Here is a 115,691-nt window from a genome sequence, read left to right as displayed (position 1 = left end):
CTTCAGTACTTGCTTTCACTAAAGTATTACTGGAGAGAAAAAAAACACAACAGTGAACAGTACCACTAAAGGAAACATATTTGCATTAATCAAATACTCTGAAAGAAAACAAAAACCTTTCATTAAATTAGCTGAGATATTTAGGTTTGGTTTTTTTCCCTATGTATGTGCTGTAAGAGCGGTAGGTGATGCATAATGATGTTTACAACTTTTAAAATATTCTTATTTCTGCCCATTTGCTGACTTTGCCATATTTGGATCCCAAATCTAGGTCTGCACATTCTGTTTGTCCACATTTAAAATGCATTTGGAATAGCAGGACAGAGATAGGGGTGGAGAAACCAGGTTCAGCTGAATTGCGATTTCCTGGTGAAACGTTCTCCAAATATCCCAAAATATCTCTCAGGCTGAAGCGTTCCATCTGTTGACTTCAGGTTTCGGCAGTGCACGCCGTTCATTCAGTCCCCGTGCTTCTCACAGTAATGGAAACATGATTACTACTAATGATCTTTCATGCTGTAGAGTTTTCTTCTTACACCACTTCCATGTTGAAAGAATTTCTTTGAAACAATGCATAGGATATTGCAAACTTGATGGGGAGCCGGCCAGTAAATTCATATTAAAGATTAGAAACTGGGACAAAGGGTAAGTGACTTGTCTACGTTTCTTCAGGAAGCTGAAGACAAAGAGTAAGAACCCAGACCTTCAGTTCCCAGGCTGTTACCAGAAGATTATCATGGGACTTGCTAAAAAAGGGCTTCTGTAGCAAGTCCAAGAATGTTATCCACATCTCTTAATGTCTAAAACTGAAAAGATACTGTGCTACACAGAAGGAACGAGAGTGAGGTGACAGCCCCCCTCCATTCATATATTCTGGTCTTCATTTTATTTTGCTGACTCACTCCAATTTACCTACATTTTCCAAGGAGCTTTCATGACCAATACCTTGGATGTTGATTTAAAACTAGTGTTTGCTAGAGGTACGTCAACGTATGTAGGGCAAAGTAGGAGATCCTCAGATCTCCAAGGCACGCTGGAGCACCATGGTTCTGAACCAACCTGGCAGCTCTCTGCTTTTCTCAATAACACTTGTTGTCCTATACATTTCACTTCCCAATGGATGATACAGGCAGGCTGGTTTGCCTTCTTCACGGTTCACCAAGTCCAGCGATCCTGGTTGAACCAGGGCTGCAGAAGTGACAGCAACCCGAGGTCAGGAGTGGAGTTCTCATCCTGTGTTTGAATCAGAAATTATTTCAAATGGAAATCTTAGTAATTTGGAAGACTGTTCCTCCAGATACATGAAAAAATAACAGCTGGAACTGTTCTAAAATAAATAACATTACAAACAGTGTTTTGGTCTCATGGTCTCCTTGCTACTTGTCTGGGTGCGTGCCGGTGCTGTACCCACTCTCCCTGCAGAGCCGCACTCTCCATTGAGATGCTCCACATCTGTCTTGAGGTGTGAGATTATTTTGGACCTTTTGCTTCTCTCAGGTGTGTTCATTTGTCATGGGCCAGATTCAGTTTTGTCTCGGCTTACTGCAAGTTTGTCCTTGCTGTGGGCCTCCACAATGACCATCACTCGCTTCTTGCTTATCTGACCATCTGACCCCTAGCAAGTTTCCAGAGGACCTTTCCGAGAGAAGCTGCTGTGATTAGCTGATAGCAGTTCTCCTGTGGCTCTCTCAAGAGTGAACCTTTCAAATCTAGCTCTCATTAGCCTGGTTATGGAGATGGCTACGCATACTCCTCATGCGCCACTGGTTGTTAAAACTGGCATGAAATCCAGGCTCAGTACATGGGCCATGACTCCATGCCAAATAACCACGTTATTTCCAAGCAACTGCTGACTCAAAAATACACTGCTATAAATCACTTGGAGTGCCAAACACTAAAACATCAGTTGCCCCTCTGAAGACCTTGATGTCTGGCAGAGCCCAGAGCTGGGATAAGGTAGGAGTTTGGCCACCACATAAATTTAAACTTTTTCTTCTTTTCTGATGAACAACAACATGTTGTTGCAGAGAAACCTGTTTGCTGGGGGTTTGTGTGCCCAGGCATGCGTTGCCTTCTTGCACCTGCATGAAGAAACTCTAAGTTGTAGAAGTGGGTGATTTGGCACAGACCTGCCACTAATACTGGGACCCCAAGACCCTGATAGTTTGGGGTTTGTATTTATTAAAATTGCCGGGTGGGCTGATCTCCTTTGCATCACGCTGTTTTCCCCTGCTTTGTTAAAGCAAGAGTAAAGGAGCTGTGAGTTTATAGCAGGCTAAAAAGTTTCAATTTCTGCTTTTTAAGTACGGTTCTCGAACCTGTCCAGGGCCTGGTGTTTGCTTCCATCAGCCACACTCTTCTGCCTTGACATGTCAGAGATCTTTCATCAAGGACTAAATACTTTTTGAACTTGATAGAAGAATGCCAAGCATTTTAACGTGAAAAGAAAAAGGAACCAAAATACAGCTTTTGTTTCTGAGCCGGGTTCCTGGCTCATCTCTATCCTTCCATCTAATGTGGTCCCAAAAGTCTTCAGCTTTCAGTGGGTGACAGAGGTGTCCCAGTGACAGTCTGGTTCATGCTCTGTGCTGCATCTCTCACAGTTATTTTTTACCCCTCTCCCTCAGCAGCCATATCGCTTTCCCTCACACAGTGGCCAGCTTCTCCCCTCCCAGCAGCAGGATGGGACTCCTGGATTTGTCTCCACTTGAGAAAATTGATGGAAGAGCCTAAATTAGATGCAGAGTCCCAGTAGGCTTCCTTGCCAGTCAATAATATTCAGTAGGCACCTTCAAAGACCCAGGCAGGTTGTAGATGTTTTAATCACCCTCTGGAGTCGCAGGTGACCTTCAAATGAGCCTCCACTGCTGGCAGCAGGTGTGTAGCTACACCAGCTTCTCATTGCAGCACCTCCTGGAAGCACCTAAACTACAAGGGATGAGTCCAGGCCCTTGTTCCATGTTGTTCCATTGATTTGAGCCATCCACCTCTTCCCTGTTGGTCCTCACAGTGTGATGCTGTTTTCCGAATGCAGAAATACTGTACTCCAGTCCCATCTGATGGGATGGGAATTATTTCAACCACCCTCTTCCTGACAGCACAGTGTGCTTTTAGGATGCTGTTGTTACTCTGAGCCCATTACAGGGTCAGAAAGGAAATGAAGGAATCCATGGCTGAATGAACGCGTTGTGCACCTGCTTTCTTACAGGACCCGCTAAATTTGAGGCTGTTTTCCTGCTAGTACAATAAGCAAAAGGGCTGGAGCACCTCTCCTGCGAGGACAGGCTGAGAGAGTTGGGATTGTTCAGCCTGGAGAAGGCTCTGGGGAGACCTAATTGCGGCCTGCCAGTACCTGAAGGGGCCTACAGGAAAGATGGAGAGGGACTGTTTATCAGGGAGTGTAGAGACAGGACAAGGGGGAATGGGTTTAAACTAAAAGAGGGGAGATTTAGATTAGCTTTAAGGAAAAAATATTCTTCACTGTGAGGGTGGTGAGGCACTGGCACAGGTTGCCCAGAGAAGCTGTGGATGCCCCATCCCTGGAAGTGTTCAAGGCCAGGTTGGATGGGGCTTTGGGCAACCTGGTCTAGTGGAGGGTGTCCCTGCCCATGGCAGGGGGGTTGGAACTGGATGATCTTTGAGGTCCCTTCCAACCCAAACCATTCTGTGATTCTAATATTCCGCATGGGAAAAGATAAGAGACAAACCTTTCTTTCTTTCTTCTCTCAACTCTCCCAAGCTGTAATTCATCTTCCCCAGCTTCTTTCTTTAGGAGTTGGGTGCAGCTGTTAGAAGAGGGTTAAACAATCTCACTAGGAAGCAGAGAACTTTATCATAGCTAAGGAGGATTAACACATGCATAATCCCCTTACAAAGGCACTTGCCTCCCAACTCCAGTGCGTAAAAATAAAAAAAGGATTGGATCAATGTTATTTTTCCCATATCTAATTCGAGAACAATAGAGCACATTAAGTAATTAAAATGTTCACCTTTAAGGTGCTTAAAAGCAAGGCTGCTGGCAGATATATAATTAGCTCCAGTTAGGTGCTTTTGCTTGTTTACTTCAGTTAATTTATTTAGTGTGGGGTCTTTGGGCTTGGAGCCTTATTTAGAAAACATTTTGTTGTTGCATAAGGTAATGCAGTGGGTAGGCAGGGACAAAAGATAGAAAAATAGGGAAAAAAAATCATTTACTGAGCCAACATACATGCTAATAAAGGACATTTCAGGTGCTCTTTGTTATGCCATCTGCAGATACTGGCAATTTATCTTTTCTCAGAAGTATAGTTCTTAATAGGTTGGGTAAAATCACCCCAAACGTTAATATTATTCTTGTGTTGTTTTTCTTCTGCGGAGGACCCAGTCTGCTCTGCCTGTCTCTGCACTTAACATACAGAGCAGTGGGGTTTCTACTTTCTTTAAGGGAAGGGTGACTTACAGACATGCAGAGCTGTGCACTCCCTTGTGGACATTTTTAAAGGAGGGAACGTATCAGGGCTACTACTACATGCACCACCAGATAAAAAACAGCCTTCAATTACGAGGGTTCACTTGCTGTTTGTGTTTGGTCCCATTTTGTTTGTCCGCATGTGCGGGGATGCGTGTGAAGGGGTGAAGAGCAGGATTTTTGCCTAGGTTCCCATGCCAGCTCTGCCAGCTCGCTGGCTGCCCAAAAGCCACAGGATGCGGCTTGGCAAACAGTGGCTGGACAGACAGACAGAGGCCCGAGCAGATGGAAGGGGAGAGGAGAGAACGGCAGGCACAGGCTGCAGTTAACAGCTCCCTCCCCGTGAGCTATAGGCATGGCTGCCCGTGGGTCAGGACCATTCATTTCACTTGTTTTTTATAAAGTGTCTTAAAAAAAATCTGACAGCACTGGGAAAACAAACCTTGGGGAATGATTTGCAATTATTTATTGTTCGGATGTTACGTGTGAATGAACGACTCTGCAGAAGAGCCCACAAACAACGTTTATGAACTGGATAAGACATATGGGAGGCTGGAAGATAATGACTGACACTGGGCAGGAGGGGGAATATTATTATACCGACGTTGTGTGAGCACTGTAGAGGAAGTGAGCCTTTAAAGTGTGAAACCTCCAGCATGATAAGCAGTGCCTACAGAAATCAGCTTGTGGGATCTGTTTGTCTTGCTAAGCTGCCTTTGAAGGTTGGGGGGTTGTTTTGCTTTCAGTTCCCCCGGGGAAGTTTTCTCGCCTTTCTAGTCTTGCCCACTGATCAGAGCTACACCCCCGGATCTGTAGGCATCTGTATTCCCGTGGCAGGCTATGATAAAGCCCAGTGGTTTTTTGCACAGTATAAATGATTGTACTTCCCTGTAGGTCTTGAGTGCAACAGTCACAGGAGACTGAGCCTGTCAGCAAATGAGCCCTTCATGGCTTCTGCTTTCTTAGTGAAGTGTTGGTTTCATGGCTCCTGACAAGTGCATCTCAATATAAAAATCATGTGTGCAAGGTGACTTTTTTTCCCCTTTTCTTTTCCCTGTGGAAAACTTTTCTTTGCCTTCCTGTATTTACTCTCTTGCTTAGTGACCAAGGACTAAACACCCGCCTTCCAGCTCCCCTGCCGAGCCCAGGGCTTCCCCTTCCCTCCAGGAACTGCATGTACTTTCAGCGACCAGTTGATGTTCCAGTGGCCTTGGACAGACTGAAGGTCTTGAGAAGCTCCTCCATCCCAGCCTGCTTCAGCCTTTCCTGCTGTCACCAAACGGGAACGAGATGTGGGCAGCTGCTGATCTAGGATAAGGCCACCAAAGCTGGGGGAGTTTTACCAGGGACGGATCCATGTGTCCATTTAAGTGAATCTAAGGCCAAGTTACTCAGGTTACCTATTTACGCCCATGCTTTACTAAGTTTGATTCAAACAGTGACCTAGAACATTGCCTTATACTGGAGACAGTCTGGGTACCCGACTGTTTTAAGCCCCAATTTCTCTCCGGGGAAGGAGTTGCTCAATGCAAGGCTGGCACCTGGCCCCTGTGACCCTCGACTGATGTTGCAGCTCAATATCTCCAGCAATATGAATCCTACCAGGCAAACAGGGATGACTAAATCATCTCCCACAGCCTACAGCCACATAAACGCCTTTTCCCTGCAGAGCAGCCATTGCCTTCCTGAGCCGGCCCGGCCGGAGCGCAGGAGCAGCCATGCCGGGAAACCACGGGACCTGTTCTTCCCGCGCTGCTGTGGAGCTCGCACGCCACCGGCACTGCGGGACGTCGTGGCCCAGCTGCTGCTCCTCCTCTCAGCTGGTGGCCAGGCACACACATGGAGCCTTGAAACTCAACTTGGGCAACATGCACAGGGGTGGAAAGAGGACAAATTCCAGACATATGGCATTCCCCCTCTTTTCTATCCCCTGATCTTTCCTCTGGCAGCCTGTGTTTGACCTCTAGCAAGTCCACATAGCTAATCACCTCTCACAGTGTGCCCTGAGTATCTCCAGCTGGTCTTCGCCAAATGGTGAAGGAAGTTGCAGAGCTTGGACCTCATCAGAGAGACTCCTGGGCTTCCCTCAGCTTCCCTGCGAGGGGAGGGAGGCAGTGAGTTATTCTCCAAACTTACCAGAGGCTGCAGGAAAGAAACAGGGTCTTGTGTCCACCAAGTATAGAGCCAGCTCCATCCAGGGATGGGCAGTGATGCTATGGGTGCTGGATAAGTACAGCTAAGACCAGCCAAAGAGGACACCAGCTCCAGCAGAAATGCCTATGTGAACAGCTGGGATGGAGCAGGAACTTTAAGCCACGTCTCCAGATGAGAAAATACAGACCTTGAGAGACTGACTTGGAAATGGGACAAAAGGTAGCAATTGTGTCTGTTTACCATTGTAAAGATCTGCCTCACCCTCTGACTTCACCCTTCCTGTTTCAAATGGGTCACTCTGACCTGATTTTCAGACAGTATTTTTGGATTTAATGGAACCACGATGAAGTCTGGATAGACAAGAACACAGAAGGCTTTCCTGGTAGGTTTGCAAATGCAGGCGGGCTTGGATTCAGGTCTGGAGAACAGTGTGGTGGAAAAAGTCCTCAACCATATTTCTTTCCCCTGGTCCTGGGGTATAGTGTTTTCCTTACAAACCCCTCCGTTGCGGAGGAGGCCAGTGGCAGGTTGCCGTGGTGTGACCAAAAGGGCCAGTACAGGACTGCATGGGGCTACGGCTGGAGAAATCTAACCAGGGGTTTCTCATTTAAGCTAAATCTCTTCCTCCCCGGCAGGGATAAAGGTTAACTCAGCTGTGCAAACTAATTTATATTCAGCTGCACGTGGCTGTAAACTGTACTTTTTGTTCCTGACAAATATGAATATGGTATTTGCTCTGAAAATTCACCATTTCTCATGCAAAATCTTTGCCCTTGCTGTTTGTCTCAGAGATGTTGAATTTTGCTTGGCAGATGGACAGTGCAGGAGGGTGGCCAGGCTGCATGGGAAACAGTGAGTGCCCAGGATACGGGGTATCTTCTTTTCCTCTGAATTCTTGTGCAAGTTTTACTCATTTAATATGGTGAAATGCAAATGGGGGGAAAAAAAAAAAAAGTTCTTCCAAACTGTTGAGCTCAAAGGGAAGACATCCTCCAGTGAGAGGATAGACAGGACAGTAGTGGATACAGCACGTGACAGAAAACTTGTTTCAAGTCATTTTCCAGCTTGGAGATTGGATTTAAATAAGGGACCTGTCAGGACTCAGAGCTGTTATTCAAAGGCATAGTGTATTTTTTCAGCTTCCCTCCCTGTATCACCATGTCTTTGCTCTGGATGTAAAAGCCTGATGTCTAGACTTTCCTAAATAACTGGAAGGAAGGACCCACCTTCACTCAACTGATGGTTGTTACCAAACATCATCCATCATGACCAGTGTGTCACAGGACTCATGGTACAATTTTTGGTAGCATTAATGGGTGCATATCAGACACATCTCTCAGTTACTCAGCCAGCTTTGCCACTGAATGACAGAGCTGGTTGAAATGGATCTGTCTCAGTCTGGAAGTCACTCAAGGAAGAATTTTTCAAGGATTTGAAAATTTAATTTTTAAAAGCTTCCTACTCTCTCCCAAAATCGGCAGGCTCTGGCACCCTTTTTTTCTGGAATTATCATCTCTATCCTATAAAAACTATGAAATGACCTACATATTGTCAGTCAGACAAACTGTTCTAAGAAATTTCTGCTTGAGCTTGGGAAATCGTGGAAAAACTCTCCATGTGAATATTTTATGTTGCAATGTCAGAAAATGCATATATATGTGTGTGTGTGTGTGTATAAATATATATATAGGAACATTTGCAAATAATTTCCCTTACTCTGTGAGCTGGGAAAATAATGAAGAAAAATGATTAGATAATATTATGCTGTTGGCCACAGAGCTGTTTCGAGGTTATTATCCAGCCTGTTGCTCTCGGTACAGAAGAGCTGACTTTACATTCTGCCTGTTCCCAAACCCATCATGTTAAACACAGGACTAAACCACAGGCGCAGAACTGAGGAGCATGGGACAAATGGAAAAGCTATTCAAGAAACTGGCAGTTGACAACAGGATCTTGAAAAATTATTTCCTTGGATTCAACAGAATTTCTTCTTCCCTGACTCCAGACAGGGCTCTGCTAGGAGACAGCTTGGTCCACTGTGGTTGAACCAGCCGTCGAAATCCCAGCCAGCTCCTGAGCGAGTGAAAAACTAATCAGAAACTGCTTTCAGCAAGCTCTGCTTTCCTGAGCACTGCTGCCTCCTCGCCCAGGCAACGTGCTGCCCATCACCAAATCAAGAGGCAGTTTATTCCTGCTCGGGCCTTGAGCACGTGCCTCTGCCTCCTGGCCCCGTGCTATGCCCTGATTGCAAGGCATCCCCCATTCAGTCAGCAGCACACCCATGCCTGCAAACGTCATTGTCCCTTAGCACAGGGATCTTTCCACACTGGTAGAATCACACCTACTAGTTTGATGAGCCCTATTTGAGATGGGATAATCAAAGGGGTTTTGATGATGTTGGGGGTTTCATATCAGCCTTGTATCAGACTTCAGCAGGTCAACACCTGAGGTTCTGTTGCAGCAGAGCATCTTTAGGATGCACGTCAGGGCCAGAGCACCATTTTCAAGAGCACCACAGATGTGAGAGGCTTAGCTGGAAAGCTGAAGGAGAAGTCTAATCTGAAGGTGCCTCTCTAGGAGTACCTTTATTCAGCCATGGAAGTTCTTCTGATATTGGTACAGCTCTGTTGGAAAAGCTCGATGGTCTGCTAGGCTAGTAACATGAACGTGAGCCAAGTCATCTACATCAATGTAGGGGAAATTTTCTGATGTTCCTTGGTTTACCCACTTTATCCCTTTCTGCCAGCACAACACTATTGATCTAGGACCAGGGCTGTTTGCAGACCTGAGCAACAGTACATCTTTGATCAAGAGACCAAGGGTCCAGGAGGCAGAACCACCTGCTCCAGGCTTTGATTTGATGATGGGCAGCGTATTGCCTGGGCGAGGATGCGGCAGTGCTCAGGAAAGCAGAGCTTGCTGAAGGCAGTTTCTGATTGGATTTTAGCTCATTTAGGAGCTGGCTGGGTGTGGTGGGCCAGGTGCCCACCAGAGCTGCTCTATCACTCCCCTCCTTCACCAGACAGGGGAGAAAAAGTATAACGAAAGGCTTGTGGGTTGAGATAAGGACAGGGAGAGATCACTCCCTAATTATCATCACAAGCAAAACAGACTGAACTTAGAGAGGGAATTCATCTTATTTATTACTAAGCAAAACAGATTAGAGGAATGAGAAATAAAACCAAATCTTAAAACACCTCCCCCCACCCCTCCCATCTTCCCGGGCTCAACTTCACTCCTGGCTTCAACCTCTGCCCCTCCCGCAGCGGCACAGGGGGACGGGGAGTGGGGGTTACGGTCAGTTCATCACACGTTGTTTCTACCACTTCTTCCTCCTCAGGGGGAGGACTCCTCTCATCGTTCCCCTGCTCCAGCATGGAGTCCTTCCCACGGGGTGCAGTCCTTCACCAACTGCTCCAGTGTGGGTCCCTTCCAAGGGGTGCAGACCTTCAGGAGCAAACTGCTCTAGTGTGGGTCCCCCACAGCATCACAAGTCCTGCCAGCAAACCTGCTCCAGCATGGGCTCCTCTCTCCACAGGTCCACAGGTCCTCCCAGGAGCTTGCTCCAGCCTGGGCTTCCCACGGGCCATGGCCTCCTTCAGGTGTCTCCACCTGCTCCGGTGTGGGGTCCTCCATGGGCTGCAGGTGGAATCTCTACACCCCCTCATCCTTCCTCCACGGGCTGCAGGGGGACAGCCAGCTTCACCATGGTCTTCACCACGGGCTGCAGGGGGATCTCTGCTCTGGTGCCTGGAGCACCTCCTCCCCCTCCTTCTGCACTGACCTTGGTGTCTGCAGAGTTTCTTACATCTTCTCACTCCTCTCTCTGGCTGCAAAAGCGCTCTCTCTAGCTGTTTTTTTCCCCCGCTTCTTAAATATGTTATCACAGAGGCGCTGATGGTCTCGGCTTTGGCCCACGGTGGGTCCGTCTTGGAGCCGGCTGGCATTGGCTCTGTCAGACACAGGGGAAGCTTCTAGCAGCTTCTCACAGAAGCCACCCCTGTAGACACCCCCCGCCCGCTACCAAAACCTTGCCACGCAAACCCAACACACTGGATTTCAGCAGTATGTTACAAAACCTGTTCAGAAGGCCTCAATTCTGCCCGCCTTAGTGTTAAGTATGGCTGTGCACCCTGAAGACCAGCACCAGCCCCAAGGCAGCCCTGGGTTCAAAGGCTGAGGCAGAATTCAGGCTCTTGAAGTACGGGCTTTCACTCCTATTAGCATTTTCTGGCAGTCCCATTCCCATGTCCTCACCTTTAATCAAATGAAGGACATTTCAGGGCAGTGGGATGACAACGTGTGTCTGTTCTCTGTGCCATTGCTTGCAGGTCTGATCTGGATCAAAAGGGACTGGTGTTTCCCTGGCTGTGTACCCACCCTGGCTCTCTACTCAAGTGTCCCTGCCATGGCAGAGCAGAGCACCACAAAGCCACCCCATCTCTTCCAGCTGTACAAGGAGCCAGGCTCAAGCTTGACCTGCCATATGGCTCTGCTGCTAATCCCATGGAAACGGCAGAAATGCTGAGGCTGGATGCATGGTTTTAGCAGTTTAAGCATAAGCCCAGCTAGGGCTTATGCTGAAGTCTTGGCCCTGACATAGCACCCGACACAAGGACACTTGCGGTTGGCACACTTGGCATCCTCCTGCTGCAGAGGTGGCCCCAGCTGCAGCCCTTCAGCAGTTCTTCTCGCTCACATGTGCTGCAAACTCTTCTCCAAAGATTAGATAAGAGGAATTGCCCATTTACTTTCATTTCAGTTGTGCGTGACTGGATCAAAGGATGTATGCTCTCTTCGCTTCAATTAGGCATTTTGGTCTAATGTAGTCCAGATGGCTATTTCATCTCAGCCTTTATATTTATTCATGACCTTTCTATTTAACTTTCCTAAAACAAATACTCACTTGTAGGTGTATATTAATTTAGGGGCAAGAACTGCCTCAATCAATATGTTGAGGTTAAGTTTCTATACCACAATAGGTCCTATGTACATAATTTCTATTTTTATTACCCCACTGCTAGCCTCAAATATATGAGAGATTCCTTTAAAGAGTTTACTTTGGCTTTTTCGTAAATTTAAAGAAATTACATCTTCCCGATTATTAGATTTACAATATGCAGATATTCTTTCATTGACCTTTCAGTTAAACCCTTCTGCAAACTTCAGCTGAATATTAGTAAATTTACAAAAATACCAAGGAGCCCAAATGTTTGCCAACATGATATTGCACTGCCTCTGACCATGGCTCGCGTGTCCAGCAGAGGATAAAAATTGTTGTTGAATTTAAGTGCAATCCTGCGACCAATGTGTGAATGCAAAGACAGGAAAAGCTCAAGAGACCAACGAGACAAAATACCGAGACTTTTCAGTTTACATCTACAACACCTTTTGGACTGGAGCTGAAGGCTGGATGCTGTAAATTGACTTAGACGCTGCTGGTGAAGACCCGAAGGCAGCACCCGGCAGGAGGTGCCCGAGGAGGGGCAGTGCCCGGCTCTGGGCTCCGCAGCGAGGCAGGCGTGCGGGGCGGAGGGGACGCGGAAAGTCAGTGTTCAATCTTTCTGGCATTTGGTTTGGGCTTCTGGTCCTTGTTTGGATAAGGGGATTGCAATTCCTCTTGGTACACTTACAATAAGAACATCTGAAACTCAGCTGCAGCCAGGCAACAGACTTTCATTTTGGGTAATCTGATTTTAGCTTCAGTGATTAGCTGCTCCATTGTCAATGGTCAAATCTAATTGTCATTGTAGTTTCTCTTCTGGAGACAATATCTGCTAATGTCTTACAAGCAGGGTTTTGCTTCATGCCTTCTCTTCTCAAGTAATGTCTCCCAAGGCATTCGCAAAGAGAGTGGAGGTGATTTCAGACCTAAGCGTGAGGAAGCTGGTAGCAATCACTGCTCAGTTTTTCTGTTGCATAAAATGGACACAGTGAGCCAACTTTTAACATTCTGGACATTAATATTGGCCTGAAAATGTTATATATATGATATATATCTATTTAGCATTCCTAATATAAACATACTTTTCATGACATACATTAGAGAAAATTTTCCAGAACTAGATTGTCTGCAGCATTTTACGCCCGTATTTTTATTTGTGTGTGACTGCTCCAGAAATCAGTGTGAAACTGGGACTAGATGGGTCTCCCAAGTTTCATTGGAGATTATTTTTTTGTTTGTAAAACAGTTTCCTCTAGAGTTTGTTTGATTTAAAAAAAAAAAAAAAAAGGATAGGGAAACAATTTTTGACGGTTTTTCCCTCCCCTGCCAATCCTGTTAAATCAAAAAGCCGGTTAGAAATGTAGAGTTAACTTAAATACAAATCCTTAGCCTGGGAGGAAAGGGAGACAGCAATGATAGTATCAGAACTATCAGAACTTTCCTTTTGGTTGGACTTCTGCACCGAATGAAGCTTTAGGTTAAGATCTGTAGCTCAGCCTCCAGGCCCACTGACTGCTCCCAGGAGAAACTATTCCAGTCTTTTCCTTGGCTAAAAGCAGAAATAAAATGCTGTGATGGCTTGGAAGGGCAGATGAAAGACAGCCTGCTCTGTTGCGTGCAGTGGGATAGCATTGCTAACGCCACATCTGTACAAAACAGCATCTGTACAGCACCGCTCAACAGCCTTTGGACTCTCTCTCTCTTTCCCACTTTGGGAAACCCTTAAAAGCCGGTTAAAAGTCACACCCATTCCATGCTTCAAAGAAAACCCCCAAAACCCACACGTGAGAAATCATGTGCTTTCCAATGAAATGACCTTGGACTAACTGGAAAAGTGGGAACAGTATGCAGTCACCCTCAATCAGCGGCAGAAGAGGTTGCCTTTGCAAATTAAAGTCCATCCATCTGTCAATATTTCCCCAATTTCTAGGCTGCCGGCGTGCTTGCTTATCCCCAGCCCTGAGCCGCGCCAGCCGCCGCAGGCAAGCACACGCTGTCTGCAGCTGCTGGATGGATGGAGGCAGGACCCGCTGGGCTGGGCGCCATCTCCACCAGCCCACTGAAGTTTCTAGGTGGCTAAACCACTCCTGCCCCACTGCTAACGAACCTGAATGAGGCCTCTTGTTTGTTTGTAACGACGTGGGTAAGGCTGGGGCTGGCCTCAGGCTCGCAGACCTGGGCAATATGTTCCCCATCGGTTGGGGACTGCTCTGCTCGCTCCCATCGGTCCCCCCTGCCACAGGCAAGGGACCACCAGTCTTGGTGGCAGCATGTGCAGAGATGGTGTGGGAACAAGAGGAGAAAGAGGAAAGGATGTGGGATTTTGAGAGCTTATAAGATAGTCTTTCCAAAGGAAGGATAGGGAGATTGTTTCACTCCAAAAACTCCCATTGGCAAAGAACTCGGTGAAGAGCGCTGGCTAGAAATGCAAACTAAAGCTTGGCTTCAGTGCATACCCTGAGCACTACAAATACTTTCAGCTGCTGTGACTATAAGAAGAACTGCTAATTAGTCAATTTTCTGGGTAAACAATAAATACACATGTTACAATAAAATCTGACCCCAAATTTGCTGGTTAGAATTTCTGTCCCTTAAATAACATCTTTGTGAACATGTTTTCCAGATCCCTTCCCAGACTTATTCAGGCCAAACCACCCGGTACTTTGGAGGGCGTAGGCTCACGCAGGGCCAGCAGCACAGGAGGACAGCACAGCATTTTCGGTTACTCTCACCAGTCCCTGTGTTATCAGCTGAAACCTTCTGCAAGAACTAACTTGGATTATAACTATTTGATGCATCCTGCACACACACACCTGTAATGATCACATAGAAATTTAATAACTGTTAATGGTGCTGAAAAGAGGAGCCAGGTTTCTTACTGTTTGCTGGTACGCATATTATCTTGGATTCGCTTTCCTTTATTGCTGTGATTTTTCTTTCCTCTGTTTTAACTCGGCCCCACAGTCCATCTTTAGCCAGATTACTGACAACGAGTTTAATTGGTGTTACAGGGGTGAACTCTGAGACGGTCTGATGGCAAAACAAGAGCTGCCTGGAGCTGGTAACCAGTTGTAACACACCCCACTTAATTTTCCTTTTCTATTTATTTTCATAGTGTTGAGTGATGATGCTCTTCTTCATAAGTGGATTGTTTCGGGACAGCAACAGGATGCTAGACAGTTTTGAGAGTTTGTTATTGTTTTTAATAAATATCACCGTAGTGCTAGATGGGAATTTAACTCATGGTGTGTGGGGTTGGAAACCAAGAGACCATCAGTCCTACACACAGCTCAGCTGGACAGGCTGAGAGTCAATTATTCTTTTGGGTACCTCTATGTGGAATGAGACAGTGCGGGCACAGCACGAAGGAGCTGGAGGCAAAGCAGGTCTTTAGGAGCCACGTGTAGGGTACTGGGGAATGGACTCTGTGCCGGGCCAGCTTGCACCAGGGGATGGGTTTGACGACTCCTGCCAAGGTGTTGGCTAGGGAGAGTGATGTACGTGGGTGTTGCTGAGTCAGTGGTGTTACCAGCTCTTCTTGCATGAGATCAGTATCTAGGAAGCATTAATTTTAGCAACAGAAAGTGACTTTTGTGTTAAGGGGAAGTACATGGAGAGCTTTGAGTAAAAGGCACGTGACTACAAAGGAGGGTGATTACTTCTGAATTGTGAAATAAATGAAAGTGGCTTGTATATTGTATTTCTTTGGTGGTACTTATAGACAGCAGTTGTACAGGAGCACTTGAGTTTCCTCTCTGGAAATGCAGTGTAGACCACAGGAAATTGCTAAGTCTAAATAAACAGGCTTATAAACTAAATAGGAAAGCTACCAAGTCCGGACTCCTTGTGATCACATTTCCCATTACATTCTGGGAACTGTTTGAAACTCAGGCAAATATCCTGAAACTCCAAGTAGCTGGAGCCACGTGGACTGTCCCCGACTTCAGCACAGCTGCATGAGAACATGAAGAAGGACCGAAGCGTTGAGTCATGCAGCCTTACTAATAGATATCTCGCCCAACCTTCACAGCGTGGGATCTCAGATGGCTCTGACTACCCAAAATTTTGGATTGCAACTCTCCCATTTCCTCGCCATTTTCTCACTTCCCTTACCTTATTACCGAGGCTGACTTCACACTGCAGAGCTAATTGCTGCTGGCACGTTGGAATGCAGTGCTTGTCATGTACCAGAAATGGCTGCAGCTGAGCATGCCTGCCTCTGAGATCCCACCGAAATGACTTGACTCACCTTGGAAACACAGCAGGTAATGGCAGGATTGTATTAACTTAATACTGCCATGAGGGGAAGAACGAATCCCAGGGAGACAGGCACAAGAGGCTGGTAATAGCAGCTGCTGCCCACAAGACATATTGGAAAAATATCACGCTGAAAAAATGTTGTTTTAAAGCCATTTTATTCATTGGTTTCCTCATTGGAAATGTGAAAGAAGTGGAGAAAAATACCCTAGAAATAGAACAGAACTAGGCAATACTCAAGTTCAGGAGTAAGAAGGAACCTTTTGCAACCAGAGCATGAGCAAGGATAGACTAAATGCCATCTTCAAAGGCTAATATCTGAAAACAGTACTGGCCAGCATTTCTGTAGCTCTGCACAACACTCCAGAAATCAGCTGTGTGGTGCTGCCAGCTCTGGGAGCACAGCTGGTACTGTAGGATGGAAAAATATGAAGCCTATAGCTTCCTAGCAACTTGGGGCTCCCAGGTCACTGTGAAGTGGTCCAACAACTCATTAAAGTCCTTTACCAAATGGATCAAGCTCCATCTTAAAACGCATCAGCTTCTTTTGTCCCCACTGGACTAGGAAGCAGACTCACAGCCTCCATGCCCTTGGATGGCTAGGAAAGGACTTACAGCATTTGCCCAGGCTTTGCCTTAGCAGGCTGGAGCAGCCAGCCCCATGTGGTCCTGCCTAGTAAGAGGAGACTGGGGCAGCCAGAAAACCAGAGGGGTGGGAATGCTCTTCAGGAAGCTCTTGAGGTGTCGTTCCCCTCACTACCCAGGTCAAGGAGCTGCCCAGCTGCACTGCATCTCCCGGGTATCACTCCTCTGAAACCCACAGCGGGGACGGGAGGGGTGTGTGCTGCCAGCTCCTGCCTTGCTGCGGGTTGGGATGTGTCTGGCACATGGACTGAGCCCCAGGAACTGAAGTCCTCCTGGTTTGGACAAGTTAGACGTGGCCTGCTGCTCCTTCCTTGCACTTTTTCTGGGCTTAGTTCATCCTTTCTGACTGCTGGTAGCCAGAATTGAACACGTACCTCTGGGTTAAATCTTACCAGTGGCTTGAAAAATAGTATCGACAATTACCATTTCTACTGGAAATGTTTCGCTACTTACTGCACTGTCTGTCACAATGCATTGGTGATTTATAGCCGGACAATAACTGTGGCACCTACATCTTTCCTTTCCTCTATTCTTTTTAATTCCTGGTTTATTGTAGGAATCCTCATTTGTTATCCCTGAAAACATGAATTCCCACTTTTCATTTCCACTTCTTTAAGTCTCACCTGTTACCTGTGACTTCAGAAGAGTCACCTCACACTCCCTATCCAATATCCCATTCCAACCTGGCATTATTCTGGAGCTCTATGTCACAACCCGACTTTTTAAAGCCAATTCTGTGTTTTGTGTCAAGACTATTTATGAAGACATATATATATAAAATCATCAGTTCTCAGTCTGATCTCTTAATTCACCATTCATTCTTTTCCATTACCTGTTTCTTTTTCTTTCTCATTGAGATTTCTCATTGAGATCCCCTGTTCCCCATTTTAACAAATAATTCCCCTTGTGTCCTCCCATCAGTTGGTTCACTGAAGTCCAGACAGATGAGATCTGTCATCCGTAAAATTTCCATCATCCATACAATCAGCTCCTTATTAAAGAAAAATCTCTATGTCTACCATTTTATCCCATTTTCCAGTTACCTCCATGCTTGTAAATACTTTTCCCCACAAAATGTATTTTAAATTGTGCAGAGCCATCCAGAATTGGACTTTATGGTGGTTAGGGAAATAGCCTGGGGATTAAGTAGATTGTTTTCCTTTCTGCTCCCTTTTTAAATATAGGGCTTTCATTCTCTTAATTCTCAAGCTGTCCAGTGCTGTTCCTGATGTGAGGGATTTACTACGACTCATCACTATCAAATCTTCGTTTTCTCAGAGCAGGTTTTGGAGGAAAACTTGAGCAGACTGAGCTCAAGACTGAGTATTGCTTCTCCCCTGATATATCATGTTATTTCGTGATAACACGGGAGGCGAAATGATGGAAAAGGCGGATTGACTGAGCATCTGGGATCAAAACTTGGAGGGGATGTCTACACCCTGCAGGGAGAAGACAAGGCACAGTGCTGACAGGGTGGGTGGGAAAGGGCATGGCTCTGTCAGGGTGGCACGGGGCCAGCAGAGAGGCTGTCCCAGGTCACCTTCAACCATCCACTGTTTCTGCTCGTCGTCCTGGGCTGAGCTGTGCTAGAGACCAACGTGCCCGGCTCCGCGCCGTCCCGTGCAGGACGTGGCTGTGGAGTCGGACGAGAGCAAGTCTCTGGCTCTGACAGGGAGAAAATGAGTTCAGGCTTTAAAGATGACACTGGCAGGTCACTCTTCCTTTGTGGAAAGGAGCTTTGATGTGCAGCTATCTCTCTGTCCAATTAAGAAGCAAGGCTAATGAGGGCTGTCCTGCCGGAAGGGTGCTGGCCATCGCCTGAGACGCTGCGGAGCCCAGAAGCCCAGCTCTGGGGATGAACCCGATGGGACTTGGCTGACGTTCACCTAAACACCCTGAAAACCCCTGCGGAGTCAGCGTCTCCAGCAACTTTTTAAAGAGCTGGATCTTGACATTGATTTCAAAGGGGGTTGGAATCACTTGCAATTTTGTATTACAGACATGTTATGCTTGAAGGCAGAAGTGTCCACGAGGGTTGTTCAAATGCTATTTTTGCTTCTGCAAACAAAGGAACCCTTGACACCAAATGAGTGACTATATCCCCCAAGTATGCTGGCCTGTCTAAATATGGAGATATTAGTAAGCATTTATTTTCATTGTCCGAAAAAGGAGGAATTACTGTTTCCATTTTTTCCCCTAAATTTTAATGAGGAGAGGAAAAAAAAAAAGCCTTTGGGACAAGGACGCTTTTTAATTTTCCCAAGAAAAAACACTTCTCTGTGTGCAATACTGGCCTTGCTTCTGCAACAAAAATATTCTTTCAGGATATTTTGATTATGTCCCTTGGGGGGACATCATCATCAGCTGTTTTCCAGATGTTTTGGTCTTTCTTAATCATATTTTCTCACTAGCCATGAGATCTGATTCAAAGCTGAAGAACCTCATTCCATCCAGTGCAGCCTTTCTGAGTCCCCAGGAAGTGTTTGGTTTTTTTCAGCTTACAGACACAAATTTAATTAAAAGATAAACTGAAATAAATCTGTTTACAGTGTAGATATACATACGACTCGCTGTTGGCAGTCTAGAACTACCAGCATTGCCTTTGGGAGGCATGTGTTCAGGGGTTTCTCTCATGTGTTTTATGCATCAGATGATTGAACTTTATAATTCTGTCTTGGAGAATGCAGGGCACCATGCTATCTTGAATACTTGCTATCATCAGAAAACGTTCTCACCTTGCTGCCCACCTCTTTGTTTAGGTCATTCATGTGTCTATTGAACAGCAGGTGCCAGCACAAATTGCAAAATTCTCTTGGTGACCTTCCTCCGTTGCAGAAAGTTATGTTTTGTTTCCTCTCTTGTAACCAAGCCTCCAGTTTCCCCAGGGCCCTGGTGAGGAGTTTTGTCAGAAGCCTTTGGTCAAGGAGCCCTGGCAAGGCAGTCTGATTCTCTCCATCTGCAAAAAGTCAGCGTGCAGCTGACTTCACCAGCTCCGCGATGGAGAGGTCTGCCTTCACCCCAAACACCAAGCTTTGGCTTTTAGACTGAACTTCTCCATCAAACAGACTGTTCTCTCCATTGTCCCACTCTCTGAGTAGTCATTTATTCCTGCACGTAATAGAGGTGAACTGCTCCTTAATCAAAACTGTACCCTCCGCGTCCATTTCCTTCATATAATAATAACTACTCGTTGTATACTTCTGCTCTTGAAAGTAAATTGGCTGTGCGTGTCTCAAGGAGTTTACGCAGGGCCTTGTTTGGTGGGGTCCAAGCTGTGAACAAGGCTTCAGGGATCCCCCCAAAAGCCTAACGTGCAAATGACAGCCCTTCTGTGCGACTCAGAGCACGTCTGGCATGCACATTGCCATCCTGACATTTCCTTGCTCCATTGTGGGATGTATTCCCCAACTAGCAAAACAAAATGCATGATTTTTTGGGAAAAAATAAGCTCTATTTCTAAAAAAGCAGGTTGGGGATTTTTTTGAAAAGTAGTTTTTTTTCCCATTGCTTTCTGTAAAAATTGAAATATTTGCTTTTTGTTGTTCTTGCATTATTCCTCCAGGAATCTTTGTTTTGAAGCATGTTGGTTTCAATGAATTTCTCTTGTTTTCATTCATAAAGGCCCAAGTCTTACAAGCACCTGAGCACGGCAGAGCCTTATGGGGAGTGGACACATGCAGCTTTGTACACACTTTTACTCTCTGTTAGCTTCCTGGAAACACATCAGCCAATATTTTTTTTTTCTTTCAAAAGGGAGGAAAAACAAAAGATCATATTTATCTGTACATGAAAATAAATATTTTTTAAATGGATGCCAAATGTTGGGCTAACAACCTTGAGAGCTTGGTCATGCCTCCTAAAAATGCAGATGAAGGGAAAACTCTCTAAGAAGTTTCTCCATGTTTTACTCTGGATTTTCCCAGTTATGAGACTCCTGGGATTTGCAGTTTTGGGAAGAAGGATGTGGTATGGCCCCTTGGCTTCACAGAGCCTGAGAGCGCACAAGGTGTCCTTTTGCCAGACTGAAGACAAGACCCACCACCTCCTTCCCACTCCCCCATCCCCTCCGCTGTGCAGAGCATGGCAGAGCGATCACAAGTCAGGCTGAGGTCACGATTCTGTCAGCGTCCCGGGGTGAGCTGAGAAACCCTGGTGATGACTATAGGTACCCACGTGCCTGGGCTGGGGAACTGGCTGGGAAATGTGGTCCTGCTGGGCTGGTCTCAGCTGCTGTGGCTGCTCATGTTTCTCTGCTTTTCCTCCACCTTGTGTAGACACATGTGAATGCCTTCCCAAGGCTCGTTACCAGTCTGTTCTGAGCTCGTTACCAGTCTGTCCATAAGAGGTACAGCACAGACATTGTCAAGGTTTCATCTTCCTCATCCATCCCGTTGTTTCTTTCTCTTGAAATATGCTGGCAGCCAGCTGGGATAGCGGGTCTTATTTGTGTGACTATACCTTGGCATTTTGCTACTGCACAGGGGTTGTGACCCTACCCATTCTTACCTTCCCCATGGCAGAATCAGAAAGAAGAAAAGAGCCCAAACATCAAAATTCTCAAAAATATAAAGTGGAATAATTATTTTTCTGCCATTTATTTTTGTCTCTGGTCTACCACTGCCGTGGGAGGAGAAGCCTGCAGAAGTGAACGGCAGAGTAGGTGGATTATGCGAGCCTGTGTGCAGTTCCCGTCACTGCTGACCCACCTCCGGGGGCTGCAGAGTCCCGCAGAGTCAGAAACGGAAGTTTTTCTGACGTGGGAATGTCTGAAATTGTTTGGGCACCTGCTCACATGCTTCTACAAGTCTCGGTTAGGGAGAGAAAGAACCATAAACCACAGGAAGAAAACATATACATAGGAAAGTAAGAATTGCTGTGTTTTTTCACTTTTGCAAAGGAAGCAGATGGAGGTAAGTGAAGAAGGGAATGCAGTTTCTAATTTCTTGACATTTGATTATTCAAGTCCATAAGAGGTACAGCAAAAAACTAACCTGCAGTTTAGCGGAGTATAATGCTGTTATTCCATAGGAAGTACAGACTGTTTATTTCAGTGCTATCACTTTCTGATTTATGACTCCCATGTAAACTCTGCGTAGACTTCACAGAGCAGGACTGTGGCAGGTTCAAAGATTAAGGTTTTTACTGTGCCTTTACATTAAAACAAACCTCGTGTTTGCCAGGGGCAACCTCCAGTTTGTTTTCATAAAGAGGAAGCGCAGTGAACTTCTTCATGGAGACTTCACTTACTATCTTCCTCATTTTATTTCCCCTTCATCTTAAAATAGACCTTTTAGGCTGAAAGTACATGGTTCCACTTTGTACATGGAAAGCATAACAGAACAGTGTGAGAGGAAATGTAGGAGCTAGTCCAGAATGACGCAAGGAAGAAAAAAGCTTCAGCTGTAAATGCTGAACCAGCCAGGATGTAAAAATAATTTCTCTACTTCAAGCTGAAACAAAAATGTAACTGAAAATATAATTTCTGGGCAGCATAAGCAATAGTCCTGGGATCAGTTGTAAAAAAAAAAAAAAAAAAAAAAAGGAAATTGTTTAGATATATGAAGTTTGTGTTAGGAGCTGTTGGAGGCCAGACAAAAAGAAATTATTTGCTAATTGTGCCATACATATCAGAGGTTGTCCTCATTTATTCTAGCCACATATATACGCACTGCTTTTTTTACTATGAAGAGCTATTTAGCCCACAGAGAACCACATTTCAATGTGCATGCATTGTAAAACCACTATAGGAAGAGTGTTTAGTGAACAGTTAATGATTTCCTTAAAAGGATAATACAGTTAACAGTTGAGAGGATGTACAGCTAAATATGGCCTTTATAAAACTTAGCAGATTCCATTAAAAAACAGACGTGCAGGAAGTGTCTAGTTCCTATTAGAACTGATTGTACACAGTTGCATGGGAAGAAATAAATTTAGTGTACAGAATTTTACATCACATCCTTTGAAAGCACTGAAATTCTCTGGGGTCCATGAATCTGTTCATCTGGTCCACATATACATACATACACACACAAACAATTAGCTGGCGTGCAATTGCTTTAAAGGAAAATGTATCTAAAGTCAGAGCCTACACATCCTGAAGCAAATGGCAATGTCCTACTGACTGCAACAGTCCTGGGTCTGGTTGCACCCAAATCCGTAAGTTAGGCTCTCCTCTGATTGATACTGTGCTCACTGGGGGGACTCCATGTCTGTGCAAAGGAGGGGGAAATCCATTCCTGTAATTGCTGTGTTTGAACAGTCATTCCATTCTCTTCTTTGATCTAATTCTCTGTTTTGGACATTAAAACAGAGCTAATGCTAAAATTTCCATCATTAGAGTCATAATTTATTATGAACAGCAACTATGCATTTAGTCTCAAGTTAACCAATTTTATGGGATTCTGAGTTTTTATTTTTAAGGTATTTTCAAGGAAAAGATCTGGAGCCAGAATCATCTAGCATTGAAAAGTGGCTGTTCACAGGAGCCTGAAAAACCTTTCTCAACTGTATTTGAAATGATTTTTTAATTCATTTGCAAGGACATCAATTTCTCTTTAGCCACAGTCCTGACGCCAGCGGGTAAGGCCAAGGAAATGACCCGAAGAGTATCAAGACAAATCCCTGATGAAATCCAAGGCAAAATTCCCTACCAGAAAACTAAAGAACTGGACTCAGAGGATGTTCATGGACCCAAACCCAAGTTTGTCATTCCCCAAAGAAGACTCACTTCCCATTGACACTGGGTGAAGCTCGAGCCTGTGCTGTGAGGATGCCCCAGCTGGGTTCAGGACCTGGGAGGAGGGAGGTGTCAGGCATTCGGGCCACCTGTGGACAGTGTGGGCTCTCAGCTTGGGGCGGTGGCTTGGACTACTCTGCAGTGCACAGTGGGCACCAGACTCGTGCAGGGCTTCCTCACTCCGCACACTGCCCTGCGGCCTGGGACCTGAGGAGACATCAAGGAAAGAAACATTTAAAACCAAATGTCGTTGAAACGTCTAACTCTGCAGCACCACAGAATAATCCTCATCCTTTTGCTCTGTTCGTCATGAGGAGAGAGGTTAAAAATTGAGATTGACAGAAGAAAGCAGCAGCTATTGTACCATGGAAAAGTCCTTCTTTGGCAGGTTGATAACTATGTATCTCTGGTAGTGATTTTTTTTCATATTCTAAGAAGAAAATTAAACCAGTGTGGCAGACCCATCTGGGCTCGGAGTATCAGTAAAGCAAGAGGGACGTGTAGAGTATCACTATTGTGAAGAAGAAGGTTTTAAAAAATGAAAAGAGGACTTTTTCATTACGGGGTCTGGGTTTTATGTTGTATTTTTATTACTACAGATGGTTTTGTGTGGAATACGGTGGCTATCCTGCTGTGTTGGAAGAATTGTGTTCAATTTGAAAGCCTGAATTTCCAGTCTACAGGATTTGTATGAAATAAATAAAGTTTCTCACAGGAAATGAGCAGAAGTCTCTCTGTGGCACACAGCATTTACAAATCATTGATTTGTTATCTGATATTTAATGGACTATCTTGCATCAAGAATATGGAGACAAAAAGTGAAATTAAATGAATGACACTGTCCAGTACCTGCTACCAAAGCAGAATTAGTCTTTGCTCTGACCAAAGGTGCTCATTCCAGCCATGCCTTGGCAGTTCCAAAGCCCATTAGCTGGCATACAGGGTCGTTTCCTTTGGCGTCTGCTGGCTTTGGTACAAGCCCGCACAGCAAAGCCTCCATCCACAGCAGGGCACGAGCAGGCATTTCTTTAAAACGACGTTACTTCAAAGCTCTGGGAGCACGCTACAGTATGGGAATTCAAAGCAGCAGCAGAATGTTATTGAACAGCATGCCTAACACATTGCTGGGTTTTACCATGTGGTAAATGTTAAACATTATTAATAAATATTATTTAGTATGGATTTCAAGAGCCCCAGAGAACCTCAGGAAAAGAGCGACAGCAAGTTTTCTGATGTTCTTCATAACTGTTTCCTTATAAAGCCTAAACAATTCTCCTGTTTAATACTACCAAGCAACAGAAATGTTCAGTAACAGGAATATGTATCATTTTGTACAGTGTTGCTTATAGAATTCCTCAGCTGAATTTATCTGTCAAGAACAGGGTATTGCCACGTTAAAAGGATGACCTCCATACGTCAGCTAACCCACGTTACTTCTTGGGACATCAGTAGTTTGGAAAGAAATGTTAGTTTTACCCATTAACAGCAGCATCAAGCTTTTAATGAGCAAGCTTGTCTTCATAAATAGCACTGACAGCCCATGCAAAATGAGCGGAGTCCCCGGCATCTCTTGTCCCGTCCCTTTTCCAACTCTCTGTTGAAGCACTTGGGCTAACAGTCACTCTACCTGCAACTTTAGCATAGTTTGTCCTGAGCTGGAGTGATACATTTTTGTGTTTATGTATATAAAAATATAGGCAGGTTGTAGAGATGGTGCTTAGAAATGTCTTTTAGCAACAGAATTGGCAGAGATCTGCTTCTGCTGAGCCTGAGTCATAACTACTTAGCAAGGGTGAACACGAGCTGCTGCACGAGACGGTAACTAGCTCTAGCGTGACTGGTAGGGCTGTCACCATCTTCTTCCTTCCCCTTCCCAGCCAAGCCAAAAAGCCACTAACACTGTCGTTTGTACAACAGAAGTCCTAGCATATATGAAAAACTTTATAATTTGCCATATTTGCCCAAGATGTCAGTGGGGGCTCAGGAGTTTCTTGACTCTTCCTCCCTTCTGTCTGTATTTCTGATGGGATGCAGGCTGTTTGTCCAAGGGTAAGCAGCAGCTGCCCCAGTTTCTCAGCAGTGCTACTGCCATCCACAGTCCTCTGTCATGGCTTGGACCTGTGAGATTTCCCTGGTGTCATTGGGCAGGGAGTTTGTTTGCTCAGTTCTGTAATGTCATTTTGCATCATGTTCCCAGGCACAAGGATGTCAGCGGCCATGGCTGTCTCTGAAGCCTTCTCAGGCAGAGTGCCTGTCTCAGCAGCCTTTTCTCCCCTCCTGGAGTCTGGAGATGTTGATGCTTTGCCCACCCAAAATGCCATGCTCATACAGTCTGAGCAAAGTCCCCCAAGGACTTTCTCCTCTTCGGTGCAGGAGATGTCCATCTTCTTTCCAGCCGATGGTTTGTCATCCTGTCTTGCATCATTCTTTAATGCTTCAAGCCAGCAGTCCTCTGAGCAGACACACGACAGCCATCCCCCAGACTCATGTCATGCTCTTCACAAAGCCCTTGATCTGTGGAGAACCTGTTGTGTCCCTTCTGTTTCCTACAGTTCCATGTAGGGCAACGTGGCTTTTCCCAAGGTGTAAGGTTTGGTGCCATTTCTGCCTGCAATCCCACTTCGGGCTCCCCAGATTTTTCTGCCTGGTGCTTCTTTTCTGACAGACCTCTGTAAAGTTAAGTCTGCATTGAATGATTTCCTTTGCCTGTCACAGGCTAAACCTGGGGCTTCCAGCTCCCTATTATGAATATCTTCAAGACACAGGTCCTCTTGGTAAAGGTGATGGGGATCAGAAGAAGCTGGGAGAGGTAGGTTTTATCTTCATAGCAAGGATTGAAGAAAGAAATTATATTTGTCAGAGCTGAAGTGGCTTTTTCTTACAGCCACTTTTATACACTAATGCAGGGATGTGTTGAGACCTGTGTTGGTACACCACCACACTATTGTGTTAGCACCATCAGATCATTGTCTTCTCTGTAGCTGTGGTGGATTAGGGGGTGGGTCAATCCTCCAGGAGATGCCTGTGTTACCTGCTGGAAGCAGGAGCTGAAGGAGGCTGCCTGGCAGCTCACATTCTCTCTTAAGAGCAAACCCTTGGGCTGACTGCCTGAATGACCCTTAGGCAAGGTTTAGGATGACCCAAGTAATGTAGTCCTAGTACATCTTCATGGGTGTCCTGGTTTCAGCTGGGATAGAGTTAATTTTCTTCCTAGTAGCTGGTATAGTGCTGTGGTTTGGATTTAGGATGAGAATAATGTTGATAACACACTGATGTTTTAGTTGTTGCAAAGTAGTGCTTACACTAAGTCAGGGACTTTTCAACTTCTCATGCCCTGCCAGTGAGAAGGCTGGAGGTGCACAAGAAGCTGGGAGGGGGCACAGTTGGGACAGCTGATCCAAACCAGCCAAAGGGATATTCCATACCGTATGACGTCATGCTCACCATATAAATGGGGGGAGTTGGCCAGGTGGAGGATTGCTGCTTGGGGATGGGCTGGGCATTGGTCAGCAGGTGGTGAGCAATTGCATTGTGCATCACCTGTTTTGTATATTTTATTACTAGGCCTGCTCCTCCTCCTCCTCCTATTTTCTCTTCCTTTGTTGTCCTATTAAACTCTCTATCTCAACCCACGAATTTTACTTTTTTCCCTCGATTCTCTCCCACATCCCACTGGGGAGCGGGGGGGGGAGTGTGGGAACAGCTGTGTGGTGTTTAGCTGCCTGCCGGGTTAACCCACAGCAATGGGAAGAATATTGTCCAGCAGCCACAGCAGGCAGTGAGGGTGCCCATCTCTCTCTCAGACTAATCCACCAAGATTTTCCTAAATGCCATCACAATTCACCCAGACCCGGAGGCTACTACCCTCTATCTTTAGCATACCACCACTGTTAGCAGGCCTCTTGTACCTAGGGAGATGGGTGATACCTTCTCAGTTACTGATTTGGCAAAGCTATGAGACCACAAAACACCGTCTAGAGGGCTGTTTTCCTAAGAAAGGCTCCAGCAAAGCAGGGACGCAGCCAGGCTTCAACCAAGCTTGGGACACCTATGCCTGGATGGGAGATGCTAGGTGGTAGGCAAGCCTGGGAGATCACACAGAGGGCTTATAATCATGCCTTTGACCTCTTGGGAACCAGCCACAGTGGAGGGGGGAGATATTGAATAAAGCAGGTATTGCAAAGTCAACAAAGCAAACTGCCCATCTGAGAACACCTGTGAAACGGGATGAGGAGGAGAAGGTGCTGGCCACTGGCAGTGGTCCATGCAACAGAGGCTGTTCCAGCAGCTCAGTCTCTGGGACTTGGCTAAGGAGAGGCTGGTACTGAACCAGAGCCTTGCTCTGTTCCCTGAGGAACTCCAGGAGGAGGATTAGAGCAGCAATGTCTGAGATCCCCCCAAAAGACAGTATCCAAAAGCCAGACCTACATGACACCATGGGTCTCCACTGGCAGTTTAGTTGAGAAGGAGATTGGAAACTAGGATATGGTGCAGCAATAGACCCTGACTCTCAAAGCAGTTATGTTGACTGTGCTTAAAGTGTGGTCATCTCTTCTGTCTTCATCTTATTTTTATATTCACTCTCTCTTACTTATAATCCCTGAATAGAGACAACCTTTGCTAGACTGGGAATATAAACACATATTTTTATGCATATAAATTCAAGGCCAAGGAGTGCGGCCATGCAACTGGAGACAAACAGGACAAACCATTGCAAGCAAAGAGACGGGACCCCCACCCATCTCCTCAGAGGCCGCTGTTTCCCGAGTGGACTGAGAGGGAAGTGGCACATCCCTCCAGCCACCCTCCGGACGTGCCCCAGGACCGGCAGTAGCACCGGCTCTCGCCCAGGCTGGCTGGGGCTCCTCTCCTTGCAGCAGCTGCCCGGCCTTGGTGTCCTCAGCCCCGTGTGCCCGGCTCCTTGCACGTGAGCGCAGGCAGCAGGAGCAGCACTTCACCTTCACACTTCAGAGCGTGAGCACACATGAGGTGTTGAGGGTCTCCCTCAGGGAACTGCTAATAACATTAACGGGCGAGAAGTGGCTCCGAGCAGAAAATAGCTGCAGCAATGCAAATTAGAGATGGATCAGCCACTAAGGTGATGCAGCTGCACCTCCGGAGCTTGTCACCCACACTGAGTCCCCAGGGAGCACGTCAGGTACAGTCCTGGCTAATTACCAGTGACATCTGCGCTTAACACGGGTCAAGCCCTAGCCTTGTCTTTCTCAAAACAGGCTTAATAATTATTAACTTCAGGCTGGATGAGAGGAAAACAAATGTTAACTAATAACCTTGATTTCCTAGTATACACAAAACCTTTTTTTTTTTTTTTACGTTGGCTCTGCTTGACTTTCTATTTGCGTGGGAAATGCCGATCAGATGCTTTGCCCCCTTCCTGCGGTTTTATACTGAGGGAAGGACAGAAAATTTAGAGTGATGAATGAACGATGTGAAGTGAAGTCAGAGATGTGCCTGAGTCAGTGCCGATGGAACCAGGGCTTCTTTTCTTCCCCTTACCTTATGAATTAATATGCCATCATGTCAGTTCAGTTGTAACTAAACTGGCTTTGCTTCTTCCTGGTTTTTTATGATGCACTCTGCAGTGCTTCGCGTAGCCTGAGGGTCTCAAATGGCACGTAAATGGATATTGCCCTGCAAGCTGCATTCTGCCATACAATCGCCATCGTCTCCTAAGTCTTAAAAGCCAGAGCACAATGTGAATTATAGGCTTTTCTTCTCCATGTGGGGCTCACAGCTTATAGTCCTAAATTACATTTTGTCAGCCTGTTAACAAAGCAAGATAGAAGACCATTAAAAATAAGCTGTGGTTATGTAAGTGTTCATGAGTGTCTAAATATTAATGTCAGGACTCTGCATAATGGCAGTGCTCTAAATAATCCTTTTTAGCCTTTGTAGTTTAATCTTTATTCATATTTTATCTATTAGTTACCTTTAAATAGCATGGGGTTTTTGATAAGTAAGAGGCTGTGAATAACACCGAAAATTCAACATTCTTGTCTTTCACTGCCACAGTTGAAAATGACTGTATTCCTGGGGCCGCTTGGTCTTTGGTATTTTAATTGCAAATGAACTACACAACCTGCAGCAGTTTAAACAAAACAAAACAAAACAAACAAAAAAAAAAAAGCAAACATCCCAGTGCCCATCTCCTGCCTCTATCTACCGTCTGCAGAAGTATTTGAAATCTGAGCCCACTCACGTTATCAGCACTTAACTCGTACCACTTTTATACATGGTGTTATTTACCAGCTTCCAAAGCTTACCAATAAAATGCTGCCTCAATGATGTCAAGGTGATGAGATAACATGATAAAAGGCAGGAATTAGAAGCTTTCATGCTGTGCCTAACTAGCTGCCAGTGTCCACAACTGATCTATTGTGCCAGTGAATTGCCAGGCTTGGCTGGAGGCCCCAGCGGTGGGCACCGTGTACGCTGGAACATCCAGCTGCGGAAGAGGAACGTTGCATTTATCTTATATGTTCTCAATATGCCACAATCCCCCCAGCCGTCCCTTTCTCAACAAATGCAGCGAGAATTTCATTGCTTCAATATTTTGTAAATAACTGACTACATCAGCTGGTTATAAAGTTTTGAAATCTGTTTCCAAAATGCTCAGTAGTTTGTTTGTTAATTTAGATTGTACTTACTTAAATAAAAATAGCCAAGCAAGAGGGATTGAAAAACTACAAGAGGGCTTCCAGTGGGAGAAATTGTCTCAGTTTAACTCACTCCGCTAGCATTGTTTAGGGCCATGGCCTTTCTCGTGTTCCCCCAGCACCATGGGAATCCCTCGTAGCCAGATGCAAAATAGCTGTCGTTAAGGAATTCCTCGCCATTAGATTTGTGGACAAGGATATTTTCTAGGTTGAGACACGGTCTCATGTCTCAAGATCCTGTTGGAAAGCTTTGCCATTGTGGTTGGGTTTCTAATGAAGTTGTGACAGCGCTGCCCGCTGAGGAGAAAGCACTACACGCTGGTGCCGAATGATTCACAGTGTCACGCTGGAGCCTGTTGCAGAAATAGCTACTGGTAGCAGAGAGCATCCCAAACTCTGGCCTACAAAGCAGATCCTACAGCGTGAATCACGTGGGAGTGATCTTCTTTCCTTACTTCCAGCTGCTCAGTTGCTTAAAAGGTTGCTAAAGATATGACTATTGCTTAATATTACCCTTACATGTAGTCTTTCTGCAATATCGTCTTGCAAGCTGTATGGGGAAATGCTCCTACCCATGTGACAAAAATATTTGATAACTCTTCAGAATCTAAATTTTTCCAGTGGAGGCATTCACTTACCCTATTTTCAACATATCCTTCATAGTTTGGTCAAATGAATGTGATCATTAGCTCATCAATGAGGTGAAAAGGAACCCTCAAAAGAAAACACACCCAAATCCTCACTTTTTGTTAGCCCTAAACAGGTTTTTGTTAGTTTTATGTTATATCAGGACTTCAGTTGATAGTAATAACTTTGAATGACAACAGGCATTTTCACTCTTATTATCCAAACTCTCTAGAGCACCCCAACATCTTGAATTAAAGCAGAAATAATTAGGTACCATCGCACCTAATTTTATTTGATTTTGAACACCAATTTTAAGGAAATCAGTGACAAATAAAAATTCAGCGCTCTGATTTTTTCTGCCAAGGATTTTGGGCTGCTAACTGAGCACTAAATCAAGGCAACATTCAGAGGTTTGGTACCATAATGCGTGACACTGAACATTTCTTCAATCTTCGCAGAGGGGATGCAAAATGATATATTTTCACAGTAAAAGCCTAGAAACTGTTGGTGCATACAATATTTGCACAAGGTTAATATTTTCTTTTTCTGTTTGTGCATCTGCATGCACCCCTACGCAAATGTGCACAAGTGTACACACAGACACAAGGCTAGTTGGTGAAAGAAATCTACATTTTTAATATATTTTTTAATACCCTGGGTTCAGTTTGCTACAAACGGTGGAATAATCTTACTGACATTTTGACAGTATTTGGACCACTGTCGATGCCTACAAAAATCCCGTGGAAGTTTGATGAACTGTAGAAGAAATGTGTCTTCGCAGCAGAACGGCATTGTTTTCTGCCTGCTGTTCTCGCCTCTTCTCTTTAAAATACTTCAGCCATCTAATCCGGGATCAGAAATGACACCGTGTCACTTAAATTGCCAATCGCACAAAACAAGTCCTGAATAGGGAGCAGCTGAAACAAAAAAAGTTTGTGCACAGCCTGTAATCTGCACATCATCTGTCCAAGCAATTCAGTGACCACTTACAAATAACAAATATGTTTGAAGAAATGGGTGCGGGCTCACCCACTGACCTGCTAACCACCATCCAGGAGGAAGTATTCACAGCCCCCAGCAACAACCACTTTATTATCATGGAAAAAAAAGGAGTGTCGTACCTAGGAAATACTTCTAGGGGAGTCTGCAGTGACGTCTCTGGGTTGCCTAATATTTTGAATTAAGTGAAGTTTTTATGGCCATCTCCTCCGAAGCTCTGAAACCGCCCTGATGTGCCCCTGCCTGGGGAGCAGGGCTGTGGGAGAGAGGACAGCCAGCCACTGCACGCTTCAACACAGTTGAAAGCAGAGGAAGGACGATGCTCACCCCATGCTTTTAGATATTTCCCGCACTAGGCAGGAAATTTTGCTGTGAAATGCTGGCAAAAGGTACCAGAGATCTTTGCAGGAGGCACGGGGAGGGATGGCAAGGGGGGAGGGATGCAGGCAGAGGTTCAGGGATGCGGCCATGGGAGTGAGAGCTATCGCCTAAGCAAGGGCTGAGGCACTGTGCCTTCTGTGTGGCTCTAACCCACACCCCAGGGCAAGGAAACCGCTCTCTTTCTTATCATTGTGTCTTACACACGGCCTGCAAAAAGCATGTGTAAAGAAGCATGGAGTAGTTACGTTTTTCATCATCTGCTGTATGCATGTCAGAATAAGCTTTAGTTCTTTTCTGGCTTCCAGGTCATGTTAAAAAAAACACAGTGAAAGTGATTGCTGAGCAAAGGCAGAACCGGAGTGAGCTACAGAGGGCTGAGGGACTGTGAAAAATGAATGGCCTCCCTGCCCTGCTACCCAGCTTGAGTGTGAGCCGCACGGTACCGCTGGGTCCTATCAAGTACAATCACTTACCAGGCACCACATATTTTCCATTTCCCTAACAAAAACAAAAAAAACCAAAACCAAAAAAAAAAAGCGCTATTTTCTCTTTGAAATCCTTGGAAACCCTGCTAGAATAAACTCTCTAATCCTGTTTGAACAAGTGTGATTTTATATTCTCTGTGTTTGCTTTGCGTTGCATTACAAACTCCCATAGTCACTCACTTGGAAAAATGCTTGTGGCTCAAATATATTGAATAGCTAAAAAAACCCCACTGTTTACTCTTCTGATTGAATTAAAAGCATTTTATTTACAGTGTTTACAAAATCTTCTACATGTAATAGGAATTCACTGCAAAGTTGGAACAGCGTTTTTAGGACTTTTTGAAATTGTTGCCGAGTAATCATGGTAATTTGATTATGCTAGCAAAACTGTTTAAAAATTCAGGAAATTGGGTGTCTATTCAGAAAAATGAAAATAGGTTGTAGGAAAGAGATACTCGGGCATTAAATGCTACAAGACATTCTGCTGTAAATTGCCAGATGTTCCCATGCGGTGTACTGAACGTAGTGAAACGTTTTGATTGAGGATTGCGACACGCTGTACAGAGTAATCAAACCACCCTTGGGCAATGGGATGAAACTCCTCGTACCTCGCTGGAATTATCCAGTGCAGCAAGTTCCCGTAATCTCCTGGCTCAGTGCATGGCAGCAGCTCACACAACCGACTCAGTGCACACTTTCAGAGTTTGTCACTTTGGGTTTCATCAGCCTGTGCATGTGCTTGGCAATAGATATCGGTTCTGGACAAACGCTGCTCATGGGAAGTCTTGTTTATGTGACTGTATGTCCCGTGCCTTGAGTTTGCCTTCTGTACCTGCCCTGCCTGTGTGCAAGAGCCATTTAAAATTAAAATTGCTGTGAAATAAGTCCTGAGGAATTTGGCTTTTATTGCATTTTTCACATTTGGAGTATGGAAAACTACAGTGGAAATTCATCAGCTGGTAGCAACCATACAACTACGTTGTGTAGGTAAGTTTGGGCACAGCAGTTCTGGTGGCTCTGGATGCCTATTTCAGCTTGTTTAACAGTCAGGAGGAATTCTGGCGACATTGCTGGGGTTACACATTCACTCTTCTTTTTTTTAAGGAATGCCATGGGATTGATCTCTGACCTGGAGAATGACACAGAGGTGACCTCCACCTCTGACCTCCCTTCCTCCAAAGGACCCAGCTGGATGATGGTTGGAGCAGCAGCCCGCCAGCCCCGGGCTGCTCTGCGAGTGCTGCCCTCAAGCACAGTGATCTTGAAGCAAATTTTCCCACTTGCTTATGCTTCAGTTTTAGTAGCAGATCTATTGATTCAAGCCAGCCCTTTCCCCTGACGCTGCCTGAGACCGTTTGGCAAGGATTTATTGCCAGAGGAGCAACAGGAGCATTTTTTATGCAATGGGCACAGCTGGGCACCCTGCACCGTGCCCGCTATGGTTTTGGCCCCATTTCCGTCTGGGATAAATAACAGAGCTGCTGGGCACGCTCTGCACCTGTGTGGTGTCTGGAGGGGCAGCAGCAAGGGCAGGGGAATGTCCAACAGGAGAGGTGTAGTGGTTCCAGCTGCCCTCTTGAAGACACTCAGGGCCTGGTTTTGGTGCTAGAGGGTGAGTGAGGACTATATCTGAGCTGGAATACCACTGAAATCCAGAAACCAGTAAAAAAAGGTCATTCTTCCCTGGGACACCTGTGGCCATGGGCTGTCTGGGTCTCCTTCGAACCCTTTTTGCTGGCGTCCATTTCCATGGGAGGCCGAACCTTTCTGTGCCCCCAGGGGTACAGATTTCGGGAACCTCTCGTTTCTCTTAAGTCAGAGTGCCATCACTTGTACCTTCCCCATGTCCACCATGGTGTGAAAAGGCATTTCTGGCTCCCAATGATGCTCGCCCCCTCTTTCTAATCTCAGTTTCTACCTATTTATTCCTCACTTTTGGGAATCTTATTGCGAAGCTGATACAGATGCTAACCTCCACCCACAAGGTCATAACTCTGATGAAAATCCCCTACACCATTTATACCTCCCAAGGGTTTTTCTTTAAGCACTCTTATGTTGTCAGCAGCACATTTGGGATCAATCTCAGATTTCCATTAAAAAGGCATACTCCTTATCTAGTATATTGTCACTACCCGGTACATCTTTCTAATACTCTTCAAAGAGCAGGTCCAGACTAGAAATACGTAATTTTTGAAGTCTAGTATGTAGAATAGCCTTCAACAGTTTCACTAGGGAGTTGTATCATGGTGAGGTTAATTTTCTTTATTCCCTTTTGTTGCTGTTGTGACCACAAACCCCAGCAAACTCTTGTGAGAGGTGCATGGGCAGGGAGGACATCCCAGAAGAGCAGGCTGGGTGACAAAGATGGGAGGCCCAGCCGCCTTGGCTGTTTTTATATTGTGCTGCATCACTGAAGCCTGGGCATCAAAAATGCAGGTACAGGGGTAGCAAAATACATTTAGAAAAGAATTTATGAACACAAGCGTAGCTGCATGCTGCTCTTGCAGAGAGCCGGTGTGCGAGGTGCTGCTTTCTGATATTGCTGTGAAGGAAAGCATCATCGTGTGGCATTCATGGAGTTCATCTCTCTTCTCTCGTGCCATTGACACCAACCATTCAGCAGATAGAAATTCAGGGTCTGGGAGTCTCTTTAGACAGAAAGGACCCGTAGTAGCCTGTAGTGGAGAAGGACTCCCTGCAGGGCTTGCCTGGCCATTGTATGTCATGACCCTCAGCCAGCTACAGGTGGAGGGTCCAAGTCCATCTTGGTCTCTCTCTTTTCCTGTAGCCTAAAACCAACATTGATCCTGGTAGCAGCTCATTCTGTGCAAATGTCTTGAGCTGCCAGAACCTGAAGGGGTTTGAAATCAGGCTAAATGTTCTCATTCAGCCTTGTCTTCTCCAGGCAGGACTGCCTGCAGGGGTTGGAGTCATGCGACGCTGCTGCCAAACGACAGGACATTAAGGACTCGGCCCTTTATGAAACCCTTTGAAGGCATTGGTTATACAGTGCTCCTCAGGCACACAGTGGTGTGCACACAGCTTCTTATTGATGTGATGCTGAAACACCAAGAGAGAGCAAATTGAATTTAGCCTCTTAATAGCATTTATTTAGATTTGCTTTAGTAACGGGCAAGAATAAGGGCCTAAGAGCCCAGGAGACTGTCATCCTTTTGTCATCACTCAAGCTCCCAAGCAGAGTGAGGTGAATCTCCAAATGTCCTGTAAAAGACATGAGTGAGTTAGGGCTCTGTCCCGACCATGGGAAACGTGTGGAATCCTGTTGCCTCCAAAGGAGGCAAATAGATGATGGCTCAGAGGTGTTTCCTCTCCTGGCTTTTGGGTACTACTGGGTTAACAACAGGAGTCAAGGAAGGATGGGAATTAAACTGGCATGAAAATTAACTTTCTACATATCTATAAAAAGCCGTCTTTTTTTTTTCAAAAATTTTGTGAAAAGCAAAGGAGATTTTGCAAAATCGGCACCTTGACTATCAAGGCTTGAAGATGCAGTGCTCTAAGCTGCTGAAAAAGTATCAAACCCTTCAGCAACAGGTTTATCAAAATGCTTAAGTGAAGTTCTCCTAATGTAAAATGGAGCTAGTATCCTTGATAGTGTGGTTTCTTAACAAGTTAAATAATAACATAGGATTTTTGAAGCAGATCAATTCCTGGAGCCTACTACTGTCACTGTGCTTTTTCATCTCAGGAAATTCTGGTGACTGTAACTGGTGAAGATTTATTTCATTTTGTACTTCTGAAGAAAAATCCATGTTAGAAAACAAGGGCTGGAGCTGTGGCAGATGGTGCTTTTTCTGGAGAAGAAATTAGTGTTTAATAAAGATTGTAATAGTGTGAACCAGATGTTCATCTCACATTTTATCTTTGAAAAGATTTGGGAGGATGCCAGATAGATACATATGTGCATCACAGATCTTGAAAAAATACACAACTGGATCCCCAGGGGCTCATTAAGGGAGGAGTAACTTTTTGCGAGCCATCAAACTCAACTGAAAAAGCAAGGTCTGTTTAAGCTGTGACTAAATATCTCCTAGGAACTCCCCTTCACCTTTCACATGGACACAGCAGCACTCCAGAGGGGTAGCAATAATCTGGTTTTCCAAGGAAAATGGTGACTGGTTTCATCAAGTATTTTGGAAAATAATACTTAACTACTGAGTAAGGAAAGCTCATCATGAAATGCTACTCTTATCAGGCTTTGTCTAGCTCTCCACTGGGATGCAGAGGTGAGTCCCTAGTTATACAGGACAACATTTTCAAGTGCTCTATGTATTGGGCCTTCCAGGAAAGCATGGCTATATTTATTATGCCTGAATTGCTCCTGCTCCTTGACAGCCTCCCAATCTTCAGTGAGCTGCCCCAATTCCTTCCCGTGCGGTGGAGAAGTGCTCCCACCCCTGTTCTCTCCACCTGCAGCTGAACTACCCAAAGGCTCAGGCTCACACTAGGTGCTCCTGGCAGAGCAGGCATGCGAGGTCAGAGCTCCCAGTCTGGTGCTGAGGTCTTGCGACAAAACTATTGTAAACCCCTTGTGCCTGTCGCTCCTCTGCATGTGCCACGCACGGTCTCCCAGGGTGACACTTCGCCTCAGCTGCCTGTGAGATGCACAACTGTGCCTGTGCCTTGTACCCAGGTACAAGGTCCTCCCTGCATCCGTCCCCCAAGGCTGGCTGGCGTGAGAGTGACTTCACTGGATGTGGCTGTAGAAGATCAGTTATCTTGACCTTGTTTCCCTTTTGCACTTAGATTAAACAAGTCCTTGATTCCAACCAAGATCTCCTGCCTTACTGTCTTCACTTAGCAAAAATACTCCTTGCTGTAGAAAAAGAGCTCTGGATGGATAAATGCCTACAAATGCCTTTCCATGCTGTGACAGAGCTGCTTGCAGTGCCAAGCGAATGAAGCTGCCATTGATGTCTCTAGGAGTCAGATCCCTTTATTGTTAGGTGGAGGGTCATTCCCAAAACAGCATGTGCAGTAAGTACCAATGACGGCAGTCATGTTACTGCAGTTAGAGCAGGTGCCCATCATAGGATGGGTGGGTGTTGGTCTCTTCTCCCAAGTAACAAGCGAAAGGACAAGAGGAAACTGCCTCAAGTTGCGCCAGAGGAGGTTTAGATTGGATATTAGGGAAAATGTCTTCACCGAAAGGGTTGTCAAGCACTGGAACAGGCTGCGCAGGGAAGCGATGGAGTCACCATCCCTGGAGGTATTTAAAAGCCGTGTAGATGTGGTGCTTGGGGACATGGTTTAGTGGTGGACTTGGCAGTGCCAGGTTAAGAGTTGGACCTGATGATCTTAAAGGTCTTTTCCAACCAAAACGATTCCATGATTCTATGATTTATTACTGGCTTCTCTTGTTACTGTAAAAGCTGTAAGTTCTACAGGTATCTGTGAAAGGTGAGGTTACCCAATGACCTGTAAGGTGGTTATTTAGTATTATCATCTCTCTGTGTGTACATGTGTCTATCCATCTGGGAAAAATCCAATTAAAAATGCAGGTGGCAAATATTTCAGCTGCAGTGCCAGCGGCTCCCCGCAGTGCTGGGAGCAGTGTCCCGGGAGCAGGCAGAGCCAAACCAGAGGCACCGGCGCACCCTCTGAAGCAGAGTAACTCCTTTGGATGGGCTGCAGACCTGGTTCCTGGCTCCTTGTGGGGTGGGGACAATTCAGACATGTTGTCCTATGTCAGGGGCCCGGCAGCACCCGTGGCTGCTGACCTGGGAGCAGGGGGAGCCAGGAGCCCTGTGGGAAGAGGTTGCTTCTCCAGCAGCGCCTGCCAACCTGCTTCGGTTTTTCCTGCTGCAGCAGCAAGAGCCATTCTTCGTTCCCAATTTTTTGAACAAGAATTTTGTCATAGCACTAAAATAATGGCCAAGGGACTGTGCATTTTAGTTAGGCCTGCTGTGATTTTCAGACTCTTTCCTGCAAGCCAGCAGGGAGACCTAGTAGGCACGTGCAAGAGGGTCTCCATGACATGGAGGGAGAACCTCTGAATTCCTGCTGCTCTCCTTTAGCACATCCCTGCAAGCCTGCCTCAGCGTCCAAACAAACTCAGAGAGCAAGGATGCTCAAATTACATGAGGCACTTTGGAGAAGCACATGGGAAATTATCTTACCTTAAGTCCATGGTAGATAGAGTTGCCAGGATCTTTTTTCTGGGCACGACATTTGTACTTCTGTGTATTGCTAGTGGATTCAATGCCATGGCCATTTTTGCTATTAGAGCTCAAGGTGTACTATCTGAAGAACTTTGCAATATGTTTTTTATAAACACAAAACTTACATTAATTAATAGGATTTTAATTAAGAGGATGCGCTACATTGTGCACACTTAAATTGCTTTAGAACTGATTTAAATCAATTTCTTTGCTATTAGTCAGTTGTAAATCAATTAAATATGTCCACAGAGAGGACCTGACTGGTCTAAAATGCAAGACTGAGTCACTGATTTCTTGTACTTACATTCCAGTTCAAGGTTTCCTCGTAGTGGGGCCAGGCGCTATCCTGTAAACAACATGCTTATCTTTTCCAACTTATTGTTTTCTTGTGGCTCAGATGATACAAAACTGAACTGCTGTCATTCAGTTGTGGAGGAAATGCTTTAGCTTAAAACTCTCCCACCAGAGCTTATGCTGAGTTGCCTCACCTTGCAATTAGAGCAGGTGAGGAGCGCACATAGGTGATTATTGGCATCTACAGGACCTCAGCTGATGCAAGGTTAGTTACTTAACTCAGTTGTCTGCTGGAGCCTATGAAATAAAATAAAGGTTATTCTCACTGATAGCATCTTTTGTGCATGCAAAAGCACAGGACAACTCATTAAGAACTTTATTCTTCGAAATTCTTAGGAGTCACACCAAAATCCTATGTCCGCTAAATGTGTCCTTCCAGAGTTGGAACTTAATGAATTTAATATGTTGTTCATTACAGAATAGAAGAAAGAGGGGGAAATCACGAGTTTCATCCTTTAACATTAGTGAAGATTTTGGAAAGGAAATGCAGATTTTTTTTTCCAATGAGAAGATATTTGCAAGGTTTTCCAGCTTTCCTGTGCTACTACAGAAGCATTGCAGCTTGCACTGTCAAGCCAATCCTACTTCTGTGAATAATTTCATAAGAATAGTGGAGTAAAAGCAGCTGCAAGCTCTGAAGAGAGGTTCACTTATAAGAGAGCACACGGATATTCAGAGCCCTCCAGCACAGCTCGGGAACACAGGCTCCTTGCTCACCAAGGCACAGCTAGCATTATGCCTGGAAATCAGCGTCATCTACCTAAACCATTTCTATATCTCTAAGACTTAAAAAGGACAATGTAATTCTCCTTCTTTGTGCCTATTGCTAACTGTTAAAAAAGGAAATTCATACCAAATTTAAACTAACTGTTCAGAACTGTAGAGACATCCCTCTCGTTCTTGCCAGTTGTGGTTGTCCATTACGCCTGATATTTGCTCATGCAACATCTAAATAGAGAACTTTGTGGGACAGGAGCAACATTTTCCTTGTGCCTAAAGAGCTGTTGTAGCATTTCAGGCAATGTCTAAGCAGATAATTTGAATAGTACGTGTGTTTATGAATTTCTTGCCCACAAAAGATGTCTTCTTCACCTTTGTCCTAGGTTCTGTCCTGAAGGACTCCAATACTGTCCAGTGTCCATTGCACATTAATACGCTGGGAGGGCCAGCTACTGCAAGCCAGCGTGCAGAGGAAGTCACTCACAGAGCAATCCCAACGGCACACACGTGGGAATATTTAAGGAACTTCTGTTACTCATATGGGTTGCAATTAACAAAACTGAGACTTTATGATAATGTTTATGACTGTGCCTACTGCCCCACATAAAGAAAGAGGGGAAGGAAGAAGGCACCCACTGCCTTTGTCAAGGTGCAGGAGATAATTCCCACTCTAGTGCATGCTACTCTTTTTTCTCCTCATTGCTTGCACCCTTCTCCCTCCCTCCTATCCTCCCATTTCCTTCCGCCACTACAAAGCCCTTCAAAGATCAAAGTCACCATTGACCATGAGTTTGCACAATGTTTCTGCTTCGACACTGGCTGGGAGCCAGCTGGCACGTGTTAAAAACCATCATCAGAATCTGTTTAATTACTGTTCCCAATACAGTATTTTAACAAAACACTGGAACGGACACAGTTCCAGCAAGCTGATGCCCAGTGATGGGACACTGCAGCAGTGCAGCCATGACTTTGATGTTGGCTGGTTTAATTCTTTTTTATTTCATACTATTAATCCACTTTCTGGCCTGCTTTGAAAAGATGCCTTTGCAAACACAGTAAAAGGAAATCTCTAAGATTTTCCCCAATTTAGTATGAATTTATTACTAAAAGATGCCCCATGTAGATTTGGATTCAAAATATATCACTCACAAAAAAAGACGCTCTTTCTGCTAGGGCTCCCCCCGTCTGTGACCTGTTGATGGATAAGGCCACTCCCCTGGCTAGCCTTGGAGCTGAGGGTTAGCACGATGATCGGCTGCTCCAGGCAGTGCTTGCAATCAGTCCATCTGTTAAATTAAATGCATTGTGGCTGCTTCTGAGCCTTTTTCTGCCCTTTGACATATGTCTTGAGTTCTGGTCCTGCCCAGAACCATCGGATGGTTCCTCTGGTCCTTCTCAGTGTTCTACCCCAATCCATGTCGATGTATTCCTGCTGCCTCCAGGGGATGACAGGGCAGGTGAGGCATGCCCCAGGTAGCCAGTGGCTACCTGCATTGAAGGACCTCATGCTGTACATCTCTCTAGCCAATGGCGCACACCTCTCTGCCACCCACAGTCTAAAGCACCTGCAGTCAGACAGCCTGGGCATGTGCCACCCCAGTGAGCAATGCAGTCTGGCACAGGGGTGCTCACGGATACTGCTGCCATTGTAACAGGACAACCAAAACCTCTACCCTCCTCAAACTGCGCAGCTGGACACCTTCCAGGTCATTCCCCATTTTGTGTCTGAGATGTTGCACCTCTGGTGACTCTGCCCACATGCCTCTGTGGTCACACTCACTTGATCAGACTTGATCTCCTTGACTGGAGGAGGAAAGATTAAAAAAATCTGTGGGTGTGTCATCTGCACTATTGCCCAGAATTATACCACAGGATTGACAGCCACAACACTCCAACCAAGTGCAGCCAAACTGTAGGAACACAAAGACTACAAGGGGCAGAAGAAGTCCAAACTATCTGGTAGCAGAAGAGCATCTAGCCCAATGTGCAAGGGAAAGGTGACAGCCTTGCTGTGCCACTCAAGCTGGAAATGACATCCGTGAGGCTGCAGCACTGTCCACTGAGAGACACGATCAGGGCAGTCTCTGGCTGATGCACAAGTTGTCTCTGTTTTGAGGCATGAAACTGTGTTAACATGACCATTTTGACCATGGCTAGGTACCTACCTTCTTGGCACCCAGGAATCTGAACTGCAGGTGTCCATGGCTGGATGGGGATGACAAGACAAGTCCTGCAGCTGAGGACCTTTCTGTCCTGGCAGACGTGTCCTCCCGTGAGCCAGGGAACCACTCCTGCTGCTCTGCAGAGGACGGCCTCTTTGGCAGCTCAAGGGACTGTGAATAATCCTTTTGAGCTCCTGCCACCAGTCCCAAAGTGTGATCAGTACGCAATGACGCCAATGACATAGCCTGAACCTTCCCCTGCTTCGAGTGGCTGGGTTTGAACAACAGTGACAAGAAATAGCCGGGATGTAGGGGACATTCAAAAGGACTCTCCCCTTCACACAGACCCTGTGACAGGAATGCAGTCACCCCATCAGATCACAGGGCAGTGTTGCACACAGGTCATGTGTTAGGGACATATTGCCCTGGCATCCCCACCTTGCCCCTGGCTCTTGTGACAAGTGCATCTTCTTGCCCTTCATCACACAGCCAGATGCGGACCTCAGCCCCGAGAAGCCTGACTTTCGGGGTCTTGCTGCAGGGTTTTTGTTCGTGCCCAAAGCAAAAGGCACATGGGGCAATTATTCATCCTGCTCATCACTGCTAAAACCTGGGGCAAAAATGTGCCTTCAGGATCTCCAGGTTGTTGGACTGGGAGCCTCAGCATCCAGGGTCTCCCAGCCGGACACAGCTGGGGCACACAGCACTGTCCCCTGTAACGTGGTCACTGGTAACCCCTCTGCTGTTCTTTCTGGTATATTAATAAACTCCATCATCTCCTCCATGGTGAGTTTAATGGAGGTCTAATTGCTCAGAGCTTTTGTTCAAAAAGACATGAGAAGGTTCAAATACTTGGTCACCCTATCTCAGCAACTGGGGTCTGCAAAACTCTCTGGGGATTATCCTGAGGATGAGGGTAAAATCTTGCCCTTGGAGAGGTCAAATGAGAATTTTACCATAGATTTTATCATACCCCTGGAGCTGGGATTTCCCCCAGTGAGATTTCTAGCACTTTAACCGGGTGTTCAGTTAGAAAGACCGCACATGATGCTGTCAGACTCATGTTTAGCTTTTCTGCTTCCAAGCCTGGCTTGACCTAAGACGAGAGCTGGGAGTGGAGGGGAGGAAGGGGAGACAGGCTGGGCAGGAAACAGAGTCCAGTGAACTTTTACAAACCTTAAACAACTGCAGTTGGCTGGGATTCAGTGTGTGAGATGGACCAAGGTTCAGGGTGATTTATTTTATCTGGAATTGTTTCACATCTCTGGATGTAATGTGTGGCTCCCCCTCCAAAAGAAAGTAGGCCTTCCGAAGAAGGCTTTCAAAATGATCATCCATTTATCTGTAGTGCAGCATTCGCCTTTTCTGTGTTCACAAATTTGGAACTAATTCCCTGTATGACATAGCATTTAATGAGTTTGTCTCCTGAGTTCTGCAAAGCATTTAAAATCCTTTTGATGGCATTTTCTCTTTAGTAATTAATGTCTTATCAGTGAGTTTTGCAGAGAACAATGGTGTGATTCTCCTCCGATGCCATTTTACATCTCTGTAGCTTCACTGACTACAAATGAGTTACTCCTGCTTTGCATAGTGTGAGAGGAGAATTAAGACCTTAAGCCTACCACTATTTAATCACATGCTTTGAACTCATTTTCTCTCATTCAGAATTTGTCCTTTGCTTGCAGCCCTGCATAATTCCCATTTTACTATCGTTAGGAAGCTGGTCATTATCGAGAATGTGTGTACTACCCTTTGATTTCAGAAACCCCAACTGAGGGATGCTCCAGCCAGGGGAAGCCCCACACCACGTTGTGGCATGGCGGTAGGTGGTGGCTCTTCTCCTCACATGGGCGTCAGACTTCCCTCCAGGACTGCTCTACAAGCACTGAGGGACACTGGTCATTATTTCGTTTCACCCCTAATAAGCAGCCTCTTCTACAGACGTGATGAGTTTGCAATTACACTCAAAAAAAGAAAAGCTTGTAACGTGAAAACGAAGCTTTTTCTCTAGCATGAAAAGTCCAGCTGCTTTTTCTCTTAGGAACAGTCAGACCATAGACTCTCCTTGTACTGCAGACTAATTTGTTTTGATGCTCACAGGATGTATATCCTGAGATTGAAATAAATATGCTGAAACATGTACGACCTGGACACATATTTATTTTATTCTTTTGGCTTCAGATCCAGTTCCATCCTGAGAAGGTAAAAACAACACCAACAGAAAGAGAAAAGGAAATGCAAAAAACCCAAATAGCTGTGATAAGGCTTGACATAGACAGATGCTCACTTGCTGTTGGAATATATGTTTATTTTAAATATATTTTTATGTATATATATGAACAATAAAGTATGAACAAGCAAGAGGTAGCAGATACTGTTTTAAAATACTTTCATCAATTATATACAAATCTGGACTAACTTTAGCATGTTTATTATGTGAGCAAATCCTGCAGTATCTGTTTACTCCCATAAGTCAGGAGGTGATAAGTGCTGTCAATTAATCCCAGTGATTTTTTCAGGTGTGCAGGCATTACTCATATGAATACGGATTTCCAGAGCCAGACAACAGAAATCAGTTAACCCAAGTGTGACATGTTGTGCATTATATTTTAAGAGTAGCATTAGGAAAACCTTTGCTGTAAAAACATTTCAGCTACAATGCAAAGTGCTCGGAGTTGAGAAACATCAGAATTAAGGTTGTCCTTGCAGCTAATGCCTTATGATACCATCTTTAATTACAGTCGTCTTTGTCATTGTCTCCATAGCTTTCAACTTCTGCAACAAAACGCTGCATGGATCTTACTGACAGCATTATCTCTCACTACACAGCCTATTATTTATGCTGATCAGCCAATTCAGTGTTGGGGCACACAGACATCTTTCCATTGCTATTTGCTGACAGCAGAGGAACGTGAAGCCTAATGTCCGGCGCTGGTAATTTTGAGGTCTGGAGGAGAACGCAGTTGCCCAATGATGGACAGGTATCATCCTGTCTTTGCAGGACCATCTCCCTGCCCTTCTCCTCCTGGCCACCCCAGGCACTGCGTCTCCCTGCTTTCCTCCCTCACTGCCCCTGGAGGTATCATGTGCCGTGGGTCTGATGCCCTGGCACTCACCGCTCTGTGCCAACGCCTTCATCCGCCCTCACTCTTGTCCTTCTCCCACTGTGCTGCTTCCTCCCCATATCCCCCCTCTTCCTCCTCACTCTCCAACTCTTACAACCACTGCCCCTCTCTTTATTCCTCCACAAGGAAATCAAATGCCCTTCTCTTCCCCCTCGCTGCGCAGGCACACACAGCAGACCTTGTCTTGCAAGTGCCGAGAAGAAATCTACAGCCAGCCCTTCTATTTGGAGACCAACCACAGAGACATTTCTGTGGCTCTGAGCTGGAACATGCCCAGCCTAGATGGGATTTTTAGATGTCAGAATTTAACAAGTCTCTGCCGAGCATGTACAAACTGCAAAGACAGTAATACTTAGACATGGTCCAAATTTGGGAATAATTTCCCAAATGTGTTGAAAACCAAATTTCTGGTGTTCAGTTGACTCCTTTTGCCAAATTTTTGCTCTTTGCTTCCATGCATGGAGGTAAAACATCTTCTCAGAACATTGTTTGAAGAAATTTGGCTTGCCATAGACAAAATAACATACTTTCTCCTAACCTTGCTCTTGGATACAGATGCACCATTCTTGATAAAACTTGCAAAACAAAAATAAAATGAAACAAATAAAGTCAGCCGGAGGGCTGATACCCAGCATAGGAAATTTCAGCTTGATGCATTAAACTTTGGCAAATGTATAAGCAACTGACAACAAGATATAATAATGAAAAAGTGTTGGGCAATCTCTGCACCTATAATTCATAACTCCTACACGTTTTAAGATAATGGAAATTACTCATGTTCATCAGGAATTGAATAGATGCCTCTGTTATTACTTGTATTATTCAGTTAGCAACAGCAGCCAAATGTATGTCTAACTGACTTTCATTAACTTCAGCAGTATACCTGGCAGAATTAAAATCTATTTCAATTCAACCCTTCCGTATTTTTCTCCTGATGTACCACATACAAACCTTAACCACGATATCATCTTTTGGGATAATAAACTAAATCAACAATACATTTCATTTGCAGGGATCGTCATGTATGAGACTCTTCCAGGTATGCAAATGTCTCAGGCAAATATTGAGCCGTGGCTCTAAATGAAACTTTCAGAGATAAAGAATTATCTTTTGTATTTTAAAGGTACATTTTGTCTTAATAAAAAAAAAAAAAAAAAAGAAAGTGTAATAGCCTTGATTAGAATGCCAGAACAGTAAATTTTACCCTGTTCAGGAGGCCAGCAAGAATTGACACTGAATTTCTCATGGCAATTAACATCCAGAGGCAAAGCTTGGAATAGAACATTTCTTGAGCCAAGTTTCATCATTTTTTGGTTGCCCTCGCTGTCAGTATTGCATCATTTGCTTTGCTTTTGGTGCTTGGTAGGCTCCTCTCTTGGAAAAGAGACCCCCAAATCAGCAAGGCACTCAAGGCACATATTTTACATTTAAAGGTTTCACCGACTTGCTGAATAGCAGGGAATGAGACCTGCTCTAGAATGCTGCCAAAGCCAGGCTTTAATGCCAGGTGTAAGGCAGTCTTTGAATCTGGACGAGTGGCTGGTTGAGATGTCCCCACCTAGGTGGGCATCACGACTTTCTGAACGTAACTCTTCTGGAAGGCCAGCTAACGCTGCTCCCACAAAGCAGATTACTCCAGATCCCCCCCTGTCTACAGCATCCCCCTCTGCACCCGTTGCTGGAGCGAAGCCCCCAGCCTAAGTTTATCTCCATGTCCCTTGCATTGATACTCACTCCTTTGGTTCCACAACGACAAACACAAACCAGCTCCACTTCCAGGCTGCTTCTGGGCTGCTGCACCCCACCCACCATCTCTTAGGAGGGTGCTGCTTGTGCTCTGCCCATAATGCCAGCCTTTTATTTTCTTCCAGGCTGCTCCTCACGCAGGGGAGGAACGCATGGTTTTCACCGTCCTCCTTCAGCTCTCTCCTTACCACTATTCTTTTCCACAGAAAATGAACAAAAAGTTTGTTTGCTGCAAGTTTTCTGTTGTCAGCTGTTGCCCAGCGAAGTTGCAGGCCAAGCTCAGACTTTCAGCTCCATTCATGTAAAGCCCAGCATTATAAACCACAGTATAAACCACATACAGTCCAACTGTATGGCCCCGGCGGTGCCACAGCAGACACAACAAGCACCAGTTGCTTAAAGGTGCCCTTAGCTCCAGCCATGCTGTTGTTTCAGCTATCGGGGAGCTCCTGGTTCTGTGCAGACATATTTTGCATTTCATATCTAACCAAAATACACAGATAGCTGGAATAAAAAAATAATAAACTGCATAAGTCTATGATTCAGAAGCTGTATAGCAGAAGAGGCCTTTGAATCAAAGAGAAACAATGATGTCCTAGAGTATTTTGGGGATGCTTAGAAGAGGTACCCTTGGAACAGAGGGTAGAAGAAGGATGCTTGTTCATATAACTACACTGTAAAGAACTGATGCAGAAAAGAATCATTCAGTGACATGTTAGGAAAAATTGCTGCCACCTCTCCTGCGGTTCAATGGTCCATGAGCAACAGTCCCATCCTACCACATCCTTGAATTCAGATTATAATACAGAAATGAACACAACTGCACTTGAGACATTTTTATAGAAGAGATGGGTAGTTTTATTGTTGTTAAATTAGAAGCATAAAATTTGGGAGTTTGAGGATGTAGAAATAATTTTCACTCTGAACTGCCCTACCGACATATTTTAGCAAGTTTATTTCAGATCATTGCCAGTATGGGTTCAAGCAGATTTAATGTCAGTTGCTTTCTTCCTTCTCACAGGTTCTTCTGCTCTTTGAATAAGCTATTTGGGAAACCTCTTATGACCTTTGATATGTGATGCCAAAGCTATCCCATCCTGGGCACAAATACAGCCACCGATCATTCGTACAACAAACATCACCTCATCACCCACTTGACTGCAGGCTCAGGGTTTTGCTGCGTTCGCTGGTGCTTTGGGCCAAGTGTTCTCAATCACACCTTGTATTAGTGGCCAAATCTTAATGGAGAAACTGCATGATTAGGAGCTCTCGTCCTCACGTAGAGCTCTTACTTGAGCCCTGCAGGTTGTGCAAGACACCTGGAGGACCTGGCCATGCAGAGACGAACGTTCGATAAGTTTTTGGCAACTTGTTAAACACACTTATCCTTCATTGTGCCTTGGCAGACATAGGCTGGAAATCTTTTTCCCTACATTTCCAAACTTGCTTTTTGCAAAGCTCCCATCTCTGTCTAACCACAACCGTTCCCTAAAATGCCAGTAACTCCATGGCATGGAGGTCTAAAAAGGTCCTGCAACCTGCAACCCTGTCTGTCCTCTGCGGTACTCCTAGCTTTAGAAATGTTTGTGTTTGTGCTTTTACCAGCTGGTGTAAATGAGCCAGAGCCAGGACCACAGGCTACAAATCTAGGAGGTTTTTTTCCCCCCCAAGGAGAGACCCAGATCTGAATTTTCACATTTGGTGGGCATTTGGGTTATAGTTGGGGCTTTTCTGTAGTTGGTAACCACATTGAACCTCTCGCATCCGTCCAGCATATAACACGTTCTGTAAAAATACAGCCTTTGATGAAGTTTGTCCCTTAATCCCATTTTAATCCCACTCCAGCGTGGTTTGACTCAACATGAGGGTTGTGATCAGGTGGCTGGTGCCCGTCAGAGGGCTGGGGGGACTCAGGGTGGCACAAAGGCAGGGTGGTGATCGGTGCCCAACAGTCTGCATCGGATATACCCCAGCCTGCAGCTTTCTCTTGGCAGCTCTGTCGCATCGCCTGGCTCCGATTACCCTCTCGCTGCAGTTCTTATTACATAATTCCTTTGGGTTAATAACACTTGGTTTCAGCTTTACGCTGGGCCTCCCACTTGCCTCTGTCCCTATAAAAGCAGGGTGACAAGAGGAGCAGGTGCCGAAGCACTTGGCTGTGATAAGGTAGTGCAGCCGTTCTCCGTGGGACCATGCATGGAAATGCTGCTACCGCTGTACGGTGCTCCCAGCCGGAGGGCTCAGGAGCGTGGGGAGGTAGCGCGTGGGTCCCAAGACAATCTTTTGTTATTTCTGTGACCCACGAGGATTATTTCTTTTCTCTTCTTTCCTCCTCATGCTCATTTCTATCTTTCCAAATCATCCATCTGGCTTCTGGCCTTCAGTTTTGCTCCTTCTGGTATTAGTGCATGTGCTTAGCTTCATGTTTGGCATCAGAGATTGTCCCCACGTAGGTTTAAGGATGTGTGTAGGCATTTGGAGGTTTTGCAGGTCTTAGCCCCGAGTCCTTCTTGGGCACTGCCCGTATGGATATGCATGGTCCATGAGAGGCCCATTAGCTGCTGTTGTCTTTGCCTGAGGAAGGTCTTCCCTTTGCTGGTTGCAGGTGATATTTTGGTGTTTGATAGATTCTACCGAGTACATAAATCCCTGATAATCGTGGATTGTAACATGAAAGAAAAGGTGAGCTTGGTTTATTTATTAAAGACATGCCTGAAAGGTCTGAATGCTAAAAAAATACCCTATTGTAGTAAATCACCTGCCCCTTGGTGTGTGACAACCCTTAGGATGCTTCCTGTAGTCAGCTCTCTGCCTGTCTTCACATTTGCTCTTTTATGTTATTTGTTTCTAATGCAGCGCTCTGTTTTCCTGCTGTTAAGGATCCTGCCAGCATAAGGAATGCTATTTCTGGTTTCTGCTTTAACTTGGGGCAAGATGCAACCTCTTCATCTCTCCCATCCCTGCAGATGGAGGTGTCTGTAAGACCCTGTGCCAATGTGAGGTCCTACAGATTTGGCCCAACTGGAGTTTTCCTCCCTTTCCTTCACTGCACTTCGCTCACCCACATCAAACAGCACTGAAATTGTTGCTTAGTTGGATTGCAATCCTGCTGCCTACCAAGGAAGAGGATACACATAATTGGGTCCTAAGTATTTGCAGCATACTTTGATGGAGAAGGATTATATTAAACAATACGTTTAATATAAGGAATATATGAAGCGATCTGTGTGTGACACCCACAAGGAGCAAACCATTAAAAATCTGATAAGATTTCAGTGGGGAATACAGCCTAAAAATCAATGACATTCTGCCAAATTAACTTTATTTTATTTTCTTACATAGCATTCCTGTTTTGATGGGAAGGCAACCAGAGTGGGAATCGAAGGCAGCTGGATCTCAACACCACCCATTGGCAGAAGTGTGCTGCAGAGCACGGGGCAAGCAAGGTGAAGGGCATGGAAGAACATCTGCCTGGGAAAAACATCTGCCTGGAAAATCTCGCTGGGCTCTTCTTGCCCCCTCCGGGGCTGGGGTCCTCTAAGATGGATAGGTTTCGGTAAAACAAAAGAGACCATCATGGTCCTTGTGACCATTTGACTCGGGCTATAAAACGCTGCCTGCAGCCTTCTGAATTAAATCACAAATGGTAGTTTGCAAGCCAGACTGATATATTTTGCTTTCCCTTGTCCAATGACTGATGTAATATATGGACACGTTCAGTGGTGGAAACATACTGGCATATGCAAGTGTATGGGGCTCTGCAATACCACCATTTTCCCCAGTTGAGAAATACCATGGACTAGTCATAGCAAGACTTCTTGTTTTGGCTTCTGGAGTACACATTCTTGGGGCTGTCAATTCTTGCAATATTTATTTTGAAGACATAGCTCCTGGATCCATGTAACTGGGTGCAAATCGCAGCCCTCTCTTGCCTGCCACCCCCTCACCCCCTACAAGTTTCTAGTCTTCTGCTTGAGGGAGGAAAGTGCGAAAAATTGAACTGCGGGGCAGAAAGCCAAGTGGGGATCCAAAACGGGCTGGCATTTTGGGATATCCCCCTTCCCCGTGATTTTTAACTCCCCGCAGTCCTGTTCTTTTCCGACACTTGATGCTGCCACCCAGGCTAACTCGGGAGGGTGCCGCGGAGCAGCGATGCGAAATCCGGCGGCAGAGCGCTAAAAACACGCGACAGCGGCCAGATTTCCCTTGAAAAGAGGGAGCCTTTCCACGTCCCCGCATTTATACCGGGCCAGCCCTCGCTCGGTCGGCCCGCGGCGCTGCTCATGTTTTCCACTGGGGGGGAGAACGAGAGAGGGGAGACCGGGGCGGAGGAGGAGGAGGTGGGGGGGGGGGTGTGTGTGTGAAAGTTGCTTGAATTTGCGAGGGGCGAGAGCCGCCGGCGGCGGCGCGCCGCCTCCTTCCACTGGCTGGGGGAGCTGCCAATCTGTGTTGTAATCCTGCAGGAATTTCTGCGGGGTTTAACTGGGAGCCGCGCCGCCGCCGCCGCGCACTCGGGGCGGAGGGAGGGCGGCGAAGCCGGCAGCACGTAACCTGCAGCCCGGGCGCCCCAGCGCCGCGCAGCATCGGGCCCGCCGGGCAGCGGCGGAGCGGAGCGCGGAGAGGAGCTGAAGAAGCGCGGCGGTCCGGAGGGCGCCCGCGGCCCTACCCCGCGCCCCCCCCGGGCGCTGCCGAGCGCCGCCGCCCCCCGGTTTCTCCTTTGTGCCCGGCCCCAGGCGGCAGCCGCCGCCGCGCCGGCTCCGCGGGAATAATGCGGGGCGTGTGGCTAGCGCTCACCGTCAGCTTCGTGGCCTGCGCCTCCGGGCAGCCGGTGAGTACCGGGGCAGGCGGAGGGCAGGGGGGGAGCGGCAGCCCCTCGGGGCGCGGCGGGACGGGACGGGACGGGACGGGGGCGGCCGCCTCGGGTCGGTCTGCCGAGCGTGGGGCGCGCAGCGCCGGCCCTGCCCCGCGGTATCGCTGCCCGCCGGGGCACCGGGCTGGTTCGCGGGGGCACCTATTGATAGCTGAGCGCTCTACAAACAGCAGGACACCCTCAAAAAAAGAAATGAGACCTCCCGAAAATCCCACGCAGCCGAGCGGAGCACCCTGCCGCCCTCCAGCGAGCTCCATCCGAAGTTTGCCGCGACGACCCAGCCGCCTGCCGGCCCCGGAGCCCCCCCGCCCGGTGCCTCTTTCCCTGCCGCCCCGAGTACGGGGCTGCCCGGCGGGCGAGGGGCGGCGGAGGCGCGGAGTTGGGTCCGGGAGCCCTCGGGGCGCTGTGTCCTGCGGGGCTTTGTACCCATCCCGGCCCAGCTGGGAGCCGCCGGGCCGCACCGTGTCCGAGCCGGCGCCCGAGGAAAACGCCGCCTGCCCCCGGCTCCGCGGGCGGTGAGGCGGGAGCGTCTCCTTGCAAAATCAACCCAGCCCGGCCGGTTTCTGAACAGAGCAAAGAAAACTAACTAACCTTGGCTGCGCGGCTCAGGACCCCTTAAAACCTTCGGATACACTGCGCTGCTGCGCCTCTCCTTGCGCGGATGCGCAGCGCTGCGCGCCTCCCGGCCAGCCGCCCGCCCCAGCCCTCAGTGCCGGCTGCGCGGAGCCTGAGCCAGCCGCTGGCCCCACCGGCCCTTCCCCTGCGGTCTTGCTCCGAGATGCTCGGGATAATGCTGCTGTTTACGCTTTTTTCGAGCCACAAGTGTATTTGCTAACCAGGGACTTCTGCTTAATGCAATTAACTCGGTTGCCGGGATTTGTACCTCTGGAAAAGCCACTTCTCCAGCGCGGAGCTGCTGAAGGCCGGCCAGAGGGTTTCAGTCTTTTCCATCAGTGGATCTGAGATTGTCTTGAGGGAAGGGGGCGTGCAAATGACACGGTTGCAGTGTTTGGGCAAATATTAGGAAATAATAAATTGAGGTTTCAGTATGAAATTAAAAAAAACATGACAATTTAATCCAATTAAAATGAACTGCTCCACTGAACTAAATAATGTCACTAGCTTGGGTTAACTTTTGAAGTTGTCTAGCTGTTGTATAAATTAGCCCAGTCACAGCCTTAGTGAAATCTGGCTCATCGTTAGGGATTTCTAAGGATACAATTGCAAAACACTTTTCTTGAGGACTAATTAAAAAAGGGTTGTGTAGAACACCGACTCCTGTTTCCGCTAAGTATAACTGCACTGCAGAAACACCCTTGGCTAATGAGGTACAATATACTTTAATTTTATAGAAATGCTGTTATTACAAAGTTCTCTGATGGTGTAGCAACTATTAAACTGCCACAGTAATTAGTAAAGTATTAAGTTTTATGTTTTTTTGCCTTAGGATGAACGCGCTGCGGCAGCGTGAGGCGGGTTGTTGGGGTGTACCGGAGCAGCGTGGTTCGGGGGGCAGTGGGGGAGCGAGGCGGGGGGAGCCTACCTGGCCCTTGTGCAGCACCCTTGCTGCTGCCAGAAAGTTGTGGAGAGATTGGAAAAGTAAAGGGAGAGTGGGTTTTTTTCCCCTTTTCTCTCCCCCTCCCCCCCTTCCTTTTTCTTTCACTATGTCTGGGAGCAGCTACATGGTCCCTTAAGGTAGGATTTTGTAGACTGGTCTCTGGGAAAAGATAGATGCCAAATCTGTCGTCTCTGCAGAAGGCTGTCCTGGTCGTAAGAGGAATTTTTTATGGATGCTTAAAAAAACCTGCTGGCTCAAGTGGTTTTAGCTCTAAATTTCTTTCCCTTTGTTTGATTCTGCTATTTATTATTATTATCTAGGCAAAGCTGTAAGGTAAAAATCTGATGAAGTAAATTATCCAAGAGTTTTTTGAGCAGGGGAGGGGAAGACAGCAGGAGATTTTGTTTCCTAAAGCAGCGAGTTCCCTGTGTTTGCTTCATGTAACCAACAAACCCCTTTATTGGGGTGGGCCAAGTAGATGTCAGAGCCACGTTAAAAATGTACTGGAAATGAGACCTGCCACTGAAACTGGGAGTGGTTTGTCCGTGCTGGGTGCATGCTTTGTGTGTCCTGACATGGGCTATCACGCCGCAGATGCGCTCCGGCGTGCCGTGCCATGTCCCCGGGGGGAGCAGCCATCTGGGGACATGGCGGGGACACAGAGGGTGAGGGGGAGCCCAACCTTTTCATGCCAACCTGCACGTGGTGGCAAGCGTTGCCCACATCAAAGGTGGTGGATCGCAGCCAGGGCGTTGCGGGGTGGTTTGCTGCCACCAGCACAGTGTGCAGTGAGATGCCAGATTAGAGTGGGGTCCGGTAACCCTGGCAGGCCTGGAAGGACACGGGGCGGGGGGGGGGCTGTTCACCCAGGCTTGGCTGAATGGCAAAATAATGTGCTTTTTAGGTACCTTCAAGGTTTCCTGGTTTGTTTTTAGGAAAGGGAAAGAGAGTGACATAAAACCGCTGGAAAAAAAAGGCAAACTCTGTAAGTGAGAGGCCTGATGTGCCTCTTAAAAGGTTGGGTCCGGTCCTGATGATAGCAGAAGTCAGCTCTTGCTGATTTTAATAGCACCAGAGAGCAGTGCCAAGTATCCAGCTGTACTTGTCAGCTCCCACTCGGAAGAGGCTGATAAACCTTTCCGTTTCGTCCTGGTTCGCAGCAGTGGGACGAATGGTTTTCCAGAGCTCGTGCGATCCTCTCTGCAAGCCCAAGCGTGCATTGGGAAACGTTGCTGGCTAGCAGGTTGTGCTGCACACCACAGCGTTGTAGTGCTGCTCTCCTAACAGAAGGTTATTCGTGACTCTCCTCTTCCTCAGTGAGGTTTCTGGAGTCTTGGAGACTTTGCTTCACATCAGCAGTGCGTGTGTGGGGTTGGTTTTTAGGCTTTCAGTAAAATAGAGCACTGGGGCTTCAGCATCAACTGGGTGGTCTTTCTTCTGTCAGCGTCTGAGCACTGATTTGTTGGCATAAATGTAGTTATTGAAAGATGATACAAAGATAATATTTGGTATATTTTTGAGAAATATTTAGTATTTTGGAAGCACACTGCTATCATTTTCCTGCATTTGTTTTTAATGGTTACTTTGCTTTTGGAATTTGGAAAATTCCTAGTGTGTTGGAGAGGAGGAATGTTGCTTTTTTAACAAATGCAGCTCGACTTTGGAGATAGTAATTAAAGGAGAAGAGAGAAGAAGGGCTGAAGAGATAGGTGGCGTTTCAGATTTATATGCCGTGCATGTCTCCCCTAAGCGTGTTAAATCTGCATTGCCAAGTAAGTTCCAAAGAAAGGTAGGAAATTTTTTAGTCTTGATTTATTTCCACCCTTTCCCAACTCACGTGAGCTTTTTCTTCTCAGGGTAGAATGAATAAATATCCATCCATTGCTTTTTGTGGCTTGGCAGTGCCTGTAATCAGCCAGCAGCATCTGCCGTGGCTGCTTCCCTTGCTCTGGCTGAACATCTGGGTGCTCCCGTCCAACAGCTGCCTGCACTGCCTTGCACTGGAAATTCGGGGACCTCTGGGTTTTGCTACCAATCTCGGGTACTACGATTCTGGTGCTGCAATGAAGCTGCCCCTTATCTGGATGTTCTCAGGAGCCACTTTCTGGGAATAGGTTTCCCTCCCCGGTTAGCTTATCTTTTAAAAATTAAAGAACAGATGATTCTTGACCTGAGATCAAACACTGAAGCAGTTTCTCTTTTTAATGTCTTAGCCCCAAGGTCTGCATTGGAACTGACTTAATATTCAGGCCTAAAGTGCAGAGATGTTTTCTCTGCATTTTTTTCTAGATCCTTATCGAGGAAATAGGCGAGAGCCTCGTCTTCAGGAACAAGTTGGGACAAATATCTCGAGGTTTGAAGTCAGGTACTGGGATTGTGGTTTTTGAGCAGATGATACCTCTGTGGTAGGTTTGAGGCAATTGCTGCAGCTAATGGGATGAAGATGGTGGACTTTGGAGAATGAGCCGTAAGCCTTGGGTTTGTTTGAAGTTGTGATGGATCTAAGTCTCTGTGGTCCAAATCTTAAGTGTAATCTCAGGATGACCAGATCAAGGCCTGATTTCTTGACTAGCAGAGGTCAAAGCCTAATTTCTTGGCTAGCAGAGGTGTGAGTTATGAAAAGCCCCACTTCAAACACATAGCCATGATCTAATGCCTCCAGAGAGGGTGGTGGGGAGCTACCTGCCGTCCTTGGTGTGGGAACGTGGTATTTTGGCAGGGAATCCTGAGCCTGGAGAAGAGCTTGTTCCTCCCTGCAGCAGCTGAGCTCCTCACCGAGCAGCCAGTTGTTTGCAGAGCTCTCCGTTTGCCCTGCTTTTCATGGCCAATTGTCTTTATAAAACGTCAAGCAGAGGCATATGGATGGCATTTATTAATTACATTATCTCACCAAATTGACTTGTGCCATTGACCAGTTTAAACATTTTCCTTATGGCAAAGAATTACAGGCTTTAGTAAGGCTCAGCGGCTAAACAAAGGACTCTTGTCTAGTTACGGAAAAGTACTCTCTTGTCTTCTGAATAGATTTGACTGACTATGATTTTTAACAGAAATGTTGTGTTTGAAACTGGCAAGCTTAGTCTAGGCTCCATGTAAGACCCTACTTGAATGGAAATCATGAAGATGCCCTCTGTGCTGCCACGTTTGAGAGAGGATGCACAAGTCAGGAGCAAGCGATTTGGTCCACATTCAAGTTGCTTTGCTCTCTGTGGTGTAGCAAGTATGAGAGAATTACTTTAGGTTGTTCTGCGAACAGCTTGTTGTTTGGTTATCTCCGATTCATGTTTACAAGACAATAATAAACTGCTATCAGGAGTAGTAATTTATTCATAGGTTACATGGCACTATTCAGTGATTTGGGAACAAGATTTCTCTTGCTCACATTGAAGTATAATTTGCAATCTCTCCAGCAAAGACTGCATTAGTGTTTGACCCTGTAATAATGACAGTTCTCTGTATGTATGTTGTTTTCTTGATTAGCTCAGCCCTGAGGGATGCTTTCAAAAGCATACTAGATATTTAGGCAGAAATACAAAATACATGTAATCCTCAAAAGTATTGGGAAACTGATTGCAGTAGGAGAAAAAATAGCGTTTAACAACCGTTTGCAACAAGTACTTTTGCATTGAACAAATGATTTTTGTTGACGTCTCAAGTAGGGGGTTCATTTAAAGTGAAATAATGACTAATAGGGTGGTGATGAATCTGCAGAACTTGGCCTTGTCTGTAGATAGGCTATTAGTGTGTCACATAAGCCGTGCTTAACTAGAGCCTGAGCTGGACACTCCATCTGAAATCACTATTTTTAGTTTATATATAAACAACTTCTTCAGAAATCTCCCTTCTAAGCTAAATTGTTTTGTTCCAAAGGTGAGTTGATTTGGGAAAGCTCAAATAAAAACCTCTTTGGCTGTGTTTGAGTTGTGAGCGTGAAGATAAATACATACTTTGTACTCTTATTAATGGTAAGGAGACAAAGGGACTTGCAGAAGGTCAAACAGCCTATAGTATACACAGGAACTGAATCAAAATGTTCAGAAACCAGCGTTGTCATTAACAACAAGAATGTATTGTCTGTATTTAAATATTATGTTGTCAGGCATGTTTTGTTCCTGCTTCATTAACCATATTAAAGCATAATTTTCTCTAGAGGTGCTTCCACACTAATGGAGGTCACTTGTCACCTTTCAGATCAGTATGAAGTGGTCTACCCTTATTTTTTGAAGTGTATTTCAGAAGTGTGACCATAATGGTCTCGCAGAGCTGCTGCTAAAGTAATATAGCCTGGGAGGTGAAGTACTTCTCGGGGAGCAGTTAGGTACATGACCGGTGTGGCCTCAAGACTAAGGATATTTCGAGAGAAAAGAAAAAATGTAATGTGCTTGCTGCCACACAAATGAATAACCTAACTAGATTTTCCATCTCTCCTATCTTCCCCAGGATCCCCTCTGGTATGTCTGCTCATGTCCCTCCATTAGTTATACAAATAGAAGCAAGCTTTCCTCTTTCTCTGGGCTGAGCTGCATTAATTCCAGCTGTGGTGACTGCAGTACCTGCAGGAACAGCTGGCTGGACACAGCAGCTGGAGGGCACAGCTGTGACCAGCCAAGCCCTGTGCACTTAATCTCTTTTGGCTTTAAGAGCTGAGTCTTGTTTGTTTTTTGGACTGGGGTCTGCAGGGGGAAGGCTAATAATGTGTTTGAATACATGATGTATCTTGCAGGCTGCGGAGAGAAGACATGTCCAGGAGACACATTCTTCCTCTGCTGGGTTGTTTATCCATGCTCACTCTGGATGTGGAGATCCCAGAATCAGTGTGGCACTTAAACTGATTACCAGGTGAAAGCCTCCACAAAGCCTTTCCTTTCAAATCCCTTTCAAGCGTTGTGCTGTTCCACGTTCAAATATGCAGGCGCGGAGGTGTGACATTGATGGTGTTCTTATTATTTAAAATGAAAACCTGCAAGGGAAGCAAAGCAGAAAGGTGAAGCTAGTTCAAAGTAATGGAAATGCACCATCACTGGGACGTCCAAAAATCGAGCTTCTGTTGAATATAAATTTGTGACATTGCCCAAATAAAAATAGATATGGCTTAGCCCTATAAATAATAATAGTATGTAATTCCTGCAGCAAGGATGCATAAAATAATGTTGCTGAGAAACAAGATTCTGAGGTTTCTGTGGAAGGAGGGTTGCAGGACATCCAGGTCCTGTCCTGGCTGTGGGACCGCATCTGCTCCCAGTGGGGAGCTCAGGGGCACTCGGTGCTTGCCACTGGTGTCAGTGAAGCACAGTGGATGGAAGTGTGCAGCAAGGAGAAGGAGCTTCCATGAACAGGGTGTGTGAAATTTAAGTTAGTCACTGGCTTGCGTGAGTCTTATTGTAAGAAGCTGAAAAGTTCTCAAGAACTACTATGGCAGCATACAATGTTAGAAGATTATTGCTTTAGGATCATTAGTGGCTTAAGCATCTGTAGCATGTGGAACCCACAAATCCCTTTCTCCATGGTAGAACAGGAAAGATGACTGATACCAGAGGTAGATAGGAAAAGTTCCTGATATGCCATGTGTATCTCCTAAATTCTTGTCTTTGGTGGAGTTGCTTGTAATTTTCCAGTCATGTGCTCTTTGATTATTTCTCGCCTGTGAAGGATGATTTTTTTTTTTGAACATAACATCTAAAATGCCATGAAACAAAACTTCTTGAAGTACATTTGAAATTATGTGTTCATAGAGACTGTCTTCCACAGAACATCCAGCACTGAGCTCTCTGCAGCTGTTGCAGTTCTAGCTTGGAAGGTCTTTGAAACTGGGTGTTTATATAGATCTTTATTCTCCATAGATCTCTATTTTACATATATTTTTATTTTATGTACTTTTGCGTGTGTAACTTTTACAAAAGACGGTGTGTCTTTCAAGTGTGAGGAAAATAAATGCCTAATGGAACATGAGGAGGACTCCCAGTTAAGTAAACAGAACAAAATTGCTCTCAAAATTGTCTTAATAATTCTCCTGGCATGAATTAGGATGGGAAGAGCAGCTTCTCTGACTGACCTTACTAGGGAAAAAAACGTCTTAAACAGAAGGTGGTCTTTACAAATGGTTTTCCTCTTGTTTCTCTACTTATGGTTTAATACAGCAATTTTGTAACAGTTTTCCTCCCTACCTATGATTGTATCCTCCACAGGTCCCAGGTGTGCTTTTGGTTTGATTCTCCAGCACAGCCTTCCCTCTGCCCTCAGAGCCCTTGGAAGGGGACATGCATGATCATCACTGAAAAATGTGAATGAATTGGAAAAAATTTGTTCTAAAGAGAAAAACTGTGAATAGTGGTTAGCATAGGTCTGTACCTGACCTGGCCAGGCTGGGAGGCCACACCAGAGCTGTTGTGACCCGAATGGACTCCTGGCCTAGCGGAAATTGTCTGTCCATGCTGCAGCCGAGGCCAACTGAATTTGCCTTTTCCTCCTTTTTGACTAAAACACTGTGGTGGATGCATCTATCTGCTGCGTGAAAATGTGGCAGAGGTCTCCAGAAGTTTCCAGAGAGTTTGGCAGTGGGCGGGAGGTTGGTGAGGAAGCCCTGTGGCAAACCATGAGATGGTTTGTCCTCTTCTGGGAGGAGCTGTGGTCTTTCCTGCAGAGCAGCATAGAGTGTTGGCGTGCAGAGGGAAGAGATGACATGAGGGTGTTTAACCGCCTTATCTGCAACCTATTGAGTCATGTTTGGATACCTCATTGCTGCTTAATGACCTGACTGTGTAGGGTTTGAGGGTGAGGAAAGTAGGTACCATGGCCACCTGTTAGAACAGATTTACCAGGTGCTGGAGGAGACAGGGGAGTGAAGTTGAGTCTGACTGGCTGTCTCCAGTTGTGCTGCCTATTGGAAATGCTTTTCTCTCTGGTGGTATTCAGCCCAAGCAGCCATGCTCTGTTGAAGAGCAGGGCTATGTTCTGCATGAGGGGATCTCTGTGCCTTTGTCAAGGCTCAGGCTCAGTAATAAATAGCTTTTCTGCTGGGGTGGGGAGGCAGAGGTGTGCCCATGCCACTGGGATGGGGCTCACCAGCTGGAGAGAACTTCAGAGCTCCTGCTCATGCAAGAGCATTGGGTATAAAATGGTTTGGGATGGTACTCTTAATAGTAATGCTGTGCTGAAAATGCCACTTCTTGTCTGTTTTGTAACTGTAGGGCATTCGAAAGGGGAAATGACCTTTCTTTCCTTTTGTTCCTGTTCTTACTGTGATTCACAACCTGAAAAGCTTATTCTACCCTTGGCTGGTTTGAGGCTTTGTGCTTTCACTAACGATGCTTTCTTGACCGTATCTCTGCCACTTAACCAAGAGCTGGTAACTTGGCATCTTGACATAGGTCTCTTCTGGTGAACACCTGTAATTGGTCTTCTGCGCAGTGGCATAAATTGTCATATACCAAAAGCCAGATAAACTTAATAGTGATGAAGGTTTCCTGGTACTTTTCCTGAGAACCGTGAATCATGTCAGTGGGTTAAAGAACTCTTCTGGGCTTGTGAATATTTAGTAATGCCACCAAGGTAGCAATTTTGTTTATCTGAACTTCTCTGTCTGCCCTGTAAGAATTAGGCAGGTTTGGGTTATGATAGAAAAAAAATCTTAGTTTGGGAAAAAAAAGGTGGTGCTTCTATAATATGAAGATAGGAGTCTCTGTGATACTTCTTCAGCATGTTACCTCTTGCTGTTTCACATTAACATCTGAGGATCTTATCTCCACTGGTCTAAATGTGTAGAGTTATTTGACTTGAGGAACCTGCAGAAGACTGAGGAGAAAACTTCTTCTGGCAGATGCTGTCAGCCTCAAAAAAGGTAGGTAGGATCCCTTGTCATGAAGATTGTGGCTGGCAGAAAGAAAGGCAGAGCTGGCACAGTTCCCATGTAGTAGAGTAGCTCACATGGCATTTCTGTGTTTGTGAAGGGGTCCTAAGGGAGGATTAGCAAGAGTGGTTTTGGGGATTTCTCTGTGGCTTCCTGGAGAGGCACAGAAAAAGCTAATATCTCTCTCTCTCTTTCTATCTGTTTCTCTCTCTCTCTCTCGTTACTTAATTCAGCTAACTTAATTGGAAAGCCTCCTTAGAGCAGTCTCCGGCAGCGAGCTGTAGCAGCTGTACAATTAGTAGTGTCACCTAACAGGAGAGCAAAACAAGGAGCGGTAGGAAACTGGAGGTGGATGTTTCTGTGTATCTTAACAAGCCTCCCAACAGCCAAATTTGCTAGAGTGAACTCAGCTGTGAATTTTAAGAGCTTAAAAAAAAAAAAAAAAAGGAAAAGTCTGAGTTTTTAAAGACTTAAAATTCTGAATGCCTCCATTTTCTTACCACCAGTTTTGTTATGCTATTAAGCTCCACAAAAGGTGGAGTTGACCCCAGAGTTACTGTTTTGGCTATATAACCCCTTTTTACTCCTTGAAGTATTCAGTTTTGGGGTTTTAGCATTGTTGTAGTTAATTTACAGATTAATTTATTAATGAAATTTTATGCAAACTTGAGTGGATGTGGGGGGCTGGTGGGGCTCTATTGCCCATTCCTCGAGGTATGAGCCATCAGGCTGGATGGGAAAGAGGTCTGCTTAATATATCTGCTTAATTAACTGCTTTATATGTCTGGGGACAGTCCTTTGGCCTTTGCCTTCCCAGCTTGACTACTGGAGTGTGCTTTATCTGGGGATAGCCCTGAAGCCCATTAAGAGCAGGAGCTGGTGTGGAGGAGTGTCAGCCCCGGGGCTGACCGTGCTGCAGCAGGGCAGGAGGTGATGGAGCCGGTGGCAGTGATGCTCCCTGGCCACACGGATCAGGGCTGTACGTAGGCACCGGAGGGCAGAGACAGGTTTGCATTTGAATCCCCAACTTGGCACTTTCCAGCTCCGCATCATTAATTACCATGATGCTAAGGTCATTTAGCCATACATGTACATTCAGGGGGTGTTTAGTTAAGAGTATGTGTGAGGCAAGTCATAATTTCCCAATGTGTGTGGAGTTACGGGGTCATCATATTTGAAATGTGTGACCCATGGTTGTAAAGGATGGGTTTTGGAAGTGCTATTATGTGTCAGGGACTGGAAAATGTAGGCTATTTATAATTATCCACAGGTGGAGAGGGAGGCAGCAATGCACAGTACTAGTAATAATTATCAGCAGTATAGAAGTTCATCTCTTAAGCTGTTGGGTCTAAAGCACTAAAAAGTATTTGATCTGAAGTCTGGCACAGCCTTCAGATGGAGCCGTTCAAAGGCGTCCTGACCTAATTTTGCTGCGGAAGTGTGCGAGCCTTCCTCGTTCCCCTAATTTCTTGCAGAAGGTTTCAATGATAAAGTCTTCATCCCCTACACGTGCATATATTTTACCACAGCGTATTTGAATAAAAGCAGCCATTACAAGCCAGGTGGTAAATATAGCATGCAGCTTAACAGAAATGACCTTCAATTAAGCAGAGGCGGGCCCTTCTCTTGCGCTTTGCAGTTGTCAATTAGCTTTCCTTAAGACTTTTTTTTTTTATTTGCTGGGGTCTTTTGTGACTAATTGCAAAGCCTGAAGTGCAGCGCTGGCTCTGAGTGTATGAGTAAAGACTTTGTGTTACACTGAACTGCTATTTCAGTGAACATCTCAAAAGTGTGAAGCAGCTTATAAATAAAATTCCACTTTCTTTTCCAGGGAAATAAATCATTAAATTGTAAAACATTGTCCACAGAGCTATGTAAATTTATCAGTTAAAGCAGATAGCATAAGTGCTTTGACTTTCCTTTGGATAAATCAAAGCAGATGTAACGATTAATGGACTTTTGTCTTAAAAAGAAAATGGGGAATAAAGGAGTCTGTTTTTCAGCAGTGGTACGATAGAGCGTACTGCAGCGATGGGTAGTGCTCCGTGGTGTTGTCTGTGTAGGTGTAGGCTGTTTTTATCAGACGATAAAAACAAACAAAGCGACCTGAACGGAGGGCTTTTAAATTCTGTTTAACCTGTCACTTGTACATTTTCTCGTGCCATTATCACCGCAGTGGTGGTGTAAGACTACCGGTTTCTTACCAGAAATGTCACTTTTTGTTCAGTGTGGGTTTTTTGACTTGTGCTAATGGTATTTCTGAGCAATACTGTGCAGTACATGGTAAATATAGTGAGCTTAATTGTAATTTGTATCTTAAGTTCTTTATTTGCTCTTTTTCTTTGCAATCTCTTGTGCTTCCAAACTCATTAGACTGATTTTTTTTTCCCCCTCCCTGCTGCTTTCATTCTGTCAGGCAAGCCAGGTAACTGTTAGCATTGGCACCGCTCTTCAGTCTCATGTTGCAAGTACAAGATCCAAGAGCAGAAGAAAAGGTAGATGAGAAACTGAGCCTGCTCTGGTCCTTTGCCCACCCTCAGGAATCCTTCTGCTCGCTCGGCTTGCGGCAGTGAAAAGGGGGGAGCGGGGAGGGGGCGGTTGGGAGTGACCGAGGTACTGGCAGAACTCTTGGCGGGGAGGGGATGCTGGACTGCTGGCACATCTTGGCCAGACCATAATTCAAGGAAAAACCTGGAGATGACTGGTCTGGAGTGGGAAAGAGTCCCTGTATCAAGGTTACTGACTCCATCTTTGTCTCGTCGGCTGTGTCTGACGGCACAGGAGCACGCGAACCAAGTGTTTAAGCAGACGTGGATGATTTGAGCACCGCATCCCTCATCCCCTTTGGTTTTTGGAAAGTGAGTGTGTGGAGCCAAACTTTGCAGCTTGGCATTTCTCTCTTGCTCTTCAGGTTTTCTTGGAAGCCTTTGTATTTGTCTCTTGGCCTGGGGTAGGATGGGAATGGTGGGTGCAAGGTGCTGATGAAGCCCGTGCTCCTCCTCTGACCTACAGCATCACTTCAAAACTTATTTTTGTGCAAATCACCATTTGACTGTTTAAGTGATCAATAACTGTGCTCACTGGAATGGAGGGGGACCCAGCCGAAGTTCGGATGAGTTGGAGCAGTGTCAGGTTACTGAGGGCGCTGTAATCAAGGTGACAGCTGCTTTCCTTATGCTATACTGAAACAAAATATCCCAAACCCTTCCACAGAGCCTTACCAAGTACATTAACCTCAGTGCTTGCACTCTTTCCACAAGTTGGTGGAATACTTAGCGCCGTTGGCTAATGAAATATTGGAGAGCTAATCTCTTTCCCTGGATACCAGAGGGGAAAATGTTGGAATATTTCTACCCCGAGAGCACAGGCATATGCTTGCACCAATGGACATTTTCAAGGCAGGCGGGTCAGGAAGGGGAGCGGTTTCTCCCTGGGGTGCTTGTGCACCCGCAGTAGGTGCTGAGCGTGGCACGGGGGGAAGAGGAAGGGTGGGCTCCAGCACGCCTGGGGGGATTATCTGTGGCTCAGCAGCTGTTGACTGGATGCTTGGTTCTCCATAGCCTGCATGGTGAGCAACCTGTTAACACAACCCTGTCTTCCCTCCCACCCCTTCCAAGGTATTTACACTTGCCCTTAAGTAACCATTTCTTTCTTTGGGTGCTTAAGCTGACACACTTTGAGATGCTCAGGAGTGAAAAATGGGAGGTGCTACTTGAAATAGCCTTGATGTGTTGCTTGGGAGAAGTGTGTTTGAGGAGCAGGCTATGAGAGTCCTCTCTGAGCTCTATTTATACCTCCCTTCTAATAATACCAGTGGATTTTATTTTATTTTATTTTGAACAAAAACTCCTGTGGGTGTCTTAGCCACAGAAAAAACACAAAAATACCTTGCTGGGTTTTGGGTACAGTTTGTTTCCGGTGATGAAGGGCAAGCATGTGTGGGGAAGAGGTTTACGTGAAATAATAAGATAAGTGAAGACCATGAGAAATTACTAGTCCTGGGCTTTATTGTAGGACTGTGACTAAAGTTTTAGGAATCATCCTCTGGTACAAAGCCTTTTCTTAATAGGCTCCTCTTCAAAGAAAACTAATCTTGGGCTTAGCTTTTTGGATTGCCAGGGGCTTGCTCCCGGAGCAGGCAGAGGGCTGTAAGCCGTGGTTCCCTTCAGGGCAGAGGGACCTTTGCCCAGGTCTCTGCAGAAGGGTCTGCTGCAACAGCAGCATCAGGAAAAGGGAGGTTGAACTGGGAAGCCTGAATCTGTAAAGACAGCAGGTATGAGAGACTTAAAAATTGCAAGGGGAAAAGGCAAGAGTAATATTCTAATCGCTTGGGCCTCACTGTACGGAAAGTATAGCTTTAGCTGTTACGTGCTGACTGCCACATCCCCTTTCTGGTTAGGAAAGGCATGAACAAGGAGTGAAAGGACTCTGAGAAAATCATCTGGATTAAACTTGACTCACACAGGTCTGATAAAATGCAGCAGGAGTTTCACTGAGTGTATTTTAAGAGCTGGCTGTAAAAGCCTGAGGCAGGAGGAGCTGCAGCAGGAGGGAAGGTCCCAGCAGTAGTCCCAGCTGCAGGGTTTGCAAGAGGCTCCATCCCCGCCACAACCTCCCTCCACGCAGCCCTCCTGTTCCACTGGGCTGCCAGTGCTGCTGGAAACCTCCCCTTTCCCTGGGCACAGAGCCTTCTCCAGCTTATGGAAAAGCATGTCTGTATCACTTCATTTGTGGTCAATGACGTGAAATGTTTCCAGAGTTGAGAGTACGCTCTGAGCGGTGCTGATACTCCCATCAGGGCAAAGAAACGGGGTGAGAGTTAAGGTATTGGTAGAGCACGAACTCCATATTTCGTGGCTTGCAGCTGCCTGGTTATTTCAAAACACCTAGCTTACCCTTTCATCTTTTCTCAGTCGCACCTAACTGAGGCAAAGCCTGTGCTGTGCGGGGACCGTGTTGGAAGATGTGCATTTTGAAGCAGAGGAACTGCTCAATAGTGAAGAAGCATGAATATCTGACAAACAGCTTTTGTGCCTCATGATTTTTACTCTTAGAAGGTCTGGAGCACTAGGTGCTCCAATCACAAATCTCCCATGAGCAGAAGACTAAACGGTGTAGGCCACCACAGCCACGGTTGCATCCAGGCTTTCCCAGGGCACTGGTTAACTGGAACCCTTGGAGAAAGGATGGCTGGGGTGCGCCAAGTCCCCCCTCATGCAGCAGAGATCCTGTACGGCTCCATTCTAAAAATTATTGGGTTTTTTTTTTTCTTTACGATACAAGTAGAGGCTAAAACTGTAAGGCTGACCTCTTGCATGAGGTGACAGCTTCTTCCAAGGCAAAATGAACAAACACCAAGGAAATTAAAGGGATAAGTGTTCCAATAAGATTTTTTTAGGGCTATTTTGTTTTCTTTTTCCATAATTATTTTTAATCCTCTCCTGCTGGCAGCGTAAGAGGCATCAGAAGAAGGCAGTGTGTTCATTAGGTATGGTGCAGGAGTTATGAAGCCTGACCAAAATGAATAGGCTTCACTGGATGGTCATTGAGTACACGCTCTGGAAATAACTCCTTTATTTTCTCTTGGGGTTTGGGAGATGAAGTGGGACTTTCTTTCAGCCCTCCTACTTATTTAAAATAATACGCTGGCATGCCAAGCAGAGGAGGATTTTTTTTTTTTCTGATGCTGGGAGAAGAAGCCCATGATTAAGAAACTCCGGCAGTTTGTGACTCTTAGTTTGTTTTCTTGCATTTTTGATGCTTGTGTTTGTATGCTAAGGTGTTCACAAAAGCAGAAGAAAGTGTATTTTCGGGACAGCTGTGAAATGGATGACATTTTCCAAAGGACAGTGTGTCTCTTTGGCAGCATCACGGTCAAACAAGTAAATATGTATTTTGGTAAGAAGCCTAATTTTGAAAACATCTATGATAGATCTGTCTTGTCATACCCCCCTTAGTGTGTTTGTAACTCCAGGAAGTCTTGGAAACACCACAGATGTCAAATCCAAGTATTTTGGGTTGGTGGGTTTTTTTTTTTTTTCTTTCCATATTTCATTAATTTAAAATTACTTTTTAATTCTTTGATAAAGGCCTGGGTTGCTACACAGTAAATACAGTGGATTTCTAGTACAATTAGCACAAGTTAGGGATGAAGCAGCCCAGAACTCCAGTAGTGGTGTCTCAGCACTTTCTGTGGAAGAAAAGGTAGCTCAGTACCAACTTCTGTTCATTTTTTACCTCTCAGCTGACACTGTTGCTTACAGAGTTTATTTGGGCATTTGTATTTCCAATGTGGAGGGATCGGCCTTGAACTAATGAAAAATGTTAACACTTTGCTGCAAATTCAGCAGAGGGGATGGAGTAATGCCGTGCTGCTGCTGCTTATCTCTGGTGGGTAAGAAGGGCATCGAAAAAGTCAGACAGGAGAAGAGCCACAGCATGACTTTACATGCTGAAAGTCATCCTGCGGCTGCTCACAACCAACTAACGCCATTCCATAAATTTATGCATGCTTTGGAAGTGGCTGCAGCAATGGATGGGAGAGAGACAGCTTTCCCTGAAAAGGAGGAAAAACCCCGAAGAAAACCCACTTGCTGTAACTTTTGATTCCTCCTACTTTTGTTTTTGTTGGTTTTTTGTTTCTTTCATTACATTGAGGATGCAACTACGGTCGGTTCCTCGCTGTCCTCTGCCCAAGAGCCAAGCGAAGCGCTGATGGAGAGTGAGCGGGTACCCGGCACCATCGCTCCCAGCAGAGGTGCCAGGAGGTGAAGGAGTTGCATCGTCTCACCAGTCCTTGAATCGCTCACTCCTCCAAACCGGTGCTTCGTCAGGGAAGCATGATAGTGTTGCAAGAAACATTGTGAGAGGTGAGGGTGAAGGTGATGGTGTGGATGTATTTGTGGCACTCCGAAAAGGTGATCTGGGGAAGTGGAGGGGTGTCTGCTACTGTAGCTGCTCTTGTGAAAACAGAGAACCACTTTCAGTGGGAGAAGCGGGACAGAGTGGCAGGTTGGAGCAAACTATTTAGGTGGAAAAAAACCCCAAATACCTTATGGTATTTTACATCTGAACTGATGTGAAAATAAACCCGATATGGCGGTTGTATCAATACTTCAGCGTAACGTAAGAAATTTCTAGCTCCTATTGCAACACCAGCAAATCAGTTACTGCTTTGTTCTGCTCATGTATAAAGTGATAAAATACAAACCTGTATTTTATCATTTTATTTTTGGAAAACTGTGTGATGCAGGGCTTTCAGCATATGAATGAACCAAATAAAGGGTTATGCATCGCAGTGCATATGGTTATAATGCTCTTTTACATGATGAAAATTAGCTAATATTTTATATGAGCATTTAAAACTTATTTAGCTTTCATCTGATAAATACTTATTAGCTGCTAAATATCAGTCATTCATGTGTGATAAATGAGGTTCTCCAGGAGGAAGCTTCAGCTGGGAAGGCATCTCTCTCCTGCTTTCTCTGCACCATTCTACACTAAGCAACATCTCTCCCACCCGCTGCTTTTAGCCTGCGGTTGGAATGTCCCTTTTCAGTGCTTGTTGCCAAGTCTGGAGGGAGGTACGGGTATCCTGCACATCCCAGCACTCAGAATGGGGCCAGTTCTCCAGGACAAATACTCTTAGAGATGTGAATTGGTTTGCTTCGCAGGGAGGATCGAAATGGATCATCTAATCAAGCAGTGCTGTGATTTCTTCTTGGGAATTTAGGTGGATATTATGCATGTCACACAGCTGAGTTTCTGAACATATTTTTCTTTTTAAAACCTGCTTTTAAATGTCAATATACTCATCTCTGAAGCTGAAGCATCCAGAATTGACAGGTGGTTTTTTTAGGACTAGACAGTCTTTGTGGAGAGGCAAGTAGGAAGGCAGTGCTGAAATAAAGCATTAGGCTATTTGGGATTGCTGGTTCAGCTTTACTATGGGAGGATGACAAGTCTCAGTGTACTACCGATGCCATTTTCCAGGACAACATGGGCTGTGTGAATGCACGTAGAGTTTGGGGTGAAGGGGGTATATTTTCTACAGGACAGGAAAACAGTAATTCATCTGTATGCATTATGGCTGTTTCATGGTAAAGGCAAAACTCCATTCGTATATGAAAGCATTATATTTTACAAGAAGGGGAAAAACAGGCAGGACAAGGGGGAGCTAAAAAGCATTGGCCAGAATTGTATCGGTTCTTATGTTAAGAAAGAACAGACTAGGTACAAACACATCAAAAGAAAAGATCCACCCCAAAGTCAAAGTGATTTTGCCATGATCAGCGATGGCCTAGCAGTCTAGCCTCAAACAACAGCTTGGGATATGCTGCTGCGTCTTTTAAAAAGAATCATAGAATCATCACAGAATGGTTTGGGCTGGAAGGGACCTTAAAGATCATCTAGTTCCAACCCCCCTGGTGCAGGCAGGGACACCCTCCACTAGAACTGGTTGGTAAGTGGTATTTTGCTGATGCATTAAGTGGCGGTTTGCTGCAGAATTGCCTTGGGGAATCAAAACAAGTTAGGGACTTTACTTTTTCAAATGTAAAGTTTCTATTGCCTAGCAGTTCAGGGATTTCCACGCATCAGCATGATCTGCCTGGATTATGGAGCCGGATTTAGTTATATGCTTTTACCCTTTAAAGAAGTCAACACTTCTTAGCAATTTTGTGTAAGGAACACTAGATACAGTATTAATTTCCTTTTCAGTCAGTGTGTTCTGTGTGAAGGTTTATTTATTTATTTTTAAGAGACCGCAGCATATGAAATTTTGAGGATTAAAAGTAACTTTCAGGGGTGTAATTACAATGCAGTTCTCTGCTGCATTACACTTGTTTTATAAACTGGTGCTATGCAGCTGAACTTACCCTTTGAATGAAGCCTTATGTACCACCAGAGTTAATATTTAAACCAAACCACCTGCTTAAAATTGGCTACCCATTACCCCAGTTACATTAAATTAGAAACTCCAGTAACAAAGTGAAAAGGTTCTTGTTTTATAGCATGAGCCGCTTTCCCACCCTCAGGCAGCAAACTTATTTTAACTCTCTTGCTCTGAAGAAAATAGAGTTCACTCCTCCAGCTGCACGTGGCCGTCTCAGTGCCATGAAAATAGAAACCGGTGCTATCCCAAATGCATAATTCATCCCATAGCTAGCAGGCATTCATGCAATACAGTAAATGGCGACGGCTCCTTTGAACGTGCCGCGGGTGAACAGTGGCACCGGGGCTGCGGTGCCCGCGCTCACGTGCCCGTTCCCAGCTCAGCCTCTTCCGTCCTGCACCCGGTGGGAATGGTGCCCCAAGGACTACGCGGAGCAGCTTGGCAGCCTCACCGGGGTGTGCAGGGACCCCTCTGCTTTTGGCAGCGTAAAGGCTGGCCTTGCAGCCACTTAAGTTATGGGGAAACTTAACCCTGATGCTGTCTTGGTTGAATGCAAAGCAGAGAGTTGTAGAAATGAACAGACCTTGGCTTTGCTGGTAGCCTTTGGATGAAAATAGTTTGCTTCAGGCTTTACAGAAAATGATTATGTTCTGAATTTGTATAGGAAAAAGCAGTTTTGTAAACTATTTAACTGCTGTGTGATATATTTTTCTTCCTTTCCTCTTTCCCACAAGCCAGTACTTGTTTCTTCCCCTCCATTGCATCAATGGTACTTGTTACTGCCACCAAAAATGGAGAGTTGGGATCAAGACTGTGTTCACAGCAACATAAGCTACTTAGGTGCAGCATAAAGTAGCTCATGTTAATAGCAAACTTTTCCTTGTCTGCTTCTGAACAAAATTTTCTGGAGCATTTCTTGATTTCCATGAAGAAATTTGGGATACTCTTGCTTTTACTCTTGGTTGTATCTGAGGAAATGCCATCAACTTGAGCGAAGTTTGTGTTGTAGTAATTGGAGATCTTACTCCAGCATACAAAAAAAAAAAAAGGCTGTGGCTTTGGAGACACTGAAGGATGGAATAATCTCAGGTAGAAAGGGGAACATGGAAAGGTTTTAATGTTTTTCTTACAGAGTGAAAGCATGACAAAGATAGCTGACCTGTCACTTTTTTTGATAATGGATACATACACATTGAGCAGTGAAAATAAATATAGTATGTCAGAGAAAGGCAGAAGTTTAGGTGGCTTCTCAGCAAAGAGAGGAAATGCTTTGAAGTCTGTCCTGTACAGGTGCAGAGTGACAAGCACGCAAAACTTTTCATTCATTACAGTGCCTTTCAAAAAAGATTTTTTAAATTGGCTTCACTAAAGTGATTCCTAAGAAAAAAAAAAAGTAAAAAAAAAAAGTAGTTCTTTACTTGCTCATAGCTCTCTTCATCGCTCTTCCATGCCATTTTTGTTGCTGTGTCTCTGTGTGCACGTAGGATGTAGATTTGGCAGAGCTTCATTTATTTAGGAAGGGAAAGTACTTTGGTGATGTTAGGTATCCATCAATGACTCTGATGGGTGCAGAGAAGTGTTCACTGTTTCATGGCTACGGCTTGAGGAAATTAACCCCCAAATTAAGTGGATGCTTGAACCCATGGGAGGATGGCATTCAGAGAAGCGTGGCCATTTTAATTCCCCTGTGCGTCCCTAGTGCCAGCTGTGGGGTGGGCAGCCCTCCTGCCTGAGCCCCTCTGCCAGCTCCCTGTGTGACTGGTGCCCCCAGCCCCCGTGGCACCTCTGCGGGGGTGGAGGATGGCCGGGGTGGCTCCTCGGCTCCGCTGCCAGCTGTGTCCTTGCTGGGGAGCGGGTGGGCTGGGCGCACGGCTGGGAGCCCCACGCTGCCCCGTGGTCCCTGCTTGGTTGCCCCACCGACCCTTTCCTCCTTGGGCGGCCGGGCTGCCCTGCTGTTGGCGTGTGATGGCCGCGTGGGACGAGTGCTGCCCGGGGTCGAGGCCACGGCTTGGCCACGCGGCCTCAGCAGCTGAAGCCAAGCTAAATCAGGAGGCTTGAGGATTTCAGTCAGCGAGGGAGAGAGGTCGAGCTGGCAGCAATTCCTCGTTGCAGGAGTCAGCATCAGCTCGTGCGCGTGCTTTGCTCTGCTGGATGATGTCTGTTTTTTTGGTGGGATTTGGGACAACCTCAGTCTCCACTTTGCTTACAACTAGACGCTGCTGAAGAAAGTGTTTTGGTTGTGTAACACTAAATAGTGGTTGATCCATCACCTCTCTTGGCCCTCTTCATCTTGTGGTGATTGTCGACCTTTAAATAAAACTTTGCGTGACTGTGATACCGTTTGTGTTGTGACAGATATAAGCTGGGCTCCAGCTGGGCCTCCTGTGTTAGATAGGTGCAACAGATGCTGTCTGGGGAGGCTGGTGGTGATGTTCGGGTTAGATGGATCCCATGTGTTATTCTTTATTGCTCTTGCATCTATCTCATTTTCTAGGACCTCTTAATTGTTCATAGTGCCAAATAAAGAGATTGTAGGGTTTTAAAGTACAAGGACATACTTGTATGGTGTCCTGAAGTATTTTAGAGTTGCAAATAAATAAAAAAAATTTAAATGAAAAAAACTTGTATTTTCAGAACAGTCCTTTACAGCATGAATTAAAAAAAAAAAAAAAAAAGAAAAAAAAGCAAATTGGATGCAATCTATGATTTAAGCATGTGCTGAAATTTAAGCATGCTCATCTATCCCAAATGGGGTCCCTGGTGGGATTCCTTGTTGTGCATACAGTGAGGCATGCATGGGGGCATCTGATGGAGGTCCAGGCTCAGAGTCACAGGTTGTGGGCAAGCCCTAGGCCAAAAGTGCTAGCAGGGCACTGGGCCAAAGTTGACCCAGTGTGTTCCTTGGAGGGTTTGTTGGCTCCATTAAAATGCTCCACAAAGTGGTTTCACAGTTTTGGATTGATCCAAGACAGGCCAGAGCATGGTCTTGTCTGCTGGAGATGTTTGTTTAATTATGAACTTACAAAATAACGTAGTCAATTTTAGTGCTCTGGAGGGAGGAGGGAATGGTGCAAAATTCAGTATAAGCACTGAATGGCGTGAACACTTAGACTGGCACTGCACAGGTTGCTTTATTCAGTACCAGGTATCAGTGAAAAGACTGTGAAGAAGCAAAACCCACCACGTGGTGCATTGGGAGCAGCAGCCTGTGTAGCCCAGGCTGAGCAGGAGGAGCTGACAAACTCAGAGAAGAAGCAGCTGGCTGCCTTGCAAGTTTGTCCTAGGAACCATTGCATCTTTTAAAAAATAGAAAATGAATCAAATTATATATACCGAAGGCAGTTTATGTGCTGTGTTTGGCAATTAAAGTTAGGAATGCAGCTGATGGGGGGATGCAGATCACTGCAGACAAGCATGGAATTGTCTCAGTGGAAAAGATGAGTAACTCCAGAAGAGCCTCCTGTACAAGCGGCTCACTTATTTTGGTCAGCTCTTCAGAGAGGGAATTGAAATGACAGACGTCTGTGAGTTTTGACAAGTTTCCACTGTGCTAACTGGAAGAAAGGGTGTTTCTTCTGTGCCTCACATGAAGGAAAGCAGTGGTTGTCATTGCCTCTGTAATTCTGTTATCCGTCAGTCCTGAGTGTGACAGAAGCACAACACGTGTGCGATGTCCCAGTTTCGGTTAAGTAATACTTTCCATCCCAAGCTCTCCTTGCCGACTTATTTGTAAAGCACTCTTGTTTTTCTTACTTGATAACCGGCAGTTGCCTGCTCTTCTCTCCTCCCAAATCCTCCCTCCACCCCAAACTCAAACTGCTAAGCAGGAGGGATAAACCCATGGCATCTTGCCTGTCTCCGGAGCTGCAGCCCAGACCTGGCTGAAGCCCAGGCTGTTGGATGGTGACCGCCTTGCTCCTGCTTGCACAGCACAAGCAGTGGATGTTTGCAAGGGCTGGAATCCCACTGTAGTACCTCGGAATCTGCAGGTGTAGACTTTGGTCTAGCGTTGAGCTGACCAACTCGTAGCAGGTGTGGGTACTGGTCTAGCAGTGCAGAGGTTGTGGATGTGAACCTCAGTGAGGTTGCAGAGTTGGGTCCTCCAAAGTTGATGCCACATGTGACACATGAACTGAGGCCTTAGTTCTACTCTTATATACTCATCATCCCTGAAAATCATTTACAGTTCTGATTCTGTTCATCGTTTCCTGCCAGAGAAGCTTTGGTATCGTGTCCCAAATCAGGGGACAGATGAGTTCTGGTTTACTGGGGGAGGGGTACTTCACTTGAAACTGCGTTCGCTCCAGTGTCCCTCCAAAGCTGGTTGCTCTGCCCCTGGACTGGGAAGCCAGCAGAATTTGTAGGCATATACCCTGCTGTGAGTACAGTGAGGTTGTATCTCCAAAGCCTGTAGTCAGTTCTGCTCCGTTCCAGAGGACTTGGCTTTGCCAAATCCTTCCTGCTCTGCCATTAAGCCTGGCAGATGAATATGATTAAAAATAGATCTGCCTGCTACCTGTTTGAATTCCCAGGTGGCTGAATTTCCGTGTAATAGGACGTTCACCATAATTTATCCGCTAGGGGCGTATTAGCGATGAAAAGCCACCTTTCTGCAATCACAGTTTTATTCATCATGTTTTGTTTCTGCAGGCTGTTTCTCAGCCTTTATGTCACTCATCGTGGTTAGTAGGTGGCTTTTGCTGCTGTAAAATTTGAGGTTCTCTATTGAAGAGAAGCTATATTGGGAAATTACACTTTTATTACACCTGCCCTAGTATATCCTTTCCTTCCTTTCTTTCTCTCTCCATCTTTCTCCTACCACTTCAACCTCAGAGCTCAGGTGATGAGACCTCCTCTGCTCTGTTAGTGAGGCCTTCCTCCCATTTGAGGAGTAGTTGGCTGGCAACGACCTGCATCCGGATGCTCACACGTTACATGGCAAACCCTGGCCTGGGTGTGCAAGGTGCTCGCTGTGGTACCTGCTTCTCTCATGGGCAGGTCTGTCCTTGGCGATGGAGGGCTGGTCTCCTCCTGAGGCTGCCTCACCAGCAGCAAAGGGAGGGTGGTGTCTTGGAAAGTAGAAGAAACTGGTGTGGGCTACAAGGCAAAGTGTTTTTTCTTTTTGGCAGCTCTGTTTTATTTGACTGAAACTCCAGCAGCCATGCTTCATGCGTGACTTTTGGGGAAGCAGCTTTCCAAATCGTATTGATACGGTGACTTGTCTGGTGCCAGCAGTCGATATGACCTGTATTTGTCCCACAAGGTGTGTGACACCTGCTTGTGTAATGTTGATAAACATAAAATATGCAGGAGCAATTTTTTCCCCTCCCCTTCTTCAAGTGAAGCTTCAGCTTTGGACCTCTCTCCTCTCAGATACGCCAAGGGAATACACCTCAAAGAAGGGGTTGTTTGAAAACACAGTATAATCTGCAGTGTGGGGTTTCTGCTAGCATGTGACCTCACCCTGCTTCACCAGCCTTTTGAAGAACTTGATAAGGAAAGTATAATGTATAGTTTATGACACGTTTATATGGAAACAACAGTATTTTACCATAGACCCATATTTTTAATTCTCTTCCCATAACTCACTCTAAACTGCTCAATTTTAGAAAGTGTATGCATTATAAAATTATCTTTTCTGTTTTTATATCCTTTACATATATTTTGTGGGAAGTTTTTATAAAATACACTTTTTAAAATGTCGTTAACTTCTTATGTCATTTTCTTCAGTGTTGTGTGATACTGAATGAGCATTCCTCCTGTTTCTTGAAGCATCTTGCCTTTGTTAGTATATAATGTTTCTGCAATTCATTAAGCTTTATAAGAGTTTCCTCATAGTGAATGAAAAGAATTGCAGGTATTTCAGGAATCTATGAATAGCTATTTCATAATAAAAGGCTAATAAGAGGGGGACATTTTTTTCCTGGTAATCTGAGTTTCAAGAGAGGTGAGTACTGAGAGCTCAGTGTTACAACCTCCTTGCTAAAACTTGATACTTCAGCTGCGTAAAAGAAAGCTGTAGTCTTTAGTGAGATTGCAAAGAGATAAAAATACAGATCCGTGCTGTGTCAGAGTATTTCTTGCCCGAGCACTGAGGTCTGTCTATCTAAACCAGAAGTGACAGCAGTGTTGCTTTCAGCATGGCCAAGAGCTAAGGTAGAAGGAGGGGAACTGGATAACAAGTCCCATTTGAGTGCCTGTAAAAAGTAAATAACTAAATTACTTGTAAATTCTCTAGTATGCTACAAGTTCTCCTCTGGTAAGGAGCGTTAAGTAATTCTGATTTGGAAAGACATCTCGGGATGACCGTTTTACCTTTTAGAAAAGTAATTCTGTTGAATTTGCTTTGCTTGATATAGTGAATTGCGGTAGCTGCTGTGAGAGCCCTTCAACCTTAATGCCTTCCTTTTAGGAAGTGGTATTGCTAATGGGAAGTTGTACAGATTAGGTTATATCAGTGCCTGGTTTCTATCAAACAGCTTGGCAGGAATTGCTGCATTCTCTGCTAATAGATTCAGTCCTCTAATGGTGTATCTTTCTAAATGCAATCTCAAATGAGATGCTGTAGTGTGACTTTTGTTTCATGACTGTACTTAAGAATATTGCCTTTAAATCATGGAGGCTTATTGTGCTTCAGTTTACTTATGTTTAATTTTTAAGCAGGGATTCCCTCAAGCTAGGTACTCAGTTTTACTTAAGGCACATAATAAGGTAAGTATTAGATGTGTATGATTGTTTAACGGTCATGGATTTTCACAGTATAATTAAGGTTAATGTTTTCCTAAACTTATTTGGGTTTGTATCTTTTTCAATTAGTGTCCAATCTAAAAGATAGGTTTGTAGGCTACCTCTGCTCTATTTTTTTTTTTCCTCAGGTGATTTAATTATTTCTGGTAGGTGGAGCGGGGGGGAAACCTCTCTGGCTTCACTTCAGTGTTTCAGCAACCTATGTAAGCTTAGAGGAATATGCTAAAGCCTGAATTTAGCTAAGCTTTTCATTTTCCTCTCTCATCAGTAATGATCAGGAACAAGTTTCCATAATTTAAGGCTGCTTCTTCCAAGGGCAGTAATATTACCCGTACTGTGGGTTCAACCCACACAAGGTGGGTTTCATTACAGATGCTGAAAAGGGGACATCTCTCAGTCAGTAGTTCCAACAAAATAAAGGTCCTTTTTCCCTGGTGTCAGAAGCAGCCTTTGGATTTTGCTGTTGGGGAAAGTTACCCCCAAATAAATAAGTCTAAATTTATGTATAGTACTTATGCTATATCAGTTTTGAAAATAATGCTCAATCCTTCCTGAAGTAAGAGGCGTTTGATTTAATGATTCTAGTTCAAGGCACTATCAGCAAGAGACAGACAAACCTTGCCTGTGTATGTGAAAGCAGTAGAAACATTTAAATGATGTCTCGCTTCACACAGGAAAAATTTTAGGCCCAGATAATAGAGCTCACTGAGCAAGTTGAAACTGGGAACGTGTTTTCTGCTTTAAAAGGACAGAACACACACAGAGTATGGAGCTCGCTAATGACTTCTAGTTACCTGTGACTCTTATTGCGGCAACTATGCTTCATGTGAAAATCAAGGAAATTCAGAAGTATGTGCAAGTTTTCTAAACCAGATAAAGATTTAAAAAAACCCCTCTGTCCCTCCCAGCCTGTGTTGTGATCCTCAAGCTGTTGTGAGGAGTTGGTGTATTGTTTTCTGTTCCTCACAAGAGGTACTTGTATTAAAAGAAATTAAAAGCCGATGTGGGAATGCCAGTTCTGTAGGAAGCTGTCAAGGCTTTGTAGTTGTGTATGCAGTAAGGCTTACGTGTTACTTGCACAAAAGTTAATTGCTCCTATGTTTAACTTAATCACAGACCTCAAGCATGTAAAGGAATTAAAACCTGGGACTTGTCCTTCCTTGGTGGTGGCTGGATTTTGTGAAGGATTTTGTGTATGTGTGTCTTAGGTACAGATCTTTATTTTTTTCTAAAATTGTTCTTTTATCCCATTTAGAATTATTGCAATAAAGCAAAATGCCTATTTTTAATAGAAGTGAGTGCAGTATGGAGTACAGTCATGCATTTATTTGTTATTTTTAGACTGCCCATACAAATTACATTCTACATACCATGCTGCAGTGTGTTAGTAGGCAGTCTGATTTATGGTTGAAGAAAAATACCATTACTAGTGTTTTTGAGAGCCTGGGAAGGAAGGAAATAGGTAGCCTTTCTGGTTAGCTTTCATTGGAGTGCTCTGAAATACCTGGCCTTCAGTCAAGAGAACAAAAGCCGTCTTGTTGGTTTATGAGGTTTTGGGGTGTGCCTACACCTTAAAAATGTTGTGGTAGCATTTATTTTGGAAGCTTTATTTGGAGCTTTCATCAACACCTTGATGAGGAGGGGAGAGCTACTATCAACTCCCCTGCCTGGCCAGTTTCTGGCTTAATCCAGCCAAGAGGAAAACATCAGTAATAATGCATCACCCTTTGCAAATCCTGCCTGGACCTGGCTTTCTGACCTTAAAGAAAGAATGAGATGTTCACCAAGATTTTCTGCTAATCTCTGAATAGGTATGGCTGGTGATCTGTACAATGAGAAACTCTGGAAGTAGAAGATCTACAGGGGTTTTAACACAGGCAGATGGTAATGCTTCACTTTGCTGTCTTCAACTGCCCAAATAATACAAGATCCAGTTCAGGATTGCAGCCTGCAAGTCCTTTCTAATGTCCTTTGAAGACTTGCCTTGATTTACAAAGGGACCAAGTGGCTGAGAACTGCTGAAAAGCTACATGTAAATCTGTGCAAATCACCTTGTAGCTATGTGCCCTGAAATGATAGTAAAGCTTGCTCCAAATCAGAGTATTTTCTCCAGCTTTTATGCCATAGGTACAGTTAATATGACATCTGCTAATCTTATGCCTGTGTCTACATAATACACAGAAATAATTTTCTGTGTAGTTGTGAAGCCCAGACCAGGCGAGAAGGGTGTCCTCCTCTTTCCTACCATGCCCTCATTATCTTTTCACCATGGCAAAGGGGAGGATGATTGTTCCTTCCAGAAGAAGCTGTGGCTCCCCAGCCTCTGACATGGATGTGTTGGAGGAGGCAGGAGATGAGGGGAATTTAGAAATCTGTAGGAGAGCTCAACAGAGTGCTGCAGAGCTTAGATGTCCTCCTTCACTGGTGCAGGAGCTATTGCTGGTTCCCAGGGTCTTTCCCACAGCAGCAAGGGGAACCAGTTTAAGCAACTCTTAGTTGTGGTGAGGAAGGCAAAGATTGGGGTTCTTGGTTTTCTAGTTATTAGAAAAATTGTCTAATAGATTTGTGTTACAAAGACATTAGTGTTCTTCTCACTTCTATAAGCAACAGGTTATTTAAATTATCTTTGAAGGTTTAGAAACTTTCTTTTTCTGTTCTTGGCATTTTTAGTTAAAAAAGGCAACCTGATAGAAAAAATTCTTCAGTGTTGTTGTTGTATCCTGTGTAATTGTCTTGTACGCATGGGATACGGAAATCTGTGATGCTGTTGTGAGGTGCATCTAAATGTTTGGCCTGGACCTCATCATCTGATGAGTTTCTGGGTGTTGTAAGTGGACTCTAAAAGACCTGTTGGGTGACACCCTGGAGCGCTCCTCAAAGCCTGCCTGGCTGGCACTGAAGGGTGGTAAGCCAGGCTTCGCTCATGTTGTATTCGATACCTGTGTATAGGGAGTGTGTGCTGAGGTTACGAAGCTGAGCGTTCCAGAAGCGTTTCAGACAGAGAAGACAAACAATCTTAAGTTTTTGTGCCATTTGAGATACCTTCCACTGCGAGGTCCACACCACCCTGGAAGGTGCAATGGGACCTGCAGGAGGACTGTGTCCCTCTGGAGCAGGGCTGGGGACAAGGCTGAGTGCCTGAGGCATCCCAGGCAGTGCTATGTTCCTGTGGTTAGGAAGCTCAGCGGGGCACCCCTGGCTGCAGTGGCTTGATTTCCACTGATAAAAATAGGATTTTGGATGCTGAGCTCAAGGCAAATGCCTGCCTAAAAGTAGGTGTTTTTGGAGCTGAATCCCTCGCTTTAGGTCTGGCCCTCAGGGCAGTTTGGGCTCTCCAGGAATGGGTTTTAAATTCTCCATGCTTGTTTGTGCTTTTTCTCTTTTCCTTTTCCCCTATCGCTGATGAACAGCGATGGTACTTCAGCTTGGGGCCAGGAAGCACGCCGATATCCTGCAGTTGCCTCTCAGACATTAGCTGGGAAGTCGCTTTTGTATAATTGTTTTGTACTTGGCTTGTTTGTTCCCACAGCCTCCTATTACATTAGGACAATATGTCCCCCTTGGAAGGTTTTCTAAGCCACTGTAAGGTAATTTCATCTTGCTGACCAGGACACCATTGTCTGTAAGTGCATTATATGCAGGTATCCTCAGGGGGTTTTCATACTGTGTGGGCATTTATCAATAGCCTGGCTTGAAAGAGAACAAGGTGACACAGGAATAGGAACTGGAGTGCTGTCTTATACTGAGGGAATAGGTCCTTATTATCTGTAGGTAAAATAGGTGTATACATTTCAAGCACTTTTTAACACAAGTTCATCTCACATTTACAGGTTGGCCTTAGGTAAATTTTTCTGCTATTCTGTAATTGATAGGTATACAATGCCCTTATCGAAGAGCATTACATATGCTTATGGTCCATGAAGGATTTAGTAGGTAAAATGTCGCTAAAATGATAATCAGCATGTTTAACAGCTGCGGTTTCCTGCCATGCAGTTCGGGTTTGATTCTTCTCACTGCTAGCAAACTCCATTAGTTTCTCATTTCACACCTGGAAGATTTCTGATGCTAACTGTGTTGCAGAATTTCAAGAGACTGTCTCACTTGCATTTGGATGCTGGTCTTACTGCCTCTGTTGATTTTAGGAATGAAGCTAAATTTACATAGAAAAGAACCGTGAATTTTGAACTGGTTTGACTGCTTTCTGTCTCATTGCACGATAGATACGGGATGTTTAATTTTAAGCCTTAATAGATTATTTTCTCATGCACAATGAGAACGAATTGTAATGTAAAGTACACAGTCTGCGGGTTTTACAAACCATTACATCCTTCTGAGATACACAACTATTCAGATTTGCGCTATCTTGTGGATTTTGATTACTGTATCGCAATGCACCTACTCCTTTGGTTTCCATTCCTCAAAGTGGCATGTGGAAAATCGTATTTCTAAAGCATTTTGTTCAATGTGCATTCTCCTGTACACACTGGATGGCATTGAGAAAGGATCTGATATATGTTACCATTCATTTAATGAATGTACAGTGTAGAATTAACAACTGGAGGAGAGTTGCACTGCTCCAAGTGTGGAACAACGTAACTTCCGTAGCAGTCATCCAGCGACCATAAGCAGCATAAGAAGAGGTAAAAAGTTTACCTGGAAGAATTTCTTTGGCACATAGTACTGTGCTAATTAACCAGCTGTGTTGGTTTTGCGTGGCAAGGTTTTGGTAGCGGGGGGGGCTACAGGGGTGGCTTCTGTGAGAAGCTGCTAGAAGCTTCCCCTGTGTCTGACAGAGCCAATGCCAGCCGGCTCCAAGACGGACCTGCCGCTGGCCAAGGCCAAGCCAATCAGCGCCTCTGTGATAACATATTTAAGAAAGACAAAAACAGTTAGAGAGGGGTTTTGCAGCCGGAGAGAGGAGGGAGAAGATGTAAGAACATCTGCAGACACCCAGGTCAGTGCAGAAGGAGGGGCAGAAAGTGCTCCAGGCGCCGGAGCAAGATTCCCCTGCAGCCCGTGGTGAAGACCATGGTGAAGCAGGCTGTCCCCCTGCAGCCCATGGAGGGAGGATGAGGGGGTGTAGCGATTCCACCTGCAGCCCATGGAGGACCCCATGCCGGAGCAGGTGGAGACACCTGAAGGAGGCTGTGACCCCGTGGGAAGCCCACGCTGGAGCAAGCTCCTGGCAGGACCTGTGGCCCTGTGGAGAGAGGAGCCCACGCCAGAGCAGGTTTGCTGACAGGACTTGTGACCCCGTGGGGGACCCACGCTGGAGCAGTTTGCTCCTGAAGGTCTGTACCCCGTGGAGGAGACTCACGTTGGAGAAGGTCGTGAAGGACTGTCTCCCGTGAGAGGGACCCCACGCTGGAGCGGGGGAACGATGAGAAGAGTCCTCCCCCTGAGGATGTAGAAGCGGCAGAAACACCACGTGATGAACTGACCGTAACCCCCAGTCCCCGTCCCCCTGTGCTGCTGAGGGGGGCGGAGGTTGAAGCCGGGAGTGAAGTTGAGCCCAGGAAGATGGGAGGGGTGGGGGGAGGTGTTTTAAGATTTGGTTTTATTTCTCATTCCTCTACTCTGTTTTGCTTAGTAATAAATAAGATGAATTCCCTCTCTAAGTTCGGTCTGTTTTGCTCGTGATGATAATTAGAGAATGATCTCTCCCTGTCCTTATCTCGACCCATAAGTTTTTTTCATTGTACCTTTTCTCCCCTGTCTAATGAAGGAGGGGAGTGATAGAGTGGCTCTGGTGGGCACCTGGCCCTCAGCCAGGGTCGACCCACCACACCAGCAGAACTGGTTTTCTATACAGCCAGGTCCGCACATTTAGTTGCATGAGAGCGATGTCTGGGTACACTTCAGAGCTGGAATAGCTGCTGTTGTACATGGCCAGAGAAATACAGCTTCTTCTTGTGGAAAGAGCTCTGCAGTCAGGAATTATGCTGCGGTTGCTATTTTTCCCCTTCCTTCTAAAACGTTCAGAGAAATGAATACCCGCTGTCCCAGTCCAGGGAGCAGTCACCCACTTGGTTGGGTTCCACTGTGTCATTACAGATAAACAGAGGTCTCTTATTGGAACCGTCAGCTCCAAAAGTATGGGTCTGCAGCCTGAAGTCATGAGGTTTGGGGTTTTTTTCAGCTCAGCTTATGGCAGCACTGAGATACTGAGGTTTCTTTCCGAGTCTCATAAATGTGCTGTTGTCACAGTAATTGTTCCCTTGGAAAATGCAGAAGATCTGCTGGCTTTGCAATGTGCCTCTGTACTGTTTTATTCCAAAATTCATTTCAGACCGACTGGAACCTGACGTTATAGGTGCCATTTCAGTCAGAGATTGACTCCCGTGCTTAACATGTGTTGGAAGGACTGTTCAGCTGTTAACTCTTAACAGAGGAGACTGAATTCAGACATCTAAAATCAGGACTGTGACCAGTCCTCTGGAGTAGCATACCTCTCTCCATTGATCTGTAGAAGGACCTTCCGGTCCTAAATTTAGCTACTCTGAATTGAAGTAAAGTTAGGTGCCTGAAATACACAGTGACTTTCTGTCTCCCCGTCTCTGTGGTCTTATCTGAGAGTGCTGCTGTATTAAAGCCCTGAATTGGATAATCCAGTGTGAGGCCAGTGGGTTCAAAATTACAAGTGAAGTCTATTTGTAGTGATTATGCTAATTGCACAGAGATATTGAGAGGGAAAGGAATGTGCATGTGACTCTGGGGACTCACTTTGATCCTTTGCCTGCCTGTGCCAAGCGGAGAGGGACACAAAGAGTAGGAGTAGATGCAGATAACGTTGGAAAAATAGTTTAGGTTTCATCCAAGGCTGATGCTGCATTTTAGGACGTGGCACTTCTCACCAGGCCAGCTGAAAGCCCCAGCCCATGCAGAAGACACCGTCCAGCTTGGGTAGCAGAGCTGAGCACTGGGTGCTGCAAGCTGTGCCCTTCTGCTGACCTCCTTGTCCTGACCAGCCCTTGTGCCAAGTGCTTGCTGGAAACTCAGCTTTTATTGATGAATAAATACATGGAGCAGGAGCTGCCTTTAAACACGTTGTCTGCTGAGAGGTTTGAAATCAGTGACTGATATCCCCATTATGGAGAACTGATTTCATTTTTGCCACGTCTAAACTGAATGATGTAACTTGTGCATTTGTGGGGCAACCTGTCTGCCCACTCCAGATAAAGCAAGAGGCTCTGCCACATGAAATCTTGGCTCTGGGGAGGGGATGAAGGGGCAAACAGGTGCTGGATGTTAGTCATATGCATTGTATACCTTGTCAGAGAACACTGTGCAACAACCCATGCATGACAGAATAAAGGAACATTAAAAGGTTCAGCATTAATCCATTCTGGAAGTCATTTCTTGCATAAGAGGGATGGCCTGGGCCTGTCGACATCCAGCTGAGAAGCGGGGTAATCCGGTTGTGATCCTGTCACAAGGTGCACTGAGCCTCCGGGAGCTACCTGTCTTTAGCTCTGGCCTCACTCCAACCCAAATCCCATGCCTGGGACAGAGTGCCCACATCTCCTTGTTGGCCTTCTCCCTCTTAAATGGAAGCACCTTTAGTTTTCTTGGGCAGGGACATCAGCTGCTGGTGTGCGTAGCTTCTGCTGGCAGGATCGGTGTAGCTCTGAGGGTGAGGGACACTTACGTTTTAACCAAAACGTGTCAGCACAGATTATGTTGTTAAAAGAAGTAAGCCTTTGAATCCCCAACACGACAGTCATAATCCCACAGTCGCTACAACATCAAGCAACAAGTCTGAAAAAGATGTCGAGTTTGATGCTGTTGCTTGGGTTGGCTTCAAGCCGGAGCAGCTGAGCTCCATGGGTGGCACAGGACCACAGCCACAGAGGATGAAGGCTCTGATGGGATACTCTGCTTTCCTTTGGCAAGGCCTTGGGGTATTTATTGCACTAATGCATTCAGAGAGGAAGTGACATAGCAAATAGCTGCCATAACTCGAGGTTTCACGGTGTCTTCTGTGCTTTGCTTTGAAAATATAAGCCTGAGACTTGACATGTGCCAGGATCGCTGTGAATGCTGACTGAATCTGTGTTTAATTCCTCTTTAACATTGGGGTATAAACAAGGAGTATCTGCCCTGGAAATTTTTCCAGCTGCTTGCAGAGAAGCAGTAATGGAAGCTCAGTACTGAGATTGATTGATTACTCACAGATTATAGAGCAGCAATTGCAGACAGTTTTACTGTTTAAACACTGCTTGGTATTAAACCACTTTTATAGCAGACTGGAAAGGCAGATGTCCGTTTAATCTGTTTGGCTCCTTCAGCGCTACATAATGTCATGAATGACAACCTTCTCCAGCAAAATGGAAACCTTCAGCTGCATGATCCCATGGAGTAGGCTTGGAAGTGAGGGAGAAGCTTCCTCCTCTTGGTGACTCCTTTGGTGAATGTGAGCTTTACTTTAAGATTATATATTGATTATAAACCAATAATAGGTTGTTAAGTTGATTTCCAAAGCTAGTATAAGGTGGTGTGAGGTATCCTAAATGATCCCTTTATTTGAATCTTGTGTGTTGGTTTAAAAAAAGAAAAGACAGAAGGAAAAAGCAGTATTGTTGCAGCCTGTCCCTTAGTGTACAGACTATATGTACTGCGGTTTTGTGGTCAAATCTGTAAGTGCCACTTTTATACTTTGCTTCAGCAAACGCTGAAGGACTGCAGTTGCCTATTACAAACCCAAGTGCTTTCCATTGTGTGTTTCCTCTGAACCGCGGCTGTACCAAGCACAGAGAGGGGAACAGCACGACCCCCTTTCATCCCCACGAAATGGGGTTTCAAAGAACCGTGCCCTGTCGGCTGGTCAGTGCTAGCTGGATGTGCTGCAGAGCTGGCACAGAGCGGGCTGGGAGAAGTTAATGTCCAGTGGGCGCGTGGCTGGGGACAGCTTGCTGGAAACTTCTCCTCAGCTTGCTGGTGACAAAATGAGGTCTTTCACTCTGAATGCAAATGGCGTGCCACTTCAAACCGTTCCTACTGGGAAAGTAATGAAGAAACCACCGCATTGTCTGTAAAGGCAGGCCACAGCTTGCCTGGAGGGGTGCCTTTGGCTCCTGGCACTGTTTGCTGCCTGCCCAAAGCTGGCGGCCGCCGAGCCGGTGTGTGTGATGAGTTGCAGCGTCCTCAGGGCCTGGTGGCTGCTGGCACCACGGGCGGTGGGGCAGGTGGGACAGACACATCCCTCTCCCTGCCCCTCCATGGCCTGCGGTGGAAGATCGAGTGGCCTCCAAAGCAGATTTCAAGAATATTAGATTTGTAGAGCATGGCCTGGCCTTTCTTTTTCAAAATTGTAAACAGGCTCATGAAGGAAGTGGTGTTTGAGCAGAAAACAAAGAGTGAGTCCTGGCTTCCTGGCAGGCTTCATGGCGGATGGGGCTGTTGGCAGAGCTCCTGACTCTGCCCTCGTCCTGGTAATTGAAAACCGAGGCGTTATCCCACATCTTTGTGCTGTGTTTTGGGGGGTTTATGTAACTTTTTTGGTGTTCTTCCTCATGATCGTTCATTTTTCCCCCCTTCAAACTCATTTTAAAAGAATGAAATGGAGGCTTGTTAAGCCTTTGGATTGCATAACGTGCTGTATCGGAGCCGTAAGCCAGTCACAATCTGCTCTCCCGGCCCATCAGAGTCTTCCCTGGTGAACTGCAGCACGGGCTACATGTGCGCACACGCAGTTAATGGAGGAAGGGCAGCCCCTGCCAGGAGCTGGATCCGGGTCTCGGGTCTCCAGAAGGGCCCGTGCTCTCTCAGGCTGTTAAGCGAGCAGTTCCTGCACCGCAAACTCGATAAGCCAATTTTTCTGCAAGTGAAATGCGGCCGTGTGTTTCACTGGATGAGTTTCATAAGTTTTCATGGAATGTGTCTGGTATGGACTCATTTTTTTAAAGAAATGAAATGAGTTGATGACTGTGCTTTATCAAAATGCCAGTAGCTGTTGCATTGTTCTGCCTAATGTTCTTTGTTTATCGTGTCATTATGAAGTCAAATGAACTTCTGAGTGACTTTTAAGAAGAGATGTCAGCTGACGTGAATTGAGTTTTCAGCAGAAATGATCTTCACCTTCTCATTCCTCAAACGCTTCCTGGTTGTTGTCTGCCTTCATTCAATTATCGTCTCCCAAAATGGCATATGAAAGTATCTTTCTAGAAAATCTCTTCTATCTGTTCAAAGTGAGTAAACAAATGCTGCTTGCTGTGATGTAATATGTTGCAATTGCCTCCTTGCAGTTGTCTTTGCCAACGTGCCATAAAAGGAGCCTCCATTTATGTTATTCGAAGAGATTGTATTTATTGACAAGTTCTTGATCTAATTTGCTCATGTATGTTTATCAGAAAACTTTATTTACACACTTCATGCCTGCCCTGTGAAAAGAGGTTTATTCTTGATGAAAATGGCTAATTTGACAGGAACTTAAAAATTTATTATTGTGTGATATAAAACTCCTCTATGCTTTCTACTAAAACCACATTACGGGTGCACTCTTCTGTCTAGCTGTATAGGCGCATAGTTAAAATGTTCCTTTGCATTGCATTGCTCTCATTTGAGACACAGTCCCTCAACCACTCTGTTTTTCTTAGATATACATATGCAAGTGGCCTTCTATGATGGGGTTGCAGCGTTGGTGGATAAGGGAAGGGCAACTGACATCATCTACCTGGACTTGTGCAAGGCATTTGACACTGTCCCACATGACATCCTTGTCTCTAAACTGGAGAGACATGGATTCGATGGATGGACCACTCGGTGAATAAAGAATTGGCTGGATGGTCACACTCAAAGAGTTGTGGTCAACAGCTCAATGTCCAAGTGGAAACCAATGATAAGTGGTGTTCCTCAGGGGTCAGTACTGGGACCGGCACTGTTTAATATCTTTGTTGGTGACGTGGACAGTGGGATCGAGTGCACCCTCAGCAAGTTTGCCAATGACACCAAGCTGTGTGATGTGGTTGACACGCCTGAGGGAAGGGATGCCATCCAGAGGGACCTTGACAGGCTGGAGAGGTGGGCCCATGCGAACTGTTGAACTGAAGTTCAACAAGGCCAAGTGCAAGGTCCTGCACGTGGGTCAGCGCAATCCCAAGCACAACTATAGGCTGGGCGAGGAATGGATTGAAAGCAGCCCTGAGGAGAAGGACTTGGGGGTATTGATTGATGAGAAGCTCAACATGAGCCAGCAGTGTGCGCTTGCAGCCCAGAAAGCCAACCGTGTCCTGGGCTGCATCAAAAGAAGTGTGACCAGCAGGTCAAGGGAGGTGATCCTGCCCCTCTACTCCGCTCTTGTGAGACCCCACCTGGAGAACTGCGTCCAGCTCTGGGGTCCCCAGTACAGGAGAGACATGGAGCTGTTGGAGCGAGTCCAGAGGAGGGCCATGAAGGTGATCAGAGGGCTGGAGCACCTCTCCTATGAGGACAGGCTGAGAGAGTTGGGGTTGTTCAGTCTGGAGAAAAAGCGGCTCCGGGGAGATCTAATTGCAGCCTTCCAGTACCTGAAGGGGCCTACAGGAAAGCTGGTGAGGGGGCTGTTTATCAGGGAGTGTAGTGACAGGACAAGGGGTAATGGGTTCAAGCTGAAGAAGGGTCGATTTAGATTAGATGTTAGAAAGAAATTCTTTATTGTTCGAGTGGTGAGGCACTGGAACAGGTTGCCCAGGGAAGCTGTGGCTGCCCCATCCCTGGAAGTGTTCAAGGCCAGGTGGATGGGGCTTTGGGCAACCTGGTCTGGTGGAGGGTGTCCTGCCCATGGCAGGGGGGGTTTGAACTAGATGATCTTAAGGTCCCTTCCAACCCAAACCGTTCTATGATTCTATGATTCTATAAGTGTACTAGTAATGTTGCAAAACTATTCCGTGTTGTCTTCCTGTGGCAGATCTGAATGTCTTGCCGTATGGTCTCCCCAAGCAGAGTCTTTACACCTCCCCTCTTTGTCCTCGGATGTTTTTTAAGCTCCCAGAACCTAGGGAGGTGAGCAGGTTTGTGCGAGGTCAGGTCTGTTAAGCAGCCGACATCTGTAACACTTAGGCTGATGAAACCCCTTTTCGCTTGTTCCATTTCCAAGTGTCAAGTGACCCTTTTACTGAAGCAAACAGAACCAGGAACTAAGAAGCTTTCTAATGCCATCAGTGTAGCAACCTTTTTTTATTGCTTGCAGAGAAAAACCTGTGGTTTGAATTAAACTTTTGTTATTAATCTGGGGTTAGCCTTGTGAAGTGCAATTGCTTTGGACATATCTGCAATGAAACCTTAAGAGCATTTGTCCATTTGATTGACGGCTGTATGGAGCAGATAATGTGCTGTATTTTTGAAGCAGAACTGTTGGAAATAAGGTGCAGATAATTGGAATACATTTGTGCTTTGTCTAGAACAACTCGGGTTGACAGGTGACTTATCCATTGTGTCCACTATTTTTGCCAACACTTAACCATGTTAAGTAGCATAAAGATGCCAGTGCTGAATTAGTTGCTTCCGTAAAACATTACTTTTTTAAGGTGTTCTTGTGATACTTGAAAACTTTACTGAATTGATAACTTAGAAAACATCTATCCTTTCTATTCACTCAGCAAGATACAGGTTTAACAAGGAAATAGGAAAGTTGATCTAACATCCAGAAATAAAATATCACTAGCAGAGATTTTGTGGACTCAATTTATTTCAGTTTAAATCTTTCTTTTACCCTTCTCCCTGGGCAGCTTCCTCCGTATGTCCTGGCCCTCAGCTGACAGTCTAGTTGTCAAGCGTGATACAGAAATTGGTACCAAATCTAAATCTCTCTGTGCCTGCATGGGCTGTCAGTTGCGTACATTTTATAGTGTGCCCTTGGATTAAAACAGAGTAGGTCTTAGTAGTTCTGATGACACCAAGGAGTAGTATGGGTCACTGGCCACACAAGCTTTTAAGATATGAAACTTCAAAGTAAAAGGACAAGCGAGAGTTGCTTCCTCAAACAGGATCACCCCATAAATACTTTTGATAAGTAGGAAAGTGGAAGAAATATGGATGCGGCTGCTAGACTGTGGCCATTCATGTTACAATCCAAGGAAGACTGCTGTGCTCGCGCTGGCTTTCTCGGTTGATACCTCTAGGTACGAGCCTGCAGAAGACCATGAGATTGCTTTTTGATGTGTGGTGATATGTATCAGGTTGAGGTTTGCTTTTCCTATCATACCACACAAATATGGTCCTCAAGCTGGAGACTTTTATCTGATAAAGGATTTAAGAATACAGCAGAGTGTTTGCTTTTTGAGTTTGAAGTACAAGAAGTTTACCTTTCTTTTTCTTTGTCCCTTCCTCACCTGCCAAGGCAGGTGATGTGTTTCCTTACTCAGTAGGTAAATACACTTGCTAGCTTCTGTTTCTCTACAAGATATATATATATATATACACACACACATATACATATAAAAGTGCCAACAAGGCAAAAGAAAGTGTACAAGTTAAATAGCATGATCCCAAAAATATGTGGATTTTGTCTGTTTTGTCTGTTGCACATTCACCTTGCTCCCTCTCAGGAGGTGGCTTAACTGCAAAGCCAGATTCCTGGCAGCAGGGCAGTGATCTGTAGGATATTAGAAGCATATCAAGAAAGTGAAGAAAAAAAAGAAATAAAAAGAGAACCTGACAGACCCCTTTCTGGTTTCTGCTTAGTACCTCCCCGTTTTGTGTTGTATTGTAAGCAGTGCTTTAGCAATAATACAGACAAAGCCTAACAAAGAGACTTGCTTGCTGGCAGAAAGTTGCTTAAAATAACTTACTGAGGATAAAGAGGCTGCCCAGGTCAATAAAGCTGTGAAATCCTCAATGTGTAACAGCTCCAGGAGGTTTTGTAGGCATATGGATTTTTAAAAGCTTTAGACCATTGATAAGGCAGTAAAGATTGTAGAGTGCTGCTAACCTTGTATTGATGGTGCTGGGACAGTTTTATGAAGATTCGGAGTTTGGCTATAGAAATACTGAAATCTTTGTTCCCTTTAGCAGAACTCTGATTTAAAGTATGAATGCAAGAAAGAAAGGGCTGTTCTTTGTTAACAGATACTTAGAAAGAAAGGGCTGTTCTTTGTTAACAGATATTTAATACCATTAAGGGTCTTTGTTGTATTTTACTCTTCAGTCAGATCTATGACTGTTAAAAATGCTGTCAAACAACTTACCTGGCTTGCTTTCCTTTAAATCAAGGGAAGCTAATTTATGAAATACAGTGTAATTTATCCCTACCTTCTTTATGAATGTAATTCTTTTGGTTCTAGTTTTATGTAGTGTTATTTTTAAAATATCAGCTGAAGGTAATCAATATGAAGCTTATTTCAGCCAGTTTTCATTAAAGGTAGCCACTCATGATAACTGTGAGAGATTATGTTATCAGTTCACTAATCCTTCAATTAAAGCAGCAGCTTTCATGACCATGCTTTAAACCGAAAAATTCTAACGTGCTGTTTGAAGGTGGTCCCTTATGTAATTCCAGTTGAAACTTTTTTATTTTGAGAAATTCCTATATGTTCATCTTCAGAGTTGTTTGATCCATGTCCTGCTGCATCCACGTGTGCAGCTCATCGGCAGGGAGTAGCACAGGGGAAAGGGGCAGGGGCTGGGGTTCTGGTGGGGAGGGGAACCTCTGTAGAAAATTGGGTGTCAGCCTTTCCACTGCTCGTGGAGTAACTTTTATCTTTGTGTACCTTCTTCTATGTGGTTTCAGCTTGATGCTTTCTATGTACATTCGTGGGGGTTTTTTAAGAGCAGACATATGTTAGATGGTTCTTCTCAGGAATATGAATGCATGTTAATTGTTACAGTGTGTGGAAGTGTCTTACAGCAGCTGTGGAGGCTCTCAGCAGACTGCCTTACCGAGCCTCTGCTGCGCTTTCTCTTGCTGTGTAGTTGAACCGTGTGGGGAAAAATTCCTAACAATATAGTTCAAATTCTCTTTTAGTGGTTCAGTATATCCACCCGGTTTCCAAATGCAACCCTGGTCTGTCTTTGTCTTCAGAAGAAATTGTCCCCTCGGTTCCCTCGCCTAGTCCGACGCTGCACTGCAAGCCCCAGCGAGCCACCGGGAGAGTCAAAGACAGAGGGAGAGCAGGAGGGAAAATCCTTCTTGCCTCGGCCCCACACGGCTAGAAAGTTGGTTGGTGCCGCAGGCAGGGTGCTGTGCCTCCCCCAGCCCAACCTGTCTGTCGTCTGTGGCTGGGGAGTCAGGCGGGCTTGTGTCGGTGATGCACCAGTTCCTTCTCCCTGGTGGAAGGAGGGGAGTCGTGCCTGAAGGGCAGCATACCAGACAGAAGACTGCTCCTGAAGCCATGTAACCTGTACAAGCTGCCGTATCTCTGATTTCACTCAACTGCTTTTATAGTAGAAGTTATTAGAGTGATGTTTTATCCCAAGTAAACTCGTTTCTTATCTTTGCATGCATCAAAGAGGATATGAACACCAAGCCTTTATAGCTAAAATTCAGTTAAGACAGGATCAGAGTGCCGAATCCAACAACCTAATCCTGTAGACCAGTGAGATCAGTTGGTGTTAGACTGGTTGGCACCTGGAAACAGCAATAAAGTCATCTTTGTTGTCTTACTGTTTGGGGATCTGGGATACGAAGAGGTATCTCACAAGGATGTACCTGGTTTCTCAATGCTTTCTGTGTCTGCTGTCTCTGTCTGAGAAGACTATACCAGTGTAAAGAGTAGCAGTGATACCATTTATCCTTTTGGCCACAGAGATTATGGCTTCTGGCCTAATTTAATCAAGTTTTGGATTTACCAGTGGTTTTCCTGCCAGAGGACAAACTGATTCCCTAGCTCTGTGCTTCCAGCCACCACTCAACAAGTTGGAAGTAGTTACCTGAATAAATGAAGTTGTGATTGTTTTTGTGGACTGGAGAAAGAAGTCGGCACATGCAGCAAGTTCTGCTGGTTAGCACAAAGTTAGCCACATCATTGATCTGCAGTTCAGTTTGCATCCTTAGACAGTACCAGTTTTGAGCCAAAAATCTTCTCTGTCAGCACCTGAAGTAGTATAAAGATGATGATTTGAGGTTTTTTGTTTGTTTGTTGAGGTGGGTTTTTTTTAAGATACTTGTTTAAAGGGTGATTCTTTCCTCTCATGTTGAGCGCACAGCCTGCATATTCTGTTGTAATGAAACTGAGAGTCCTGGTACAAATTTGTTTCATTTAAGCATACTTAACAAATAAGCATAACTTATTTGAGCTCTACTTTCCTTTAGTAGGAATTACCACAAACATTCATCTCAGTTCTGGAGGATCCAGGATTTCTCTTCATTTAAAGCAGTTTATGACCATGTTCTGAAATAGGTTGCATGTGTTTGTGGGAGGGAGGGAAGTTCCTTCAGCTAATTGCTTGGTAGCACACAATTTGAGGAAGATCAAATAGATTTCAGATCTACCAGTGGCCATTTTTCCACCTGTGGAGAGCTTTGGTGTGATGTCACCAAGAGTCTGCTGGCTGCAGGTGGCAAATGGAAGTGTCCAGGGAGAGATTTGCGGACCTCGTTGTTCAACAAGTAAGTCCCTATTGAATAATAGACTTGGAAATATTTACTCTTGAAGCTGTGAAGTCTTATTCCTCCTCACCTTTGACAAACTTCAGTTGCCATATATAACCTTTGCTAGTAATATTTAATTGGTGTTCAATGTAACTTTAATAATATAGTTGTTTTGCGTATAATTTCCATTTATGCAAAAGGAATGTAATTGATTGAGACAGTTTATTTCCAATTCTTGCTACTAATGGCAAACACATCTTAATTTAAATGATTTCATGTTAGTTGATTCTGGGTTCCTCACATGGGGTTATTTTGTTGAAATCCACGGACTGGAAAGGAATCAATATGAGGCTTTTGAAACTGGTGGAGGTTTGCAGTGCTCCCACTACGATTGATTACAGCTGCTTTTGTAGGGCTTTAAAAAGAACAATCTGTATTAAAAACATCATTCTTTGGTATGAGCTCGAACAGCTCCAAATAGGTTTCCATGGGGGCTGCCCTGCAATTTGACCACTTCAAGGGATTGCAGTAATCACCAGTGGGCCAGGGCAGCGAGGCAGAGGAAAGGCTATTAGGTGGGGAGTTATTGGCATGCATGCCAAAGAGGTTACCCTGGCAGCTTTAATCATTCATCCACATTCTCAAGAGGAGGGAGGAAAATATAAGTGTTAGTTCTTCTGATTGATTAGGAAAAAGGATCAGTAAGGCACGAAATGAAAGGGGAGGTGTGCGCAGAAGAGCCAGTGCGCGTTAGAATTAAAAGGAGGGACTGGGACAGGTACGTGTAGGTATGACCTCTATACCAAAAGCTGCCTGCATCTCCTGTTAGTGTCAGGCCTGTGACTGGTGATTCAAAGACAGGCTAACCTCTTCATTCAGCATTTTCAAAGTAGCACATTTAGCTTCTTGGTCACAGCTGTGCCTTAAATTTAACCTGTCTGCACATGGGCTGATGTGTCCTTAAAAAACTGATTAGCATTTTGAGCTGTGACAACGATTTGCATGGTGGTTTTGATCCTATTTTTGGTGAAACCGATGGGTGCTTTTTGGAAAACGTGTAGAAAATTGCTATGCTAATTGAGATAAATCAATCTGTGATGCACATTGCTGGCTGCTGGGTTCTGGTGCTGTTTTGCCTGCACATTTCCCTTTAATATTTCAGTCTGGAGTAGCGCTTCAGAAGCTGATTCAGCTGTAGCCCTTCTAAAATAGTTTCCCTGTTGTATCGTGCCTACGTCAAAGGCAGAGTTGAAGAATAAGCTGTTCTTTGCACCGATTGATGGCTTGGCATGAAAGCTGAAAGGGCTTTGAATCTTTTAATTTTGGGATTCCCAGAGAAACTTTGGTATTAAACTTCTGCTTTTACGTGGGAAGCGAGAATTGCTGTGTACTTTACCCTGACTGTTAAGCAGTCTTGAGGTTTTCAAGGTAAAGGGGACCACTAAACTGCAGTGTTCAATTCTGGGTTTCACGTACAAGGAGAGAAAGAACTGTTGGTGCCGAGTCAGGGAGTGTGATATTATGTCAAATGAGGGGGTTCATGTAAACAGCACAGCACCACTGTTTGCTTGGGTTGTTGTATCAGATTTGCCCTGCCCCTCTATCATTCCTAAGTAACTATTTTTTAGTTGGAGTAAATTTATGTGGTCATCGGGTTAGGAAGGTCCCTTGGTCCTAACCTGTAGCCTGTGTGGAGGTGATTTGACCGTGCAGCTCCCCAGCTGTAGGTCTGGGGAAGGACCAATGGGGCTGGTCCCCTCTTGTGATCTTTCAACATGAATTGCTGTAGAAACTTTCATTGCTGGAGAAAGAAAATAAAATGCTGCAGTTTCATATCCTGCGATCCAGGTAGCTTTCACTTGCTGAGTTGTGAGATGAGGCTGTGGGACTACTTCTGAGAAGACTCTGCACGGGTGAAGAACTGCTCTTCACTGGGGTATAGCAGTGTCAGAGATCCACAGAGGTAAAGGTTTGTTGTTCCAGAAAATTCTGCATAACTGAATGAAGATACAGGTATCTTCTGCAGGGTAGATGATGAAGGCATCTTTTGTAGGGGCAGACCCAACTATGGTCTTGCTCAGCTAGCAGTCCTTTAATACTACTTTACATGGGCTTGAGCCTAGTTGGATGGCCTAGGAGGGCTGTTGGGTAACCGATGAGGATCTATTTTTGTTCATTTACTAAATATCTGTTGTAGCCGGAGAGCATAGAGCAAGTTGTTTGATCTGTCCTTCATCACAAATCATGCCGTTGGTACTCGTGCATAAGGATAGAAAGCTCTGCTTGATCTTGGTGCCGTGCTTGCTCGCCTCCCTCCTGCATCTACATACAGCAACCTCTGACCCACCCCAAGCAACACGGTTTCTGGACAAGGGATTAGATTAATAGACTGAAGTTTGGTCTCTGTGTGCATCTAGTACATAAATGATGCACAACTGGAAATCAGACTCTGTGAAAAGAAATGGAAAGATAGAAGCTTATTCCATTGGAATTTACCTCAAACAGGTGAGAACTTTAGAGGATGTTTATCTTTCTCTTCAAGGCAGGACAAGCCTCAGCTCCAAAACTGTAAGCAGGCCAAAGACCCACTACACAGATCTGTGAGCCTTTGTAATGGGAAGAAAAACATTTTAAATTAAGCTTGAACAAGTTCTCCTGATATCGTTTTAAGTTCTGTTATCGCATAATGTACCATACAGCATGTAATTACACATTAGGGAATATTTCTAAAGGCAGAGATGACTGTTAGAAAACAGGCACATGAGTTTCTATGACTTCGTGAAGAGTGTGAACTTAAATGTCTCAGCTGCAGCACAGTAATTTCTTTGGTGCGGCTGTAAGTGAAAGGCAGCTGACGTGGTGGTGGCTTGCTGGTGCTTCCTTACCCCGGGGGGCTCTTTGCCTTGGAGCGTTTCCCTGTGAGCACCATGGATGCGGTGTTTTTTTCTTTAGGGTGAGCCATGACATAGACTGCTGAAACGCCTGACACCAGCAAGAGTTGTTTTATTAATGCTGTCCCTGTCAAATACGCCTCTGTTTTGGTAATTAGTCTGGCGTAACAGACTGTGCGCATCTTAAAAGCCAGCATATTTTGACTCTTGGCTCTGACATGAGGCGATCTCTGTAAATCAGCTCTTTTGGTAGACTCCTCTATTGTTGAACGCTAGCAGTAGTGGAAACAGTTTGCAGTGCTTGTGTTTATTTTGGGCTCTCCGCCTTTCCTCAGCAGCCACGAGCGGTCAAACCTTTTCTTTATCTGTCGTGAGAGATTGGAGGCCTAAAGCTATAGTTTTGTGCAGCATCAGGAAGTTCTTCTACATGAGGTACAAGGAGCGTGAATAATCTTTCTGGCATGTGCTCCAGCCACGGTAGCGGCTCTGCACTGCACCATGCAGGATCTCAGCCTGCCGCGTCGCTGCCGGCACCGGCACCGTCCCACGGGCAAATGCCGTACTTATAACACTAGTAGGGATACCCGTACAAAGCCAATTTCCTCTTCCACCCTTACCTGAAGAAGGGCAGCAAACGCCTTCTAAGGTATTTTTAAAAATACCTTTGGAAACGAGCCCTCCAGAATGAGTCACAGCAATCAAAGCTTGTTATTTAATTGGCCAGAGCCAGCAGTGGGGGAGGCGGTGGCTTTCACAAATTCGGTCCAGGCAGTTCCCATCGCAAGGCTGCTTTTCACATTGGGCGCACGGATGAGCGGGAGGACTGGCACAGAAAGGCAGCAGCCGTGGGGAGCGCTTGGAGGGTTTTATGCTGTTCCGAGGTAGAACTGGGAGATGGTAAGCGTGTCAAAATCATTCGGGGGAAATGAGCAATGCAGATGTTGGCTTCTGTATGAAACCCTCGCTCTCAAATTTGCAAAATTCAATCTGGGGCCTGTTGTTATGGAAAGAATGTTTTTGCTGTGATCACAGTTACCCAGACCATGGTGTAGGGCAGATTTTCTGTGGCCAGTGCCCACTCCACTAACAGCACCGTTGTGCAGGCAGTACGGTTTCTCCAAGGGAGAAAATGAGGAGTCCTTACAGTGTCGTGCTTAAATTACGCCACTAATTATTAGCGTCTTGTTTCTCCAAAAATCCCACAACCACCCAGCACCATGCCTCCCACCACCACTTCTGCCAAAGGCCCCACTGCAGTTGGCGCAGTGCAACGGAGGGGGTTTACTGGGAAGAGTTTGGCCTGTGAGTCCTCAAAAGTGGCCACCACCACCTTGAAAGGAAATAGCAGGGACTACTTCTTTCCTTCCCTTTTCTTCTGTGCCCAGCTGCAGCACATGTCAGTGAAAGGGAAGAAAGGCATCTGTAAGAAGACAATTAGTGGTAAAGATGCCTCGTAACATAAAATCCTACTTCAAAATTACGTGTCTGTAGCAGGGTACACGCAGGCAGGGTAGGGATGCGCAGGCTGGAGGAGGTCGATGAACGCTGAGAGAGCCAGCGGACACCCATCTCTGAGAACCAGTAACACGATGAGAGATGGAAGGTGGATGATTTTCTGGTTAGCATGTTTCTCTGGGAAAACCTAGTGCTTTGAGGTGTAAATCTGATTTTCAAGTTTGGGGCTGTAGAGTTTTTTTTGTTTAAAATCATAACTCTCATTCCTGGGCAAGGTTAATGAACTCTTAATAGAACAGTCTCACTGGCGAAATAGCTTTCCTGGTGTGATGAGGGGAAGCAAAGAAGTGGTGAACAATGATGGCAAGACTCCTGCCAGCTTCGGGGTCGGCGATGCTGAGGTCTGTTAGGACTAACTCCTCTTGGGTGGCAGATCGTAGTTCCTTTTGCAGGAAGCCTAGGGGGAAGTACAGCTGCTCCTTCCCACAGCTGCCTTTTCTCCTGCCTTCAATGGCAGTCTTTGCAACAGCCCTCGGGCTTTAGGTGAATGCATTCAGGTAGTTAGCTTTCCAAAAATGTAGTGTATATGAAGAATGCATCGCTTCAGTGAACTTGGACTCACCAGGTGAACGTGCTTTTATACAAGCACTAATAGAACAGCAAGGTCTGTTAATAGAAGAGGAAAATCTGTTTTCTTTCTCCTCCTTACATATAAGATCTCCAACTAATCAACAGCTGTAATGCTTGCAAATTTTCAGAGCCTTCTGGCTTAGATATTTGGGATATAACATCACTTTTAAAATATTAGTCTCTGGTTCTGTGCATACTAAACGGGTTACATCTAAAATACTTCCATCTGGGGAAAAAGGGAGGCAATGTACCATTAATAACCCAGCTGCAAACCTCAAATTCTCTGTGCCGTATATATATACCCAAAAAGGCAGAGAACAGAAATTTGATTGCATCTGTAAGTAATAAAATGTTTCCTTCCATATGTCAGTTACTCATCGCTCTTCCGTCTGAGTTTCAAAGAGCCACGACAGCCATGGTAAATATTACTTCTTCACTGCTCCTCACACCAGCTTTCTTGGCTTCTTCCACATGGCATAAAAATCTTTAATGTCTCACTCCTAAATCATCCCCACATAATGGGAGGACTGACTGTAACAGCAGCACTGGAAAAGGGAATGGCTGTTACAGGGCACTTTGTACTTTTTTAAAATGAAGTGTGCCGTCCTTTCCCAACCCTTCTATTGTCTGAAGATTGTTTTCAATTTTGTGCCATTGTAATTTTGATGAATGATTTATGCCTTTCATGAGATGATGAGTCAGAAAAAGCTTTTTTTCTTTGTTTCCTCTCTCATTTAGTGTCAGAATGAGGGTGTTTTGGGTTTTTTTAAATATGTTCTGGATTATCTAAATTTATTAAATTAAAAATAATTTAAAATGTAAGCTTTAGTAAAATAAAGACTTTGAGATTTCAAATTCAACGTATAACTGATATAGGAATATCTTTTATCTAGTACTTAATAGGTGCTAATCTACACTACATCCATGAGATTTAGATTTATGCCAGTGTAGTCAATAACCAGACAGGAATCACTGATCATTGGCATGTAGCATGTGAAGTATTTAGGTCACAGGATTTTGCAGCATTATATTCTTGGAATAAAAACGTAAGTGGGATAACAATGATGGACGAGAATGCAATCTCTGTCAAGAGGTAACGAGCAGTTTTTGTGGCTTCAGGGCCAGATTAAAGGACTGATAACAGAGACATCCTTGCCTGGTGTTCCTGCCGTTTTAATAGATCTGAAAAAAAAGCTGTTACATAAAAGTGGCATGAGGGCCCTCATTTCAATTGTTAGCCATAGGAAATAGTCCCTTAAATATTAGGCCTTCATAATAACTACAAACAGATTTTTGGAGTTAGAATTTGCAAACTTTTTTTACTTTTTCCTCCTAAGCATATTAAAGTGCTAGTACAGACCTTTCTCTGTCCAAGGCGACTGACAACAGACTTGTTTTTCCAACTTATCTTTTGTGAACACCCTGGAAGTAGTCCATGGGCCCCTATGGATTCCCAGCTGACAAGCGAGAAAGCATTCCTAGAGCAAATATTAAATCAAATTTATTTTTACATAGCATAAAATTGCAAAGCATGGCTTCAGTGCTTGATACTCACTTAAGCACCATGAAGTATTCTTTTATTTCCATTAACAGTCTCTCATTTTCCTAAGCTTAATCTTCATGGAATTATTTTTAACGACTGTGCATTTTTTATTAACTGTTGGGCTTTTCTTTTTATTCTTAACTTTAAGGCAGTTTTCCTTCCAAGTGGACTAAGGCAGCTATGTGCGTCTGAGCAACTGGGAAAAGAGGTGCAAGCTGTGGGTATAGCAGGGGTGCCCCTACCCCAAGGCTACTAGGCAGCTTGCAAAGAGCCTGTCTGGGGACAGTGCAGTGCATTTGTCTGAGCAAATGCCTGGGATTTTTAAGCCAGGGTACGCTTCTTTGTGTCTTTGGTTTGAGAAGGTGCTCGTGTCCTGCCCAACTTCCACTAAAGAAGAATTGTTCGTATTGAAAACGAGTTGAAGCAAGGGGCTCTGGCCAGAGAAGCTGCAGAGCATCTTCCTCAGATGGAGCTTAATGTCTGATCTGAATGTGTCTGGGGTTCACAGTACCACGTAGTTCTCCCTGTAGTAAATATCGGGCTGGATCTGTAAGACTGTGGGGAATAGTTTTCTCGTTCTGATGGAGTTGTGCCATCCACAATACTAGATATTAAATAATGTTTCACATTGTATCCTTTGCATCTCCAGAATAAAATACAATGAATGCTCAAATTGCTGCTGAAAACTACCCAGGCTTTTCTTCCATTTCTGTTCCTCTGATTTCAGCTGGTTTAAATCTTGAGAACATCTCAGCATAGCTAGAAATGAAAGCATTTGGCAGCTGAAAAGCCATAATTCATCGAGAGAAAGGGAGTGAATATGATGGTGGGGAGCCTGGCTGACCAGGCGCTTGCAGCTTGGGCTGGATTGGGTTAGCTCCTCAGCTGTCTTACAAAAACTAAGTCTTTAGAAGAACTGTCAGGAATCATTTCTGTGTTCTCTGACTCCTGTGAGGCTGGAAAGAGCAAAAAACTAGGGTTGTTAGTTTGTTTTGGAGGGGGGCGTTGATTTGGATTTTTATTTGTTGTTTGAATTCTGCTAAGTTTGCTTCTGATACAGACAGAAGTGGGAAATGGCCTAGGGAATAAATTGATTTGTAAGTTCATATTTTTATTCAACACTAAAAATTCTGGGCGTGGATGTGTGATACTTCTGTTCTCATGCAGACTAATTTTCATTCACTAACATTTGCAAACTCAGCTGTTGCCAAATGCTATTGGCAATTCCCATTGTTAGGAAATTTCTCCAGGTAGGTCTTCAATTTTTTTTTTCCAGCATGGCGTTGGGCAATATTTACTCTCTCTGATATCTTCTGAATATTGTATGCCTTTTCTATGCTTATGGGCAGCCACCATGGGCAGCATTTCATTTTAAATATGTTTTGTTTTTTCCTGCCTGATCTTGAGGAGCGGGCTGTTTCGCACCACGGTTGTAGCTGAGAGTGAAATGGGTTGAAGTGGCTCAGTCCATTGTGGCAGCCTGATCAACAGCAGGTATTTGTCCCGAGACAGGGAGTTGTTTTCCTATGCGGAAACAGTCTCAGCTGTGTTTTAATTACAATACCACCTATACACCTACCCAACCACTTCAGGCCTTCCTTTGGAGACATCTTTTAAAGGAATTAAGTCATTTGATGGTGACCAGACATCGTCTTGAATTTCTGCTTTGGACTGCAGCCAGTTCCAGGCAGACCGTGGGAACTGGCAGCAGCAGATGAGAGCAGGGCTTTTCTAAACCTATCTTAAAAACAAGGCTTTTCTCCCCCCCCACCTCCCCAGGTAAAAGCTACTGTAGCAAGAGCAGACTTTGACCAAGTATCATGTTGGTTTTCTTTTCCTCTTTAGAAGAAAAACAGAGTAACACTGTTTTAGTTCAGAGCTGTTCAGAAAATTGTCAGATACCCCTAGTGCAAAGGTGGTTTACTCCGAAATACTCTAGTAATTGGGATTGCCTTTGTGCTTTTCATGAAGAATTTTTTTATTATTATTATTTTAGATCAAACTGAAGAGTAGTTTTCTGCTGTGAAGAAGTTCACAAGGTTGGAACAGGAATCCATTGCCAAAAGCATCCTGAAAAAAAAAAAAAAAAGTCACAACTGTCTTCAACAATATTTTTTTAGACCTCTGGGAAAAAATCTACCTCACAAAGTCAGATGTGGATTTTTGCATACAGCAGTTACCCCTTTCGCAGTTTGGTATCCCTTTAGGAAAGCTACAGTGAATGTTGTGTAGAATAAAATGGGTAATTGATGCCATACAGTAAAAAGTAAAGTGGAAACCATTGGGACTCAGAGCAGCAGGTTTGGGTGATTATATGAGATAGACAAAGACTCATTTTGACATAGTATTGCTTTTTGACTTAAAATTCACATTTGCAACTGTCATATGTTTTTCAACAAGTCGTGGCAAATGGGCGTTCACAAATATGTGGGTAAAAGTAATATTAGTAATAACGGCAGGTACCTTCTCAGTCATCACAGACCCATGGCTCTTGTAAGGAAGTTCATGCTCTGTTGAGAAAGCGCAAGCTACTGTGGAGGAAGACAATTTCTAGTCTTTCAAAGCCTGGATTGTCAATCTAAAATGATGACTGATACCTTGCTCTATTATCGGTTCATTTTAGCGGAATCTCTCCTTAGTGGGGAAATACTTGCAAACATAAAAATGTGGTGAAAGTCCCAAGAAGCCAACTTTTTAGCCTGTTGAAACTACAGCTAAAGTTTAGGAGAGATGTGTTCATTGAGGAATTGGAGCATCTTGCCTGACAGAATTTTGGAGGTGTCCTGTCTGATCCAGCTGGAAATGTCACAATCCTTAATCAACAGTACTGTCTTGGAAACATTTGTATTCTGTAGTCCCAGGTGTTCGTTCTAACTTGTAAAGAGTTTCATGACGTTTGGCTTGATGTAGATCTGAGATGGTTTTTGATATGTGCTCTTGTTGCTACCCATTTGAGATCAAATGACAGACTTCACGTGACAGCCTATAGATTTGTATATTTGAGATCTTGACAGAGGGCTTCAGTCCTGGGATTTGCTTCTTTCTTGTTACAGAAACTCTGCAGAGTATATTGCAAATCCTATTTATTCATTCATGCATTTAATGAGATGAAGTGTGACTTGAAGGGGGCTTGCTTCCTAAAGATTGAATGGTTTCTTAGTTTTCATTATGCAGCCTTGGATTTTTTTTTTATGCTATGATTTTACAAATTTCTTTAACATCTTAGATGAATGCATTGCATAAACTGAAAGTATAAACTGTTCAGTGTGCCATCATGAACTTCAGAAATAAGAGTGAAGATTAAGACACTGCTGTGCTGGAGAACTGTTATCTTTTTAACCATTCCCTCTTATCTGTTTTCCAGAGAGCAGATTTGACCTCTGATAAAGATTTATACCTTGACAACAGCTCTGTTGAAGAAGCATCAGGCGTCTATCCAATTGATGATGATGATTATTCTTCTGGGTCAGGTTCAGGTGAGGCAACATGTCATAATTTGATTTTAAAAAGTGTAAAAAGTAATGCAATTATTCGAGGAAAAGCTGTGCAGTTTTCCTTCATAAGCTGGAGATGATACTTTCAGTGAGTACCATGAGTGCTAGGCTTTCTATTTACAGAGCACTGAGCATCCCTGCGGGCTGAGTTTTAGATAGTAACTTTCTGCTCGTTTCTCTTACTCCTTAGTTGCATCATTTCACTGTGGTATTTTCTCTCTTCTGTCCCTCTGGTTTCTGTCTAGATCTCTCTGGAGTTTAGAAATAAGGATTAGAGAAGGCTTAGTTTTCCCATAGCATAATGCTAATTTAGTAGTCCGTAAGAAAATATAGCAGCAGCAAACTTGTTTTCTCTTATATGCATTCAGTTGATGTAAACATGTTATTCACTTCTTTTTTTGTTGTTGTTCTTTTAAATTTGGAAGTCTAGATACTGCCAAAAACGTGACAGTTTTCTTTGAGGTAATTACATCCATATAGTGAATAAAGAAATTCATAAACATAACATACTGAGTTCTCAGGCTTAACACTCATTAGAGGCATGTAGCTAGCTCATCATTTTTCAAAAAACTGCCAGTGAAACCTCATTAATCATTTCTCTTAGAAAGTCTCTTTGTGGAGTGTCTTCTAGACTAGTTGGGAGGCTCCAGCCATTAAAAGTTAAGTGCAGGATTTTATGGTAGTTCTGGAAGAGAAATTTCCGTATTGTTGTGAGCTGTTGTGGAAATCCCATTTATTTTCCAAATGTGTTACTTTTTGTTATTGCACTTTTTTGGTAATCTGTCTTTTGATGTTTATATATACTCATGAATTTTTAAAGGGTGAGCCCTTCTTGTAGCACCTTGTCTTTGTTTCCTTGTAAGCCACAGCTGAGATTTTTTGTTTTTCCTTTCTTTTGGAGGTTCAAAGATATGTTAAAATAAAGTCTGCAGAGGTCTGATTGTGCTGCCAGGCAAATCCAGGCCCATTGGTCATTGGCCATGGATGGAAGATGAAGTACGTAACACATTACACTCATGCTACCTCTGGCAATGTCTTTCTTTCCTACAAGAAAGCAGGAAAAATCTCATTGTAGACTGAAACTAGCTGGATGCTCCTCCAGAGACCTCATGTGACAATACCAAAATCTAGTTCTTTTGAACAAAGGAAGAAGTCTAAGTTCAAATAATCTTCTAAGCAATCTGTGAGCACAGTTTTATTCATGTTAAAAAAAGAGGGAAGCAAATTAGTATCCTCTTTGCCCTGCTCATCTTATACTTACTGCTATTTCCACTTTACGAAGTAGAAAGTGTCCTGCAGATGTACTAATGATCAATTTTCCTCACATTATGTTGAATAAGTCTCTCTCTACTTGATACTCAGTGATGTAGTGTTCCTAGCAGGAAGAGCCTTCCCACTCAAGAGTGGTTTTCTTACTATGTAATTCCACTCCAAGCAAACAGATCCAGGATGACAACATGCTGACTCCTTTCCTTGGTACGAAAATTGTTAGCTGCCACCAGGCCTATGGAGATAAACAGGAATTGTCAGCACCACCATTAATGCCCTTGCAGGTCTGCAAGCAGCATTAACATGGACAAATGTCACTGTAAGCATGACACATTTCAAACTAGAAACTGGCTGAGGGCTTTTTCTAAGGAGAAAAAAGGTGCTGGTGAACTGTTGTTTGGGTTTTTTTTTCTTTTCTTTCCTTTCATAGCCTCTTTAGTCTTCATATTTATTCAGCTACTGATGTTTGTCTGCCCAAGTGTTCAGTCTGAATCCTTTGGTCAGCAGTTTCTGAAGGGGCCATGCATGCTTCCCGATTGTCCTGTATCAACATCAGAAAGTCTGCAGTGAATTCATTAGTCCATTGTTTCCTTCTTGCAGTCTCCACCTCTGAGGAGATGCCTCAGTCTGTCATCACTCTTTTTAGTGTAGGTGTTTGTATATCACATAATAATAAAAGAGTAATAAAAGAAGTTTTCCTGCCTATATACAACTTGAAATGCTTTAATAGCTACTGTCGCTTTTTTTTTTCTGGCATAAAAGATCTTAACTGAGCCATGGTCTTGCAGCTACCTGGAGGTGGCTGCTAAGCAGCTGAACTACTCTTATGTGAAAGAAAGCCACCATCTCCATTAGAATTATCTACACATTCTTTAGAAAACTGGCTGATTCTTGTGTCTTGTCTTAAGTTACTCCTTGTAGACAAGTATATGCAATATATATCACAATCTGATGCAGATTTTCCTTCTCCTTCTTCTCTTCCCCTAACCTAATATTTCTCAGTCAATAGCAGCTGAGTTGAGAAGGTTAACTCAGGATGAACTAGGTTTAGACTGACACTGTGGCTGGGGACTGTTCCTGGAGGAAAGTTAGGGTGGTGGAGCTGGAGCTCCTCCAAGAAACACAAGAGCAGATCTGCTTTGGCTCTTGACCTAATGGGAAGCCAAAGTTACTCTCCAAGGCCAGAAGGCAGTTTAGAGTCTGGTGGCAGTGTGATGTGGGGCTGGGTGCCGGATGGTGGCTGGGCCGGGGGCCATGGGTGCCTCGGTGGGGCAGGCACAGCCGCTCTCCCAAGTGCTTAACAGGAGTTGGCACCAGGGCCATGGCTGATGCTGGGTGCTCCTGGCCCCGGTGGCAGTGTGCTTGGCAGGCACTCTAGGTGGGGCAACACACCCTCTCCTGGTGTGCTTCCCCTCCCGTGGTGCAGGCAAAACAGCAAGTATTCATTTTTATACTTCCTAAGATCCTACTCATATGGGCCTTTCAGACTGGAGCAACAGTCTTTTGTCCACCTGCTACACCAGCCCCAAGCATGCTTCATGACACTGACTGCCTGGTTCTCCAGGTCCTTTAGCATAAAACCTACTCAAAAGTGGGTTTTTGTTGTGCTGGACAGAATCTTCAGTATATTTCAGTATAGTTAGGACTCTTCCGTTTATTTTCTTCAAGTTTTGTTATTTTTTTTCCCCTCCTCAACTGAGAATTACCAGAGGCACAACATCCTTACAGTGTCCCCATTTATTTCAGCTGCACTTCCCCAGTAGGGCACTAGCATTATGTTTACAGTGTCATCTCTGGTTGCCTAACACTGTGTAGGGAGTTTTTCATGTGAATAAACATGATTTTTTTTCATGTGAGATAAGCCAGCTAAAAATGTGTCATTCTGGTATGTGCCACATTGATGATAGAGATGAAAGGTGTGAAAGAGATGATGGGTATGTGTGTGCCCACCTTATGACAAGTTTGCTTGTGGTGGTAGTACTCCCAGAGTGCGATGTGCAACAGCAAACAAACATGATGCCAAAAGATAGGGTGAAATGGTTGGATTTGTTTGGTGGGAAGAGTTAATCACTGCCTGCTTTCGAGTGCTAACTACCATGGGCTTTTTGTAGTATACAATGATTTAAGCTGGCACAGTCTTGGTTTCCTGACAAGTTTCCTCAAGCACCAAGAGTGTGAAAGAGCATTTGCGTTCCCATCATCCAAGGGGCAGCTAATAGACACATCACTGAGGGCTATATTAGATATTTCCAATACTACAGCACAATTTAGAGCTATTTTGACTACAATGAAGACAGCAGTTGGGCATCCTGAAGAAGCTGAAGTGGATAAAAGATGGTGTGTGATGGCTGAGAGCTCTCAACTCTTTTCCACAGAGATGGCTATGGGTTTAATTAGTGCAGGGTTTTTGCGGTGCCCTCACTAAGAGGGCAGTGTCTGTTTGTAGAGGGACTCAAGGCAGTTAATACCCAGCACTGTCACCCAAGCTGGCCAAATCCGGAAACCATCTAAAGAGACAGTGATATTTTCAAGAGGAAGAAGTAAGCTCTTATACTCCAACCATTTCACAGTATTCCTTTTAACAACCTAATTGGAAGTTATGTTCATGACAGTTGTAGGTGTTTTCTTTCAAATCTTATCTGGATTCAGGGAGAGGGGTGGTTCTGTCTTCTTTTTTGCCTTTTAGGGAACATGATACCATGTAAAATGCCATTGCTATGTTCTGGAGAGCATTAGAGAGGGTTTTTTGACTCCTTAGTCCCATTTATGGGTAATTCTGAGAATACTACTGTCAATTTAGCAAGGGAAATGCCTTCCCCATATTTAGACCTACTCCATGCCAAGCAGAGACCTGTCTAGATAAAGCTAATTAGAAAGCAGGAACCATGGGGATGTGTCTGAGCTGGTACCTGAGTCAGGCCTAAAGGATAGATGCCCTGGCATTTTGGAGATTGTCAGGACTCCCCTGAGGCTGTACGGAAGAGGAGTTGGGTATCTTTGGTGCAAATCTAGTGAATAGTTCAGGAGTTACAATAGTTACCCATTTGTTGAGAGACCGGAGATCTCCATAGCCAGAAAGGTTCAGATCTGTAACGCTCACCGTTTAATCTGGCAGACACAGCTATTGCCTGAAGCGAAGGTGGCATTTAAGGATTTGGAGGAGCAGTTGTGATTAAATGGGACTTATCATTTCATAAAAAAAGAAAATAAAGTTCTGTACTCTCAAAGTGTGTTTTATCGGATCTCTGATCTGATCATCAATTTTAATTTCCTTGACTGTGAAAGTCTTGTGTAATTTGGAGGAACTTTGGAAGGTGAAGCAGGCTGAGCTATCCATTGGACCCTTATTTCTCAAAGAAAACTCTTGAGGCAAAGCCAGAAAATTTTTCGTGTTGGATGCCTTTCCTCACCTCTGTTTTGAAGTAGGATGTTATTTTTTTGATCTTTGAGTAGCATTTCAGGAAAATACCTGGTTCTTGTTGTGAGGTCTTTATTTTGGAGGTTGCACTGTAATTTTAGTATCTCTGAAGGTTTTTCCAGTATTATTCTGTGCCAGTAGCTTTAATGTAGTAATTTTTTAATGATTCTGCATTTTCTTTTCTACAGTACAGAAGTCATTTTAGTTATCATTTTGTTAACGCCCTTCCTTTCAATTCCAAATGTATATAATTCTTGATCGTGAGTTCAAAACTTTGCTGTTGCACTTGGATTTTCAGCTTGTTTTCTTTCTCTACAAAAATAAGATAAAAACTCAGTTTGGAATGAGTGAGTCATGCTATTTTGTTGTAAGAGGATATATTTCTATTTGTTAGGAATATTCTTATGCACATTTGCTGGATTTATTACCCAATAGTTACTTGGGTAACCAGTGTCTGTAATGAGCAGAACACATTGAGATTCCTAAGGAATGGTCCAAGAAGTTGATCCTTTTCCTCTTTCAAGTCTTGCAATAATTTAGTCTCTCGTCTGTGTCTTCTTCCAGTATCACTATGGGATATTTATTAGACATGTCCATTATCTTATTCTAAAGGAGCCTTCATACTCCAGCTGGGCTTTGAATGTAGAGGAAATTAAATTTAAGGTCATCTTTAGGGAATTTTCTGTTCTCTTACTCTTTATTTCAAAAGAACAAGGCTTCTGAATTATGTAGAGTTTAAAAACATGTGAACTTCTAGTAGCTGAAACATAAAATAATAGCAATCTTTTTGTAGATAGAAACTACTTGGTTTTTTATGTTTGAGGGTTTAACTGATTTACTGTAGAGAGATTTTGTTGTTGAAGCAATGTATTACAGGGAAAAAACTGTTCAGTTCATGTGGTTTAAGTCAAGTCAGGATAAAGAAGTTTGTTGATTGATTTATTTATGATATGCAATTAACTGGTAATCATTGAACTATGCTTTTGGATTTAATATCAGCTATGCAACAGGTAATGACAATACAAGCCACTTAAAAAACGGTAACATGCAACTACAAATTTCCAACCCCCTTTTGTAACTGATCACAACGTGTGCCACACTCACACACAGATTTGTGTGCACACGCACACTCCCCTCTAGCAGGCTGTGGGGTGTGCAAGCTCCCCTCATCTGGGTGTGCAGGACGCTCTGCCCACACCCCCCTGCTGTGGGAGACGTGGGTGCCCCCAGCCCCGTGTGATACAGGGCCCCACCATGTCCTGCCCCCCCCAGGAGGTGACCCTGCAGCCCCGGGGTGCGGGTTCCAGGGGTGCCCCCGTGGTGGCCGTGGGAGAGATGGAGGTGGCTGCTGGGGGCACCCACGGGGTGCCACGGGGCCACATCAGACAGGGTCACACCAGCCCTGATGGCTGCTGCTTCTTCCACTCCAGGGTTTCTCCCCCCATTACAAGTGTTTATGCTTTTTTCATCCTCCTTTTCAGGCTCATTTCTTCTGTTTCAAAAATATTGTGGTAACTTCCTGGTTACTGCTTAATCTGGCTGATGGCCCCCCTTCCTCTTTCATGGGATCACTTGGGGCAAATATTCCCCTGACAGCTTGGGGCACACTGTTGGCACTTGCATCCTTTATCTTCGCGGGCACTGTCATCTAGGCCATTTGCCAAGGGTGGGCTGTGCAAGCACCCCTACCTTGATGTCATAATAAAAAATGTAATTGGCGTGGAAGAATTTCAATGAAATGTCACATTTTTGTCTCCAGGTGCTGAAGAAGATGAGGAAAGTGCAGTGATAACAACATCCAGAACACTTCCAAAGTTACTGACAACGAGTGATGCATCTAGGGCTGAGACCACCACGGTGAAAATGCAGACCAAGGTGCCTGCACAAACAAAGGTGTGTGGCTGGAGAGCAACACCATTTAAAATGGTTCCGCTCTATCCCATTGATGGCTTGATGTTAACTTTGATTTATATGGATTAAACAGCCCCCACAAACTTTACTTAATGCTACTGCAGCCTGTTAAATGAATACAGAGCTGCACAGTTTCGTTCCTACTAGAAAGTCTGTGTAGGGGCATCTGGATTTCATGTGAAAGAAGAGAGAGACGCAAAAAAGAATATCTCATGATACACAAGACAGTTTCTCATGATACCTTTGAGTCCAAGCTGTATCTTTTTTACATCTCTCAAAGAGTTATTCAAAAATTCTAGATGAAACTTCCCTTTTCAAAGGAGAATGTTGTGTGGTTTGGCTGTAGTTTGAATGCTTGCCAGGTTCTATTTAGCATTTCAGTATTTCCTTCTACCACCATGGATAATATTGTCAACGTTACTCTCAAAGTTGTTCTGAATATAACATACCTGATGTGTTCATTTCAGAATTACTTCATTCAGAGGCTGTTATTGTGCTAAAGGCGGGCAATATTTAACAGCTGTTTGCTAAATACGCTTTTGAGGGTTTTAAACTTGTGGATAGTGTTTTTCATTCCGACATCATGATGACAAATAGATCCAGTTACAATTTCTAGCACAGCTTTCTGCGGTCAAAAAGCTTCCCGTGTGTTGTGCTTGTGGATATTGTGGAGTACACGTGTGGAGCCACAGCTTCATGGCTGCCCGTGACGGGCAGTGACTGTGCCGACGGGCAGTGACTGTGCCGACTGGCGGTGTGCCCTGTCTCTAAGCCATGCTCTGTTTTCCTTTTTGTGCCACAGTCACCTGAAGAAATCGATAAAGAGGAAAGGCCCGAGGCGGATGCCAAGAAAAAGAGTGATGAGCCAGGGGACGACACTGACGTGTTCACCGAGAAGCATTCAGAAAACCTCTTCCAGAGAACAGAAGTTCTGGCAGGTGAGGCATCGTTTGCAAAGGTCTATCTTGCCAGAAATACCACAGAAAACAGAGGGGATCCATATCAAGTAATGCAGACTCAACATTTGTTGTTTTCTTGGTAGATTTTTAAACACATTCATAGCGGGTAGCCAGCGGTTGATTTGATGAGAATGAGATGGGCATCTTCTGCAGTTATTTAATAGCGAAGTCTGCAGCTAATTGATTTGACACCCACAAGTTGAATACTCCCTGCTGAATATGTGGAGCTTACACAGCTCAGAAAGGGAGTTGCGATTTGGATTGATGCTTGAAGTGCAGAAATGTATTTCTCACCCACAATCCCAAGAGCACATCACTGTCTGGTCTGTCTCGTGCGGGTGGACACTGCCTGGGAGGAGCTTACAGCAGGGGTGGGTGGATGGAGAGGAATGGCTGAGCGCTGTCTGTAGGATACAGAGGGTCTGTTGCCATGCATAACCCAGGGAGGCACAGGCTGGCCACCAGTGTTTTCACGTGGCTTTTCTACATGTGAGGGTTTTTGACATCAGAACAGTATTTACGGGTATACTTTTCCCCTGTGTCCTCGGAGGGGGGTGTTGGGAGCCATGAAGGGCACACAGTTTTGGACCACATCTTCCTCTGAGCACTAAAATGTGAAATAGCCTTAGTATCTGCATCAGTGGAAGCATGGGGGTTTGCTTTTAAAGTCTCGTTGGAGTTGATACTTTCTACACAGTCGCAAGTGCATGATGAACGTAATGCCTCTGCTCCTACAGCTCCATGAAATGTTCTCTCCTATTTATCATCAATAGGAAATTCATTTCAGTCTAGAGTCAGAGTGAAAACCAATGGAGAAAAGGGAAAAGCCATTTCTTAGCTAGTGTAACAGAATAGGTCTTTTAAGGCTGAAAATGTTCACTGTTGAAAAATGAGTTTGAAAGAAATATTATTATAAATGCTTTCTTAATTGAGGTTTTGGAAACCTTTTAATAACTTTTAGAACTGTGGGTTGTTGGATCACTCGGTTGTAGGTGGAATGCCGTTTTAAATGATTGCTTCATAAACACAAACAGGCTTTCTGAGAGTATATTTCAGGATGCTAATAATCAAGACAGTTGCATAATGGAGGCCTTTTTCTGTAATTTGAAAGTAAAGGCAAACTCATTGTGTGAGATGAAAAAGAAATATGGTGCTAAACTTGTTTTTCCGGCATATTGTGAATCTCTGTTTCTTTGATTACAGCTGTTATTGCTGGCGGAGTTATCGGTTTTCTTTTTGCAATCTTCCTTATCCTGCTGCTGGTATATCGCATGAGAAAGAAGGATGAAGGCAGTTACGACCTTGGTGAACGTAAACCATCCTGTGCTGCCTATCAAAAGGCACCTACTAAGGAGTTTTATGCATAAAATTCCTATTTAGTGTCTCTATTTATGAGATCACTGAACTTTTTTAAATAAAGCTTTTGCATAGAATAATGAAGACCTTTTTTTTTTTTTTTCATTAAAGAGCCATTATGGCACCTTTATGATAAATTCCCATTGTATTTAAAACTTTTCATGTATTCCTTTAAAAATGTAAAATTAAAACTTAACATTTGCAGTGTTCTGTGAATAACAGTGGCAAAGCATTATTTTATAAAACCATTGATGTTCACTGAATCATTTTTAAAACTTTATGCATAAATATAAAATAATGAAAATGATTGTTTTATCCTATGGTTCAATGAAAGTTGTTTAATTTTTGTCAGCATGTCTCAGATTGATCTTACAAGTTAGTTTTTATTTCATTAATTTATCTGTTTCCAAAAAATGCCTTTTTGTAGTTGTCATGGTGCAATTTGTCTTCAGATAATTCAGATAACAGTAACTTTTAGTGTAAATGTAATTTTTCAGCTATGTAAACTTTAACCTCCACTTTGTATAAATTTAAGTGTCAGAATATCAATTTTACACTTTGCATTGTTTCTCAGCGTACCTGTAGCTTCAGTGAGATTTGTAACAGCAAATTAATGTGTAAAATTGGATTATTACTACAAACTGTATAGTCGTATTCTTACTAAACAAATCTCCTGTAAGGCAGATTTGGGGTAAGCTACTGACAAACCTAAGCAAACCCAAAGACTCTAACAGTATTTTGAGAAGTTGCTGCAGATTTCTATGGCCACTGTATTTGTTAATTATTTGCAATTTGAAGGTACAAGTAGGGGTTTAAATTTCTGTTCTTTAAAAATTCATTTAAGTTGTAAACGTCTTTTAAAGCCTTTGAAGTGCCTATGATTACATGTAACTCGTCGCAGACTGGTGTTAATGAGTATATAACAGTAAAAGAAAATGTTGGTATTTTATAAGCACAGACAATTCTAATGGTAACTTTTGTAGTCTTACATGGATAGACATAATTGTAATTTGGGAACATAAACACTACTGAATAAATCATGTGGCCTAATACTGAGAATTCTATTGTGATATACTTTTGTACGCTTTTCATTTTATGTCTGCTTGCTTATGTTTTAATGTCACAGAGTGCATCTAAGGAGATCTTAAAAATCCAGACCAAAAAAAAAAGGCTGTTGACCAGGCTGATCCTCGGACCAGATTATTACTGAGAAAAGTGGGAATGTTTAAGTCTTGCATTGGGTGTATGAGTTATGAGTCATTCAACCTTTGCATGATATTTAATGGCAGTATTGACACAGACCTGTTCTTCCTGCAAATGTTGTTTTCAGTACTGTAAAATTCAAAGAAGTACCCGCTTTCATTTATTGTGTATATCGGTTTTTGATTTGCTGTTCCAGTTTGTTTTTTCCCCGGCCTTTTGGAGAATTTTGGTTTATTCTGCTCGGACTCCAGCAGAAGAGTTGAGACAAGTGGAATGTCTTCATAAGAGAAGAAAGAAATATTCCAAGTAGAAGAGAAAAGGTTCTGTTGCTTAGACCGCAGATAGGTGTTGGATAGAGGGGCACGTGGAGAAGACGATAGTCTGCCTCTTTATATTATGCTTTGTAACAGACAAATGGCTTCGTCTTCTGCTCTGTTAACCTCCTCCGTTTTTATTTTTGAGAATTCCAAAATATAGGTGTTCAGGATGTCAAGCTGAACTGCTTCTCAGAAATGGCAATGTGTTGTAAATAAGATCTGGTAGCTCTTCAGATAAGAGTTGCGTAACTTGTATTTGTTGCTGTCCCAAGTTCAGTGGTCATTTAGGAACAAACGAACGCTATCCTGTGCTAAAATATTTAATATATTGCTTTTTAAATTACTTATACTTACTGGCAAGTTTTTCAAAGCCATACGAGTTCAACAAGTAAAAACAGGGTAAGAATTTAACAGGTATATCTTATTGTGCAATATTTAGTGAAATTCAATTAGTAAAATAACTGCTTGAATTAACTGTGCCAAGAAAAGAAAATTTCTGGCAAATGCTGTGCCACTGCTGTAAAATAAAGCATTTGTTAAAGTGCCAAAATAAAGTCTACCATGCCTAAACTAATACTTTATTTGTATAGTCTGACATCCAGTTTTTTGAAGCCCGCTTTGCTTAAGGTAGTAGATCTGAATTTTCTTCAGGGGTGCAATGAATGTCGCTGTAAGTATAGCTATAAATATTAAACACCAGATTATTGTTTCCTCCTCCTTCATAAGCAAATTGATATTAAAAAGCTGTTTTCTTTTTATTTATAAATGGTAGACTCTGCCTGTATACCTCATGCACAGGACACCTTATGCAACGTAGACATCTGTTGTAATTATGCAGGCTACCAAATACTATGCTGGTCGGGTTCCTCCTGCGTCTACTTACAAGCAGAAGCAATGGTAAAGTTTCAGCTCTACTTCACCTCTCGCTTTTTTTCCCCCCTTGCACATCCATTATCCTCTCTGTAATATGCAGAAGAGGTTTAATGCTTCAGCTATGTACACAGACTTAAAGTATCGCAGTCCTCCCACCATCCCTAACAAAAACTTGAAAATTCTTTAGCATGCAGTAGGCATGATAGTAGCATTTATCATCTCATGATCTCTTTGCCTTTCTCTTTTCAGTGCCAAACCATGCTATTAGGGAAAAATTCGAACAGACCTATCGTCTCAATCATAAACATGAGTTCAGTTTTCATCGGTCTGAAAGCCAGGCTGATGCGGACACCTGGCTTCCAGCAACCCTGCTCAGAAGAAACGGGCAGCTGAATGCATGTCTCTTACACTGAGGCTTCCTAGCACAACTTGGTCTTTGGTTTTGCTTCCCTTTTGTTCTCCCCTTCCTGGATGTGTTTCTAGCAATACTCTGGCTGCTCGTGGATGTTGCTGGGCAGCTGGGAGTCCCGGTGCCAGGCTGTGGATGCTGTTCCACATGCCCACAGCCAGCAGCAGCATCTATACCTCTGGGGTGGCTTTTCCTGGAGACCCTTGGCTCTTCTTTGCTGGAACTGCTGTAGCAGCTCTGAAATTCCTCAGCAACCTGATCCCGTGCCTCCTTGTGATTGATAGGCTCTAGTGTTTACCAAAATGCCATTTTGCTTTGATTTACTCTGGGTTATAAACGGTTATTTCCTCTTAGATTCTTTGCAAATAAAGCCTGATGCAAGTAACGTAAAGCTTATGCTAAAAGAAGTCTCTCGCTTTGCTTTATTAGTGGAAAAATAACTTCAGAAGTTGAGTTCCTTGTTCCTCTGCTTGCCAGTGTTAGAAGTGAATCGTAGCTCATGTTTACAGGCTGCATTGCTACTTTTTTCTTCACTTTGAGTATTGCACTTCATTGAAATAGGATAAATTAAAACCAGAATTGTCCTCTTGTATCTCCTAACAAGAGAATAGAGTATTTGTAACTTTGGCTAGTTGTTGCTCTTTTATTCCCTTGGAGCTGGATATTGAAATGATGGCGGAGTGCAGCCTTAAATGACAGATACTATTTTTAAGCAACATACGGTATACAGTAAACTTTTGTAAGGAAAGAAGTATCCAGATAAGCATTAAACAAAACCTGTTGGTGTGAGGGAAATGATGATAGCATGCTTTGTATTACATTCTTTATTCAACTAAGCGAACAAGGAGAAGGGGAAAAGGAATCTGAGGGGAAAAAGATTTCTCAGGAAAATATTCTTACAGA

General features: G+C 44.6%; 1 protein-coding gene across 1 annotated transcript; it reads left to right on the top strand.

Annotated features, from left to right (window-relative positions):
- Window positions 1–50,908: 50,908 nt before the first annotated feature.
- On the top strand, window positions 50,909–114,087 carry SDC2 (syndecan 2). Its single transcript, XM_075743664.1, has 5 exons — window positions 50,909–51,470; window positions 102,944–103,055; window positions 109,520–109,653; window positions 110,474–110,609; window positions 111,834–114,087. Exons 1-5 carry the CDS (start codon window positions 51,411–51,413, stop codon window positions 111,995–111,997), a joined length of 606 nt encoding a protein of 201 aa, XP_075599779.1. The 5' UTR covers window positions 50,909–51,410; the 3' UTR covers window positions 111,998–114,087.
- Window positions 114,088–115,691: the final 1,604 nt, after the last annotated feature.

This window comes from Balearica regulorum, chromosome 2 (genome assembly GCF_011004875.1).
Source record: "Balearica regulorum gibbericeps isolate bBalReg1 chromosome 2, bBalReg1.pri, whole genome shotgun sequence".
NCBI classification, from domain to species: Eukaryota; Metazoa; Chordata; class Aves; order Gruiformes; family Gruidae; genus Balearica; species Balearica regulorum.
Note: the sequence above shows the minus strand (reverse complement) of the source record. Positions and strands in the feature narration are given on the sequence as shown.

Bases quoted from the DNA above. Each gene is read 5' to 3' on its own strand.
- SDC2 (XM_075743664.1), top strand. From the start codon at position 51,411: ATGCGGGGCGTGTGGCTAGCGCTCACCGTCAGCTTCGTGGCCTGCGCC. The intron at 51,471-102,943 runs GTGAGTACCGGG...TCTGTTTTCCAG, and splicing joins CCTGCGCCTCCGGGCAGCCG to AGAGCAGATTTGACCTCTGA. The intron at 109,654-110,473 runs GTGTGTGGCTGG...TTTGTGCCACAG, and splicing joins AGGTGCCTGCACAAACAAAG to TCACCTGAAGAAATCGATAA.